The following is a 144,179-nucleotide window of genomic DNA, read 5'->3' on the forward strand; positions in this document are numbered from 1 at the left end:
TATCTCTAGTTTTTATGTAGTTTTAATAGCTATAGCAACTGTGTTTGCTTACCTGATCAAAATTTGCCTTGTTAAACTCTCTGTCCAGCAGTTTAAAAAAATAATTTACTTAAGCTGACTGAATTTGATATTGCTGAAAAAATTCTCAAAATGTTACATTTCAGTTAACTCGATGTATTTTGAACAACATGTTCTGACTGGTAAGATTCAAATTCTCTGGATTTAGAAGACGGAAAAAAATATCAATTTTTCAAACGATGAAACCTTAGGCAAATTTACACTGTGGGAAGAAAATATCTCAAAGACAAGGCATTGAGGAAAAGTATACCATGAAAAATTTATACTTTTTGATTCTTTTTTAATACTTAGGCATTACATTCCGTATCAAATTTTACCAACATGCTGTTGTTCTATAAATCCATTATTTATTTTATACCATAATTTGATTTTTCTGTTCCATGCTAAAAAGCCCACTATTCCATAATTCATTTTAGCATACAGTACCTGGAATATAAAAAAAAATTAACTCAATGTTGGCAAATCTCCCCCCGACACGTAGGAGAACAATTACAGAAATGTCTAGTGGTTAATTTTCTTAGGCTAATGAGCAAAAGAAAAGCCCCAATACATTGGCATTTTTCCTTAACAGGCTCATCACTACATTCATCAGAAATAAACCTATTTGCTGCTGTATTATAGAGCAGTTTGCCAAATGCCTACCTTTAATAAGAGTTAGGTCAACTTCTAAGAAAACTGTACGGAAACATTCAGTTGTTGACAAAAATTTAATATTAAAATTACTCAAAGTTATTAATTTAGGAAAAAAACATGTATTAATCACCCATAAGAACAATTTTTATTTTAATAAATAACAGTGGGCTTACCAAAGGGCAGAGATTTTAATGTGCCAAGTTTTATGCATATTGGTAATAAACCTTAAGGAGGTGAAACCAACTATTCCATATACCCCATTCAGCCCTAAAAATAAAACTATAATACTTTAATAATAAAACTTAAAAAAATATTTCCCAAAAGAAAATAATTCACTCCTTGACCATGCTTATTTATTCAGAGTACCAGCAATTTCAGTTAATATTAAGTGCTTCATTTTTCCTGCAAGTCTGATGTTGCACAGGGAATATACACATTTTTATATCACAATATCAATATCTCAGGCAAATAATATTGTGAATGTAACTGGTTTATAACAAACAAAGTCAAAAATCAATGCTACTATTCATGGCAAACAGAAACAAAAGTAAATTTGAGAGAATGTTTTCTTTTGTTTCCAGTACTGATTTTAGTTGGACTTCAAAGGAAGGTTCATAAACTCTCCTGAAATAACCTCTATCTCTGGCCGTAAATCCACAGTATAAATATGGTGAATAAAGCTAAACTATAAGAGCTAACTATATACTGAATAATCAAAATAATCAATTATAACAACTAATACTGCTCTGGAAGACCAATCTAATGAAAAAAGTATCATTAGATATGGCAAGAAAATACAGACAAATCTGTACAATCTAACATCTATAAACAGTAAAATCAAAACATCCAACTTCCTTATAGAAAGTGTTTTATCTATGTAATTATAAATGTTTAAGGAACTCTTGCATTTTATAAACACAAGATGGGCTCACTTTGATGATACCAATTTTAAGATTTATAAAAATGTTTAAAAAAATCTTTCCACAAAAGTTTATACAGTTTAAAGCTATACACCAATCTATAAATCTCAGAAAATGGGGGTGGGGGGGAAACAAAACCTTTATAAGATCACATGTATAAAACAAGAAATGAAATGTGATTTTATTTAAGGCAATACTGGGCTACTTCACAAATCACCACCTCAAATATTTACACTGCTCCACACTACTAGTTTCTATCACATTCACAAAGGATTTTTTTTTAAATACCAAATGTTTAAAATCTTTGATGTAGGAAATCCTTTATTCACATTTCCATTATATTTCATGGAATCATAGTAACTATATCCAATTGAAAGCTTTGAAAAAAAATTATAGCTATAGGAAATTGCTAAAGAATCTGCTTTAATTTCACATGTATACCACCCAAAAAAAATCCTGGAAGGTAAATTTACAAAGCAGAGCAAGTTGTTGATATAAATAATGTGTCTACTTTGTCAAAAGTAAATCTTTTTTTGGAGATCATCTTGTAAATAAATGTTTTATGTAAAAAAAATCAATGAACTATGGCAGAGTTTCTAGTTTTTAGTTCAAAAAATTCTGAATTTAAAACAATAAAAGAACAGCTTTAAAAACTTGATCACCTGGTTAAAAATTAAAACTCCAAATATAAACGTGTCATTTAATAGTTTAGACTTACACACTGCTGGTGGCAGCAAATGATTTACAATAATAAATATATACAAAAAAAGGTATCTACAAACAAAGAGTACTGTTACACATGAGCAGTGACCTGGTGAGACAAATCAACCACACAGATAACTCAGTTTAGTCCATGAAAAGGGCAACTGGCTGATAGAAATTTGAGGTTTAGCTCAACTATTTACAGTAACTGAAGTATGGATTCTGTTCCTCAAGTCCCATAGGGATAAAAAGAAGTTTTACATGACAAAATGTCATGTTTTTTTTTTTTTTCTTTTTTGGCCAGGTTAATAATTCACGTCAGCAACAACAAAAAATAACGAAAAGGTTTCACAATTTTAGCATGCTTGATGGCTTCCTATTTAAAATAAAACTGTAAATAATGTATTTATAGGACATCAGTTATCAGTACTGCCCTCTCCCTGTGGCTTTGCCCATACTGATGTCTTTCATAACAGACACATCTGGATCATTTGAACGTACTTCAAGTTTTTTCAGACTGACGGTAGGTTTCATTTCCTGAAGCTGCTTTAAGACAAGCTCAGTGCAATCTTTCAGAGTCTTGTCTAAGACGATTTTTACATTATCACTGCACTGAAGCTGTGTTGGGTTGGCAAACTGTACAAAAGTTTCACTTTCTTTACAAGAACATATATGATTTCCACTAGTCACAGCAGTCTTGTCAACATTTTTTCTTGAATTTGAATGGGATCCTTTTTTACTCCCACTATTGGGATGATCTTTGTCGGTATTTTTCTTCTGTTTCACTGCAGACTCCTCCAGGAATTTGAGAAATGATACCTCAAATCCCATTGGTTTAAATGAGCTCCAGTCAAAAGATGCAGGGTGATCCTCAGTGGTTTGAATTGCAACAGCAGTTTCTTCTTCCTTATGTATACTACTTAATTCAACTGCTGGTGCTGGTTCAACTTTTTCAACTTTTCTCTTTTTATTTTGGGAGACATTTTTTTCTTTATTAACTCTCTTCAAATTACTTGCTTTTTGTTTTTCTGACTGGCAGGGGTTATTTTCCTTAAAATCATTACTTACATCTGAAGAGGTCGGAGGCTGGGTCTCCACACTTGTGTTGTCTTCATTTATTAATTTGGTAATAAATAATTCTGTTAGTTCATCCACTTCATCTTTTTCATTTTTTACAACTTCCTTTTGTGGAACTACAGCTGTTCTTGCATTATCATTGCTCTCTGATACACTCGTGTCAGAATCCTTCACACCACTCTTTTCAACCTCTTGCTCAGAAGCTTCCTTTAATTGTGAGCTGCAACACCGTTTGAAGACAATGAGGAGATTGCGGTGTTGTGATGTAAATGCCTTAGATAATTTATGGCATTTATAATGTCTGATTATATTGCTTTCACTTGTAACAACCGATGTACACCCCTTTATCATACATGGATACTGGGTGACAAATCTGCTCGTACACTCAGACAAGGCGTCATTTCTAGCCTTTATAGAATATACATGCTTTCCACGTTTCAGAGAGTAAGGCTTATTTTCTTCAATCTGCACAATCTTTGCAGTCTTGCTTTCCAAATTATTTTTTTTCTTTCGTTTGGTCTTAGGCATTTTGACTCCTTCCCTTCCAGATCTGTATTTCGTCCCCCGGTGTTTAGACTTAGTCTTTTCTTGGTTTGCTTTGCTTGATATATTTTCCTGACCAGGTGTTAATCTTCGTGGCCGAATGAGATGAGCTTTATGTTTGTCATTATGCTTATTAAAAATGTGTCGGAGGAGATTAGACCGGGTTGCATATATTCGGTCACAGCCTTCACAGTCACACTTGTATATGCCATCTTCTTCAGTTTTACTTGCCCTGGCCCCGATTCCATGGTCTGCCTCAAGATGAACAACATAGTTCAAATATGTGGTAAATGAAGATTTACACTCTGACTGATCACATGGAAATTTCCCAACATCCACAGAAGCGGTCATACTTTCAATTTCTTCAGGCGACATCTCGTGAAGCTTCATGTAGTGTTGTATTAGGCCAGTAATTGCTTGGAAAATTCGAGAACAGTCACTCACCTGACATCGAAATTCTTTCACAGTCTGTTTTGTTTCAATTTCTTCACTCTCTTTACCAGCTTCACTCTCCTCTTCAACCTCTGCAGAAAATGCAGGTAGATCTGATTTGTGCACAGCCTGGTAATGCAGAATTAAGTTCTGCTGTATCGTGAAAGCGGCAAAGCAACCCTGATGAACACAGCGATAAGGTCTGTAGGGACTGTATCTTGTGGGAAACTCTGGAGACTGAGAAACTGGCTTCTTGCGTTTCCTCTCCTCCTTTTCTTTTTTATGTCTCCTAACTTTCCGTCCTTTGGTTTGGACATCTGTGAGAGGATTTGCATTACATTGTTCTGAAGTAATTGCAATCACTTGAGAACTACTTTCTGTTTTTTCAGGACTTTTTTTTTCTAGAAGTTGTTTTTCTGGGATCACTGCTATATTACTGAGAGTATTTTCTTTCATTGCTCCCAATTCTAAAGCAGGCTGGAATTCCCTTTTATTTTCCTCTGTCAGAGCTAGCTGTCTTTTTACTTGTGTAATTCGTGGGGCTGATGAATTTTCACTCTGAGACTTTCTTCCATAAGGTCTTTTTATTTTTAATTTGACCATTTCTTCTGTTGTAAAATGATGCACCAACTGACAGTGTGCCCGAAGATTAGAATTTCTTGTAAATGTCTTCGTACATGTAGGTACTACACATTTAAATGGAGCAAATTTCAACTGATTCTTCTTAATTTCAAGAATCATCTCTGGAGTGTACTGATGAATTTTACCGTAGTGCTTAAACAGTGCATCTTTTGTCATAGCGCTGTAATTACAGCCTTGGTTTTGACACACAAAGGGCTTATTAACTCTGTCATTAAACTGAATGTTGCTTATAATTTCAGAAACTGGCTGAACAACTGTGACATTTGGAATTGATTTCACAGGAGTGGGAGTCAGTGTCACTGATGTATTTATCAGTACACACTGGGGTGCTGGAGTGGACAGGTCATTTTCTAATTTTAATTTCTGTAAGCCTTCTAAAATCTCCTGTATTTGATCCTCCTTATGTAATACTTCAGACTGAGGAATGTTACTTTTTGTTGGCATGACACCTATGAAGGAGGAAAACTGAGACGACTCAGATAACTTGTTATTTTGTACAGTGTTTACTGAAGGAAGCTGAATGTTATAACTTATTTGAGCATTCTGTGATGTTTCACCAATACCTTGAGATCCATTTTTTACCTCAAGTATTTGAGAATTCATAGCACTTTTAATAATTTCAAGAGTCTTTTCAAAGTTTTGTATGACATTGTCTTCAGAGATCTGCAAATCAGAATTTATTGAAGGTGTGCATGAATTCAAAGCCATCATTTGGGAATCACCATTTTCAGTTTTTAATGTTAAAGGAGCTAACACTGTATGGGACTCAAGACTGGTTTTGAAGTTTTCTTTCACATCAGTCATAAACAACTGATTGTCAACATTATTTAATTTCTGTGTTAGATTTTCCACCAAACCCTGAGGTTCACAATTGGGAATTACAGTGGAATGAAGGTTAGTAGTTGGTATCTCAATACTCTTTGCTATAAGTCCCATTGCTGTTAAGTCACTCGTTACCAAGTTTTGGGGAGTGTTAGGGGCAATTAGTGGAGGAGTAACTTTCTTTCTTCTCTTAGAAGCACTGTTTCCCTTCTTATTTAAATGACTAGACCTTGTGTTCTGAGGACCACTGATGACTGAAACACGTGAACTGCTACTGGTAAAATTTTGTGATGGCCCGCTAGAATTAGGGAATGAGCTAGAACACAAACCATTTTCAACAGTCTTTAGTAGTAAGTCGTTTGTTGGAAAAGCAGGCAAACTGCTGCATTCCTCAATGGAGGAAGTTTTGGGGTTCGGTGTCCCATTCTGGTCTGTCAGCAGGGGGCTTGGGTGGCACACTGTCTGCAGCAGGGTTGGCACAGGTGGATTTGGCATCACTGTTGTGTTTACTTGTGCTGCGTCGGAGACACAACCTGTGGGGACGTGAGAGAGCACATCGGCACCCTCAAATGTACTGGGAATGCCAGCAGTTTCCAAAGCCTGTTTGATGATTTCGCTTCCCTCTTGACTAACACTTGTATTAAAGCTAGTCACACCAGTCCGAGGAAACGTATTTGGTAAAAATGTTGAGGAGCGGTTTTCAGCAGCAAGAAATTGCAGGAATGATGGATCTTTAAAACATGCTTCTGCACTGAATGTAGACTGTTGTGGCTGCTGCAAGTTTACGGTATTTGTGGAGAGAATCATGCTGGCAAGAAGAGAAGGCTGCCCATTATTCTGTAGAAGTTCTTGAGCAATTTCTGCTCCATCCAGTGGTTTACAGTAAGATCGCTTAGACAAGTGTCCACCCAGAGATCTGGGGTTAGTGAAAGCCCTGTAACACCTGCTACAGATAAATTTCCCATCTCTGATGATTGCTGGCCATTTAGCCCTTTTGTTGTGCTTAGGTTTTCTTTCCTTCCCATTTGGGCCCCGCCCGCGGTCTTTTTTCACTTTTTCCGGTCCAGGCTGTTGGGTACCAGTGCCACTAAAGTCATTTGCAACACTGACTTGTGAAGGAAAAACTGCATTCTCACCATTTCCCCCCTTTAGAAAGGAGGAATTGGTATTTCCTTCGATCTGTGAAGAAAAATGATTTGTATTATTTTCCAGTTGGGAGAAAACAGAGTTAGTCCCACTGTCTGCTGGTGAAGGGAAGAGAGACACTGAGGTGCTTTCTGCAGGTAACGGAAGGAAAGGATCTGAGCCGCTGTCGATATTCAAAGGCAAAACCGTTTTGGTTAGGTCTTCCATTTGTGCTGGCAAGGTGGTGCTAGATAAATTCTCCATCTGGGAACATAAGAGACCACCACCTTGTTCATTTTTATCCTGAGAAGGTATACTTGGATTTATGACACTTTCCACCGAGGGCAACAGTGGAGCTGACACACTTGCTAAATGAGCTGGGAAAATGGATGATGAGACATGCTGCAACTGATTAGAACAGGTAGGAGTCCCGTTGGCTTTGGTCTGTGGTGTAAAAAATGCATTATTAGAGCTGCTCACCTGTGATGGCAAAAAATAAACAAACTTCCCACTATTTGGTGTATTTAAATTGTTAGCCTTCTGACCCCTTTTGCTTTTGCGTTGCATTTTGAATGCTGCATATTGGTCGGGGTGTGCCGTCTTCATGTGTTTCCCAATACTCTGGGAAGAGTTGTAGGTTCGAGTACATCCCTCAACCTGGCAACTGAATTTCTGAACTGGCGCTTTTGGAGGCACTGATGGAGTTCCTAAAGAATTACTGAGGTTGGGCTGTGGTGGAACAAATGTGATACTTTCCAGCGTCTTCAGAGGTAAATTATAAAGACTGGATGACGTTTTAACATTACCTCCACATTCAAACTTGGGAGTTGGTAAATTGTTTTGAAACCCTGCCTGGTTTTGCACAGAAAAGGTCATCAGGTTGCTCACTTGTCTTTCTAAGTTCTGTGTGGTCATGCCGTCTACCTTGAGGGCTTCTGAGGCCACTAAAGAATTCTGAGTAATCTGGATTTCATTAAAACAATCCTGTTCCTTTCTCTCTTGGAAATCTGTGTGACACAAATCATTACAAGCATTTTCAACTGGTATATGTAAGTCTGTGACCAGTGATTCACCACTGCTTTCCACAGTTGAGTTTTCTCGCTTTCCAAAGTTCTCCTCGATCCCCTGATTGAGGGACACCTTAATGGACACAGCTACTTCACTGGCCTGAAGCAGAGGAGTGGGAGCAGTGTTTCCCAAACCATTTGGCAGTGGTCCATCAGTCTGCCCGAGCTCCGAAGCAGAAATCTGGTCTTGTTTGGTCACAGGTGATTCTGCCTTGCTTTTATCCCAAGCACCACTTTTATCAGCTGGGATGGTGTTTTCAACACTGTTTTCTGAAGGAAGCATGGATCTTTCTTTCTCGGCGTTCCCTTCTGCATTCTGATTCACTCTGGAAGGCTGAACAGAATCTCTGGCTGAATTAAGTTGGTCTTCAGGAGGCAGCACTTTTTCAGGAGTATTGTGATCTTCCAGATGCTTTTCAAGCTCACTCTGAGAACGGTAAACTTTACCACAACCTGTGAACTTACACGTGTAGGTATTATAATGCTGTGCTTCATGGTCATACAGTAAATAAGCTTCTGAAAAAATTCTGCCACATTTAGGAAACATGCACTTTGCTCTAAAGACTTGATGTTCCTTTCGGTGGGTTAAGAGCTCTGCGTAGCTGTTAAAACCAGCCTTACACTTCATTTGTATACAGATATATGGTTTACTGCCACAGTGCATTTGTAAGTGATCATTGAGATGAGTTACACTTACAAAATGCCGCCTACAGTACTGGCAAATAACTTTTTTGCTTTGCATTTCAAGAAAGCGCTTGGCATCTTCATTATCCTTATGTCCTTTTACATGAGCAATTAAATTTTTAAAGTACTTAAAGCCCTTTTTACAAAAAGTGACAGGGCAATTGAACTCATTAACAGGTACTGGTTTCTGGACTGGGATCACCTCCGGCTCGTAAGATTTGTCTTTGTCATCAGTTTCATCGTCTGAGCCGTCATTGTCGTTAAACACTATGAAGTCCGTGGAATAGAGACTGTTCTTCTTGATCGGCCGCTGCTCCTGCTTAGCCACAGCATTTGTCTTCTGATTCTCGTTGGTAGCTGTGATCTTAGGAGGCCTTCCCAACCTTCTTAATGGTTTCATAGCTGCCAGTCTCTCTTTACTTGATTGTTTAACATGCAACGTGACGTGAGGGACAAAAGTTTCTTTAGAATTAAAGTTCTTTGCACATATGGGGCAACTGTAAATCCCATCTTTGTAATGTTTTTGAGCATGTCGTACTATTCGATGACCAAGGAACTCTTTATCACATAGCACACAATACTGCATGTAGGCTTGCCAATTCCTGAACCGAGCCGATATAAATCCCCTCTCTCTTAACTGTTTTATCTCTCTCTTTTTCTGCTTTTCATCACAAATGTCTCTAAGAAGGCCAGAATTAGCACCAATTCCACCATTCACAGAAGTGTCTTTACTATCTTCCTGGTAGTCTGCTACTTTCTCATAAACCTCACTGTCATTTAATTCATCTATTGAAGACACGATGGATGCTTCTTCTCCCATTAATGCAAGACACTGTCGTTTTAAAGTTTTCCAATCCCAGAATTCTGGATCAAAGGGCCACTGAGTTTTCAATACAAGTAAGAGCTCACAGCGTAGGGAATTTGGTATTGGAAGATTCTCTTCATCATATTTCTGGTCTGGCTGGTTGTACAACATTTCCACAGCATAATATGCATCCACTGTAGGCTCAATAAGAAATTCACTCAGTTGACAAGCACGTTTAACTTCCAGATCATCAGGCAACAAGCATGAAATGGTCTTGCAGATAGATATTTTCACTTCAGTATTTTCTGTAGATTCCAGGCGAAGAGCTTTTACACACAGCTCTATACAAGTGGCAAGTCCAGCTCCTTCGGTCTGTGAAGAAGCAAGCAAGAAATGTTACCTTAATTTACACTCATCAATGCAGATTTGTGAAATTAGTAATTTTAAAACTGAGGTTTGTTTTCTCAAATTTTCCAATAGCCCATCTATGGAGATAATCCCTCCCAAGGATTGTGGCTGCGTATGTGTGTGAAATGAGCTATAGAGAATAGCAAAAAACAAACATTGGTAGCTAAGACATGAGTATAAAATCATGTAATGCCCAGGCAAACTTGGAGGTAATTTAACTTCTCTGATCTTTCATATCACAATATAAAATAAGAGATCAAAACAGCACTTAATGAAACTGCTGTGAACATTAATAGATATCATGGATCTAAAGTATCATGTCTGGCACACAGTAAATGATTAAGAAATGTCATTAACTTTATCACAAATTTCATTTCCTAAGTGTGTATTTACAATCCTTCTGAAACAACAACCCTCTTAGTTCAGTTATAAAATTGAGAATATCCCCATAATTCCTAACTCATTAGCAATGAAAGAGATCCTCACATTTGAGAATAAAGTTAATTTTTTAATACTGGGAATCCTAATTCGATCATAAAGTGAAGTGAAGTGAAAGTTGCTCAGTCATGTCCAACTCTTTGCGACCCCATGGACTATACAGTCCATGGAATTCTACAGGCCAGGATACTGGAGTGGGTAGCCTTTCCCTTCTCCAGGGGAGCTTCCCAACCCAGGGACTGAACTCAGGTCTCCTGCATTGCAGGAGGATTCTTTACCAGCTGAGCCACGAGGGAAGCCCAAAATTGAATGCCAAATCACCTACCTCTTGACTGGAACATCCTAAGAATAAGGAATAGCAGAAGACACAACAAACCTTTTATCCTTTTGAATTAGCATCTTGAACTATTATGATAATATAGCAGTAACAAAGGTAAGTGTCATTTGAAAAATATATGAAGAGATAAAAATGGGTTTTAAAAGGCTAAAAGAGAACAAACAAACGAGATATAAGCCAGTCACAAGATGTGGCCACATTCAGGGTAATTAAATATGTGTGCTTTAGACCAAAGGGCAAGGAAGTCAAAAGAAGTTCAAAAGAGCTGAAAGGATTTGTATTTTCACAGGTTAAGGAGGAAAGAAAATATTTTACTGAAACTGAGGCTTAGATTTGTGGGCCAAAAGGAGATTGAGTGAAACAGGCTGAGAAACTGAACTGGCCATCTTAATGTTGTAAATCAATTTGAAACCTCAAAAAATAAGGCCAACAAAACAATGTCAAAATTTTTGTTCTTGTGAGTTTTTTATTGTTCTGTGTATGTGTGACTGACGATTAAGTTTACAGTAATATTCAATTCATAAACTGGTTATATGACAACTATCTTTAGAGTTGAGTAGAGATAGAATTAGGTGAACAGTGTTAGAACTGAGTTAAATTACAGAACACTGAACTGGTGTCTGGAAAATCAGAGGAGTGCTTAGTGTAGAAAAAAATCACACACGTGGTGCTCAGAAGCACTTAAGTGTGTAGCGAACAGAGGAGAAAACAGATTTTTTCTTTATACTACTTTTCACGCTTTTTTGGTTACTAGGAACTTTGGCCAACACTACTTGAGAGTCTAAGAGGTAAATGGGTTAGAGGGCCCTCTTCTTCACTCAGCATCTACTCTATACCAGGGACTGTGCTAAGCCAAGTGCTCGTTCCCTCTCAGGAGTCTCGATATTCCACTATTAAAGAAAGACATATTACAAAGCAACTGGTAATGTGTCTCAGCAAATATGAGATCCTTAAGGGTAGGGCTTTACTTTATCAACTTTTTGACTGCAGGGGTCTAGGAAAAAATAAATAAAATGATGAAACAAGTTATTTGCTCCATTTCCTTTACAGATCTCAATTACAGTTTAAGAAGGAAATAATTATTTTAAGTCATTATGTGAGTAGCTGGGCAACAATTCTCAACAACTCCTGGAGTTCTGAGGTACAAAGGGGAGAGGGGTACACCAGATAAACATTCCTGTTCTTTACTGTTCTTCCCTTTACTGTTCATTCCTGTTCTTTACTCCTGAAAATGAAGAGAAATTATTTCAGGAGGAAAAAAAAAAAAAGGACAAGATACATGTAAGATTTACTGACCAATATAGATCTTAAAAGATCAAAGACAGTCTGTTGGTCCCTACTTTCAGACAAAATTATACATACAAACACTTCATGTCATGCTACATCCTAGCTTTCCAGGATCCCTAAGACCTGCTTGGCATCCCATCCCATGCAGTGGTAGCACCTTTGGAAACTGTGTTTTGTGTACTTTTAAAGTGGAAACCAAATGCATTCCTATAAGGATTACTATAACAAAAGAAATTAGTTTTGTAAAATCTGGATTTTGATTTTTGCTAGTAAATGAATGGAAAGACATATGCAATCTCTGTTATCACTTCCCTTTAGAATTTTGTCTAATGTACTGTTTAATCCATCTATTGTTTTCATGTCTATGATTATGTTTTTGTATTTCTAAAAGTTCTTTTGACTTTTTAAAAAATCTGCCTGGTCATTTCATAGGACCTCTCTTTTTCATACTTTCATTCCTTATATCTTTAAATATATGTATTTTATAGATTTATCAGACTGCGTTTAAAGAATTAAGCAAATGATTCCATCATTCCGTTTATTGAAATTCATTCACATTGTTTTGTATGCTTAATAGATATTGATGGTTAAATTATTTGTCTTTAAATATATGTAATTTATATACTTTTTTCTTTTAAAAAGTTTAATCCTACTGTTAGTTCTCTCTGCAAAAACTGCCCATGGCTGATATTTTCATTGTAAATCTTGATGGTTAACCTATCTTGAGAAGAGCTTTATCAAAGAATCATGTATTGAAGGTATGTCCCTCCAAAGTAGTTCTTCATTTGCTTCTGCCAGGGATCCCAGGCATTTACCAGCCCAGGACTTCACCCTTACCTTTTCAAATATTACTTATGTAGGAGAGCAAACTCCACCACCCCAAAATGTGTCTCTTTGAAAGGGAGGATTATTTTAGGCTGATTATGTTTAAAAAACAGAAGACTAAGGAGGTTTTTCTTGTTATCCCCCAAAACTCCTCTTTATTGACTAAAATAATTTAGAAAAAGGGCCTGTTCCTGTAGCTATTCCCAGATATATCTGCAAAGAACATGGGTTGGGCATGGTGAAGGAGACTCTGCAGGGCCTGGAGATCAGAGTCCACTGTGTCCCCTTGTCTCTGTAGGACCCAACAAGCACTTGCTTTTCTATTTCCATGTGAACTGCCTCCTTTTGCTCTGAAGGCCCAAACTGCTACTCCCAACATCCTCTTTGTGTTTAACTGCAAGTGGTATTTAAGGTGAGGATTTTGGCCATTTTGGTGAGCTACTTAATTTTCCTGGCCCTCTCCCATGCATATCTGTTATTAAACTTTTGCTTGGTGTTCTCTTGTTAATCTGCCCCATGTCTGTTTAATTCTTAGAACAACCAACATAACTAAGAAGGAAACGGAGAGGAAAAGGTCTTCTTCCCTGACACTCACTTGATGTGGGGATTCCTGGTTATAGTGTAGGGTAAATGTGGACCCTAAATCTGTGTGAGGGCAGACCTATGGTTACAATTTATTAAGGAAAATATTTTCCTTCTCTGACTCATAGTCCAGTTGGACATGTACAAGGTTCCTGACCATCATCTGTGTTCAAGTAATATCTTTCTAGTTCACTTTGCAATAAAATTATAGTACTTTACAAGTTAGTGGAGAGGAGGTAGGGGACATGGAACTCAGTTCTAAATCTCCAACTTAAAAGGGCCCAAGATCCTCTCTCTTATCCCTGTGGATATAAAACTTCAAACCCCTTAGCTGCTCCAAGTTCTAACACACCCCACTCCCCAGCAGGTTAAGAGAACCCTAGCCTCAGCTCAAAGTTTCTACTCCAGTTTTTAGGTGGTTCTTCTTTCTGAGCCTAGGGAATTCTCCACTATTCTTGTAACGAAGCTGCTAAGCACTGAGAACAATGTTTTATTTCATCAAGTATTTCTCAGTCTTTTGTAGAAGAAGGAATTTTAGATACTGTCATCTGCCAGACGGCAAGCAAAGGAACCTATATTTCTTTCTACACTTTCTAAATTTATATAGAACCAAATTATCAAAACAGTGTAACACCTAGAAGAAAAACTGTGGAATGATAAAATATGAGTATTATGTATACACTGCTTGTCTTCAAGCTAAGAGTAAGCCCCTGGATCTTATTTGCATTTTTAAGTTTCTCTGTATCAAGTAATTAAAGACTAATAAGAAAATCAATGTTCAAAGCACAAAATGAAATAAAAGTCACTGGAAATCCACATATTATATGTGTAATTTACACATCTGAAATTAAGATACCTTGATCATTCTTACCTCTGAATTAATAACTTTAATCAGAAAGAAAATGTGATATACTGTCTTGGTTAACAAAGAAAGTTGACGACACCTTTCTAGGTACACTTGAACAGATGGTTCTACTCTCTGCTGTAATTTACTCCAAAAGAGAGTGAGTTCCCTAAGAAGAAAAAAAAAAAAGTGAAAAAGTAAGTTGGAGGTGCAATGTAAAATCATGAACTTTGTCTAGTAATTACATGTGAAACTAAAACTAGTTTCAGATTCTAATGCTATATGTGGAATGCGGTTTAAAAGAAAAGACTCTCAATTTTCTAGAGACTTATTAAATAAAATCAAGATATGATTTATCATTTTATTAAGATTTTTCAATCTCAAAGAAGCACTCATTACCTTTTACTAGGAAAGCACCTGACATTTAAACGAGATACACACACCACATCTGAACTTTAAAAGTAATAAGAAATGCAAAATACGTGTGTATATATAAAATGCATCAATGGCAATATGATTTTTAAACAGCATTTAATTTTTATCTTCTAATAATTTATTAGATAATGTTAAGAATCAATGATGACATAGAACCCAGAAGAAAATAACTGCTCTGTGCTACCACAGTGAAAATAAGACTTTGAAAAATAAACTTTGAAATTTGTTCCAAATGCAATCACACTGTACTTTTCATAGAAAATAACCCTACTGAACTGAGAAATTTTCCTTTTTACCTATCATCCTATTTCTCGCTGTCCTCCATAGTTAACTTCCACACAAATCTTTGCTACTTCAAATATTCTCCTCCATACAGGCCTTTCCAATTAGCTCCTCAGTTTCCAGTCCTAGAAACTTTGCCCTTTTCACCATCCACTTGAATAACCCGCTCATCTACTGGATTTTAACCTGCATATTGAGGACTTCAAAATCTGTCTCTCGAGTTTTGACCACTTTCACCTCTTTAGTTTTTTCTAAGACTTTCCCACTTTGATCTCTCCTGAAACCTGAAAGTCAATACATGAAAAGGATAATTAACATTCTTTTTGGTTCACTGCCCTTCTAATTTAATGCATCATTATTATTGACCCTATCTATCAGCCTCTTCAAACATTTCTCTCACCTCATTCCATATCCACAGGATGTAACTTCCCAGCTGAACTACTTACAGGCTTTCTAGTTGATTTTTCTGTCTCAACTCAATTCCCTGTACTGCCACTTCCTACCATGAGCTCACCCTCACAGTTCAGGTAAATATTCTTAAATTTCAGAATGCTGTACACTAAATTTTCTTTTGTGTTTCCACAACACAAGCACAACACTGAAGACTAATAATACAGTCGACTGACCAGATAAATTGTCAGTTTGAGCTAACACCAACTTAAGACAGCTGATCTTAAGTTATTTGATCTAACTGAAGTAATTATCCCTGCTATCTGTATCCTCCCAAAGGATGATATATATAACAGGTTTCCACACTAGGGAGTGTACCATATGAAGAAATGTGTATTGAAGAATTTAATGAAGTATTAATAGAATGACACCTTGTAAGTGGGCAAATGAACTGTATTTCCACACATAAATGACTAGCACATAGTTATGCATTAATAGCAAAAAGTATGCAATATGCTAAGGAACAATACATACATTAAATAAGAGGTGGCTTACATATCTGAAAACATTTTTATTGTAGCACTAAATAAAATAAGTCCTTCTTTCATCTTCCAACATTTAAAATTTTCCTAATTATAACTGATCATTATATGATCATTACTGGTATACTAAGGAACTGTGTAGTCTCTTAATATAAAAAAATTTTTAAGTTATAATATGAACTACTTGATAATCAGTTTACACAGCATATAGTATCTGAAAATAAGCTTTTTTGTCTTGGTAACACTAAAAAGACTTTAAAAAATATGTTCTTAAGCTATCTGCACAACCTATCTGTAATCTTATTTAACAACCTTCTCTTTTCAAAAAAAATCAACTCACCAAGCACAGTACATATCTCCCTGTTGAAGCTGACGTGATAAAAATGCAGTACATAAGACAAGAGCACTTTTTTCATCACCCTCAGATTCTAAGTTACAGATCATTTCTAGGGCATCTTTGCAATCAACTTCTGAAATCTACAGAGAAAGGATACAGAAATATGCCATAAAATGGTTTTATGTTAGAATATATAATAATATACTTTAAAATTTTTATTAGATATGTACAGATCATTTTCTTTGGCAAAACCTCATTAACTCATACATTATCAATTCATAATTTGTCATGACTGGGCTACTGTTTAAAGAAATAATCTTTCTTCAAGTCAGAGAACCAATGATTTTCAAGACCTTTACAACTATTCATTTATATGTAAATAACTAATGCTAATTATAAGCAACCTCTACCCATTAAATCAGGTCTATAATACTGAAGAAGAAAAGCTGCTACTTGTTATTTTTTTCCCTTTATCCAGTAATTTAAGAAGCATTAGAACGAACAAAAAGACAAACATTTACTGGATACAGACTAAAAAACAAAGTGTCTATTAATCAGAGGGAATAAAATAAAACATGAAACATTTTATGTAGCTATACCACTTTTAAATGAAGCTCACCTCAGTTTTCTATAAATCTCCATTATTTTTCTTTTCATATATATTCATTCCATCTCAAAGCTTGTCAAGTCATGCATGCATAAGTATAACCTAGATGAAGGCAACTTGCTTCATTTAATTATGCACTTACATCTATTGCTTATTTTTTAAAAATTAAAAATTATCTCTACAATGATTTACTACATAAAACAATCAGAATTTACCTATGATCTCTATAAGTATTGGCTTTAAGATAAAGATGTGACAAAGAGCATACAATCACAAAGCACTGGTGTTCCACAGAATTAACATGGTACAACTGTCAAATGACAAAAAGAATTGAAGATCAACACAAACCATTAGCACCCATGTACCACAGAGTTAGCTATACATCTCCCTGTTAATCTCTGTGTCTCCTCATTAATTTTTGAGTACAGGAAATGTTTGTGTGTTTGTGTGTGTGTGTGTGTAAAATGTAAGGTGTTTAGAATTAAACAAGTGTCTGAATGGAAATGGGGTAATCCTGAGGTTTGATCTTTGACAACAAGGATAAAGACTGCAAGGGGACAGATTCACAAGTTCCATTTTACACATTAAATCAAGCTAGAAAACACTAAGACCCAACTCAGAATCTATGTGTTTAACAACAATCACTTCTTAAAGTAAATATGAAGTTAGTGTAAGAGTTATGACTAAAACCCAAATCCTGGAACTCCCTGGCACAGCACTTTTTCCATTATTCCTGTGTCTGCCTCTTTTGTATAGATCTTTATCTATAAGGAACCTTATGTAAACAAACACAAAAAGGGCTGAACAATATGTATTTATACAATTATTATTTCCAAATACCTATAGTAAGTTAAATGTGTATTGTTAGACATTTTATACATGTATATAATTATTAATCATAATTTTTATACGATAGGTATTAGTAACATTTTATACATTAAGATGTCAGTAATGATAACAAATAGCAGCTACTCTACTATTTATTTGTGTCAGTTTCTTTAGGAACAGCATTGCTAAACCAACACAATGGCTTGCCTGATATATACTACTACTATTTTTTATACTAATACTATTTATATTTATATTACTATTTAATTTATATTAATACTAATACTATTTCTTTTTAGAGACAAGGCTCAGAGAATTAAGTTACTTGCTCAAAGCTGCATGCTTAATTAGCAGAGTCAAGATTTCAACCCAGATCTAGCTTCGAAGTCTGTGCTTTTTCTAGACTTCTACATAAGCATACTGCATAAGTACACTGAGGGTCTTCATTGACCAATGCTGATTTTACAAGTTCAATTTAAAAAAATTCTTACATCATGAAAGTCTAATTTATTTTGAATCAAATTTTCATGTTTTTTTAAAACCTAAGGTGTTCTTACTGAATGGTTAAATAATGAAAAATGTGTACATTATATATAACAGTTTTTCCAAGGATATTATCTATATTAGCTTACACTTAATAATAAAACATATATCTATGTAAAATATAAAAACAACAAAGGTACTATAAACAAACAACAACAAACAATTATAAATCCACAAATACACAACATACTAACTGAAACATCTGCTATATTTAATTATACAGAAAACTTCACTTTTTAATTGGTATGCTATAGAAGCAATTTTTACTATACACTATTTAACAGCCTTTATTTCCCTAATATAGATACCCCGCTTGAAAAAAAAGATAGGACACTACAGAGAAAATGAAACCTAATCAATGGCTGAATTAAAACTGGGCAAGTGAAACATAGGTCAACTTTAGCCATCAATGAGCAAGAATTATTTTTCAAAATCCAAGGCAGCATAAAGTAAGGACTATCAATATAATATCAATATAGGGACTATTTATATGTTACAAATATCTACTCTGTATTGCTTTGAAAAAATGACCAAAAATTTAACACTAGAAAATTTTAAAATATGAATAAAACACTTAAAGTCAATTAGCATTAACTTTAAAGACATACTTTGCTAAAGTTATACTGTTAAAGATATACTTTGCTAAATCCCTTTGTAAAGTGTAAAAATTATTTCAAAAGCGCAAATAATGACTTTTATGTTTTAATATGGCTTTCTGCCAGATATTAAAAAAATACAGAACAGTTCATATTTCACATACATTCACCAAGTGCACTTTTAAAATATATGGGCTTGAACGCATTTCAGGAGAAGCTTTTTGCTTGTCAAAATATAACTGCTTTCCTCCATCCAGAAAAGGACTTAAACGGTAAACCTGTTACACTAAAATAATTAGCTACTATTTTAAAAAAACTCTCAGAGTAGCAAAAGCTTACACAAGATTTAAAAGACAAATAATCTAAAAGTGTTAAGGAAAAAAAAATTTCATATACTGTTTATGGGAGCATAACTCATATAATCTTTTTTTGGGGGGTGGGGGGATGACATGGCCCTATTTAAGATGTGTAGGTTCTCTGATTCAGCAATTCTACTTATAGAAATTTACCCCACCAGTGTACCCTCAAGAAGAATGAAAGGATGTATCAATAAGTACCAGGCAACAATTTAAATGTCCTCTAGTCTGACTAAAATATTAATTACAAATCTATACTATGGAAAAATGACATGGAAAGATGTCCATACTAAGAGCAGGAAAAGTGCCTAGCAGCCAGGATGTGTGCATGTTTAAAGTATGTTTCTATGTAAAAATATTAGAAATAAAAAAATTTCAGTTAATGATTACTTGGGTCAAATGGGAAATAACAGAGACAAAGTAGAAGATTTTACTTTTATGTTTATTTTGACAACAAAACCAATAGAAATACTGAATATAACATAAACACTGCTAACTTCATTTTTATACTGACACCAAGAACCCAGGCCAAAGCCCAGTCCTTAAAGAGAAGCCAGATAAACACTGGTCTCTCTCAGCCTCATTCCTTGGCCATTCACCAGGGCTAGCTGTTATTTCTATCACAGTGGAAGGGTCCTGAGAAACAGTCAATTCCTTGCTTACTGGCTCATTTGGACAAAGACTATAGGTCCAGGTCATGGTCGACTCTTTCCAATATCTATTCCCATCTACTCTAAGGAATGGGTAAAAACCTCCAATGTTTACAAGAACCAGATAGGTAAAGGAAATGTTTGAAGTGGGCCATATGAGGGAGAGAGCCTACCTCTTCTGAAGGGGGCAATGTTTGGGCAATTGCTCCAAAGTGATTACTTTCCTTGGGGCAGAAGTGATGACAGAATTTACTTCATTTAGAACAATGAAGACTCAGTTTCAACATGTTTGTAATAGAAAAATAAATGAATAATCAAACAATCTCTAAGTGAAAAGGGATTTCTAACAAGGAATGTTGTTAGACTTACACATATCCTGTTCTGTTCTACAGTATGTGACCTAGTTTTGCTTCTGGGTGGGGAAACTGATTCTGTGTATTCTGCTTAAAGAACATGATGTATCTTAATTCCACCTGCTTAAAACGAGAAGGAAAAAACAACTTCATATGACATATACCCAGGGTCCTCAGAGAGAATTTTCCTGAGGATCTCCCACAGCAGGGTGGGCTGTTGTTACTTAACTCCGGATAATTAAACCAAGAGGGAATTTAGGTTCAGTTCTGCAAGATTTTTTTGACTATTCAGGATAGCCAGAAATAGAGACTTTCCTGGAGATAACAAATTCATAGTCTTCAACTTCCAACAGGACTTTAAAAGTTGATGCAACAACCCTATCTTTAGATAGTTTCCTGCTAGAAGGTATGCTTCTAAGGACCCAGGCTTTACTCACTCACAACCCCCTCAGTGTTTAGATGACATCTTTCATTTACTTAATAAAAATCTGCTGAAGGAAGGATGAGCAGACGGACAGACTTAATTAAGGGCTGGGACAGAACTGATAATGAAAACTTAAATGAAGCTGAAAAATACACAGGATGCAATATCATAATAACTATTTAAGGACTAAAAAATGTCACACACATTTCAAAGGCTAATCTCAAGAAACTTTATACATCTGCCAATGAATTGTCTACAAAGTTATTCTTGACTAATAAGAAAACTTCAATCCTCTATTTAGCTCCTATTAAACAGCAATGAAAAAAGCATTACCTGAGATAAAAGAGAAACACTAAAGAGAAAAATAGCTAATATCCAAACTAATGATCTCCTAAGCCAGAGCCCTTGGCTCTACTTCATCCGGTCTACAAACTGCATGCCATCACTCTTCCTAGGATCCTCATTACCCAAAACATACACAACAGGCTTCTCATCTTGGTCCAAGGCTATCATCTTCCTCTTTATTTTCTATTCTCAAGAAAAATCACACAATCACCATTATAATTCCAACGCTTAACCTCATGTGGGCATTTAGCTTTCTGTTAGAGGTTATCTTTCCTCTGGATTCTGATTACAGTCTCCATCTACTCAGGGGATCATGCACCCTCTGTTAATTGTCCTCTCTTTTATTTCAGCGTCTCCCTTTGCATATCCTAAAATCTGTCCCAGAATCCCTTTGTTCTCCATTCAATACTGCTTGGGAATCAAAGGATACTTATATTAGAGATAAAAGACATATATACACATCACTGTCCAATGTATTATAGTTTTATCTATTCTCTTTATATACATATTCTGCTTTTTTGATCAACAACTTTCAATTCTCCTACCCTGTCTTCAACTTCATTTTGGAATTATGAGTCCTCTAAGATGCAAAATCCCATTTGGATTACGATTCTACTTTTAGAAATCTGTAGTATAAAATACACAAATACATGAATACTATGCTTTATGCCAACTAGAAGTGAAAAAAACACAATCACTTGTCTTACAAAGAAAAACTAAACATGCAAATTTAAATTAAACTACCAATAAAAATGAATATAGATAGATATAGAGATAGATATGTATACAGAGGGAGAGAGAAAGAGTATACTTAGGGGGAAGACATATACATTTTTAAAGTTACTTAGTTAAAATCTGCAAGTATTGTGAAGTCAGGTAAAACTGAAATTACAGCCCAAACACTAATAAAAAAATGCTAGCTAAATTAAGCTACCACCACCTTTCTGATAAAAAAGAGCCAATTTATTTAAAGTAGAAGCCCGGTGAAATGTTTACATATAATCCTGAAAGCTGCTTACAATCACTATCTAAGAGCACATCAAAAACTTAACACTGATAACAATGGCTCTTCACTATTTAAGAGAAAAGGAAGTCAAAGACATTCTAATATAATTAAAAATTATTATTTTACTTTAAAAAATAGTTACTGACAAAAGAAAACATACTCACCTCTTCGATTAACTTTTCATTTGGTGATGATGTACAAAGACAGACAAGGTAAGTTTGCTTAAAACTACCTTTTGTACCAATCTCTGGATGGTCAGAACACAGCTTTGCTAGAGCAGTTGCTTGACTTAACTGATTTGTTTTGATTAGATGTTTAATTCTCATATCCAACAAGATGGGACCCTCAAAAGCTAAAAATTCATTCACTTTAAAAAACAAGACATAATAGATTATTAACATTTGGTAAATAGTTCATTTGCAATACAAATACTTACAAGGAATATTTGTTTAAAGCAGAGAAAATAAACTTTTTTGTTGTTGTTGCAATTTTCTGTTATTCTCAGACTGTCACAAAATATTTGATCTTATCAGCAGAAGATAATCATGTAGTTAATTTTTTAGAGTTGCATTAATACTTTAGCCCCTTAAAGTACCATTTATAGTGATTTACAAGAGGTGAGTTGAATTCCTGATTATAAAAATAATTTTGCATTGAATTCTGAGTCAGTGTTATTAAAATTATACTAAATTCTTTCTCCCACAGCTTTTATTCTTGAATATCAGGGATTAGCATTTCTAGAAATTTGCAGGGCGAGGGCATTACACACTCACATGTGTATATGTGCAGTCCCTCAGTTGTGCCTGATTTTTTGCAATCCCATGGACTATACAGCCCGCCAGTTTCCTCTGCCCATGAACTATTCCAGGCAATACTGAAGTGGGTTGCCATTTCCTACTCCTGGGCATCTTACCAACCCAGGGATTGAACCTGTCTCTCCTGGCATTTCCTGCGATGGCAGGAGGATTACTTATATGGTAACCACAAAAGGATGTTTGGATATTCTAGAAGATGAAATTCAACTAATATTGTGTTCAATTCTGTTGATGTATTTTTCATTTTAAAAGGTGAAGTCTGAGCGTGCATGCTCAGTTATGTCTGACTCTGTGTGACCCCATGGATTGTAACCTGCCAGGCTACTCTATCCATGAGATTTTCCAGGCAAAAATACTGGAGCAGGTTGCCATTTCCTCCTCCAGGGGATCTTCCTGACCCAGGGGTGGAATTTGCATCTTCTGTGGCTCCTGCACTGCAAGTGGATTCTATACCACTGAGCCATCAGGGAAGCCCTATCTTGCCTTACTAGGTGTCTTAGGACAAATTTAAATTATCTATGGAAAAATAAATAAGGGGTTGGAGGGTAGTCTGCTGAAAGTTCTCTAGGTTTTAAAAGTATCAACCAATAAACCTCAACACTTGCTTAAGACCCGCTAATGTATAAAAAATATTCATTCTGTTCAAACTTTGAATTTCTGAGTGCTTGTCTGATCAACTACAAGGAAGAATTTAACTTTTTTCCTAATTTGTGAAGGAGATTTTAAAATTTAACAAACACAAATTTAAACTTTTCCCTAAGTTTTCTTTACCAGGATGAAAATGGTGCTTAAAAATTTACTTAGTGATGGCTAGCTGACAACCTTTGGAAGGCTTTCAAGTGATAAAATTTTATATGGCCTATAAATAAAACACAAGATTTCTCAACTTGTGAAAGGACTGGAAAACATGTCTAGGAAGTAATTTGTGGGTTAGAACATGGAAAATAAAAGATGTTCTTCCTCTCTGTAAATAAACTTTGCTACCATTTAGTAACTTTAGCTCTAACCATACTCACTAGGAAATATTCTTCTATAAAATAGTATGATCAAAGCTCCTCAGTATTAAAACCATGAGCACATAGGCAATTTAATATAGTATCCCAAATTTCATCCTTTTCTTGAAGTCTAGACCTTATTCCTGCTACTCTCTATTCTTTACACATTAAACTACACCAAAAAAAATAAAGTATAAAGACTAAACACAGATAAATGACACTATCTGTATAACCCTCTGGTACCTTTGACGGTATGTCTGACATACATAGGGCATTACTTTTCTTTTCAATATCACATGATTCTGTTAGGACAATTACACTGCAAATACGTTTTCATAGTTTAGCTCAATAGCCAAAGCAAAATCTGTAAAGATTTTCAATGAAAACATTAAGGAAATAAGAATTTTTAAAAAAAGTTATTCTGGCTGTAAGTTACGGACTTTAAGAAACAGCCTGAGGTTCCAGGAAACACTAGTGGTAAAAAGCCTGGGAATTATTTCACATACTCCCACAAAAACTCATACTCAGCAGAACTCTGAAGATCATAGCGAGGAAATTATTTAAAGGTGGCAACTTTTAAATGAAACTAATGATAATCTTAATAGAATTTCAAACAGTCCCTAAAATCTCAAAGAGCAGCATGTAGTTAGAATGAAATTATACAAAATAATTTCTGTACTAACTCAAGTAGAGTAGAATATGTTACTATACATTTCAAAAACATACTTGTGTGTGTGTTTTTAAACAATGGGAAACCATTGCCACACTTAGCGCAAAACAGATTTCAAAGAAATACAGAATATTAGAGCAGAAGGAGCTTTATAGATCATTTTATCCAGCTCCATCATTTGGCAGATGAGTAAACTGAGGCTCACAGAAGGCAAATGACCTCCCAGGGTCATAAAACCAGTTAACAATACAACCGGGACCAGAAGCAGACCAGTCTTGCAAACTTCACCTTAACACAGTGATGCAAAGAGAAAAAGAAAATTCTTCTTTAGCTAGTGTGCCTACTACTTGTTAGAATAGCACTTTAAGTAAAAGAGCTGTGAAGTAGCATTTGTTTTCAGAGGAACGTAATTATGTATTCTGAAGCTCAAGGTTCAAATGGATCAAAAGTAGATTACATTTAACCCTCTATTCAGAACCTCCCCCTTAGGGGAGGGAAACTCACTCCCCATAATCCCCCTTCTCCTCCATTTTCCTTTTACCTGCTTTCCTTCCCTCATTCCTCTATATGTTTCTCTATTTCTCTCCACTCCAGGACATGTTTTCCTTACAAAGTTATAACAGCACATCAAAGATTATCAGACTCTTGAAAAAAAGCTTTATCTTTATCCTTAAGTAAGCTAGTCACATCAAATTTCACTCACTACCCTGCTTTAACCCACCTCCATCCCAGAAAACTATAAAATACATGGAATTTTACTTGGGTAGCCTTTTTATTTATTTTCTGTGTATTTATGTACTTGGGAGGAAAAAGCAGGTTTTACTACATTCCACCCTATCAAGAGATCTGGATGACCTACAATGGCAATGTAAATGAGTGATTGTCAGTTCAATTAAAGTAATAATGGCCTTCTTTCCATAAAATGCCATTTACATAATAGTAAAAAGAAAAACATGAAAGATAATTTTTAAACTATTACAATATATAAGTTGAATATCTGTGATAAATCTTTATATAAATATTAGCTGATCATGTACCATACATGAAAATTTAGGACTAGGTCCTGGATTCCCCCCAAAGTGGAGTCAAATCTATTTACTGAGTGTCTATCTCCACATTCAGATTTGCACATAATTTCCCTTGCAGCATCTCCAGCTGGCTGTTTCACAATCATTTCAAACTCTGCATACAAAAATATCTATGCCACAATATGTGTTATAAAACTAAAGAGAACTAAAAGGTAGTATAAAAATTTTCCTTTTCTGCCTTGTTCCTCCTTATCCTAACCTACAACCCTGTCATATGATCCACCATACGATCCTGTCACTTCCAAACTCCTAACTACTTAATCCCGTTCATTTTTCTCCACCTCTACACCTACCATTCACCCCCTTCTCTCAGATCAAACTGTTAATCTCCCAGACCACTCTACTGCATTCTGCTAGTTTTTCTAACACATCTCCACTAGGACTCAGGATGCTTCCCCCCACCCACCCCTGAAGAACATACTCAACTCTCCTTTCCCAGTTAAAATCTCCAAGTGGTTTCCCCTTGTGTTCAAACAGTAAATTCCAAAATTCCCATCATAACTTTCATGAATCTGCATCACCTATTCCATTAAAATAATTTATTTTCTCTTAGAATCAATGCAGCATTTGGGCAAGAAGTAAAAGGCATCCAAAATAAAAAGGAAGAAATATCATCATCTGAATGCAGATGGCATCACCTTATAGGTAGAAAATCCTAAAGATTACACACACACATGCACTAAATAAATTTAGCGAAATTGCAGGATATCAAAATCAGAACACAAAAATGATGCATTTCTACATGCTAACGATGAACAAACTGAAAAGGTAATTCAGAAAACAATTCCATTTATAACAGCAACAAAAAGAATAAAGTACTTAGTAGACCTGATCAAGAGAGTGAAATACTTGTACAGTGAAACCTATAAACACTGGGTGTGTGCTAAAAGTCGCTTCAGGCACTTCCAACTCTTTGCAACTCCATGGAGTGTAGCCTGTCAGGCTTCTCTGTCCATGGCCTTCTCCAGGCAAGAATACTGCAACAGGTTGCCATGCCCTCCTACAGGGAATCTTCCCAACCTAGGGACTGAACCCGAGTCTCTTTCGTCTCCTGCACTGGCAGGTGGGTCCTTTACCACTAGTGCCACCGGGGAAGCAAACAGCTAATTTGAATGAATTTGAATTTATGTCGCTCAGTCATGTTCGACTCTGCGACCCCATGGACTACAGCTCACCACACTCCTATGTCCATGGAATTCTCCAGGTAAGAATACTGGAGTGGGTAGCCATTACCTTCTCCAGGGATCTTACTGACCCAGGAACTGAACCCAGGTCTTCCACACTGCAGGCAGATTCTTTACTGTCTGAGCCACCAGGGGAGCTCTGAAAGAAATTAAACATTACTGAAAGAAATTAAAGAAGACACAGGGAAATGCAAAGGAACCCCATGTTCATGGGTTTGAAGACTTAACGTGGTTAAGATGTACAATAACCCAAAGCAAGCTATGGATTCAATGTAATCCCAACAAAACTGGAATGGCTATTTTGAAGAGATAGAAAAATTGACCCTAAAACTCATATGCAATCTCAAGGAATCCCAAACAGCTAAAACAATTTTGAAAAAGAACAAAGCTGGAGGTCTCACACTTCCTCACTTCAAATGGACTACAAAACAATCTAAAGTGGCATAACAGGAATACAGGCAATGCAAGAGAATAGCAAAAGCTCAGAAATAAACCATCACTAAATGATCAAATAATCTTCAACCAGGTGGCAAGACCACTCACAACAGGAAATGACAGTCTCTTCAACAAATGGTGCTGGTTAAACTGGATATCCACATGCAAAAGAATAAAATTAAACCCTTATACCATATAAAAAATAAATCTGAAATGAATTAAAGACCTAAATATAATACCCAAAACTATAAAATTTCTAGAAGAAAACAATGGGGAGAAGCTTCAAGAACTGGACTTGGCAATGATTTATTAGATATGATACCAAGGGTTAGCCAAGAAAAACAACAAAAAAACAAGACTACGTCAAAGTTAACTTCCTACATCAAAGGACAGAATCAACAGAGTAAAGGCAACTTAAACAATGGGAGAGAATATTTGCAAATTACATATGTGATAAGAGGTTAATGTTTAGAATATATAAAGAACTCCTATAACTCAACAACAAAAATCAAATAATCCAACTGAAAATAGGCAAAGGACTTGAAGAGACACTTCTCCAAAAATGATATACAAATCAAAACTACAATGAGATATCACTTCACACCTGTCTCAGAATGGCTTTCAAAAACACAATAACAAAACAAAAAGAGAAAATAAATGTTGGTTGAAGACGTAGAGGAACTGTAACCTTTGTGCCCTATTGATAGCACTATAAAATGATACAACCTCTAAGGAAAACAATCTAGAAGTTCCTCAAAAAATCAGAAACAGAACTACCATGTGGTACAGCTATCCTACTTCTGGATGCCACAAAAGAAGTCAAAGGAGGGTCTCAAGGAGACATTTGCACTCCCAAGTTCACAGCAGCACTACTCACAAGGGCCAAGAGGTAGAAGTAATCCAGATGTCCATCAACAGGTGAACTGACAGATAAATGTGGCATATACATATAATGTAGTATTATCCACCTTTAAAACAGAAGGAAATTCTGTCACATGCTAACAACAGTTGTATTTGGAGGACATTATGTTAAATGAAATAAGCCAGTCAAAAAAAGGTAAATATGTAGTATGATTCCACTTGTATGAGGTATCTAAAGCAGTCAAAGTCATAGAAACAAAACGCAGAACGTTGACTAAGCAGGGACTGGGAGTGGAGTATGGGAAAAGGAGGGAGCTATTGTTTAAAATCATTTTTGCAAGTGATAAAATCTTTCTACAAGATTAAAAAAGTTCTGCAGATACGTTTCAAAACAGTATGAACATATGAAACACTACTGAACTCTTACTGAACCGTACACTTAAAAATGACTAAATGATACATTTTATTTTGTTCTTACAAAATAATTGCAATAGAAAAAATTGCAATAAAAAATCAATTCAGCATTATTAGTTCAAAAAATTCAAATTTAGAAATTTAATAAAAGCTTAGCACTTCCTTCACCCAACCTCTCACCCTTTCCTGAGAGAATAAGCTAAATTTCAAGAAACAGCATTTTCACTGAAGATTTCAGAAGTGCTTAAACTGCCTGCTTTGTCATTAAGCCTGAAACTTTACAATCGTAACTGATTTTTGGCACGATTGATGCAAAACAGAATTTATATAAATTTTTAAAATTCCATGTTATAGATGAATCTAGTAAGTCTCTGGGCAATAGTGGAAGACAGAGGAGTCTTGTGTGCTACAGTCCATGGGGCTGCAAAGAGTCAGACACAACTTAGCAACTGAACAACAACAACAAAAGTAAGTATGTAACCATAAAATTTTCTTGTGGAATAAGATTTAATTATTACTATTACATTTAATTAAATTCTCACGTCTTTATCCATGTAACATGATAATGAAACCAGACTCATTAGAACAGAAACAATGAATTTTTCTAGGATGTTTAGAAAATCCGTAAGTTTATGTTTTAAATCATTACTACTAAAAATAAAATATTGGTGGTCACCATATATTTAGTTATGTAACAGTAGAATATAATTACAGTTAACAAAATGCAAAATAAAACATCAGTCTGAAATGGGAAAGTGAACACTTCTACAATTTTACTGCCGTTAAATTCCATCAGCTTAATTCTATCCAGAGTCACTGACCCTCAATGATCTAAGTAAAACCTAAACAGAGGGCAATCTAATTTAGCAGTGATTTTTTAAAAATAAAATCCAAAATATTCCACTTATTTATTTTTTATAACAAGACAAGGTCAGTAAGAGCAAAAGAGAGAGAAAGCAAAAAAAAATTTTTTAACTTAAAAAAAAAAAGATGTTCTTTTTAGTGATTTTGTATAAGCAATGTTGTAACACTCAAAAGAACCGTCAACATATTTAAGTGTAGGTTTCAGAATCACCCATTTTGGTATTCTATACATAGAATATACAGGTGAAGATACACACAGGCCCATAAAAAATACAGGAAAAGTTTCAACAAGTCAAAGAACTAGAGATTTCTATCTGAAAACAAATTCAGCTGCATGTAATCAGATCTGGCCTCATTTAATCTGTTCTCTCCTCCCATCTCTTCCTTTAAAATATTATTACATCGTAGATATGCTAATATCTGGCAAACCAAGCAGCATGTTTTTCCTGTTTATTTTAAAAGGCAAAGTTTATTACTGAAATAAAGACTTATGTTCTCACAAAGCTCTGAAGGATTTATAAGAACTGTGGAAAATCTTAAGCTTTAGAAATTTCCTTTGAAAACCAAGGAGTTCAAAAAACAAAAAATGAACCCCAGGGCTTAGGATTAAAGAAAGAACTGGCAAGCTGAATAAAAACACAATTTATGCAACTGCAAATTATTCCAAAATAGAAGGGAAAGGGCTGAAGGAATTCAGTATAACTGTTAGTAGGGAGCTCTTTCAAAGTTTAGATTTTATAATAATGGCATATACAAAAAAAGAAAAAACAGCAGGCTCAGGACCAAGGATGCATACACCAGGACTGTCAGCACCTGGTACTAACCTACGCAAACTGTTATTAAAAAGATGACCCCTAGCTTACCAACCGGACTGCCCTGGTGGCTCAGTGGTAAAGAATCTGCTTGCGACGCAATCTCCTAGAAAAGTAAATGGCAACTCACTTTAGTATTCTTGCCAGGGAAATCCCATGGACAGAGGCACCTGGAAGGGTATAGTCCATGGGGTCGGAAAAGTGTTGGACACAACACAGCAACTAAACAAGCGTGCCAAATAAGCTGAATATAATAAAATTGGTGGAGGTGGTTAACTTCTTGAGAAGAGTCTCTGCTCCTTGGGTTTGATTATTCATTATTTATGATGACAGAGAGAATGGTGGGTCTGATAATAACCTTTAGATTGAAAAAGATAGAACAATGGAGCAAATAGAAACAGGTGAGAAAATATAATTTTCAAAATGGGACTTGAGGTACATTTTGCAAACTGTAGACTGGAGGAATAAATATATTCTTAAGAGTCTTAAAATTAATACATTAGAAATATGACTCTTAAGAACCAAGATTCACCAAACATAAATTAGGTTACACTTCTACAAAACTTATCTCAAAATGTATCACAGACCAAAATATATAACACAAAACTATTAATATGATACATCCAGGAGATAAAGTAAAGCGAAGTTGCTCAGTCATGTCCAACTCTTTGCAACCCTATGGACTGTAGCCTGCCAGGCTCCTCTGCCCATAGGGGTTTCCAGGCAGGAACACTGGAGTGGGTTGCCATTTCCTTCTCCAGGGTCCAGGCGATAAGAGGAGAAAAATCTATATGATCTTGGATTTGGTGATTATTTTTAGATAAAACAACAAAAGCACAATCTATGAAAGAAAAAAAAATAAGTTGGACTTTATTAAAATTTAAAACTTCTGCCCTCTGCAAGGCACTGTAAAGAAAAACAACAAGTCACAAAGTAAATGAAAATATTTGCCAAACTCCTATCTGCTAAAGGACCTGTATCAAACTATAACAACGAAAAGGAACAGTGGATGACCTAGAGATTATCATACTGAGTAAGTCAGAGAAAAACAAATATCATGATATCGCTTATATGTGGAATCTAAAAAAATAGAGTACAAATAAACCTATTTACGAAACAAAACAGTCACAGATATAGAAAACAAACTTATAGTTACCCAAGGGGAAAGAAGGGGAGATAAACTGGGAGATTGGGACAGACATATACACTCTACTATACAGAAAATAGATAAGTTAAAAAGAACCTACCGTATAGCACAGGGAACTCTACTCAATACTCTGTAATGACCTACATGGGAACAGAAGCTAAAAACGGTGGCTATATGTATATGTATGGATGATTCCCTTTCCTGTACAGCAGAAACTAACACAACATTGTAAATCAACTATAGGCCAGTAAAAAATTTTAAAAAAAGAAGAAAAAAAAAACAAAAAAAACTCAACTAAAACGCAAAAGATATAAACAGATCCTTCTCCCAAGAAGATATACAGATGGCAAATATTCACATGAAAAGATGTTCAGTATCATCTGTCTGTACAGAAACACATATTAAAGCAATGGAATATCATGACACACATATTAGAATGGCTAAAAGTCCCAAAATAGATAAAAGCAACTACCAGTGAGAATCAAGAACAGCATGCAGAGTGGTATAGCTTGGCAGCTTCTCACAAAGCAAAATATACTCTTACCACATAACCTAGCAATCTTTCTCCTAGGTATTTACCCAACTGATCTAGAAAATTTATCCACAAAAACTTGTATGCAAATATTTATAGCAGTTATACTCATTAATGCCAAAAACTGGTAGAAAACAAGATGTCTTTTAATAGGTGAATGGATAAACAAACTGTGGTGGATATTCAGCAACTTTTTTTTGAATGAGCTAATAAGTCACTCTAATACATAAATAAATGTTACATGCATTTTTTAAATGAACGAAGGTAGACTGAAAAGTCTATAAATTACTGGAAAAGTAATTTTCATCTGTTCAGGAGCGGGTTGAACAGGTGAAGCACAGTTAATCTTTTTTAGAGCAATGAAACTATCCTGTATGATACTATAATGGAGGACACATGATAATACGCATTGGTCAAAACCCAAACAACTTTACAGCATGAAGAAGGACTCCAAAGGTAGGCAAATTTGAAAATATGATTTAGGAGGTTGCAAAGCCAGGATAGACTGTAAATATGGCAAAAGATTCTGTCTTATAAATGTAATGAAAGAACTTCACTGAAAGAGATGGAGAACGGGCTGCTCACCTAACTTGGGATAAGAGGAGTCAGTACAAATACGGAAAGAGGAACTGTGTACACTGATAAAAGTTGTTTTCCACAGGGGCACAGGTTATCAATTCTGAAATCACTATACATACACTAGGAGTAACTAAGTAGTAATATATGGATGTTTAAGTAATATATGGATGGTCTATGGTAAAAGAAGCAAGTCTGAAAACACTATATACTGTATAATTCCGATTATATGACATTCTTTTAAGAGAAGGTCAGAATGATCCAGGTGCTATAGATTAGAGTTGGAGACATCTGTATAAACTCTCACATTTAGTTTAATATAGACACAACTGGTTACACATACATTTATAAATACGTGTACACACACAGATTAATTATACCTACATATATTTTTTTACTCTGTCTGCTGAGAGTTCCTGGAGGCAATGACACCTCAGTAGCAATGAGCACAACCAGTTACCAGGGCTTGGTTCCTAACACTATTCTCCACTGAAAGGAACTAAGGTTCCTTGGAGAAACAGCTGATTCTAGGATTGGGGCAACAGATACACAGAATAAACCTGGAGCATCTTGTAGAAACAGAAAACAAGGAAGTACTTAAACAAAAACATAACCCACAACCATGGGGCTATGTCAAAGGGACAGAGAAGTTAACTTGAAGAGTTTCCAGTGGCCAAAGCTGAACAATTTGATAAACAAATAGTGTTGGATTATCATGAAAGCATTAAGTAAATATCAGTGAGTCCATACTAATTAAACAGATAGATAAGGAAGAAAAGACAAATCTCGGGCTTCCTTGGTGGTACAGTGGTTAAGACTCTGACTTGCAATGCAAGCAATTCCAGTTCGATCCTGGTCTGGGAAGATCCCACAATTAAGTGCAGGTGCCACAACCAGTGAGCCCAGGCACTGCAACTACTGAAGCTGGCAAGCCTAGAGCCAGTGGTCTGCAACAAGAGAAGCCACAGGAATGAGAAGCCCACACACCACAACGAACAGTGGCCCCCACTCACCGTAACTAAGAGAAAGCCCGAGGGCAGTAATGCAGACCCAGAGCAGTGATTGCTTCGGCACCACATATAACGAAGACCAAAGACAAATTGCCTGTGGAGAACTCCAAACAATCTGTGTAGATACTGTCTCCTCAAGGAGGTAGAACTTAACCCGCCAACTCGTTAAGTGTGGGCTGCATATGGTAACTTCTTTCCAAAGAGTACAGCATGGAAAGGTGGAAAAAGAGCAATCTCACGGTGGAAAGACCTGAAAGACGCACTATCTCAGCCAGGTGACCAGGGTTAATGACAACAGTGAAGAGGTCACGTTGGTTATAGGCAGCTTTCGTATGATGACCATGGCACTGAACCTCAGTGATCTCCCTCCCCTAAACCCATAAGCCAAGGACTAATCACGTGAGCAACATCAGACAGATCCCAACTGAGCAGAGTTCTACAATACTCTTCAAAGCTGCCAAGGTCATCAAAAACAAAGAAAGTCTGAAAATACTATCATAGTAAGGAGACATGATGGCTAAACGTAATGTGATATCCTGGATGGGATCCTGGAACAAAAGAAGGACAACAGGTAAAAACCAGGGAAACGTGAATAAGGTATAGACTTTAGTTATTAGCAAAGTATTGATATTGGGTTATTAATTGTGACAAACAGATCACACTAATGTACAATACTAATAGTTGGGAAAACTGGTGTGGAGTATTTAGAAAACTATTCTAAAATAGTTCATTTAAAATATGATTAGGTCAGGGACTTCCTCGGTGGCCCAGTGTTTGAGAATCCACCTTGCAATGCAGAGGACATGGGTTCAGTCTTCCTCTGGGGGAACTAAGATACACATGCCATGGAGCAAGTAAGGCCCTGCACCACAACTGCTGAGCCCACGCGCTCTGGAGCTCTTGCACCACAACTGCTGAGCCCACGCACTCTGGAGCCCGTGCACTACAACTGCTGAGCCCACGTGCTCTGGAGCCCTTGCACCACAACTGGAGCCCGTGAGCAGCAGTGAAAGACCTCGTATGATGCAATGAAGATTCCGTGCACTGCAACCAAGACCAGACACAGTCAAATTAATAAACAAAAATATTTTTTAAAAACATTAATGCCAACTAACCTCAATAGTAAACAATCTTACTTAATAAAACTCTAGCCAAATACCTCTTGTGGTCTCTCATCATAGTGTCACTACAGACAAAAAGGAAAGCCATGGACCAGACACAAGGAAACAGGCATATGTGATGAAACAACCATAATCAAAAGGGCACTGGCTAAAAGACTAGAAGGAAACAAGAAAATTTCTATAAGTATCCCAGGGGCTAGGTGTTTGGGTATGACCTTTTTAATGGTCATTATCAAGAACCTGGATGCCAACATACTGTATGCTAATAATATCTGCTTAAACTTGGAAAGACAAAACCCTTGAACTAACAAAACCAAGATTTAACATAATATGGACAAGCTGCAGAGGCAGAATGGATTTAACACAGTGAAATTTAAAAAAAGAAAAAAAGGAATACTTTGTATGCCAAAATACTATGTATAAAATTGCAAATAATTTGAGAGCTTTTTTTAAAATTTTTTGGTGATTTTAGTAACCTCACTGAGTTTCGAGAATGATAAGGTCATCCAAAAAGGTGATGTCATCATAAGTCACACTAAGATGAAGAGGATGGAAGTGCCTATGACTTCAGAGCTGGCCAGATCGTATTTGGGGTTCACGTTAAGTTTCGAGAATTACACATGAACAACAAACAAAATACACTGAAGTCAGAAATCATGCCTGTAGACTAAAAATCACATCACACCAGGACAGCTTTTAGCCCCTTCAGAGGGATTTGTACTCTTAGGTATGCATGGCCTTATGGGTAGCACTAGATGCAAAAGAGAGCAACTCTAAGCACATAGTTTTTCACAATTTACACAATAAAGATTATCTAATAGCAGCTATAAATGGAGTGAATTACAGTTACCATTCTCTGTAAGTATTCAAAAAATGGCCCATTCATTTTACCAGTGAGTGATGTTTTAGAAGGGAGTTAAAATTGAGTAAAAAATAAGTGATTATTCAGTGCCTTTCCAATTCTGAGATGCTAACTAAAGACAGGCACAAGTAACATGTAAGCCTAAAGTTCCTGTGATATTCAAAGGGCATCAACTTGAATTATACTGGTTTAAATATGAGAGTTACATTATTCTAGGATGCTAAAACCTTAAAGGGAAACCAGCATTTTTAATTGAGTCCCATACACCCTCAATCCCTAAATCAAAGAACATTTGTTGGTTTTAGCTGGGCTTTGCATGTGTGCTGTCACAACCAACGCTTTGCAATCCCATGAACTACAGACTGCCAGGCTCCTCTGTCCATGGGGATTCCCCAGGCAAGAATACTGGAGTGGGCTGCCGTTCCCTTCTAGGGGCTCTTCCTGAACCAGAAATCAAACCCAGATCTCCTGCACTGCAGGTGGATTCTTCACCACTGAGCCACCTGGCTTTAGCAGTTCTAAAATTAGTCAATAAAAATTAGTTATTTAAAATAAATCAGAATTAAGTCGATTATCCATTGTTCAAATACTACATCAAAACTTCAAATGCTTTGCTATAAACAAACTAATGAATATAGCCTATTACAGTGTACCTACTGCTGGCAGAGCTCTAGCTCTTCTTATCAAACCTGCCATAGGCCAGTGTAGGTTAAACCAAGGGTTTGGATGTATCATATAAAAAGCTGAAAGTTCCACATGCTGTACAACTGCCCAATTTGAAAATGTAAATAAATTAGTGTATATGTGTAAAATGTTAATTACTTCAACATATAGTTCAAGTCTATGTGATTACCCACAGAGTAACTCCCGTCAAAGAAGTAGTCTAAATAACAGGGCCAAATAAAGATTACAGCTGCACAGTCTCTCAGTCATATAACATCTCTCTGGTTACCTCACGAGTCATATTAAAATCTGGCTACCTACAGTCTATCTGCTACTGTAGAAACTGCTTTTGCTTTATAGCCCAAATTATTCCAGTAGCTATGCCAGGTGAGGATCATGAAATAAAGTAGCACAGAGATGGGCAAAGACATTTGTTACAGAGACAATGTTAGGCACACTGAAACAAGTAAAGACACTGAGCACATTTCTTTTAAGGTAAATTTTAAATCTCTGCTAAGGTAAAAGTTCTATTTTTCTGCATTAGCACAATGTGTGAGTTTGGCAAAGATGCTCTTCAGAAACTGACAACAGAAAAAAGGAGTTACATCTTTATTTAAGCTAGATGTGATTTTATTTTATTAGGCTGGGTGCAACATGGCATAATATAAAAAGGACAGAGCTGGGGACCTCACTTGGATTCCCAGCTCTACTTCACATCACTGGCAATGTGATACAGAAAAGACAACTAATCTTTCTGAGCCTGTGTTTTCTCACCTGTAGAACAGGGACAAAAAAGATGCCACTTTTCCACAGGATCATCGTGAAGATTAAAAGAAACCATGCATACAGAAGCACATTTCAAACTGCAATAACCATACAATGGAACCTGGTATTATTATTAATATATTCTATCCAATACTTCTAAAGCTGAGAAGAGCGAAATGCAGAATTTAATTATAGAAATAAAAACACAGTGGTGGTAATATACTGGGGATAAAAAATAATACACCAAAGGCAAAAAGCCCCTAAGACTCTCAACCTTAAATGTTGTTCTTATTTTAAATAATGAGGATCTATTTCTCTAAGGTCTAAGAATAATGTAACTAATCTGTGGAAATACACCAAGGGCAGTAATACAAATAAACCTGCAGCGAAAGCCAAGAAACAGATAACACTGCTAAAACTATCCAGAAAGTTGGGGAAATGTTAAGAGAGGAGTCAGGTAGAAACAATCAGCTTGATGAGAAGTTTGAAGATTAGCTGAGAAGTCTTTTGGTAAATACTGAAGTACCAGAAGAGTGAACAAATGATGAATTTACTCCTTTCTTCAGAAATTGCTATCACATAGCAAAGTGCCTAAGCTTTGCCATCAACCAACATGAAAAGCGACAATAAACAATGGAAGAAGCTTATTTATTTCTCTAGTTAAATACCTTGGGAAAACGTACGGTGAAATCTGAACACTTTCCTAAATAATCTCAAGAAAATACCAAAGATAATGATATGTGCTCTTCTTCACAGCACATACAGTTTTTGAACTCTGAACATTAAGTGTTATACATATTAGTGATTTAGCCATCTATCTAGTAGGATACCTGTCAGTTTGAGTTTAACTGGGATCTTTATTGCCTAAGCTCATATAATAACAACAAAGCAGGATAAAATAGGTCTGAGAAAAAACTTTAAGAAAGAGTACTAATCTTAGAGGCAGAAGACTTTAGAGTTACTAGCATTAATTTCTTATCTATTTTGAGAAAAATCGTTTCACTACCCTACTTTTGCTTCTCCATCTGTCAAGTAAATTATCAAATATAAGCTAGATTGCCACCTGTCAGATGTTACAGAGGGAATTCCTCTGATAAAATAATGCTGAGAAAAAAACTTGAGTTCCTCTGTTACCCTAAGGTTACATAATCCTATAAATACATCTTCCCCCAATTTAAAAAAAAAGGTGAAGGGCCTCAAGCACCTCACATAAAACTTAAACAAAATGGTCCTTCTTGGAATATTCTGGGATTATATCAAAACAATTTTAAGTACTTATTTTCTCTAATCTAATGATTCTTTTTTCTTTCTCTCTTCTCTAGAAAATTTACCTTTATCCTTATCCAATGGTTCCTGGGAAAGAATAGTGCACAGTACCGGGTTTTTCCACACCCCAGTCTCTTGAGCTAGAGTAGCTAAAAAATGCAATTCACAGCTGCCATTCTCCATCAGCTTTTCATGAGCTACCTATAAATATTAAATAAACATCCAAAGAATTACAACAGATTTTCAAAAGCAAGCTTATCAGCCTTTAAATATAATACTAAACTTTTGAAAAATAAGACTTTAATCTTAAAATTTTCATGTCACATTACAGAGTGCTGCATCCTCGTTTTTAAGATGAATCTCAAGAATAAGAATTATACTAATTATAAATTTTAAATAAATAAAATATATTTCTAGAAATAAGTTCATATTATTTTTCCCCCAAGATCTAAACCAACAGCAAAGTTATTTCTCGAGGAAGCTATCAGAATATCCATACCATGAAAGACCTTATACATTTTATATCTTCTGTTAGTAAAAAAATTTTCCAAAAAACTTCTACCATTAACAGATGACAAATTTACATCAAAGCCTAAATGACAAGTTATATACACGTATTTCAATAAAAGGGACTTATGAAAACAACTAAATGTATGACTTTTCATACATCTGTAAGACTGCAAGTCTTAGCAATATCCTATTAAAGCTGACACTGAGCCTTGCTTACTGGTTTCCAAGTGTTCGTGCAACTGGCATGTTTTTCAGGCCACAAAAGACCAGCAATTTCAATTCAATTCAGAAAATGTTTACTGAGAATTTCTGTGGGCAAAGTACCAGGGAAGAGAGCAACTAGTCCCTGCGTTTCTGGGGCTTATCCTCTAGGAGGGTAGAGAAATGTTGAGTTAAAACACAGGCGAAATAAAATAAATGTAGTTAAGCCAGCATAAAATAAGAAGCTCTGAAATGAAAGCAAAGTGTCATGGAAACTCTTAAAGCTCATGCTGTATTTGTATTAAAAATTTATTCCTCAAAACCATAAAAATCTCACTGAAACAAGTTCAAGTGCCTTAAGATTTTTTTTTTTTTGAGCAACTGCTGAGAGCTACCATACTGGAATTTAGTTATTTCCCTCTCATTAATCCACATGAAAAAAGTTATCAAGTAGTGCTATTGTTTCAAAAAGGAAAGTTTCAAAGTTTACCTTATGTTGACAAACAAAATTAGTATGAGGAATTCAGTAGAATATTTGCATATAAACTATCTACTTAATTAATTCTGTGGTAGAGTATATGTGAGTACCAAACTACAAAAATAGTTCTGAAATAATCATTTACCTAAAAATAACCACTTGCTGGGGAAAAAAACCCTGAGACACAAGTTATTGATATGCTAAAGTAGAAACTGCATGATCAAAAAGTTAGTTGCAATGTGACAAACAGGACAAGACACTTTCAACAGTTATTAAGTATCTACTATACGTAGAATAAGACACTTTCAACAGTTATTAAGTATCTATATGTGTAAAATACTATGTGAAATCCTATGGTATAAAGACATGAATCCTATCTTCAAGAATTCTGTACTAGACATAGATTAATGTTTAATATTAAAATAGAAAAGCTGACTTTTCTGCCTAACTATAGTTTATTTCACATGCTTCTAAAATCTGAGACTAATCTACTTTTATATTTCTTCTATGGAAAAACATAAGGCCAAAAGGTATTTTAAGAACTCTGGCTAGAGGAATAGAGAGACAACTATACTTTCTGAGATTAGCTGGCAGGAACATTCTTTTAAACTAACCAATTAATCAAAATTTACTTGAAGCTATAATATATCCAGCACAATCTCGTGCTTAAGCAAAATTTAATATTCTTGAAATACTCCAAAACAACTAAGTGCTAAACTATGCAGTACTTTTAAAAGTAGAATAACAGCACTAAGTAAAAGAGATAAAGCATGTGTTTTCAGATACAGGAGAAAAAGTATGGGCTATGGAATAAAGAATCTTGGTTCAAATTACTTCTCTGACATTAGCTGTATAAGTATGGGCCAATAAATACTGTAGAATTGAGCCTCAGTTTCCTCACCTTTAAAATGGGAGAAATATACCTACCCCCACAAAGTTTTCATAAGGATTAAATGAGGTACGTTAAATTCTTATAAAGCACACCACAATTTTCAGCAATTAAACTGTTTCTAAACACAAATGAGGGCATTTTCTTTTTTGTGTGTGTTCTTTTACTGCTGTGGCAAAGTTCTAATTATTTGATCTTAAAGAACTGTGCAATATTCAATCAATCTACTTAAATGTATATATTCATTTAATAAACATCTTGAGTACTGACTATATGCAAGTCATCACTGTTAATAAGAATAGCAATTAATGTTTGTCATCACTTAAATCTTTTAAATTTTAACTAAATAATTTATTCAGAATAAAGAAAATCACCATAAAATATACCTATGTTAAATCTAGTAGGTAAATATTCTCACCTGCACCAGTGTTTGAAATTGCTCCCACTGCTTATCAGATAATTCAACAGGCAGACACAGCAAAAGTTCAACACAGCTTCTAAAAAACAAGAAGTTGTATGGATACAAATAATTATTAAAATTTAAAGTAAAATAAGATGAATAATTCTAATCTTATCAGTAGACTCTCTAAAATGAATCTATTTAAAATTAAACTATCATAAGACGTGAGATGCAGAGTTAAAACAAAAAGCTTAATCTTTTTATTTACTCAAAAGTTTACTCACAATGCCAAGCGTTCCAGAACCAAAGCTACATTTTCACATTCAGAGGTAAGATAAGGTCGGGCTTTAACGTAACTTTGGATAGCCACTGTGTATACCTCCAATAAAGGTAAAGGATCTTCTGAAGTTTTCCATTTCTCTGCATATTCAAGGAGTGTCTGTTTGGAAGGAATAATAAAAAGTATTCAATGTAAATCAAAATACAGATTGACAAATCAACTGTTTTTCTTTCCTCCCTAGGAAATTTTGAAAAACAACTTTATTTTATAAAAACAGAAAGCAGTTTATACTGATTAAAATATTAAAAGTAATAAAGCCATAATCCAGCAGCTCTTTGTAGGAGAAAATAATAGTGTTAATTCATCCAAAAATAGCATCATTTCATGAAGTCTGGTTTGAGTCAAAATGTCATCTTTCTCCCCCAAATTTCAGAGATTTAAGTTATTTTAAAAAGATGTGTGGGCAAGTTATATTTGAGTAGAGATGCAGTGAAGAATTTCAAATATTTATGTTTTCTATTTTTCATGCAAGGAACATCTAACAATAAGTGAATCACATTATGGCCAGAAAAGACACGAAGTATTTTCAGTTATAAAAAGTAATATTATTTGCATATTATGTTTTATGACAAGTTTTATCATTAAAAAAATCAATCTGAAGATGTTCAACATACATAAAATCATTATTAAAGACTTAAAGAATGATTATAAGTTCAAGAAATTTTTATAATAAAGTGCCTATTTTTTAAAATAAAGAACATTTTTCATTCCTTTATGAAGTAGAGTTCAAATATTTCACCTCATCAAAATTATTAAAAGGAAAATCAAAATGCTGTTTATCCTACAGAAGTAAGAAATGGAAGAAACTGGCAGCAGGAATTAGACACACACTTGTTCTACAACTATTAAAATAGTTAACTTACTAAAAACTATCTAAAAGGTTCTACAATTATGCTAAATGAAGTAGAACTCTAATTAAATGTTTTTCTAATATAGAAGATGCCACAATTAGTCTTTCTCACACTTCAAGGTTTAAGACTCATCAACACATGGCAAATTTAGGTGCTATTTCCTAGAAAAGAGGGCATGTTGAAGGAATACTCCATGAGGTCTTGCTTGTATCCTCTGGCATACAGAGGAAGCTTTTTAAAAATGTGCAAGGAGGAAAGTAGGAAGGACAGAATTATATTTTACTATCAAACACTCAAAAGAAAACACTTATTACCTTGTCCTCTCTACAACCCTATAACTACTAGAAGTAGTAAGCCATCAGAGAGAATGAGGAAGAATAGAAAAGGTAATCTGGTGAACTGAAGAGCAACATATATTCCTAAACCCAGACCCTCTCCAAGTTGGACAGAAGTACAAATTACCTGAAGGCCTAGTACTTGGAACTGGCAACGTGAAACAAGAGCAGTCTTGTGGGATTCAGCCTTTTACCTGTGCAGTGTGACCTAACTGAATTGAATTGTAGGACACCTATTTGATGTTAAGAGTCTGAGAAGTGGTACTGGAAAGAATACCACGTGTTTATAGAGTTGTCAGAACAAATCTCTCTCAATAGGACTTGGAAAAATCAAAACAAAACCTACCAATTGAATGGAAAAATCTGCATTCTGGAATTGTCTTCTGATTATCCCTCTACTTCTGGGAAGAAAACTCAGCAGACGTTCTGTGTCTAAAAAACGTTAAATGTGCAAATGTTTTCATGGTTGGTTTTAGTGTTTTCCTTGGTTATGCAGGAGACATAAGAGACTCAAGTTCGACCCCTGGGTCAGAAAGATCCCCTGGAGAAGGGAATGGCTACCCACTCCAGGATTCTTGCCTGGGAAATTCCATGGACAGAGGAGCCTGCTAGGCTATAGTCTCCAGGGTCACAAAGAGTCAGACACAAATGAGTGTCTAACACTTCATTTTGGTTATTTTATGATAGGATGATATGCTGCAGGATGACTTCACTCACACCTTCAAGGTTTTTGAAATTAACACCAACCATGAACAGTATGAAAGGCAAAAAGATAGAGGACACTGGAAAGATGAACTTCCCAAGTCGGTAGGTGCCCAATACGCTACTGGAGATCAGTGGAGAAATAACTCCAGAAAGAATGAAGAGATGGAGCCAAAGCAAAAACAACATCCAGTTGTGGATGTGACTGGTGATGGAAGCAAAGTCCGATGCTATAAAAAGCAATATTGCATAGGAACCTGGAATAGTAGGTCCATGAATCAAGGCAAACTGGAAGTGGTCAAACAGGAGATGCCAAGAGTGAACATCAACATTTTAGGAATCAGCGAACTAAAATGGACTGGAATGCGTGAATTTAACTCAGATGACCATTATATCTACTACTGTGGGCAAGAATACCTTAGAAGAAATGGAGTAGTGATCACAGTCAACGGAAGAGTCTGAAATGCAGAATGTTCAATATCGCAGTAATTCAAGTCTATGCCCTGACCAGTAATGCTGAAGTTGGAACAGTTCTATGAAGACCTACAAGACCTTCTAGAACTAACACCCCCAAAATATGTCCTTTTCATTACAGGGGACTGGAATGCAAAAGTAGGAAGTCAAGAGATACCTGGAGTAACAGGCAAATTTGGCCTTGGGAGTACAAAACTAAGCAGGGTAAAGGCTAACAGAGTTTTGCCAAGAGAACGCAGGGGTTCATAGCAAACACTCTTCCAACAACACAAGAGATGACGCTACACGTGGACATCACCAGGTGGTCAATAATGAAATCACACTGATTATATTCTTTGCAGCCAAAGATGGAGAAGCTCTCTCTAGTCAGTAAAAACAAGACGGGGCGCTGACAGTGGCTCATATCATGAACTTCTCATTGCAAAATTCATACTTAAATTGAAAAAAATAGGGAAAACCACTAAGACCATTCAGATATGACCTAAATCAAATCCCTTACGATTATACAGTGGAAGTAAACAGAGTCTGTGGAAAACTCTTAAAGAGATGGGAATACCAGACTACCTAACCTGCCTCTTGAGAAACCTGTATGCAGGTCAAGAAGCAACAGTTAGAACTGGACGTGGAACAACAGACTGGTTCCAAATAGGAAAAGGAGTACTTCAAGGCTGTATATTGTCACCCTGCTTATTCAGAGTACATCATGAGAAATGCTGGGCTGGGTGAAGCACAAGCTGGAATCAAGACTGCCGGGAGAAATATCAATAACCTCAGATATGCAGATGACACCACCCTTATGGCAGAAAGTAAAGAGGAACTAAAGAGCCCCTTGATAAAAGTGAAAGAGGAGAGTGAAAAAGTTGGTTTAAAATTCAACATTCAGAAAACGAAGATCATGGCATCTGGTCCCATCACCTCATGGCGAATAGATGGGGAAACAATGGAAACAGTGACAGATTTTATTTTTTGAGGCTCCAAAATCATTGCAGATGGTGACTGCAGCCATGAAATTAAAGGATGCTTGCTCCTTGGAAGAAAAGTTATGACCAACCTAGACAGTATATTAAAAAGCAGAGACATCACTTTGCCAACAAAGGTCCATCTAGTCAAAGCTATGGTTTTTCCGGTAGTCACGTATGGATGTGAGAGTTGGACTATAGAGAAAGCTGAGTGCTGAAGAATTGATGCTTTTGAACTGTGGTGTTGGAGAAGACTCTTGAGAGTCCTTTGGACTGCATGGAGATCCAACCAGTCCATCCTAAAGGAAATCAACCCTGAATATAATTGGAAGGACAGATTCATTGGAAGACTGAGGCTGAAACTCCAATACTTTGGCCACCTGATGCGAAGAACTGACTTATTGGAAAAGTCCCTGATGCTGGGAAAGACTGAAGGCGGGAGGAGAAAGGGGATGACAAAGGATGAGATGGCTGGATGGTATCACTGACTCAATGGACATGAGTTTCAGTAAACTCCAGGAGCTGGTGATGCACAGGGAGGCTGGGGATGCTGCAGTCCATGGGGTTGCAAAGAGTCGGACACGACTGAGTGGCTGAACTGAACTGATGCATATAATTCTTACTTCACCTAGCACCTGTCTCTCTACTGAAGATCATTAAATATTATTTCCTTTTTTCTGGAAAAAGAAGTTTATATGTCTAGGGAATTTCATGCCTGGCAAATGTTACTATGGTTTGATCAAACACTTAGATTTCCCCTATTAGTTCTCTTGCAGTAATGAATCAATCTTGTAACAGTTTTAAGTTTTCCTGGAAAAGAAAATAATGTACTGAGTTCCCGAAAGTTTTGAAATTATAAGATAATTATAAATTATCTTCCTTTTCTTGTCTCCCAATCAATCCCCTTCCAAAAAAACCCTTAAAAAACTACATATATCTGCATGTGTGTATATATATCTACATTTTGCCCAGGCTCTACATTTCTTGATATATCTAGCTCTGCACAGGATATTTAATGTATTACCTTTTTTCCTTTACGTAAGTGAATTCTACTGTCCTGAGGTGAAAAATTTCTTAACTTTACTTATAACTAAAGATGAGTTATTTTAGGTATAACAGGGTCCGAAATGATGAGAAAAATAACTGACAAGTCACAGAATGTTAGAACCGTAAAGCACCTTAAAACTTATATATTTTCACTTCATTTATAGATGAAGAAAGAGGAAGAGAAAGCAGAGTCTGGTGAAAGGCAAAGCTCTTAGGTGGCTGCTTAATGGTCTGGGACTAAATGTATTAATAACTGGGGAAAGGGTAGAAGAAAAGGATCACAGCAGATGATGAGATGGTATGAAAAAGAAAACTGACACGCTCATACTGATGACTTACAGGGGAATAAGTGTCAAAGTTGGGTTAAAAAACAGATATCTATTTTTACAAAGCTATGAGTTTGATATTCAAACTGGTCAGTGTACAGATAGTAGAGCTTCCCTTGTTTCCCAATACACTAAAATTAGTAGAACCACTGTGGAACTGGAAGCATTCCCAACATGACTGGCTAATAAATTACGCTTTCTTCAACTAAAAAAGTTATTTATATCTACTGCCTTAATGTATACAAAACCTTCCATTTCAGGCAGGAATTCCAGAATAATCATATTCTTTACGCATAATCAGAACAGATCTTAAACATCACTTAATTTTGTTTTATGAAGTTGAATGACCTGCAATTCGAATATTAACTGAATCAGTAATTAGCAAAGCCAGGTAACCTCATTCTCTATGAAACATTCTGTCCACTCACATACTGTTGGTGGCAATGTCACAGAACTATAAATCTGTAGATTACTTTATTATTTCAATTATTCCTCCTAACTTTATGAGGTTATGGACTATTTATCCAATTTGCCAGCCATATTTCAGGTGAAAGTAAGAAAATCCAACTCAAAGCAGCAGAATCAGTAAGAAAAGTTTCCCACATAATAAGAAATTAAGAGGGAGGACAGGCTGTGGGACTGGTTAGTGCAGCAGCTCAACAATGTCTCCAAGGACCCATCTCTGCCTTCACTCTGCCGTCCTCAGGTGGCACTCCCGCCCAATCCCCAGGTCTCAGCAACAACCAGAAGATGAGACCACCACCTCATGTCCATCTTTTTAAGGAACAAAGAAACCTTTTCCAGAAACCACGAGCCCAATTCTATCAGTAAAATTTTCCTCAGGTCTCAATGACCAGGATTTCATCACATGGCTATGCCAAAAATCACACAGCCACTGAGAGAAAATGGACACATGTATATGTACGACTGAGTCCCTTTGCTGTCCACCTGAAACTATCACAACATTGCTAATCTGCTACACTCCAAAACAAAATAAAAAGTTAAAAAAAAAAATCACACAGTATAAAGAACTCCATGGTTGACTTTTAAACCAATCAAACGGCACTCTCCAAGGTTCCTATTTTAAAATAAAAATGTGTGAGCAAAATCAGGGTTCTATTAGAAGCGGGGAGAGCCTAAGCCTCACACTTTCGTTGTCCCTCCAATGATCTTGTGTTCAAGAATGAGTAAGTCTGTGTGTCTGTGTGGTGCTTTTATATTTATATATATATACAGAAATGAACAAAGATAAAAGTCATCATGAACTGGTTTGGAAAGGCATATGGGAGGAAATCGTATAGAAGAGATAGGAAAAGAAATCTGTAAGTCTTCCTACCAGGCATAGACTGCTTCCATCAATGAGTAAACTATAAGTTTAGTAAGCACATTTAAACCTGTGGTCTATGACGAATGGCTTCCTTGGCACCTCAGACAGTAAAGAGTCCACCTGAAATGTGGGAGACCTGGGTTTGATCCCTGGGTTGGGAAGATCCCCTGGAGGAGGGCATGGCGATCTACTCCAGTATTCTTGCCTGAAGAATCCCCATGGACAGAGGAGCCTGGGTGGCTACAGTCCATAGGGTTGCAAAGAGTCAGACACAACTGAGCAACTAAGCACAGCCCAGCTTGAAGAATGACTGATGGAACTAAGGATCAGACGCTTAATGTGGAGAATAGACAGCATTTACTGAATATTTACTATATACCAGACACTGTTCTTCAAGTTTTACATGTAATACCTATTACCAATTAGATAAATTACAGTCATATGCTGGTATTAAAATGGACAAAGGTATAAAATAAATAAGTCCTAGGATCACAGAACTAGACATAGAGAGGAGATTCAAACCTTACTAGTTCGACTTCAGAGCCCGAATTCTCAAATACTATGCTCTACATTTCTAGAAAAATAAAGCGCTGATTCAGAGCCAAAGTAACAAATCTGAAGACTTGTCACACAAAACAAGAGTCTTACTCTTATTCTTTCTGGTCTCACAGGATAAACTAAGACCACTAGCTTAAAGTTTTAAGATAAATCTCTGCTTCCTATTAGACTGACCATGCAACAGAGTTAACCAAAAATCGAGCAGGTTGGCCTCCTGACAGGTGGATCTATCACTGAAGTTAACCAAGCAGGAGCAAAATGGCTCTGAGTTTAGAATGCAATAAATAAAGGAGTCATACTTAGGAGACATATTCCATCATGCCAAGAGAGACTATACTAGTGGGGATGAGGGGGGAGTCCCTAAACTGGTGATTCACAGACGTTTTGACTGATGGGCATATTATTTAAAAATTATTTTAGTTTCTAACATTTAGAAATCATAAGTTTACAGAGAATTTGGATTTCTAACTTTTTTAATTTGGAAAATTTGGAATCCTTGGGTTCATATTCCAGCACTGCAACAACTGGTTGAAGCTGAGGCACTAGTTCTCTGGTTGCTGGAATCCTCACCTAGCTGTCTCCCTCTTGAAGGACCTACTGGATTCCCACAAGTTAACTGTTGTCATCACCCCAATTCTATAGCGTGTATTAGGTAGCAAGCCTGGGATCTCAGAAAGAAATACAAGCCAAAGAAAGGTTAAAGGGTCATATTCCAGCAGGATCTCTAAAACAGTGTTTCTCAACCTCTTTTTCATTCTCATCTGCTCCAATGGAGACTTTTTCCCCTAACTCGCCCCCACCCGCAATGAAATTGTAATACCACAAATGTACTATATATCTGTTTATGGACCACAAACTATTATAATATCTAAAATTCTTTTTACTCCCTGAGAACCAATTTTGTTCCCTAGGGAACAAAAATGCACATTTAATATTCTGTCCAAGCTGATTTATTATTATCTAAATCAGCAGAGACTGGAATACCTATAGGGATAAAGACAGTATAGACTGTAACTTCCAGAAGCTTCATTTAGTTCCTCTCATGATTAGGAGAAAAAACAAAAGAAGAAAAAATCCACAGGAGTGCCCAATCTAATAAGCATGAGGATTAAATTACACTATTGTGCTATGTAAAGATAAAACTGGAGTGTTGGATATGTTTATATTGTTACATGCATGTCCAATTTCAGTTTACATCTATGATTCTCTAGAGTACATGTTTTCAAAATTTTGACCTCAAAACCCTTTACTTTCTTAAAAATTACTGAGAAATCCAAAGTGTGTGTTTATGAAGGCTGTAACTACTGATTTTCACCACGTGAGAATTAGAAATGAAAACTGAGACATTTAATTATATACTTATAAACGGATTTAAAATAACAAGAAACTCATCCTATATTACTATCAACACAGTATTTTTAATGAAAAAAATTTTTCAAAAAATTAGAAGAGTGGCCTTTTTTACATTTTTCAAATCTCTTCAATGTTTGACTTAATAGAAAAGAGGACGATTCTCGTATCTATCTCTGCATTTAATCTGCTACAATATCACACATCATGTAACCTCCAGAAAACTCCACTGGACAGGAGTGAAAGAAATAACAGGGTTTTAAATTTTTTGTGCCCACTAAGCATGAGTGTGGGTGATACTCTTTCAGAATTTCAAACTTGCTAAACGTTACTTTAAGGTTTTGTGTGAAAATGGTGGATCTAGACACATACAATTTGTACTTTGCTCCCTTCAAACCTCACTAAACCAAGAGTAATTCTTTTTAAGTGACATAAACTTACAAGGACTAAGAAAACAGGAGTAGGGGAAAGATAGCCAAAATTTTAAACACTGGAAAGCATATGGAAGATTGGCACTCTGAGAAAAATGACTCCTAAGTAGGGTTTAGGTAAGGACCTAATTCTTCAGAATCACCAAAGGGCTCAAGAACCAGAGCATTTGGTGCCTCTGGCAAGGAGGCAAAGGTAAGACTGAGAATGACAGAACTGTGCAGGCAGGTGGCCTCTCTGATTTCTGCATCCCTCTCTACAGTTAGGTGGCCCAAGCTGGGCACCACCACAATCCCCAGTAGTTTATTCTGGAGAGAAGTAGAGGGGAAAAAAGATACCTGCATGAGATGAGGGGAGCATTCAGTTCAGTTCAATCTCTCAGTCCTTCAGTCGTGTCCGACTCTTTGCAACCCCATGGACTGCCGCATGCCAGGCTTCCCTGTCCATCACCAACTCCCTGAGCTTGCTCAAACTCATGTCCATTGAGTCAGTGATGCCATCCAACCATCTCATCCTCTGTCATCCCCTTCTATCCTGCCTTCAATCTTTCCAAGCATCAGGGTCTTTTCAAATGAGTTAGTTCTTCACCTCAGGTGGCCAAAGTATTTGGACTTTCAGCTTCAGCATCAGTCCTGCCAATGAATATTCAGGACTGATTTCCTTTAGGATGGACTGGTTGGATCTCCTTGCAGTCCAAGGGACTCTCAAGAGTCTTCTCCAATACCACAGTTCAAAAGCATCGATTCTTCAGCACTCAGCTTTCTCTATAGTCCAACTCTCACATCCATACGTGACTACCGGAAAAAACATAGCTTTGACTAGATGGACCTTTGTTGGTAAAGTGATGTCTCTGCTTTTTAATATACTGTCTAGGTTGGTCATAACTTTTCTGCCAAGGAGCAAGCATCCTTTAATTTCATGGCTGCAGTCACCATCTGCAGTGATTTTAGAGCCCCCCAAAATAAAGTCTGTCACTGTTTCCATCGTTTCCCCATCTATTTGCCATGAAGTGATGGGGCCAGATGCCACAATTTTAGTTTTCTGCATGTTGAGTTTTAAGCCAACTTCTTCACTCTCCTCTTTCATCAGGAGGCTCTTTAGTTCTTCTTCACTTTCTGCCATAAGGGTGGTGTCATTTGCATATCTGAGGTTATTGATATTTCTCTTGGCAATCTTGATTCCAGCTTGTGCTTCACCCAGCCCAGCGTTTCTCATGATGTACTCTGCATATAAGTTAAATAAGCAGGGTGACAACATACAGCCTTGATGTACTCCTTTCCCAATTTGGAACCAGTCTGTTGTTCCACATCCAGTTCTAACTGTTGCTTCCTGACCTGCATACAGGTTTCTCAAGAGGCAGGTCAGGTGGTCTGGTATTCCCATTTCTTTCAGAATTTTCCAGAGTTTACTGTGATCCACACAGTCAAAGGCCTTGGCATAGTCAATAGAGCAGAAATAGATGTTTTTCTGTGACTGTTTTGCTTTTTCAATAATCTAATGGATGTTGGCAATTTGATCTCTGGTTCCTCTGCCTTTTCGAAATCCAGCTTGAAGATGTGGAAGTTCACGGTTCACATACTGTTGAAGCCTGGCTTGGAGAATTTTGAGCATTACTTTATTAGTGTGTGAGATGAGTCCAATTGTGTGGTAGTTTAAGCATTCTTTTGCAAAGCTATTCTTTGGGATTGGAATGAAAACTGACATTTTCCAGTCCTGTGGCCACTGCTGAGTTTTTCAAATACTGACTATAGAGACAACTTCCCTTAAGTTCCTTTCTCCTCAAAATTGCCAAAATCTCCTTAGCTGAGTCATTCTCAGGAAATTCAAGAGAAAAGACCCAAAGCTTCTGAAACAAAGTCTTCCACCATGAAAAGAAAACAGCTGAATCCCCTTATGGTGAAGGTCACAACAAATCCCACTCATGGGCTTGGAGTTCTCTGTCGGTTTATTGGTAGTATACCTTTAAATGGGGCTTCCCAGGTGACTCAGTGCAAAGAATACACATGCCAATGCAGTTTCCCCTGGTCAGGAAGATTCCTGGCGAAGGATGTGGCAACCCACTCCAGTATTCCAGCCTAGAAAATCCCATGGACAGAGGAGCCTAGTGGGCTACAGACCATGGTGTTGCAGAGCTGAACAAGACTGAGCATTCACGCGCACACACCCCTTTAAAGAATGGAAACCAAGCACCACTCAAGGGGTTAAAACAGATTAGTTTAAAAGGAAACTTGGAGTATACACGAAGACAAAATTTCAAGAAACTATCATTAATATTTAGGGGTCAGAGAATGTATGAGACCTATGAATAAAAATACCATATCATAAAGGAATATTTATAGAAAAAAGATTCAAATTAAAAATATAATAGCAGAAATGAAAACCTCAACCAAAGAGTTGGAAGGTAAATTCAGGAAATTTACCCCAAAATTAAAAGGCATAGGAAAGAAGAGATAAGAAGATCTGGAGAAGAGCATTAGAGATCTCAAAACCAACAACAGGAATTCCAGAAATTAGAACAGAAAAACGGAGGGGAAGAAATCAAAGGACTAATTCAAGTTAATCTCCTAGAATCTAAGGACACAAATTCTAAGAATTGAAAGACCCACTGAGTGCACAGCACAATCACTTAAATTAGACCTGTATCAAAGCACTACTTCATAAAATTCTGGCACTCAAGGACAGACAAGATCAAACCAAGCTTCAGACAAGACTGGGGGCAGAGCAGACTTCTCAACAGCAACACTGGAGCCAAAGGAAAATGAGGTACTCCATTAAAAAGTGAAGGGGAATCATTTCCACCCAACTACCACAGGTATTAAGACAGAAAAGTCATTTTCAGACATACAAGTTCTCAAAAAGTTCAACTTGTAGGCATATTTTTTTTTCACAATGCTACTGAAGAATTTCATCAAAATGAGGGGAGATAAACCAAGGAAGGAATGAAAATGGTATCTAGGAAAAAGGGAAACAGGAGAGAGGTAAAGAAGAAACATCCCAAGAAGACCATGGGCCTGAAAAATAACTATCATATATCAGATGACTCTAGGACAAATTTCCTCAAGATGAACTTAACAGACTACCTAACGTGCCCGAATAAGCTGAGAGGAGACTTATACAACTGAGGGAGAGTCTGGATTGAATTAGTGAGATAAACACAGAATATTCAGCTAAAAAAATTAGGTAATTTAAGTATATTAACCTTTACTCAGCAATTAGAGAATGCACATTCTTTAAAAATGCAAAACATTTACAAAAACTGACTCCACACTAGGCCACAGTCACAAAACTAACAAAGAATATTATACATTTCACATTGTTTGAACACAAAGCAATAAAGTTAGAAAATATTAACAAGATACACCTACAATGAAAACTACAAATTTGAAAATTTTTAAGCGCATTTCTTTTTTTAAAAGAATTTTTATTTTATATTAGAGTACAGTTGAGTAACAAAGCTGTGTTAGGTTTCAGGTGTACAGTAAAGTGATTCAGTTATACATCTACTCTTTTTTCAAATTCTTTTCCCATTTAGGTCATTATAGAATATTGAGAAGAGTTCCTCGTGCTAGGTCCTTGTTGGTTATCTATTTTAAATATAGGAGTGTGTACATGTTCATCCAAATTCCAAATCTATAACTCCCTCCTTTTTGTGTATTTCTAAATCATGGGTGGAAGAAATCGTAATAGAAATCAGATAATACTCAGATTTGAATTATAGCCAAAATATATAAAAATCTGCAGGACACAGCTAAAGCAATCTTAAGAGGGAAATTTATAGATGCATATGTTTGTATTTTAAGTTACGCTATAGCTTTAAAAAAATGCAAATTTGTTCCAACACAGTATGAGCAAAACATTAATCTTCTATTTGCCTATGTGTGATTATTTTAGTGAGAAACATTAGGTGAAACTAGAAAACTACACCCGGCTGAACTAAGCTGTGTAGGAAACAGAAAATGCACACCACTCAGATATGTACCAGCTATGTCAGCTCACCAGGTGTGTGATGAGCTGTATCTATCCACACATGGTTTCAACTTTCTGTCCAATTTCAGAGAATTCTCTTCCCACCACCTCACTCACAAACTGCAACCCTTCTGACACCACTCCTACAAAGTATAGGTCTTTTTCAAGGTAAAGCACCACATTTATCTTAGTTATGTACATCTTAACCACTAAATAGATATAAAATTGTACTGCAGTTCTTACAAGACTGTGGGTGACGATGAAGTTTTGAGTGTTGTACCTTTAACCCCATTTCCCCCATAAGCCTTGTGATTTTTGTTGTGCAATTTTGCACAGCAAAGTGATTGGCAGTAATACTTACGTTGTGATAAAGCTAAACTGGCTACATCTGATAGATTCTTAAAAATCTTTTTCTTTTATTAGAAAAAGACCAAATGAAAAGTCAGAGAATATTGAGACAGAGAAATCTGAAGATATATTTTAATCAGACAATATTATTGTGTCAGTATTAAATTTCCTGAGTGTGATGACTGCATTTTTTGGACTTAAGAGATAAACACAAGAGGGCAATGTCATGATACCTAACTCTAAAGAATTCAAGGGAAAAAAAGAGAATTAAAGCATGAGACAAAATACATATACCAAAATGCTAACACTGGGTATTCAGTGTACTATCCTTGTATTTCTTCTATAATAAAAAGCTTGGAAAAGCAAAAGACTGGGGATGGCAAGTGGCAGACTGAATTCCTCACTCTTTGTATCCAAGCTTTTTCACATGACTTGGGAATACTTCTCTCAGAATGGCAGAGAATATTTTCCTACCCCATGTGACTTGTTTTGACAGAATGTGGCAGAAGTGATAGTAGGTTATCTATGAGTTTAAGAATCTTGCTCCTTTGTATGCTTCTACCATCAAAAGGAGGTGTGTCCAAATTAGCCTGCTGTTCCAGGAAGATGAGAAGATGTCATCCCTGTAGCTCTAGGGAGCAACCACCCTCTATCTGTTGAGACCACCCTCTATCAGTTGACATCCAGTCAACCTTAAACCTGTGTATGACTCCAGCCAAGGCCAGCAGATGGCCTTGCCAACGCTGTCCTGACTTCAGATAAATGAGCAATATATACTATCAGATGTCACTAGGGTTTTGTGGTTATTACACAGAATTTTGTCAAAACAACCAAGTAGTTAAGTTAGACAAAGAGAATAAATTCAAAGAAAGCATAAAAATTTAAAAGTAATAAAAAATAAGAGCAGATATATAAGAAATAGAAAATAAAAATACAACAGAGGAACAACAAAACCAAATACTAGTCATCTGCAAAGACTTAAAAAAAAATCCTCAGGCAAAAATAATCAAGAAAAAAGGGAAGGTACAAATAGACTTAGGAATGAGAAAGGGACCAAAACTACAGAATACAGGTTTTTTTTTTTTTTTTAAATCTTAATACATTCTCATTCCTTATTTGAAACAGCTTTAAAAATCTTTTTTTTTTACTGTTTTTTAATGAAACAGCTTAAAGATATGAATGAAATGGGAAATGTTTTAGAAAAAGTTACTAAAACTATCTCAAGAATAAAGTCCTTTACTCTCTAAAGAAACTGAATCCATTAAAAAAAAAAAATCAAGTTAGTTTTCTATAGGAAAATCCAGGAACTGATCCTTTAGGAAACAGACTGTCTATTAAAGAAACCTTTGGAAGAAAGGAAGGGATAAAGGGAGGGAATAAAAGTTCCCAAAAGGCTACAAATGTAAGAACTGAATAAACATAATATGAGAAAGGAAAATCACAAACCAATCTCACTTAGTAAACAGATTTTAAAATCCCAAATATTACCCAACCAAATCCTGCAATAAACTCTCAAAATTAAAAAAAAAAAAACAAAAAAACACCTGAAACAATCACAAACTTATAGAAAGTTGAAAACACAGTACAAAGTTTTTTCCAGAACTATTTGGGAGTAAGTTGCCAACCTGGTGCTCCATGGCTTTCAAGTATTTAATGTGTATTTCCAACATGATCACAGTAAGACCATGAGAATCAGGAATAAACAGTAGTACACTGCTAGCATGTAACTCTCAGACACCACTCAAGTCTCCCAATTGTTCCAATGTCATCTTGGATGGAAAAGGATATAGTTCAGAACCATGTTCTGCATTTAGCTGGCTGGTCCCTTCAATCTCTTAAGTCCTAAGTGGAACCTTAAAGACTCATTTAGGACTCTTACACTATCAAAGATTAGATGCCAGTTATTCTTGTAGAAAGCTGTCAAATTGGATTCAGTGTTTTCTCATAATTTTACCCACGTTATGCATTTTGGCAGAAATATCACAGAAACATGATCATTTCTGCCCCCTGGATCCTATCAAGCAACACATGATTACAATTTGTCCCATTATGGATGATGTTTATGTTGGTCACTTGATTAAGTTAGGGCCTGACCTCATCAATCGGAGAAGGCAATGGCACCCCACTCCAGTACTCTTGCCTAGAAAATCCCATGAATGGAGGAGCCTGGTGGGCTGCAGTCCCTGGGGTCGCTAAGAGTCGGACACGACTGAGAGACTTCACTTTCACTTTTCACTTTCATGCATTGGAGAAGGAAATGGCAACCCACTCCAGCGTTCTTGCCTGGAGAATCCCAGGGACGGGGGAGCCTGGTGGGCTGCCGTCTATGGGGTTGCACAGAGTCAGACACGACTGAAGCGACTTAGCAGCAGCAGCAGCCCTCATCAATGCTTGGGCTCAGCATGCTGCAACGGGCTGTGTATCCAGGTAGTTCTTCCTTCTCCCTCTGCTTAGACACTGATATCCCCTGCCAGGTTGCCCCAATGTGGAAATGTGCCCCTTGTGAAGCCCCAAACCAGGCTGCTCTGCCCTTCTCCACCTACACTCATCTTCAATTCAGTTCAGTTCAGTCGCTCAGTCGTGTCCGACTCTTTGCGACCCCATGAATCGCAGCATGCCAGGCCTCCCTGTCCATCACCAACTCCCGGAGTTCACTCAGATTCACATCCATCCAGTCATTGATGCCATCCAGCCATCTCATCTTCTGTCGTCCCCTTCTCCTGCCCCCAATCCCTCCCAGCATCAGAGTCTTTTCCAGTGAGTCAACTCTTCGCATGAGGTGGCCAAAGCACTGGAGCTTCAGCTTTAGCATCATTCCTTCCAAGGAAATCCCAGGGTTCATCTCCTTCAGAATGGACTGGCTGGATCTCTTTGCAGTCCAAGGGACTCTCAAGAGTCTTCTCCGACACCACAGTTCAAAAGCATCAATTCTTCGGCGCTCAGCCTTCTTCACAGTCCAACTCTCACATCCATACATGACTACTGGAAAAAACATAGCCTTGACTAGTCAGATCTTAGTTGGCAAAGTAACGTCTCTGCTTTTGAACATGCTATATAGGTTGGTCATAACTTTTCTTCCAAGGAGTAAGCGTCTTTTAATTTCATGGCTGCAGTCACCATCTGCAGTGATTTTGGAGCCCCCAAAAATAAAGTTTGACACTGTTTCTACTGTTTCCCCATCTATTTCCCATGAAGTGATGGGACCGGATGCCATGATCTTAGTTTTCTGAATGTTGAGCTTTAAGCCAACTTTTTCACTCTCCTCTTTCACTTTCATCAAGAGGCTTTTTAGTTCCTCTTTACTTTCTGCCATAAGGGTGGTGTCATCTGCATATCTGAGGTTATTGATATTTTTCCCGGCAATTTTGATTCCAGCTTGTGTTTCTTCCCGTCCAGTGTTTTTCATGATGTACTCTGCATATAAGTTAAATAAGCAAGGTGACAATATACAGCCTTGATGTACTCCTTTTCCTATTTGTAACCTCACTTGAGCTCTAAACCCCCAAATGCAGCCACCCCTGCAAACTCCCTGTGGAGTCCTCCTCGCACTAATCGGGCTGTGACTCCTGCCCCACAGAGCTGTTACTCACCCAACCTGGGCTGTGACGCTCACCCTGGGGCAATGGAACACCCTGCTCCCACCACAGACACCCACTTTGCTCTCCTCTCCATAAGGAATGAAGGACTGAATTGTTCAAGAAAGGAAACGAGAAGGACTGCAATGTATTCTTTAAATGTATTTTGGACTCAGGAGGATTTATCTTACCAATAAACTAATTTATCATAGTAACAGATTTAAAGGGAAGCTATATGATTATCTCAATAACTACCAAAAAAGGACAGGATAAAAATACAACCCATTCAAGATAAAGAATTAATACAAAACCTTTCTGAAACGAAGAATAGAAGGATACCTCTTTAACTCGATAAAATGTATTTAGTAAAAGCCAGGGCAAACCTCAACTTAACAGTGAAATGTTAACAGCATTTCTCTTTAAAGTCAGAAACAAAACAAGTGCCTGCTATCACTGCTTCTACTCAATGCTGTAGGCCTCATCAGAGCAATGAGAAAAAGAAACGAACACAATAAAGACTGAAAAGGAAAAATAACAATGTCATTACTGCAGAAAATGCATACATGAGAAGTCCAGGAGCATTCAGATTAGTTGGAGGATATAAAACTGATAAAAAAAATCAACTCTATTCACAAGCAAGCAACTAGAAATATCAGTTTAAAAGACACCATTCACAGTAACTAAACCCATGAGGTACTTAAGAATAAATCTAACAAAATATATATATAAGATCTTTCCAGGAAAAATTATGAAACTTCATTTAAAGACATAAAAGAAGGCCTGCATAAATGGAGACACTGCACTCATGAATATTAGAAGACAAAATTTTTAAATGGCAATATGTCCCAAATTTAATATAAAAAGTGAAAGGAATGCTGAAGAAATTCCCCATAAGGAATTTTCATATAACCTGACAAGTTCAGTCTGAAATTCACACAAAATGCCAAACCAATTTTGAAAAAGCCAGGTGGGATTATATACCCTTATCAGATAGAAAGACATCTTAAAGAGATGGAAATTGAGAGTGCATGATATCTGTAGAGGTACAGATGACAAAGGAGAACTAGAGGGCTTTAACAGAGTTAAGTATATATGGAAGTTTGGGTATATAACAGATGTGCCATTAGTAATCAGTGAGAAATATACAGACCATTCCATAGATAATGCTGAAGCAACCAGCTCCTCAGGAGAAAAAAATTACAGTTCCCAGTATATAACAGAATTATATTCCAAATGGATTAAATATCAAAAAAATCTAAATGTGAAAAGCAATACTTTAAGAATACAGGAGAAGATCTCAAGATCTTGAGAGTATTTCAAAGGACAATGAAGGATTTCTTACACAAGACGGCAAAACACACAACCATAAAGGAAGATGCTGACAGCTATGCTGACAGTTCCACTAGAACTTAGTATTTGGTCACCAAAACCCCACATAAAATGAAAAGCTAGAACTGGCAAGAAGTATTTGAAACCCATATTCCCAGGAATACATATTAACATATCCATAATAAAAAGTTCCTCTGAATAGAACTGGTAAAGGAAGTTATTCCCAACTACCAAGCTAGCCAGAAGTCTGACTTCAGAGAATCAACGGACACTTATCTGTATCACTTGGCAACTCCCAAGTCTTCCTCAGCATCTCAGGTTGGAGCTTGTCCCTTAGTGCTGGTGCTATTTTTGTATCATCTTTCTCCTAAACAGTGAGAACTGAATGAGTCACTCTTACTTGTGATGAAATCCAAGATTATTTCATAATCTTACTTCCATATTATTCTGGTGCAGATACTTGTTTCCCAATACCACAGTCTACTGTCCTTGACAAATGGCTCACTCTTGTAGCTATTTCAATAGCACTTCACCATTTTCAAAGAAAATCAATTATGAACTTGACATAATTCACATGCCTATACACTCATTCTAGGATGTGAAGTGACCATTCAGAACCTGAGCTTCTGACAGCTTTAAATCCTAAATAGTTTCTAATATGGATGCTATAAACACTCACTTTCCAGAATTTCCAAGAATCCAAGGCCTAATTCCTTGCAGCATTTTGGTGGCATGAACATCACAACCCTCAAATTTTCTATTCCCTACCTTGCCATGGTGTGGCCCATTAATTCCCCTAGTTCTAATAATACTGGCTTGACCAAAAAGTTTGGTTTTACCATACCATCTTATGGAAAACTCAAATGAACTTTTTAGCCAACCCAATATATCCTTCCAATCCTAAAGAAAGGCAATGCCAGAGAATGTTCAAACTACCAAACAAATGCACTCATGCTGGCAAGATAATGCTCAAAATCCTTCAAGCAAGGCTTTAGAAATATGTGAACAGAGAACTTCCAAATGTACAAGCTGGGTTTTGAAGAGGTAGGGATCAAATTGCCAACAATTGCTAGAACACAGAAAAAGCAAGAGAATTCTAGAAAAACATCTACTCCTGTTTCACTGACTACACTAAATTGACTGTGTGGATCACACAACCTGTGGAAAATCAAAGAGATGAGAATACCAGACCACCTTACCTGTCTCCTGAGAAACCAGCACGCAGGTCAAGAATCAACAGTTAGAACCAGACATGGAACAAATCACTGATCAAAAGTGGGAAAGGAGTATGACAAGGCTGTATATTGTCACCCTGCTTATTTATATGCAGAGTATATCATACAAAATGCCAGGCTGGATCAATCACACGCTGGAATCAAGATTGCCGGGAGAAATATCAACCTCAGATATGCAGGTTTAGTTATTTGGGCTCCAAAATCACTGCAGATGGTGACTGCAGCCACAAAATTAAAAGATGCTCCTTGGAAGAAAAGCTATGACCAACTGAGATAGCATTATCAAAATGCAGAGACATCACTTTACCAACAAAGACCCATCCAGTTAAAGCTATGGTTTCTCCAGTAGTCATGTACGGATATGAAGAGTTGGATCATAAAGAGCACTGAGCACCGAAGAATTGATGCTTTTGAACTGTGGTGTTGGGGAAGACTCTTGAGGGTCCCTTGGACTGCAAGGAGATCAAACCAGTCCATCCTAAAGGAAATCAACCCTGAATATTCACTGCAAGGATTGATGCTGAAGCTAAAACTCCACAAATACTTTGGCCACCTGATGGGAAGAGCTGACTCACTGGAAAAGATCCTGATGCTGGGAAAGACTGAAGGCAGAAGGAGAAGGGGATGACATAGGATGAGATGGTTGGATGGCATCACTGACTCAACTGATATGAGTTTGAGTAAGCTCTGGGAAATGGTGAAGGACAGGGAAGCCTGGTGTGCTTCAGTCCATGGGGTCACAGAGTTGCACACAACTGAGGGACTGAACAACAACAGACACACAGATGATACCACTCTAATGACAAAAAGCAAAGAGGAATAAAAGAGCCTCTTGATGGTCAAAGAGGAGCGTGTAAAAGCTGAATTGAAACTCAACATTCAAAAGCCAAAGATCACAGCATCTGGTCCCATCACTTCATGGCAAATGGAAGTGGAGAAAGTGGAAGCAGTGACAGACTTTATTTTCTTGGGCTCCAAAACCACTGTGGACAGTGAAAGCAGCCATGACATTAAAAGACACTTGGCTCCTTGGGAGGAAAGCTATGACAAACCTAGACAGCAGATCAAAAAGCAGAGACATCACTTTGCCAATAAAGATCCATACAGCCAAAGCTATGGTTTTTCCAGTAGTCATGCAGGGATGTAAGAGAGGGACCATTATGAAGCTTGATAAGAACTGATGCTTTTGAATCATGGGGCTGGAGAAGACTCTTGAGAGTCCCTTGGACTGCAAGAGATCAAACCAGTCAATTCTGAAGGAAATCAATCCTGAATATTCACTGGAAGGACTGATGCCAAAGCTGAAGCTCCAATACTTCGGCCACCTGATGTGAAGAGCTGACTCACTGGAAAAGACCCTGATGCTGGGAATGACTGAAGGCAAAAGGAGAAGGGGGTGGCAGAGGATGAAATGATTAGATAGCATCACCAACTCAATGGACATGAATTGGAGCAAACTCGGAGATGGCAGAGGACAGAGAAGCCTGCCTTGCTAAAGTTCACAGGGTTGCCAAGTTGGCCACAAGACTTAGCAAATGAACAAATAACATAAGCAAGGTTTACAAAAGCAGTCAAATGAGTTCCTTGGTGTAGAGGGTCTCAATTTTAGACTAGTATAAATGTGTTTGACACTAACCTGTTCACAATGCCCATGAAAGTGAAAAGTGGCCCAGACATGTCTGACTCTTTGCAACCCCATGGACTATACAGTCCTTGGAATTCTCCAAGCCAGAATACTGGAGTGGGTACTGGAGTAGCCTTTCCCTTCTCCAGGGGATCTTCCCAACCCAGGGACTGAACCCAGGTCTCCCGCATTGCAGGTGGATTCCTTACCAGCTGAACCACAATGCCCATAATTGACTCTTTAATTTCTTAAGAAACTTGATGTAACAGAGATTAAAAAGTAACAATGTCTAGCACATAACCTAGAAAGGAAGTGTTTTTAGATTCCATCCAATTAACTCTTACAACACTGTATAACTCTTTCTGCATACAGGAAATATACCCTAAAAATGACAACTGGGACTGCAGTTTCGTCTCCACAGTATTTCTAACTTTTAGAATTATATTATAAAAACACAAAATACATCTGGTTAGTGCTGTTATAGAAGAGGTCCTAGAAAGCTCCCTTGCCTCTTCTATTACGTGGGACAAAGTGAAAAGGTGTTGTCTATGAACTAGAAAGTTGGCTGTCACCAGACCAGATTCTGTTCATGTCTTATCTTGGATTCCCCAATCCCCAGACCTGTGAGAAATGAACTTCTATTGCTTTTAAGCCATTCAAGTTTATGTTATTTAGGTTATAGCGTCTCAAATGAACTAATAAACCTACTTTAGAACATGAAATATTACAGCAGAAAGCCCAGCTTAAAAAGTGATCAATTCTTCAAACCTAAACCTCTATCTTAAACCACTCATAAAAATTAACTCAAAATACACTGCAGAGGTAAAAGTAAGGAAGATTGGAGACTGTAGATCTTCTAGAATAAAACGTAGGAAAAAACCTCCTTTGCTGTACAGAAGCCTTTTAGTTTGATGTGGTCCTTCTTATCTATTTTTGCTAATCATCACGGAAACGCAGATCAAAACCATGACAAGGTATCAACTCAGATCTCTTAGGATATCTGTCACCAAAAAGACCAAATTAGTGCTGGAGAAGATGTGGAGGAAAGGGAACCCTTGTGAACTGCTGGTGGGAGTGTCAAGTGTACAACCATTATGGAAAACAGCATGGAGGATCCTCAAAAAATGAAAAATGGAACTACTGTATGATCCAGCAATTCTACTTCTTGAATATATACCCAAAGAAACCAAATTAGTATCTTGAAAAGATATTTGGAACCCCATGTTCATGCAGCATTTTTCACAATTGCCAAAATATGGAAACAGCTGAACTGTCTACTGACAAACAAGGAAAACGTTATATATATAAATTCAGTCACAAAAAAAGAAAAAAAAATCCTATTATTTGCTACATCTTGGATGAACCTAGAGGACGTTATGCAAAGTGAAAAAAGCCAGACAGAAAACCAGACACTATATGCTCTCACTCATACACAGAATTAAAAAAAAAAAAAAAAGAAATTAAGTCAAAATCATAGAAGCAGAGAGTAGAATGGTGACTGCCAGAGACTGGGGTATGGGAGGAATGTAGAAATGCTGGCCCAAGGGAACAAACATTCAGTTATAAGGTAAACAGGCTTTAGGAAGCTAATGTACAGTGCAGTGACTAGAATTAATTTCAAATTTGCTATGACAGTAAATCCTAGTGTTCTCACCACACACACACATAAATATGATAACTATGAGAGGTGACGGATAGGCTGAATTACTTCCATTGTAATAATTTCATAATGCGTATGTATATCAAATCATCATCATGCACACCCCAAATAAATACACTTTTATTTATTAACTGCACCTCAAGAGACCTGGAGAAAAGCTTAGGCTGGGAAAAAATTTTTGCAAATAACATACCTGATACAGGACTTGTATCCAGAATACATGAAGAACTATTACAATGCTATAATAAAAAAATGACCACCCTCTCCTAAAATAAATGGGCAAAAGTTTTACATGGACAGTCCACCAAAGATTAACAAATGACTTAAAAAGCACATGAAAAGATATTTAATATCATTAGTCGCTGCTGCTGCTGCTGCCAAGTCGCTTCAGTCATGTCCAACTCTGTGCGACCCCATAGACGGCAGCCCACCAGTCTCCCCCGTCCCTAGGATTCTCCAGGCAAGAACACTGGAGTGGGTTGCCATGTTCTTCTCTAATGCATGAAAGTGAAGAGTGAAAGTGAAGTCGCTCAGTCGTGTCCAACTCCTAGCAACCCCATGGACTGCGGCCTATCAGGTTCCTCCATCCATGGGATTTGCCAGGCCAGAGTACTGGAGTGGGTTGCCATCGCCTTCTCCGCATTAGTTACTAGGGAAATGCAAATTAAACCACAAGATAGCACTACAAATCCACTAGAATAGCTGTAATTAAAGACAGACAATACCTAGTTTTGATGAGAATCTAGAGATACAAGAACCCTCATGCAGTGCTGGGAAGAATGTAAAATGGTACCAACAAGCACTTGTGACAAATAATCTGGCAGTTTCATAAAACGGTAAACATAAATTCACTATCTAAACCAGCAATTCTACTAGCAAAGCATCCCAACAAATATAAACATGTTGATAAAAAGAAACGTATATGAATGTTCACAGCAACACTAACTGGCAACAAGTCAAATGTCCATTAGATGGAGTAGATGGGCAAACAGAATGTATTATATCCATATAGTTGAATATTATCCAATTAAAAAAAAAAAGAAATACTTCACAGCTTTTACCCACTTACTGAGAATATTCATATATCCTGCTATGTGTCTATGGGCAACCCAAAGCCCCTCTCTGAAGGTATGGTGTACAACATAGGACATGTACCATATAACTTTTTGAAAAGTCATAAAATTTTGAATTCTGAATCACATCTGGCTTCAATGATTTCAAATAAGGATTGCTGAATTCAGAGAGAATTAATAACTTTCTCAAGCCTTTCTAACACGTTCAAGTATTCTGTATTGTATAATAACCTATATTAAGCATCATCCATTTCCCAACTACAAAGTAGTCCTTATTTTAGTATTTTTAAATGACTGAACATGAAGCACAAAGACAATGTGTATTATGTAATATGACTCAATTATTTTAGAATTTAAATTTTAAACAGATCAGCGTCATATAACACACAGATCTGTAGCTGTCTGAATTTCCTGATTTTAATGCATCATATTCATAGAATCAATTTGAAACTAATGGAAAATACTGATCAATATATTTAACACTGCTTAAAACATTAATGGTTTGAAATCATATTTTTTCCAGAAAATATTAACTATCAATTCAGAGGCACCTGATATAAAGATTTAACAAAATACTCCTAAAACAGAAACTATCTGAAAACCATTTCAGCTGAAGCTCCTTTACAACCTTGAATCAGAGATGGAAAATAAAACCTTCTGAAAGGCTTCTCCATCGCAAAGCATAGTCTATGAAAAAGAAATTTTCATACCGCCCCAGCTGTCAGGAATGTAAGACTAAGAGCAGCAAGGAGCTACAATTTCACTCTGCAAAATGACAAAAATTATAAAACTTAAATGTCAGTAATAGATTGTTTAATAAATTATGGTATAGGTATAGTAAAGTCACTCAGTCATGTCCAGCTCTTTGTGACCCCATGGACTGTAGCCCACCAGGCTCCTCTGTCCATGGGATTCTCCAGGCAAGAAAACTGGAGTGGGTTGCCGTTTCCTTTTCCAGGGGATCTTCCCGACCCAGGGATCGAACCCAGGTTTTCCTGCATTGCAGCCAGACACTTTACCACCTGAAAGTGTACAGCACAGAACTATATTTATATTATCTCACTATTTAAATACAAACATATAAAGAATTACATTTAAGTGAATGCATGGAAAATGTCTACAAAGATACAATTTTGCAACTAGTTATCTCTGGAGTGAAGAGTAGAACAGGATAGGGAGGATGACACTTTTGTATTGCTCGGATTTTTAAATAACAAAAATGTAATTTTTAACTTACAGGGAATAGTTACAAAATGGAAAGAGACTATTAATATTATGTACTAGAGAGTTAAGAAAAACTAGTAACACAGAAGCATCTTATCTGACTTAAAGAATGTTTCAACTACACAGATAACCGTGTTAGAACTGACTTTCAGAGGATGCTAACGACTATTACATTTCTATGAATAATTACCATCAGTGAGTAACCTCACTCCAAACAATGACTTCATTGGCTCCTAATAAATCAAACTCTACAGACAGATTATATATTAGGGTCCAATCCCTGGAAATGAGTTTTATATAACCAAAAAGTATTAAACTTGATCAAAAGTAAAATAAATGTATGTTTCAAAGATTTTTTAAAAATACTTAAATATTCCTTTGAAGGAATTTTTCTGCAGTATTCTTAAAAAATATATCCATGAGCCTAAGAACTCCTTTTTCTGCTAACTTTTCCCGTAGCAAGCATAGGCATTTTTCATTGCTTCAAGAACTTCAAAATCTTCTGGGATTTTCTGTCTTGACAATATTCACTTCCAAGGTAATATTCACCAATGCCTGTGAAAGTACCAGAATAAAGAAAGCCGAGAATAGGGCATAACCATAATAGTGGAATTTTGCTAGTTATTATGGAGTTTTAGGGTTAGCAAGAGAATAAAAATAGAAAGATTACTTGTGTTTAAAACTTAACCTCTATTAAAAACAATTTTTTATTCCTAGATAGAAAGACTTATTGTGCTAACACACACACACACAGAGAAATGGTAGGCAGAGGAAGTAATCCAAAAGGACACATGAGTCAAATCAAAGAGCTGCCAATGCCCCAAACTGGAACAATTTGAGCAACAAAGTACAATAGTATTAAATTATAACCCAAGGCATAAAACATAGCCATGAATCCATATTGATGTAAATAAATGTGGCAAAAGAGACAAACTTCCCATTATAAAAAAATTACAAGGACTTCCCTGGTGGTACAGTGGGTAAGAATCTGCCTGCCAATGCAGGGAACACAGATTCAATCCCTGGTCAGGGAAGATCCCAGATGCTGTGGAGCAACTAACCCCACGTGCCACAACTACTAAGCCCTCCCTCTAGAGTCCTCAAGCCACAACTACGGCAGCCCATGGACTTAAGAGCCCATGGTCTGCAATAAGAGAAGCTACTGCAGTGAGAAGCCCAAGCATCGCAACCAAGAGCAGGCCCTGCTTGCTGCAACTAGAGAAAGCCTGCACACAGCAACAAAGATCCAGAGTAACCAAAAATAAAGAGAATTACAATCAATTTATCCAGACACCATAATCAAGCAGGCAGAACCTACCTTCCCACAACTTAAGTGTAGTGATTTCCTTCCAAAGAGTACATCATGGGAAGGGTGAAAAAAAGAGTGACATTACATTGGAGCAACCTACAAACACTACTGAGCCAGGTAATCAAGGTCAACATCAACAGTGTTAGATCACATCGTTAATATGTACCTGTAACATGACTGTTACAACAACAGCACTTTACATGCTTGGTCTTCCTATCAAAAAACTATAACTTCAGTCTAATCAAGAAAAAAATCATCAGACAAATTTCAATTAAGAGATTTTTACAATACCTCACCAGTACTTCTCAAAACAGAAGCAGGAGATATTAAGAAGAGGTGGCAAGAATACACAGAAGAACTGTACAAAAAAGATCTTCACAACTCAGATAATCACGATGGTAGGATCACGCACACTCACCTAGAGCCAGACATCCTGGAATGTGAAGTCAAGTGGGCCTTAGAAAGCATCACTACAAAGCTAGTGGAGGTGATGGAATTCCAGTTGAGCAATTTCAAATCCTAGAAGATGATGCTGCGAAAGTGTTGCACTCAATATGCCAACAAATTTGGAAAACTCAGCAGTGGCCACAGGACTGGAAAAGGTCAGTTTTCATTCCAGCCCCAAAGAAAGGCAATGCCAAAGAATGCTCAAACCACTGCACAATTGCACTCATCTCACACACTAGTAAAGTAATGCTCAAAATTCTCCAAGCCAGGCTTCAACAGTACGTGAGCCGTGAATTTCCAGATGTTCAAGCTGGTTTTAGAAAAGGCAGAGGAACCAGAGGTCAAATTGCCAACATGTGCTGGATCATCAAAAGAGCAAGAGAGTTCCAGAAAAACATTTATTTCTGCTTTATTGACAATGCCAAGGCCTTTGACTGTGTGGATCACAACACACTGTGGAAAATTTATGAAAGAGTTGGGAATACCACACCACCTAACCTTGCCTCTTGAGAAATCTGTATGCAGGTCAGGAATCAACAGTTAGAACTGGACATGCAACATCAGACAGGTTCCAAATTGGGAAAGGAGTACATCAAGGCTGTATGTTGTCACCCTGCTTATTTAACTTATATGCAGAGTACATCATGAGAAATACCAGGCTAGATGAAGAACAAGCTGGAATCAAGATTGCCAGGAGAAATATCAATAACCTCAGATATGCAAATGACACCACCCTTATGGCAGAAAGTGAAGAAGAACTAAAGAGCCTCTTGATGAAAGTGAAAGAGGAGAGTGAAGAAGTTGGCTTAAAACTCAACATGCAGAAAACGAAGATTATGGCATCCGGTCCCATCACTTCATGGCACATAGATGGGGGAACAATGGAACAGTGACAGACTTTATTTTGGGGGGCTCTAAAATCACTGCGGATGGTGACTGCAGCCATGAAATTAAAGGATGCTTGCTCCTTGGAAGGAAAATTATGACCAACCTTGACAGCATATTAAAAAGGAGAGACATTACTTTGCCAACAAAGGTCCGTCTAGTCAAAGCTATGGTTTTTCCAGTAATCATGTATGGATATGAGTTGGACTATAAAGAAAGCTCAGCGCTGAAGAACTGATGCTTCTGAACTGTGGTTCTGGAGAAGACTCTTGAGAGTCCCTTGGACTGCAAGCAGATCCAACCACTCCATCCCAAAGGAGATCAGTCCTGAGTGTTCACTGGAAACTCCAATACTGTGGCCACCTGATGCAATGAACTGACTCACTGGAAAAGACCCTGATGCTGGGAAAGATTGAAGGCGGAAGAAGGGGACGACGGAGGATGTGATGGATGGTTGGATGGCATCATGAGTCTGGGTAAACCCTGGGAGTTGATGATGGACAGGGAGTCCTGGTGTGCTGCAGTCCATGGGGTCACAGAGAGTCTTGACACAACTGAGCAACTGAACTGAACTGAACTGCTCAAAACTTAAGGTCATCAAATACAAAAAGTCTGAGAAGTTCATTACAGCACAAAGAAACCTAAGGAGATATGACAACTAAGTGTAAAGTGTTCTAGATGGGATTCTGAAAGAAGAAAAAACATTAAGATAAAAAACTAAAAAAACGCAAATAAAGTATGACCTCAGTTAGTGATACTGTATCAATATAGGTTCATTAACTATGACAAACTGATCATGGGGTAAATGGGAATTCACTGTCCTGTCTTCACAATACTTTTGTAAATCTAAAACTATCCTAACAAGAAATTTATTTTTAGGGCCTTCCCTGGTGGTCCCGTGGTTAGGAATCTGCATTGCAGTGCAGGGAATGCAAGTTCAATCCCTGGTTGAGGAACTAAGATCCCACATGCCTTGGGGCAACTAAACCCACACTGCAACTACTGAGCATGAGCACAATGCAGCCAAACAAATAAATAAATATTTTAAAAAAAACTTATTTTTAAAAGGTTATTTACTTGTTAAAATCTTTCATTAATTTTTAAACTTAGTATTTGGCTATTTGTTACAAAAGCTAATATAGCTAATTAATTCTAAACTTAAGAATTCTTCTTAGATAATGCAAGAAAATTAAATAAGAATACTGACAATCTTAAACCTAATTTTAACAGAAGTATATTTTTAACTCTTTCAAATAATCACCCAAACCAAATTAACAGGGTTGCAAGCTAATATTATCTGATGTGCTCTCCTCTGTCTTTCCACTGATATACAATCACCCTTGGATATATATAACGTTGAAACAGTTCCTGAAACTTAGAATACTGGTTAAAAATCTGTCAGGCCTCAGGATAAACTAAACAATGCATAGAGTCCTATAGCAGAAATACAAGACCTGGAGGATGGTAAGAGATTTCTTAGGTATCTGCCAACAGGACTTGTGACCTCAGGGAGCTCTCTATTCTAAAGAAGGTGCCAAAGCTGACTGACTTGTTTCCCTCCTCCCACCATATTAGCCATTTGTACACACCTCTTTCCAGATGCCTTCAGGAGGGTACTATTTTCAGAGATGCAAATGAAGAAGGGAAACACATTAACAGTGATGGAATCATAACCAAATCTCACTCTGGGGGAGGAGTTTTTCCATGTACTGTTTCTGGCAAACTGTAGACTGCTCAAAATATCCAGGAATAAATTTAAATTTCCCAGACATGTTTTGTTTGGCTGACACAATGTGTTTTGGGGATCCTCCCAGACATTCTGAGTTAAGTGCCAATATTTAAAAATTGGGACAATGCACATATGATTTCTAGTTCTTGGAAAAACCGGAAGATCTAGCAATAATGGATCCAGAACTCCCCATGGCAGTAACAAGCAAGAAGGGAGCACCTAAGGAATCACGGAGGAGCTTTCTGGCTTTTTGCTGCTCTTTCCCTACCCAAGCGATTTATTTCACATTCCTGGTATTTACAAGCATTCAGTGTTCTCACTGCCAGCACAGTTAAGTAGTAAAAGCAGTTTTAACACAGAAGCACTAAACTACATTAGGTCATCAGTAAATATCAAACATTTGTCCACAAAATAGGTTCATTCAACAGGCCATCAACTAAAGATTTGGCTGAGGACATGTATATTTTCCAGTATTAAGTGACAAGGCCTTGGAATCCAGAGGTGTAGTCAAGTGAGTTATTGGACAAGATGAGTTTTTCTTTAAAGTTCACTGACACATATCATAATTTATCTGAACCCATGATTATCTGTATGTTTTATGTCAGAGAGGACCAACAACTTGTTACATTTCTATACTTAATTTCCCCTTAAAATCAGGATTCTTATTAGGATTAGAAATTCAACACAAAGTCACTTAAGTAAAAAAGGGGAAAAAAAAGGTAATTTGCCCACATAACTGGAAAAGATTAGAGTGATGATGACATTACTGGAATCCTGAACATACAGATCCATACTATACCTAAGGCTCCCATCTTCCTATTCATCTACCCCGTGAACACTTGCTATAATGTAACAAGAGTAGTTAGGGAAATGTTTTGAGTTCAAGTTTTCAGAGAAACTATGACTTGAGTACAGAAACAATTTAAAAAAATAATAAAAGGTTGCACTCAGGTAACAGCAATAGAGTGGTTTTTCTCTTTGAAGACTCTTCTCTCCTAACTTACCCTTCCCCAAATTATTCATTTTTTTATTATCTATTCAATATTTCATCTAATTAAGACATCACAAATTAGTCTAGATCTTCCTTAACACATAGCTGAATTCTCCAGCACCTGAAATAGGGGATGTGAGTGAGGATGCAAAGTGGGACTCAGAAATAAGAAAACAGTGACTATTTGGGAAAAAGTGCAGGGGAAAAGAGAAGGAATGAAATGAAGTTTTAAGGAACCTCCGCACCTCCTCAAAAAAAAAACAAAAACAACAAACAAACAACCACCACCCACAACTATTATTTCTAAACTGCAGAGTAAGCTTGCCTAATATTAAAAAAAAAATAGTAGGAAACCCTTCTTTCCTCCATGGCATCATGTTACTAGAATACAATATTTAAGGCTTACTGTGTGAATAAAAAGACTTGTGATTAGCCTGGGAATTCACCTCTGTTAATAACACAGAAAAGTATGCTTAAAAAGAATACAAACCGTACACCAAGAAAATTAAAATTACTGTGTTAACTGCCATACTGTCAACCAAAGGAGGCTTTTAAAAAATGTAACTCTTAAGTTACAACACTGTATAATATACTTGAGTTTTATTTTAGTAAGATACAACATATGCCACATCAATTTCATGTTATATTTTCTTGCAGAAGACAACCAACAGGAAAAAAAAGGTATTTGATAGTAATACACACTATAAATTGGGTTTCCCTGGTGGCTCAGACAGTAAACAATCCGCCTGCAATGCAGGAGACCTGGGTTCGATCCCTGGGTTGGAAGATCCCCTGGAGAAGGAAATGGCAACCCACTCCAGTAGTCTTGCCTAGAAAAATCCATGGATAGAGAAGCCTGGTGGGCTCCTTCTCAGGGGGTCTCAAAGAGTTGGACACGACTGAGTGACTAATATACACACACACACACACACACACTACAAATTATTTTCTTCCCAACTACTTTTACTATTGCAAAGAATTCTATTTTTCTTTAAGATGATTAGGTTCATCTCTTTGTAATTACAGTCTTTCTCAAGTACATCACACCCTTACTGAATCAATCTCATATGTCAAAGACTTAAAGAAATGTAAGGTACCATTCTCTCCACTGCAGGGAGAAAAATTTCTACTTGTAACTTTATTAAAAAATACATTTTTCCTTTTCAAAAGCACTCATGGTGTACACAGTAATTATAAGCTAGGTTTATTTTTTTTTAATGGGCTCCTTCACAAGAAATGCCATTTGCTTTTAAAATTTTACTTAAAATACTAACTGGATAAACGTTCCACTGGGAAAATAATCATCTACAAAGTCAGGATTATCAGTTTTATCTTCAATAATCTTTCTACCAAAGTTGTCACAAATAGTAAAGTTAAACACAAATCAGACTTTGGTGTCCTTTTATTAATTTAAAATACATTATTTATTTAATACACTATGTAGATTCATTACTTTCATGCCAGTGTAAAGGCTATTGGATACCGCAAAATTATTGGCTACAGAATCAATAATCTGATTATTTTTATTATTTTCTTTAACTTCTGGAAACATTATCTTCATCCATTTTAAGCTTCAAAGAAAAAGCTGGAACTAGGGTTCACACAAACTATAGTGGAAGTCAGAAATCCAGTAACCAGTGAATTGAGAAAAATTCCTGGGAATGAATGTAGTATTAATAGGGTATTTTAATCTACTGTATAGCAATAACTGCAGGTATGTGTTAAGTGTTACTAAAGATATGAGATGAATCTTAACATTAGCAAAGGTGATTTTAAACATCCACAAGAAACCTCAAATATGAAAATGTTAAACAGAATCAAATTTAGAGGTCTACAAATAAACCATTTAAGAAGTTACTACTACTACTACTAAGTTACTCAAGATAACATTTCTGTTTCCTTGCCTCACCAGCCCCACATCCTCTGGGAGTGTGGGTGTTTTTTTTTTCTTAACCCAAACTCCTACTTGGGGAATTTTTTAAAAGATAACTCCTGCCTGTCATTTGCTAATTTATTCCAAAAACTGACCAGGTGGAAATTTTTTGAGCAATAAGTATGCTAATAACTTTATAAGACTGGAAAGTTCTCATTTGACACTTCCTGACTGTTTCAAGTGTGAGAGATATTAAACTATGAAAACACACACAATTGCTCCATTCCCTCATCTAAACAACTTTGGGGAGCAATAAACTGAATTTACAACCATGGTGTATATATATATTCCTTTAATAACAAAGCCAGTTTCCATGAACTAGCTGATGAGCCAAATATGCAAAGTGTATGAGGCTGAAAGTATGATAACTAGTCTGCATACAGTTTTTATGTTTAGTATGTAATTTATCTCATTTTAGCCCACTGCATCAGGGTCAAACCAAAAAACTGTGGATTTGAACAGGGAAAGTTTCACATAAAGAATGATCATAACAGGGAGAAACACAAACAAGTAAAGGGCACTCTAAAAAAATACTCAAGAGCTGAGACAGTACCAGAAGCAAAAAAACAAACCAGGTAGAGAGCCCTTCCCCAAAGCTAGGGCTTGAACTTTGTTGAAGATACTAGGTTGCAGCCTACTGGATAGTAAAGAAGTCTGTCAGGTTGGGTTCCCTGGGCCTATAAGTGGCTGGGAGGTGAGCCCACAAAGGGAGCTGAGAAGCTGCTTGCCAGCAGCATCTGCACGGAGAGGGCCACGGGAAACAACCTATGGAGCAAGCAGCCGCACAGGGAAAGGTGGGGTGCTGGAGCTGGGGACTGCAACGTCCATGTCAGGACATGGAGAGGTGGCCACAAATTTGGGGCTGAGGCTGTGAGCTCAACAAGACTCTGTCCACTCTGGGCCCTCACCTGGGGCAAAGAACCACTGGATGTCCCTGTATCTGTGCCACTCATGGTCATGCAGTAGCAGCAAGAAACAAGAAACCCCTCTTTGTGTAAAGTCCCTTCAGATCCTCTACTGACAAACTTAATATCAATCAATGGAGAAATACTTAAAGGACCAAGCTCCAATATCACAGCAAGTTGATTCAGAGCTGAGAGGGAATCTGATGTAACAGGTACTCAATGCTCAGGGATCTTCATAAAGGGTAAAACATGACAGAAACAGTAAACTGGAAATACACATTATATTAAATGTGACTAAAAGGCAAGATGAAAAACAAAATCTGATTGGGTCACTACTGTCACTTCTCCAGTACACTATGAAAATGGGGAAAATGAACCCAGCAGTTATTTAACAACGTATCTCAGAAACATCAGCTATTTGTAGCCCTATAAACCAGCGGTTTCCAAACAGGGTATAAAATACAGTACAGGAAGAGGGAAAAAACTTTTCCTATGAAATCTATCTAAAACACAGACTTTATTACTTAATAAACATTCAAATAGCAATATAAGCTCAAGCAATATGCATGCACACGTGTGAAGTTTATAATGAGACATCCCAATACTGAGGTCATACTCAAATGTTTACAGGATACCCAACTAAAAGCAGCCTTAAAGACTACTGATGGCCTACTTTTCCCCATGGACTTCAGGTACTTTTTGCACCATATAAAAAGGCCAAACACAAATGCAGTTGTTTTTTTTTAATCTGATAAAGAATTGATCTTAGTTATATTAGGACATTAGAAACATTTCTTCAACAAGTTGCTCTCATTGTAATTTATAAATATCTATTGATTATAACCTTAAAAGACCTATAAATTGTTGTTGAGAGACCCCAAGGACTGCAGCATACCAGGCTTCCCTGTCCTTCAGTTTTCCAGAGGTTGCTCAAACTTGTGTCCACTGAGTCGGTGATGCCATTCAACCATCTCGTGCTCTGTCATCCCCTTCTCTTCCTGCCTTCAATCTTTCCCAGCATGAGGGTCTTTTCCAATGAGTCAGCTCTTCACGCAGGTACCCGAAGTATTGGAACCTCAGCTTCAGCGACAGTCCTTCCAATGAATACTCAGGATTGATTTCCTTTAGGACTGACTGGTTTGAACTCCTTGCAGTCCAAAGGATTCTCAAGTCTCCTCCAACACCACAGTTCAAAAGGACCAATTCTTTGGCACTCAGCCTTCTGTATGGTCCAACTCTCACATCCATACAGGACTACTGGAAAAACCACAGCTTTGAGTAGACAGACCTTTGTTGGCAACATAATGTCTCTGCTTTTTAATATGCTGTCTAGGTTGGTCACAGCTTTTCTTTCAAGGAGCAAGCGTCTTTTAATTTCATGGCTGCAGTCACCATCTGCAGTGATTTTGGAGCCCAAGAAAATAAAGTCTCTCACTGTTTCCATTGTTTCCCCATCTATTTGCCACGAAGTAGTGGGACTGGATGCCATGATCTTCATTTTTTGAATGTTGAGTTTTAAGCCAGCTTTTTCACTCTCCTCTTTCACCTTCAACAAGAGGCTCTTTAGTTCCTCTTCAATTTCTGCCATTAAGGTGGTGTCATCTGTATATCTGAGATTACTGATACTTCTCCCGTCAATCTTGATTCCAGCTTGTGCTTCATCCAGCCCGGCATTTCGTATGATGTACTCTGCATATAAGTTAAATAAGCAGGGTGACGATATACAGCCTTGACGTACTTCTTTCCCAATTTGCAACATTACTCAAAGCAATTCAAAATTAATGAAATTCCCCCAACTGCTAAACAAAGAAACCAAGATATTCTTAAATAAGACTATTACTCAAATGTGATCACAATAACTGCCTATATTCATTGCTCTGCTTCAAGGTTATTATTGTAAGTTCTCTTTGTATATATAATAAATTTTAATACCCAAAAAGAAAAAAAAATGTTTAACTTAGTTTGGGTTTTGCTTTTCAATTAAACGAGTTTATTGACTTGGGCAAGTTACTTATCTGCGCCTCAGCAGTCTCATATATAAATAGGGATAGTAGCCACCCACCTAAGAGGATGACTGAAGATTACAATGAGCTCATCTCTCAGTCCTTCATGCCATCTCTGTCTCTCTCTCTCACACACACACAGACACACACACACACACACAGACACACACACACATACACCAGTGGTTTGCATACAATCAGTTCAGCTCAGTTGTTCAGTCGTGTCCGATTCTTTGCGACTCCATGGACTGCAGTATGCCAGGCTTCCCTGTCCATCACCAACTCCCAGAGATTACTCAAACTCATGTCCATCCAGTCGGCGATGCCACCCAACCATCTCATCCTCTGTTGTCCCCTTCTCTTCCTGTCTTCATTGTCTCCCAGCATCAGGGTCTTTTCAAATGAGTCAGCTCTTCGCATCAGGTGGCCAAAGTATTGGAGTTTCAGCTTCAACATCAGTCTTCCAATGAACACTCAGGACTGATTTCCTTTAGGATGGATGGGTTGGGTCTCCTTGCAGTCCAACGGACTCTCACGAGTTTCTCCAACACCACATTTCAAAAGCATCAATTCTTCAGTGCTCAGCTTTCTTTATAGTCCAATTCTCACATCCATACATCACCACTGGAAAAACCACAGCCTTGACTAGACGGACCTCTGTCAGCAAAGTAACGTCTCTGCTTTTTAATATGCTGTCTAGGTTGGTTATAACTTTCCTTCCAGCACTTAACAAATGCAAGATATTAAGACAGCTACTACTCAACATACACTCAAGTTTGCTTTATAAAAATGTTTGATCAATTTGAACCCTTGCCTTGAACACAGAAAACTAATGTCGAAATTGAGATGAAATAAGAGTGGTCGGAAGAAACCTAATTTCAGTAGGTAATGGAGCACAAAATTCAACCCACAATTTAAACCAACCTATTCAAGAAAACAAAAGAGGAGACAATCATTCAACAGATTTAACCACTTCTGCTTCAGTAAAATAAAGCATAGCCCCTGCTTTTAAGGAGCTCCAATTTGGGGAGAGGATGAAGCAACAACCACAATGTTAATATGGAAAACCTATGATAAAAAGTCAGAAAAGCACACACAGTTCATTAAGAAAGGATAGGGAATATATCATTAAATCCATTTATAAGTACAGGAAAGCCCCGTGAAAACTATAATAATAACTAACAATCTGATAAGATTGAAGAGAAAAAATACGGAGAAATGGAGCTGATAAAAGAAGGAAACACTAAAGGGGAAAGCTAAAGCCAGAGCACAGAGGTGAGGGAAGTTATGTAAACTGTAGTAAAAGAACAGGCTATAAACTCTTAAGGCTTTACCTAAAAAAGAAATAAGATATGGCTGCCAGTCAGGCTGGCATGCTAGGTGCCAGGTCATGACAGTCCTTGAATGCAAGGCTAATGAGCTTGAATTTTATTTTTCATGGAAGAGCAGTTTATGTGGTGCTTGTTAATGAGATGGGTCCTGCGCTGATGCCTCACAATCCAACTATCCTCATTTAATAGGTTAAGCAACTGAGCCCATAGCCAGTAAACAGCGGAGCTGGGATTTCAATTCATGGTGTCTGAACTCTTCCACACTGTGTTACCCTTCTAAAAGTCTTTAAAAATATGATATCCATGCTTTGAAAGGATAACATAATGACAATGTAGAAAACAGATTAGCGAAGTGAATGGACAGAAAAGTACCTTCATGGAAAAAACCTCTGTTGGGTTTTTTCTGTTATAAGAAACTAAGTGGTTACTAATAGTATATCAGACATAACCAGAAAAGGATACAAGAAACAGTGTGTGTATAAAATTAACAGAACTCAGTGACTGGGCTGCCGAAGTGAAAGGAAGAGCTCAAAATGACTCAAGGTTTCAAAACCTAAGTTTGAGGGGGAGGAGAGTAGTGACACCAACACCATCAGTCTTTCTTTTGGTAGGGGGTGGGAGAGTGGAGAGGAGCATGAATGGGTTCAATTTCAGACTTGTTTAATTAGAAATACCAACTTGGGGCCACCCTGATGGCTTGGTGGTAAAGAATCCACCTGCCAATACGGGAGACATGGGTCAATCCCTGATCAGGAAGGATCCCACATGCCAAGGAGCAACTAAGCCCGTGCGCCACAATTACTGAGCCTGTGCTCCAAAGGGTGGGAGCCACAACTGCTGAAGCTCAGGCACCCTAGAGACTGTGCTCTGCAACGAGAAGCCACCACAATGAGAAGCCCAAGCACCGCACCCAGAGAGTAGCCGCCGATCTGTGCAACTAGAGAAAAGCCAGTGCGGCAGCAAAGACTGAGCACTGCCAGAAATAAATAAGTAAACAAATAAAAAGGAAAAAAAAACACAAAAAGAGTACCTACTGAACTCCCGTGAGGAAGGGGTCCACAGGGGGCTGGGAACAGAAAGCAAGAGCTAAGAAGAGTGGCAAGGCCTAAGAGAAAATCGCATCCAGAAGAGATGCTGTCAGAGTGGATACCTGCTGAAGATGAGTATGTAAAGCACAGATTATCAACTAGGGCACATAAGCCACCTTCTGACTAGTGTCCTGTCTCAGGCATGATGATGAGGTGGGAAAAATGGTTGAGGGTCACCAATGAAGAGTGAAAGGAAGAAAAGAACACTGAAGAAATGCCACAAAAATGTTCAGAAATGCTGGGTCTAGTCCTCTTAAATACTAATATATTAATATTAGCTAACAATGACCATGCATTTCCAGCAGATGAAAGGAAGAACAGAGTAAATAAATTGAAGGGAGAGCAACTTAAGATGGGGTCAAACATTTTAAAATGTTAACAGAGGCTGAGCAAGCATCACTTCAGCTTGTAGCCACGAATGGGTCCAATATTACCCAATTTTCTGATTTTCCAGGAGAAATCAAACACTCTCATGTCAACATGAAAGCTTATGATTTTTAAAATGTTGACAATTAAATTTTATTAAACACAACGTGCAGGCATATGAAATAGTCTAAGTTGCTGGATTGCTACTTGGGTCTAAAATTAATAAAGTATTACAAACATGCCAAGCAAATGACCTTCAAAAGAGAATTTTCAAAAGACACCATATGGGGTACTTTTCCCAAGAAGCCTGGCAAGAAAGACTAGAAAACAAGAGTTAAAGAAATACATTTAAAAATGGTACTGATGAACCTATTTGCAGGGCAGGAATAGAAACACAAACAAGGAGAATGGACTTGTGGACACAGCAGGGGAATGAGAGGGTGAGACGAATCAAGTGGCATTGACATAAACACATTACAATGTGCAAAACAGATAGCTAGTGGGGATCTTAACACAGGGAGCCCCGCCCGGCACTCTGTGATGACCTAGAGGGATGGGTTGGTGGTGGGTGCAGGGGGAGGCTAAAGAGGAAGAGGTTTTATATATTTATCAGTTCAGTTCAGTCGCTCAGTCATGTCCGACTCTTTGCAACCCCATGAATCTCAGCACGCCAGTCTCCCTGTCCATCAACAACTCCCAGAGTTCACTCAAACTCATGGCCATCGAGTCGGTGATGCCATCCAGTCTTCTCATCCTCTGTCGTCCCCTTCTCCTCCTGCCCCCAATCCCTCCCAGCATCAGGGTCTTTTCCAATGAGTCAACTCTTCGCATGAGGTGGCCAAAGTATTGGAGTTTCAGCTTCAGCATCAGTCCTTCCAATGAACACCCAGGGCTGATCTCCTTTAGAATGGACTGGTTGGATCTCCTTGCAGTTCAAGAGACTCTCAAGAGTCTTCTCCAACACCACAGTTCAAACCCATCAATTCTTTGGCGCTCAGCTTTCTTCACAGTCCAACTCTCACATTCATACATGACCACTGGAAAAACCATAGCCTTGACTAGACGGACCTTTGTTGGCAAAGTAATGTCTCAGCTTTTTCATGTTATCTAGGTTAGTTATAACTTTCCTTCCAAGGATTAAGTGTCTTTTAATTTCATGGATACTTTCGGCTAATAGGTACTGTTGTATGGCAGAAACCAACGCAACATTATAAAGCAGTTAAAAATTAAAAAGAAAATAAATTTTAGAATAGGAGACATCTCATATGTGGAGAGAAGGGGTTAGAAAAAAGGAAGACAATCCGAAGACATGATCAACAAAGCAACAAGACAAGAAAGACACACACACATCTCTATAAGCTAAAGGAGAGAAATGATGGAAAGAAAAATGTAAAGGAATAGGAAAGTGGAAAGGTTCTCTGAGAAGATGCACAGGTGAAAAGACCATCCAGTCTGGAGCAAGGATTAGGGTTAGCAGAAAGGTTATCTGAGAAGGCCACAGATAAAAAAGATCCACTTGCCAGGTAACAGTCACTTCTTCACAAATCCAAGGAAGAAAATAAATGATTTAGAGAAAAATATGAAATTTGAGGGAATATAAATATAAATTTTCAGAAAGAATTAAACATAAACACTGAGTATACCTGTGGGACTGTTCCATGTGTAAGTTTCACAATTATTTAACATTTACTGTTTCTCTGATAAAATACAGTTTCTCTACTTAGACATATTTACATCAGTGCCCTGCTTCCAGAGAAGTAAATATATTTTAAATCTGAAGTGCCAAAAAATGAGTTTATTTAGTGTGGAAAAATTAAATACAATATATTACTTCATTGATGGCTTTGTTAATACCTCTAAGACATCATCATTCATTCTCTTTTGGGAGAGTGTAGAGCAGCAGTAGAATAAAGGAAAAGAAAAAAGAACCATCGGAGAAGAAACTAACATCTGAAGAGAACAATGCTTGAACTCCCTTTACAATCTCTGGCAACAGTGTTACTAATTGTCTACCTTATTCTTACACTTACCAAACTGTTCTGCAGCTGTAGCTTTTCAGTTTTACTCATCTAGATTTCAAGTCAGACTATAGAAGGAAAAGGGAGTTCCCTCATTTCTTAAGTTTGAAAACCACTAGAGAAGAAGCTAACGACAATATTCTCTTATGGGGTCACAAAGAGTCAGACCTGACTTGGCGACAGAAAAATATTGTTTTATGAGGGGAAGTTTCAGATCTCATCCTTGTAAATGTATTGTTAGTAACAGCTAACGTTTGTTGTGTGCTTCTAGCATCACGATATGCAGAGCCCAACATATATTGTATCTTAATCACAGCATCTTTAAGGTAGATGTTATTCTTACTTCTAGTCTAGAGATGAGGACACAGGCACAAAACTAAGCTTTAAGTCCCACAGAAGTAAGAGAGCTGGAATTCAAATCACAGTTTAAAATCTATACTTTTGGTTATTAGGTAATACTAGATTCTCTCATCCCAGCCTCTCAAATCCCAGTTTTACAATTTTGGACAAAGGAAAGATATTAATTGCAAAGTCAATAATCTTCTCCTGGCATATTCACACACATTGAGTAATATGTATTCCTTCTCCAAAGACAAAAAGATCTTTCATGAGTTATTATAAAATCTAATCCTGCGTTCTCTAAAACGTAGACTTCAACAAAGTTGGTAAATCAGTAATCTAATGCTATTTTCAGAGTGGTAAAGATGACTTGAAAAATGATAGTATTAATGCAAAAAAATTATGCTAGATCATTATCATATATAAAACATCAAAGGTGTTTCCAAAGTGTAAATTAAAATGTTACTTTATATGACAACAATCACCTTACATAATCATGCCTTTGATCAATTCTTGTAACAACCAACAAAAGTCTGTAGCATTTCAATTTCAAGGATAAAGAAACAGGAAAGTCATAGGTAGCATCTCAAGGATCACAATAAACGATTTTTATGAAAATGAAAATCAACATCCTTAGAATTCCAATACTTTAATTCACAGTATCTAATGGGCTGTCAAGCAAAGTATATGTGAAAGAATCTAGAGGGTAGGTAAGTAAAACAAAAGATGATTCTAAGGAGAGGGGGGTACCAAACACTATAAATGTTTTCATTCAAGACAGGTAAATCTTCAAAGGTCTTTTTGGGTTTTAGTAATTTCTCTTTAGGTAGCATGTACATCAGGTTGCCTTTCAGAAATACTAAATAGGTCACAATACTAAATATACTAAGTCTGACTCATTTCTTGCCAACATATTCAACTTTACATACTACTACAGTTAATCCTGAATTACTAAGAAGCAGTAGTTTATGACAAGCATTCAGATACTCTTCCTACAGGCACTCAGACATTCTCCCTATAAAATATCTTCATGCTGATGATGAACTTCATGATCAATCTGTTTGAGGATATAAATTTTACTCACACTGTCTGTTATGCTATCTGCAATATCCCATTTTAGTCCGGCAGTTTTTAAAAAAATTTTCCCTAAAAAGATTCAAAATACAGTTATATAACTATGCAGTGGATAAGTCATGGCAAGTTACAGATATAAACTACTTAAGCATCAATTTTAAGTCATGCTTGTGCTCACTTGTGTCCAACGCTTTGCAACCCCATGGATTGTAGCCTGCCAGGCTCCTCTGTCCATAGGGATTCTCCAGGCAACTGTAGTGAATTGTCACCTCCTACTCAGGGAACTGACAAAGGTCTGTCTAGTCAAAGCTATGGTTTTTCCAGTAGTCATGTATGGATGGGTAGAGTTGGACCATAAGGAAGGCTGAGTGCTAAAGAATTGGTACTTTTGAACTGTGGTGTTGGAGAAGACACTTGAGAGTCCCTTAGACTGTAAGGGATCAAACCAGTCAATCCTAAAGAAAATCAACCCTGAATATCCACTGGAGGGAGGGATGCTGAGGCTGAACCTCCAATACTTTGGGCACCTGATGCGAAGACTCAATTCACTGGAAAAGACCCTGATGCTGGGAAAGATTGAAGGCAGGAGGAGAAGGGAACAACAGAGGATGAGATGGCTGAATGGCATCAGTGACTCAATGGACATTAGTTTGAGCAACCTCTGGGAGCCGGTGAAGAACAGGGAAGCCTGCCATGCTGCAGTTCATGGGGTTGCAAAGAGTCAGACATGAATGAGCAACTGAAACAACAACTCAGGGGATCTTCCCAACCCAGGGATTGAACCTGCGTCTCCAGCACTGACCAGTGGATTCTTTAGCACTGAGCCACCTGGAAAGCCCATTAATTTTTAATAGGTATTCTATTAAGCTTCATGTTTTATTCTTTTGAAATATAATCTAGTGCAAGTTTTGTTCAGAAAATAAAAATCTACACTTTTCAGACTATAAACTGACAAAAATACTCATGCTTTTGAATTAAGTGTATAATGATGTTTTCAAGTTTATGTTAAATGGGACTTCTTATATTTACAGAAATTAGGAAATGATCAAGAATATGTACCAATGTTTATCTAGAAAACACAAAATGTAAGCTATTTATTTTATACAAGTAAAAATGTTAAATGCCTGCTTGTGACAATAATGGCTAATCTAAAAGAAGAAGCAAACACAACCATCCTGATTTACTGGAAATAAATTTCTCTCAAAATCACAAATATCTGCTTCACTAACTTTGGTAAGTCAAAATTACTACAGGACTTAATTTAAATACTTGTTATGCTAGCTTTCCAGTATCTCTACAGAACTGATTAGGGGAGTTCCCTGGCAGTCCAGTGGTTAGGGTTCAGCACTTTCATAGCAGGGGTTGGGGGGATACTGACTGGGGCATGTGGGTTCAATCCCCGGTCAGCAGCTAAGAGGCCAAACAAACAAACACCCCCAAACTAATCGGAATGACAACCAAATTAATTGATCATTATTTTTTAATTTCGATTACCTCTCTCTAAATGTAAAACCTGGGACTTCCCTAGCAGCCCCGTGGTTAAGACTCTTTGCTTCCAATGCAGGGGACTCAGATTTTATCTAGGAGCCTACATGCCGCAGAGCAACGAAGGCCACATGACAGCTACTGAGCCCCAATGCCCTAAGATCCCACATGCTAAAACTAAGACGCGATCCGGCCAAATATATAAATAATAGTTAAAAAAAAAAAAAGTAAATAAAGCTTGTATCTAGGAGTGATAAACTTAGAACATAAATAACATTGCCTACCAAACCTCTGGAGATGGTGAGGGGACAGGGAGGCCTGGTATGCTGCAGTCCATGGGGTTGCAAACAGTTGGACATGACTAGGTAACTGAACACACACTGTAACACTGCCCATATGTCAGGCATCAATAAGGATGCCAAATCTTCCACACGAATACATTATCCATATATTTGAAAATCGTGTTGTAAAGAACTGCTTCATTTTGACCATTTATCCACATAGTTCAGTCTTCCTAAACAAATGCCTGACAACACTGAACATTTTCTGATAAATCAATGTCATAATGAACAAGCATTATATGGCAAAGATGAGATCTTAAGAGGCAATTTGGGTAAACAAACATTTAAACAGAGTAAACAGTTCTTAATCCTATGACCTCATAGGTCTTCAGATTAAACAATTCACTGTTAGTAAAGCATCTAATAGTGCCTGCTTTGAACATTAATTTTTTTCCTCTTCAATCTGTTCAGTCTAGTCTCTAATGCCAAGCTTCATCCTCACCCCAAAGTATGAGCGAAAACCTTGTGTGGATTGTTGTAGACATCCTTTTTGAACTCAAAGACATCTGACTTTTCACTGCATAACACTGCTCCTTTGAACAAAGTCACAAAAGCAGTAAAAGGAAGAATGAACAATTTAGATGGAGCAGAAAATTCCTGGTGAATAGTGAAAGTGTGAAAAAAAAGTAGTAACAAAGCATGGAGATCACAGGCTCAAGCTTCAATGTGGATTTGAGCCTATGTACCAACATTTCTCAAATTGATTCCCTGGACATATGCTGGGTTTTTAGCATTCATTACAAGAAATTTTAAATTATACTTTAATCTTGATGCTCCTCAAAAATGAAAATATATGCATGTTCTGAATCAACTAGACTAGAAGGCCACCTTACAACAAAGGGCTACCTGGGTTTGTGCTTATTAGTGAATTGTGCCCAGTAATTTCCTGAAAGTAGTGTTTTCCAATTTGTTGGTTATGATGAATTAGCGGATAACAAAATCAACAGCAGCTTTAAAAAAATAATAAATGAATACAGAATGCATCACACATAGTAAAGGTAAGTATTTCTGTCTGCCAAATCTTGTTTCAGTGGACAACTAAGTGGTGAAGTAAAAAAAAGTTACATCTTACTCTGAGCTGAGTAACTCTAAAATCTACACTCTTGAGTTTCTGCAAACACCAACTTGAAAAAAACTGTCATGAGTACTGGACTGTCACTGAGGTAGAAGGTTAAAAGCAGGATGTTGGGAGAATTTCACAAACTGAATGACAGGTTAAAAGAAGTTTATCAGTTAAGAAAAAATAAGTTCAAACATTAGGACAAGAACTATACGGCTATTATTAAATTGTGTAAGGCAGAGAGACAACACAAGACACCAAATACAGACTAGGTTTAACGTTAGGGTAAAGAACCATGGGAAATGAGAGGTTGTTCCATAAATTTTCCAAAGGTACAATGATGGGGTGGGACGCCTTTGTATTTGGAGACTGAGATTAGAAAGCAGGAATGAAATGCTTTTTGCCAACCAGAGAGCAAAGGGGCAATTAGATATGATTTGAAAATCTAATAATCTTTGAATATCACAGAATATATGCGAGAAGAAAGCAGAGGTGAAGCTATACAGAATAAAATTCTGACCCATAAAAGTGCCCGGAATTGCAAAGAAGAATAAACGCAAGTGGGATATGTCGTTCAGTTCAATTCAGTTGCTCAGTCATGTCCAACTCTTTGCGACCCCATGGACTGCAGAGTGCCAGGCCTCCCTGTCCATCACCAACTCTCAGAGCTTACTAAAAACTCATGTCCATTGAGTCAGCGATGCCATCCAACCATCTCATCCTCTGTCATCCCCTTCTCCTCCTGCCTTCAATCTTTCCCAGCATCAGGGTCTTTTCTAATTAGTCAGTCCTTCGCATCAAATGGCCAAAGTATTGGAGTTTCAGCTTCATCATCAGTCCTTCCAATGAATATTCAAGACTGATTTCCTGTTGGATGGACTGCCTGATCTCCTTGCTGTCCAAGGGACTCTCAAGAGTCATCTCCAACACCACAGTTCAAAAGCATCAATTCTTTGGCACTCAGCTTTCTTTAGGGTCCAACTCTCACATACATAGATGATTACTGGAAAAACCATAGCTTTGACTAGATGGTCCTTTGTTGGCAAAGTAATGTTTCTGTTTTTTAATAAGCTGTCTAGGTTGGTCAGAACTTTTCTTCCAAAGAGCAAGCGTCTTTTAATTTTATGGCTGCAGTCACTATCTGCAGTGATTTGGGAGCCCCACAAAATAAAATATGTCACTGTTTCCACTGTTTCCCCATCTACTTGCCATGAAGTGATAGGACCAGATGCCATGATCTTAGTTTTCTGAATGTTGAATTTTAAGCCAACTTTTTCACTCTCTCTTTCACTTTCATCAGGAGGCTCTTTAGTTTTTTTTTTGCTTTCTGCTATAAGCGTGATGTCATCTGCATATCTGAGGTTATTGACCCTGACAGTCTTGATTCCAGCTTGTGCTTTATCCAGTCCAGTGTTTCTCATGATGTGCTCTGCATATATGTTAAATAAGCAGGGTGACAATATACAGCCTTGATGTACTCCTTTCCCGATTTGGAACCAGTCTGTTGTTCCAAGTCTAGTTCTGTTGCTTCTTGACCTGCATAAGGATTTCTCAGGAGGCAGGTCAGGTGATCTGGTATTCCCATCTCTTGAAGAGTTTTCCACAGTTTGTTGTGATCCACACAGTCAAAGGCTTTGGTATAGTCAATAAAGCAGAAATAGATTTTTTTTTTCCTGGAACTTTCTTGCTTTTTCGATGATCCAACAGATGTTGGCAATTTGATCTCTGGTTCCTCTGCCTCTTCTAATACCAGCTTGAACATCTGGAAGTTCACAGTTCATGTACTGTTGAAGTCTGGCTTGGAGAATTTTGAGCATCATTTTGCTAGCATGTGAGATGAGTGCAATTGTGTGGTAGTTTGAACATTCTTTGGCACTGTCTTTCTTTGGGATTAGAAAGAAAACACCTTTTCCAGTCCTATGGCCACAGCTGAGTTTGCCAAATCTGCTGGCATATTGAGTGCAGCACTTTCACAGCGTCATCTTTTAGGATGTGAAATAGCTCAACTGGAATTCCATCACCTCACTAGCTTTGTTTGTAGTGATGCTTCCTAAGGCCCACTTGACTTCACATTCCAGGATGTCTGGCTCTAGGTGAGTGATTACACCATCAGGATATGTCACAGATTGTTATAAAATTGGTCCCTGAAAAACCACATCTCCCTATACCCACAAAGAGGCTTATTTTGACTATTTGTTGAACCAGTGGGTCATGATACAATCAGAAGCTTGGAAAACAGCTGTTCGAGGGAACTGGCATTCCTGCTGCAAAGTGAAGAAATTCAGGCTACCTCACTAGAGGGTAGAGGGTAAGAGTGAAGGAGAGACGAGCCAACTTAACTGGGACTCCTCAACCAAACCACCAACCACAAGACATGAGTGGGATCATCTGGGATCATTCAGTTCAGACAACCAACCAGCTGACTGCAGAACTATCCATCAGACCCGTAACCTTGATAACAGTAATAAAAAAAAGGCTACTCTTTTAGAGCCACTGTATTTGAGTAGTTACCTGGCATTAACTGATACGGGGTATTTCAAGAAAAAACAAAGGCTGTAAGATTCTGAACTTCTAAATATGCCAGGACCACAAACTTGGAAGCACAAGTCTTCAGGAAATGGTAACCACATATCATCTACACTTACAAGATCAGTTAAAATTCCTTGGTTTGGATCTTACACCCTTAAGCTGGTTCTAATCTACCTTTTCTATCCTATTTTTCATCTCAGCCCCTGACGTTTTCTCCAAGATGCAAAAGTTGTTCCAGTTTTCTGAGGTTTATTCTCATCCTTCTAACATTAGTTACCCACATTTAAGACCCAATGTAAACAGTGCTTTCCTTTCCTGTTCAATTTTTAGCTAATTTAAGTAATTTCAAAATGCTCTAGTTTTTCTTAATTCACACTCTATTTACTGTATCACCAGGTACTTTACTAATAGTATTACTTGCTTAACTATGAATATATGTGCCAAATTTTATAAACTCTATGTTACAAGTCTCCATAGCTCTCTTAGTGCTCCTATATAAGAGGAATTTAAATATTTGTTTAAAATAAATTTTAAAATATATACGTATTTGATTGAATTTTAAAAAATCTTGGCTAAATATAGGTAAGGTGGGAATGGTAACATTTTTTCTAATGAGGTACACTGTGCAACTCTAAATGCTAAAAGAGAAACAATGAATCAAGAGATTCTCCTGGAAAATACATAGTTAAAAGTTACACAGGGTATCTGACAAACATATTAATAATAAGTAACTTTCCATTTTAGAAGCAAGGCTACTCACATATTGGTTGGTTAATTTTATGAACTGAATTTGTGTGGGAGTTGAGAAAAATAAGGTAATTTCTCAACTTTGACAGAATCTCAAGGAAAATAAGTACAGCAGCAGTTTCATAGTTAAGACCATATATTTTCAAAAATCCTCGGTTTTGCAGGTTAGTAATATAAAATATTATGAATGGCAATTGCAGAATACATCTTCCCTTCCCCCATTTTAAGTTAGGACCAAGAAGTGTTAAGAAGGAGACAAGCAAAATTTGGTAAAGCTTTCCTTTGCTAAACCTGGTAAAAGTATATTCTGGAAAGCGGAATTTAATGTCTCTAGCATGCAATCATTCTAATTATGAACACTTAAATTATTTCCCCTGAGCATTACCTAAACTTTTGAAGTTTAAATGACTTATTACTCCCTCAATACCTAAAGTAATTATCACTAATTAACAAGCAAGCCATCTTTTCCTCTGATTTGAAGTGACCTACAAATTAACTTAAGATAGTCTGTAACAGTCAAGTCTGGTTTCTCAAGTTTAAGAATTTTCAAAATTCTTGCCACTACAATTAAAAAGAAGCATAACATGCAGACAAAAGAATCAACTTGTATCAAATAGATGAAAGAAACATATACAAAGATATACTGTAACTGCACAATTTTAACTTAGTAGCTCTCAATGGTTTTAATTTCATTTTTGTTTCTTACACCAATAAGGCACTAAACATAGTTAATAAAGGCATTAAGGTCTAAGTCATATCCCATCTCTTCAATAAAGCCTTCTGATACCCCAGGCTGATGTGCTTACTACCTATTTTGAATTCTACTGAAACTACTGCACATGAAATTAAATTATTCTTTTAAATAATCACCAACAATTAACTGAATAAGACACAGACTAGAATCAATATACAATTTAAAACAGAAAGCCACAGGTTTACACGTGCAGCTACAAAATGCTCTCAGATATCTTTTTTTGGGGGGGGGTGAAACAAAGAGGCACTGTACACTATGCCCTCATTTTTAAATTTTTTCTTAAAAGAGTAAACGGCATTTCTGGAAAGATCCTTAAAATACTATTAAGGGACTGTCTTTGTGGAAGGTGACTGGACACCTAGGGTGGGAAGGAGATCAAGTTTTCAGTGTTTGTCTTTTAAAAAATCATTTTAACATACCACATTTTCAATTTAAAAAGAGAATAAAAAATAAAGCAAGTATGTTAGTGATACACAACTTTTGACTCTTTTCAGCTGTCATCTTGAAGTGACATTTAAATCTTTTCTTTTCCAGGGGGTTGGGGTGAGGAGGGAACAATGCTTTGCCACTTGGCATGTGAGATCCTAGCTCACCAGTGAGATCAGGGATTGACTCTCATGCCCCCTGCAGTAGAAGCAGAAATCTAAGCACTGGACCGCCAAGGATGTACCTAAAGTGATATTTAAATCTTCTTATTCGTTTACATCTTATTAGTCTTGTATCTTCTTATAAGCACAGAATTTCAGTGATATCAAAAGGTCAAATCTCTGCTTTAATCAGGTCAACTAAGTATGCTGAATTTGCCACCTTTTTTAACCTAGTAAAAGCGAATTGTTTGAGTAATTAAGTAATTGCTTGTAATTTCTGCGAAGAAAGTAGAAATGCTCAGGTTCAACGTGCACTGAAGCTCAGTGTGCATTTACACAATGGTCAAAAAGCACTGGCCTGGATCTGTTCCAGATTAACTACATCTCTTAACATACCTATGTGCCTAGTTGCTCCGTCATATCTGACTCTGCAACCCTGTGGACTATAGCCTGCCAGGCTCCTCTGTCCATGGGGGGCTGTCCAGGCAAGAATACTGGAGTGGGTTGCCATGCCCTCCTTCAGGAGATCGTCCCAATCCGGGGATCAAACCCAGGTCTCCAGCATTGCAAGCGGTTTCTTTATTGTCTGAGCCAGCAGGGAAGCCCAATATACCTATATATTAATGTAAAAAGAACATGACAACCAAAAACATTAATATATTCCTTTTCTTTCTTGCCACTGTTTCTCAGAAGGGCACTGTGGTACAAAGCGGTACATTTAGGCAAAGCGGTACATTTCAATGGTGTGCAACTGTCCTGGTGACTTCAGAAAACATAGCATCCATGGCCCATGAGCACTAAATGCCAGTTATCACAACCCCAGTCACTGGAGCAACCAAACAACTGACCCCACATATTTCCAAATGTCCTTGAAGAGAGAAATGTAGTGGGAAAAAGCACTATGCCTAGTTGAGAAGCACTGCTTATATGAATTATGGTACGAACAAAGGTATGAGATGTGTGTGTGTGTGTGTGATATGCAACTGAATTTCCACAAGAGCAATTCCACCTTTTAAAATAATTATTAGGGACTTCCCTGGTGGTCCACTGGCTAAGATTCCACTCTCCCAATTCAAGAACTAGATCCTGCATGCCACAACTAAGTATCCCACATGTAGCAATGAAGATTAAAGATCTTGTATCACAACTGAATCCGGCACAGCCGAATAAATAAAAAATATTTTTTAAAAATTTAAAAAATGGTAATCAGTTTTGATAATAACCAAAAAAGTCATTATTCATCAAGCAGTCATCCAGTCCAGCATATAATGCTGTCAACAAACACCATGCTCCAACAACTCATTCTTCAACTATTACAAGGGCATAACTTTTTAAATGAACAGTCATTTTAAAATCCTTTCAGAACAATTCTTCTACTGGAATGCTTCTGCTGAAACTTCCAAATAAACAGTGTTCCGTATAAAAGATATAAATCACACTTTGCTGCAATCATTTGTCTGTCTTTCTCCAGAGACCGGAGAATCCTTGTGACCAAGGACCACACTCATGGTTGCCTGGTCCACGGTGCAGGTATTCAATAATAATGCTGAATGTGTGAGTGAATGCTGGTCTAGTCTAATACAATAGAGAGTCCCAAGTCCCAACTACAATCAGTTTTTATATATAATGATGATACAGATATTTTTATTCTAATTTGATTTTTTAAAAAGTAAGCATTATCCAGATTACAACTAGCTTATATAGATATAAAGAAATCTAAGATTTTTCTTTACAGACACTCCCATGTGCCCATCCTCTACCACCTTCCCCTCCTTTTCCTTTCAAGCTTAAAGCAAATGCTCATGAAAAAGTGAGGCATGCTTCCAGGAAGCAAACCAATATAAAGAGCAAAACAATACTGTTAACAATAAGAAAAATGTAAACATTTTTTCATTTCTATTTTAGAAATCAAAGAGTTCTTCTCAGAACTCAAGAAATCTGTTACTCTCCTATACCTCATTCAAAAAGAAAGAAAAATCTATAACAGAAAAGAGTAAGCAACTTTATTTCTGTTGGTTTCATTTCATTCTCCAGAATTCACCTTTTGTTGAGGTAAAAAATATCCGGGATATAAACTAAGTCATATTTTAAAATAAATGCAACAATGAGGATTACACAAGCACTAAGCATCAACACTTACAGAATGTTAACTCTGAAGCACCCTAACTCTGAGAAATATTTATTCATCTCTGCCTTCCTGAAGCATGTGAATATCCCAGTTTTACAAGGAAACCTCAGATAGAAAAAGCTAAATAATAAAGGTAGATGCAATTTCTAGCTCCTAGTATTTCTAGCACTGTTTTTAGACCACTCTAATAAATTCTGTAATTGTTTGTTAACCATTGCTGGCAATTCCTATCTGAAATGTTAAGTAACAATGGCTATGATACAATTTTAAAGAAACAATTGTTTCCAGTTACCTCCCATCTGGCAAGACCAAATAGGTAACCAAATGTATACACACACATACATATAGAAAATGTTCTATAGCGGATCTGAAACATCAGATACACCCTCATATTCAAATAATGGAGATCACTTTTAAATGTAGTTACATTACTGTGGGATTTTAGTGCTTGCAATACTTCATTCTTTTTGAAAGTTACCAACCCAACATTTGTTTTATTACTATTTCAAGTAGCACTGGTCAGTAAAAACAATGTACATGTTGTAAGACTGAACACTTAAAACTGCTACAAGAAATTACTTTCATGTTGACAAAAAAGGAAGACTGCTTCATACATTAAAATCATTTTAAAGTGACAGCTATCTATGTTGCACACCCTCCAGATGAAGACAACTTGCATGAGACTTCACTTTCCCAGAAATATTAATTCTGCTTATAATTACAGCTGGTCTAGAGTATTTACAGTAATCAGCCTTAAATCCATCAGTGGAAACTGTTACCTGAAAAATGTCTTTCAGCAAAGATACACTTTTCACGGACTAAAAAGCTAACTTCACTTACAAATGAAAGAGCTCCTTTTATGCATATCTTACTGAAGTTTTGTGGCTTTTTAAAACAAAAAAATCTAAGATAAACTTTAATATCTACAAGGCCAATTAGGAATGAGTGGTTACAGTCAGGATAGTGAGATTAGTAAATTTCAACAGTTCTTTAAACCTAGGATTTAAAGGAATGACATAATCTCTGATTATGCCATAGGTATTCACCAGACCTATATTACCTAAAGTGGGTGGCTTTCACATTGCATTTATTCACCTTGCGGTCTCACAAATTCGTTTTTAGTTTGCTTGTTTCAAGAAAATGAACCACTATCAAATAATCTGTGACAATAAGGTGCAAACAACAATGGAGAATTTTGAGTATGGGATCAAGTATCCCTGATCTTGCAAAGATTTCAGAACGTGGAGGCTAAAAATTAAGTGAAAATGTGATCGGCTCTGATATGCTAAAACGCCCACCATTGTTCCACCTTAAGTTCAGTATCTTTCCGAAACAACTTCTCTATAATGTGTTCACAAACTAACTCGAAATGCGACCCGTATAAATTCCTTTGCTTCCTCAAGAAAATAATCTAACCAAAATCTTCACCATAGCCAGCAGCAGCACCTTGAAATTTCAAACTTAACTGGAGGGCATGTAATCAAGTCCAAATGTAGACACAAACTCCTCGATTTCTATCAAGCAAACAGTGCTATTAACATTCCAAATCCTGGTTAGAACGCAGTTACTGGAAAGCAGTGTCCTTGTTGCAAAAAAAAGGAGGGTAAGGCCTGAAACTGACCTGAGCACGGGTCCACATAACCGTCTCCGTTCCACCGGGAGACCAAACAGGGACGGCTCCAAGTGATAGGGAGGTGGGTAGACGGGGGAAGGAAGGGCAGAGAGGAAAGCACACTCCTCCAAGGATGAAAGCAAAAGAGAAGCGGACTCTGCAGAAGCCACCCCATAGGGACATTCGACCCTAGGATACACACAGCTTCTCTCCGCCGAGGAGAGCAACCTTTACCATGGAAGCGGGGCTCCTAGCAAGTAAAGGCAGGAGGGGACAACCTCCGCCCCCCTACCCCCGAACGTCTCACCGGCTAGAAGGGGTCGGCGGGGACTGCTCCTCGGAACATCAACAAAGGCCCCTTCAGTCCTAAAGCGAAACTCGAACAACAAAGGCCGGGAGACGGCAAGAACGGGACCGGGGGGCGGGACGGATGAAAGCAAGCTAGCGGAGGCAAAGGAATCAAACCAGTGGGGGCGCAGGCCCGTCGGAGTGGGAAGCAGGGGCGCAGAGGCGCGGGGCGCGGTAATCCCCAGTGCACAATAAGAGGAGGAAGCGAACCTGGCCTCCATTCCCCGCTTACCCTCTCCCACAGCGGGGAGGGCTCCAGACCTCCCCGTCTGCATCTCTTGGTCTCGGGGACCGCGCAGTCCCGAGTTCGGGGAAGGAAAGAGGAGGGGGGATTTTCCATCCTGACCACAACTCCCTTCCCCCAGCCGACAACAACCGCCACAACGGCAGCCACACAAAGGCGCCTTCCTGGTACTCGCCGCTCCCGCCCGGGCGGCGGCGCCGACGATGCCAAGGCAGCGCCGACCACCGCTCGGCCGCCAGGCGCTCGCTCGCCCTCTTCCCCCTCTAGCAGGGGGAAAGGGGGAGGGGACCCCAGGCGCCCTCACCTGGCACAGCTGCTGACAGTACTCCGTAGCCGCCTCCACGGCCGGCACCCGGCTCTCTCGCAGCTGCCGCTCCAGCTCCTGGAGCCGCTCGCCTAAGCGCTGCAGCTCCGCGGCGCAGCCGCCTCCGCCGCGACTCAACCTCTCCTGCTCGGCCTCTTCGTCCGCCATCTTCACACCCCGCTCCGTCGCGTACGCACCTGGGTCACGTGATAACACAATGCCACGTTCGGCGGGGTCACGTGCCGGGCGCGCTCGCACGCCGCCGAGCACGTACAAAGGGCCCGGTGGGGAGGATGGGGGGCTGGTAGAGTGGTGCGAGGGAGCCGGAGGGAGGTGAAGGGAAGGGGAAAGGAGGAGGGCGGGGTTGGGCGGTGCGGAAAACCGCGGTTTACTTACCGCGAGCGGGAAGTGGGCAGCAGCGGACGAAAGGGGCGGGCCGGTGGAGGCCTGTTCTCGGTCACGTGGGCCCCGCGACGCGGGGAAAAGCCTAGGGAGGGGCTGCCCTTTCGAGCGTCCGGATCCCGGCGTGGCTTTCCCCAGTCCCCGAAGTCTTCTATGGACACATGCCCCAGTTCCCCAAGAGAACGGGTGAGGGAGCGCTCTGGGTGGGGTGGGGTGAGGGCTGCATTTGCGATTGGCCCGAAGGCAGGCCAGAGGCAGGGGAAGTGGGAGCAGGTAAAACCGACCCATGGACCACAAGCCCGAGAGCCTAAGCGAGACTGAACTGTCAAAATTGTCCCCAACTTCTCACCGGGATGCGGAGGAGGGATCTCCTCCTATTGCCTGAGGTACCCGATCTCGTCCCACTCTCTTCTGCAGCCCCAAGAACGCCTCTCCCTTGGAAACACAATCTCTAGGGGGTGGAGGCAACAAAGAAAAATAACAATTGGATCACAGCAGAATGAGGTCCTGTCAGTCCTCAGTCTAGAGAACGGAGCAAACCCATGAAAAGCAGAGCTTGAAAGATTTCAGACTGTGAAACTGTGGACGTTGGAACCAGGTGATTTGAAACCACGAAGACATTTCTGGAATAAATGATAGCCAACCAATCTGTTCCACCGCGATTTAAGACTCTCCTACACACTACAGAAATCACCACCACTGAAAACACGTTGTATATGAAAGCTCTTGAAAGTAGGTCAAAAAAAAAAAAAAAAGCAATAAAGACTTCATTAAAAATCACACCGGAGGTAAAATTGCTAAAATAAAAGAATAAGGTTATCTAGAGTTATAAGTTTAACAGCATTTTTTTTTCCTGGAGCTGTAAATAGAGATGGTATTCTGAACCATATTTTATGTACAACCTGAAAAGAATGGATACTTGGCACTTGAACAAAACAGTAAAAGTAGTACAAAAATTCAAGTGCGTAAGCCTAAAGTTCAGACTAAAACAAATATTTTTTAGTAGTCTAAAATTAGACAAAAGACTTCAGAAACAATGATAGTGATGAGGTGTTTAGAGATTTCTAGTATTAGTAGAAAACATTCTAGACAGTATGTTGTCCAGAATGAATGTTTTGTAATGCATCAGTGATGGCAATGTTTAACTGCCATTATATGAGTGGGCACAAACTGAACCCTTTATGAAAACGATTATCAGCTAAATACAGCATGTGTGTGCTGATATTACCTATTAACAACACAGGTTCTTCAAATATTTAGGAACAGAAGAGTCTGTGAAGTACACTCAAAGGCTAAGGAACAAAGATACAAAAGTATCATTGAGAGCTAAAAAGCAACAATTAAGGCAGCTAATAGATTTTAGTATTTGTAGGTCATGTGCCCAAGTGAAGTATTTTAGGTATCTAAACCAGATTTCTCCAATGTATGTTATTGTAGGATGCCAGTGAAAATATAAAAAGAGAAATATGAGATTAGCTATCAGTAAATCCACAACATCTAAGGTTTCAAAGGCCAGCAAAGGTATATTTTCAAGTATAATGGCTTACACCACACCTAATATATAGAAAGAAAAAAAAGAAAGAGAAGAGTGCAAAATATATCCCAAAGAAATAAATGTATCCACTTATTGGCTAAAAAGCCAGAGAATGTGGATCAGTTCCACTTCCTGCCCATGATAGTCCTAAAACCAAAAAGATTTGATTAACAAATTGATTCTAAGCACTATCACTGTCTTGCAAATATGCCCCAGCTTGGACTACTAAGTCGTTCACTTTTATTTGGTATCTTTCATCCCCACCGCCCCCTTCCTACATTCCTCCTTTAGAATTTATAGAAAATGTAAGGATTGGAGGGGGTGGTGTAATCATTTAACAATCATTTATTGAGTACTTACTCTCCCTGCCTGGAGGCAGCTTACAGTTTTGAGGAAGAGTGACCTGCAATGGCAGTTCCTCTGACAAGCGTTCCATTGTGAAAATGAATGGAGATTCAATTCGGAACTCCAAAGGTGCTAGCTAGAAATGTCCATCGAATCTCTACAGAAGTGCAAGTTTTTTAATTAAACGAGGACTGGAAATACTATGCTTTGACAAGTTGATCTTCAAGATTGCAGAAATTTCATTATCTATTTTAAAAGGTATCTACAAGTACACGATCTATTATTGCACGTAAGTCTATTTGGTCTTATAACACATGTCAGGTCATGGGAATCATTGCACACACATGCACACACACCCCTACTTACTGAGACGTTCCTGGAGGAATTCGGAGGCCTGTTCCATACAGAAAACAAGCATAAGCCCTGGGGCCAAGAGACTCTGCGTCTCTGGGGACCTCAGTGTCTGCGTCGCGGGTACCCAGTACCCATATAGGACACAGCGCGACTGCTATGGACGTGATATAATCATGTGGACTTTCACTCACCAGAGGCTCGATTTCAGAGTAAATTTGGGAGACAGAAAAAGCCCCCCACTCCACCTCTGCGATCAGCAAAGCTGGGGAGACCCTTAGGGGACAGAGGTCACTGCATCCAGGCCGCGCCTGCCAGCCTGCTTCACGAGTTTCCCAGGCTGCGTGGGCCCCCACCTCGCCAGTGCACATTTTCCCCCCTAAAATTCTTGAAATAGCAGAGCCTGGGAGCCGGAAGGGCGCGGGGCTGTGCCTGCTAACAGAGCCAGAGGGCCGCACCCGGGCTGCGGCGGGCGCGGCGGATGGCTCAGGGCTGAGGCCCCCAGGGCGCAGAACAACCCCTGCACGCAGGGAGAGTCCGCGGGCAGCAGAGGGCGGAGGGCACGCCGCCCTCCCGCCGCCCTTTCTCCCATCCCCGACTTTCTCCTGGGGCGGCCGGGAAGGTGCATGGGGCTGGAGCCGGGCAGAGGTTGCCTCAGATCCGCTCGGCTAGCCTTGTCCTCCGGTCCCCACTCGGGCGGGGCTGGGCTCCCGGGGCGCGGCCGGGAGCTCGCTGCCCGGAGGCCGGCGCTTAGCAGCCGCAGCCCTGACTTCTGGCGGCGCGGCTCTTCGACCCAGCCCTGCGCGGAACCAGTGTGGATCCTGGCTCAGGAGTCGAGGCCGCCCGGAACTTCCAGGCCGAGGGATGCTGGAGCCTCTCAAGGGAGCGGCGGGGATGCTAGTGTCTGTCGTGCGGAGGCCCGGACGCGGGCACGGCTGCTGGGTCTCCGGCGGGCTCTACCTGCTCTTCTCCGAGGGGCTGGGCCGCCAGGCCCCAGACAGGCCGCCCTCTGAATCTGAGGTGAGGGCCGGAGTCTGTCTGGGGATCGGTCCGGTAGAAAGTATCCCCCCCCCGCTCCCCACCCCACGCCGCCCGGAGTCTGGGAATCACTCATTGTGTGCAGACACAAAGAAAGAGCATGGGTTGAAGGTCTATTGGCATCGGTTAAAAACACACCACACTTTGAAGAGGAAAATATTTTTCATGAGACGAACAGAGAATGGAGTCCAAAGTTGAAAACAAGAGGCAGGTGCTGCGCCACACACTGAAATGATGCCAAAGGCACTGGGAACGCTGGGCCCGCATTTAAAAGGAGGACTTCGAGTCCCTGAATTCTTCCCAGAAAGAAGAACGCATATATATTTAAATGAAAGTGAAAGTGTTAGTGCTCAGTCCTGTCAGATTCTTTGCCACCCCATGAACTATATCCCATCAGGCTCCTCTGTCCATGGGATTCTCCAGGCGAGAATACTGGAGCGGATAGCCATTCCCTCTCCAGGGGATATATATTTAAATGAAAAAGTAGTTAATGAAGAGGGATATTTGTATTGCCTATTTGGATTTGTCTTTCTTTCCACGAGGAAAAGCACAGTGCGGGTGAGAAAGAGTAATAGCGTTCTAAGGAAAAATACTTTTAATAAGAGCCCCAATTATTCAAACATATTAACCTAGGTGAAAAAAATTGCAAGATAAAGCAAAATAAAATCTTGAAATCATAAGTGTGGTCTATGCTGTCTCAGGGAATGCTTGCGTTGATTCACAGCATCTGTCCGGAGAAGAAATATAGAAATTGCCTTTAGAAAGGCAACATAAAAAGTGCCTTTTTCTTATTTCTAAGTATTAATCATTGCATTTCCTTTACCTCATTGGAAATCCATCAAAGAATATCACTTTTGTGGTATCTGGTTTTTTAAAAACAGATCTGTCAAAGTGTGATGAACTTGGAAATGCACAGGTTTCTTTTACTATTTTAGGACATCAACTTCTTAGGAGTTTTGCTGATTTCTGTGATTCGTACAGGTATATTCTTCAATATAACAACAAAAACAATAATAATAATGTCAATTTGAGTGTTTAATATTCTGTTCATACACTGGACCAGATCAGTCCCACTAGGTGCTTACCCTCTATCACACCTTTACAAAAATGTTCATTTACTCATGATTCCTCTCTCCACATCCCCACTCTCTTGACCACACCCTCTGTAATCAGGGTTCCTTGATAAGTCTTCCTTTATCTTGGTAGTGGAGTAAAGTCTGGGTATATCTGTCACCAAAGTAGGTGGCTCAGACGGTAAAGCGTCTGCCTACAATGTGGGAGACCTGGGTTCAATCCCTGGATCAGGAAGATCTCCTGGAGAAGGAAATGGCAACCCACTCCAGTATTCTTGCCTGGAGGATCCCATAGACAGAGAAGCCTGGTAGGCTACAGTCCATGGGATCACAAAGAGTTGGACACGACTGAGCAACTTCACTTCACTTCAAAGCAGAGTTGACTGATTTGTTCTGCTTTCTCTTAGCTCACATGCGCCCCACCTCCCCACTTTCCATACAGAAATAACCACCCTTCAAAACTCCTATAGCTTCAATCTATTATTTACTGCATTTTGATTTGAAATCCCTTATCTTGCTTTTTATTAGTCTATGCTCATGAGCCTGCAAGCCCTTTGAGGGTAGAGATTGCATCTTATATCCAGGCTCCCTTCTCTAATATTCCTTGACACATTTCAAGGTAAAAATAAGTAGTCAATAAATGCCCATTGAACTAAATTCAATTTATTTTGGGCGGTCATACATAATGGATTTATACTTATCCTCATATTATCAAAAATATCCTAGACTTTACAGAGTGAGTAATGATCCTCTCTGAACACTGTGTACATGGCTAAGTTGCTTCAGTTGTGTCCGGCTCTTTGCAACCTTGTGGACTGTAGCCCTCCAGGCTCCTATGTCCATTCTCTAGACAAGAATAGGATTATCTAGGCATTTAGATATGACCTAAACAAAATCCCTTATGATTATACAGTGGAAGTGACAAATATATTCAAGGGATTAGATCTGATAGACTGAGTCCCTGAAGAACTTTGGTTGGGGGTTCATGGTATTGTACCAGAGGCAGTGATCGTGACCATTCCCAAGAAAAAGAAAGGCAAAAAGGCAAAATGGTTGTCTGAGGAGGCCTTACAAACAGCTGAGAGAAGAGAAGTGAAAGGCAAAGGAGAAAAGGAAAGATATACCCATCTTAACGCAGAGTTCCAAAGAATAGCAAGGAGAGAGAGAAAAGCCTTCCTCAGTGATCAATGCAAAAAAATAGAGGAAAATAATAGAATGGGAAAGACTAGAGATCTCGTCAAGAAAATTAGATATACCAAGGGAACATTTCATGCAAAGATGGGCTCGATAAAGGACAGAAATGGTATGGACCCAACTGAAGCAGAAGATGTTAAGAAGAGGTGGCAAGAATACACAGAAGAACTATACAAAAAAAAATCTTCATGACCCAGATAACCACATTGTGATGGTGTGATCACTTACCTAGAGCCAGACATCCTGGAATGCAAAGTCAAGTGGACCTTAGGAAGCATCACTATGAACAAAGCTAGTGGAGGTGATGAAATTCCGGTTGAGCTGTTTCAAATCCTAAAAGGTGATGCTGTGAAAGTGCTGCACTCAATATGCCAGCAAACTGGCATACTGGAAAACTCAGCAGTGGCCACAGGACTAAAAAAGGTCAGTTTTCATTCCAATCCCAAAGAAAGGCAATGCCAAAGAATATTCAAACTACCGCACAATTGCACTTATCTCACATGCTAATAAAGTAATGCTCAAAATTCCCCAAGCCAGGCTTCAACAGTACATGAATCGTGAATATCCAGATGTTCGAGCTGGCTTTAGAAAAGGCAGAGGAGCCAGAAATCAAATTGCCAACATCTGTTGGACCATTGAAAAAGCACAAGAGTTCCAGAAAAACATGTATTTCTGCTTTATTGACTATGCCAAAGCCTTTGACTGTGTGGATTACAACAAACTGTGGAAATTCTTAAAGAGATGGAAATACCAGACCACCTAACCTGCCTCCTGAAAAATGTTTATGCAGGTTAAGAAGAAATAGAAGTGGACATGTAACAACACACTGGTTCTAAATAGGGAAAGGAGTACGTCAAGCCTGTATATTGTCCCCATGCTTATTTCAATTATATGCAGGATACATTATGAGAAATGCTGGGCTGGATGAGGCATTACCTGGAATTAAGATTGCCAGGAGAAATATCAATAATCTCAGACACGGAGATGACACCACCCTTATGGCAGAAAGTGAAGAAGAGCGCTTTCACTTCGGCATGCCACTGAAGATCCTGGTGTCACCATGGGCTACCGACCCGCCCGGTGTTATGGGTATTGTAAGAACAAGCTCTACCCAAAGTCCTGCTTCTGCCGAGGTGTCCCTGATGCTAGGATCTGCATCTTTGACTTGGGGCGTAAGAAGGCCAAAGTGGATGAGTTCCCACTCTCTGGCCACATGGTGTCATATGAGTATGAGCAGCTCTCCTCTGAAGCTCTGGAGGCTGCCCATATTTGTGCCAACAAGTACATGGTGAAAAGCTGTGGCAAAGATGGTTTTCACATCCAAGTGCGGCTTGACCCCTTTCATGTCATCCACATCAACAAGATGTTGTCTTGCGCTGCAGCTAATAGACTCCAAACAGGCATGCGTGGTGCCTTTGGAAAGCCCCAGGGTACAGTGGCCAGGGTCCACATTGGCCAGGTCATAATGCCCATCCACACCAAGCTGCAGAACAAGGACCATGTGATTGAAGCCCTCTGCTGGGCAAAGTTCAAGTTCCCTGGCTGCCAGAACATCCACATCTCCAAGAAGTGGGGATTTACCAAGTTCAACACGAATGAATTTGAAAACCTTGTGGCAGAAAAGCGACTCATCCCGGATGGCTGTGGGGTCAATTACATCTCTAATCGTGGTCCCCTGGACAAATGGCGGGCCCTGCACTCATGAGCATCAACGCTGTCCCTTCCTTAATCATGCTCACCAATAAATGCTATTTCCTGTAAAAAAAAACACAAAAAACTAAAACAAACAAAAAAAAAGAAAGTGAAGAAGAGCTAAAGAGCCTCCTGATGAAAGTGAAAGAGAAGAGTGAAAAAGTTAGCTTGAAACTCAATATTCAGTAAACTAAGATCATGGCATCCAGTTCCATCACTTCATGCCAAATAGACGGGGAAACAGTGAGACACTTTATTGTGGAGGGCTCCAAAATCACTGCAGATGGTGACTGAAGCCATGAAATTAAAAGACACTTACTCCTTGGAAGAAAAGTTATGACCAACCTAGACAGCATATTAAAAAGCAGAGACATTACTTTACCAACAAAGGTCCGTCTAGTCAAAGCTATGGTTTTTCCAGTGGTCATGTATGGATAAGAGAGTTGGACTATAACGAAAGCTGAGCACTGAAGAATTGATGCTTTTGAACTGTGGTGTTGGAGAAGACTCTTGAGAGTCCCTTGGACTACAAGGAGATCCAACCAGTCCATCCTAAAGGAAATCAGTCCTGAATATTCATTGGAAGGACTGATGCTGAAGCTGAAACTCCAATACTTTGGCCACTTGATGTGAAGGACTGACTCATTGGAAAAGACCCTGATGCTGGGAATGATTGAAGCAGGGAGGAGAAGGGGATGACAAAGGATGAGATGGTTGGATGGCATCACTGACTCGATGGATATGAGTTTGAGCAAGCTCTGGGTGTTAGTGAAGGACAGGGAGTCCTGGCATGCTGCAGCCCATGGAGTCGCAAAGAGTCAGACACGACTGAGTGACCGAACTGAACTGAAGTAAGAATATTGGAATGGGTTGCCATGCTCTTCTCCAGATGGTAAAGAATCTGCCTGCAATGTGGAAGACCTGGGTTTGAAAACTGGGTTGGGAAGATCCCCTCAAAGAGGGTATGGCAATCCATTCCAGTATACTTGCCTGGAGAATCTCCATGGACAGAGGAGCCTGGGAGGGTACAGTCAATGGGGTCGCAAAGAGTCAGGCACAACTGAGCAACTTAGCACAGCATACCTCCAAGAACCTATTTGCAGCTGCCTTTCAAATATTTTGGGGAATCCGTGTTTTATCAACCAAATTATCTATAATCAAAAGTTATGGCAAGTAGAATCAAAAGATGGCAAGATAGATGTTCAGTTGTTACACTATATCAGATGAACTGCAAAAACGCAGGCTCTAGCTTTCTCGTTCACAAACAAACTGTGCTTTAGATCTAATTTAATTTTGTCTTTGCTCTTACATTTTGTCACAATATTGTTTTTTTTTTAATCATCTGCTCAAGAGATTCTAAATTTCCAGTCCAATTGTTTTTTAACATAATCGAGTCTTTTCTCAATTTCTTCACCATGAGTTTACTGTCATCTAGTGCAATGCTTGATATGGGGCCTCACCACCTTCCTAGAATTCTAAAGAGAAAAATCAATGTAAGAAGATTACCTCTGACTCCAGATAGGCTTTATTCTTCAGTATCTGAATTATCTTACAGGAGAAACTCTAAAACTTTAGTGCGCATAAATTCACTTGAAAATTTTGACTTAAATGCAAATTCTCAGGCCACACCTCTAGAAAGTCTGATTAAGTAGATTGAAGTTGGGCTCTAGAAATCTGCATTTCTAACCATCACTTCGGGATCCTTCAAATAATATGGTTCCAGACGTAGAGTTACCGAATTTCTGCTTTCCCCTCCTTCCCTCTTACTCATGGCCACTGTACCTGTATTCCAAAAAAAGGAAGAAAAAAAGCCTAAATAACCTCTTTCTTGCCCCACCCACCAGTGGGCACAAATCGTGTTTTCAAAAAAGTTATAGCCAACTGCTCTAAATTTGCTCTAATCATCCTATTATTCAAAGCCTTTGTTTTGTGAATCATTTAATTCTTAAGCTCCTAGTTCAATGTGAAGCTTGTGGGAGGTGTGTTTTTAATAAATAAGAATTTGTGAACCTCTTCCTCATGCATCCCCAGAAAAGCTTCTTGTTAAGGAGAAGAACATGATTACTTCTTAACAGCCCTATGAGAAGTGGTGTAAAGGGATAGAAGAGAGTTCAAAAATTTCCCTATATTTACCAGTCTTATTAAAATGCATCTTTTTATACATATAAGGGTAAGTGGACAGGGAAGAAATATTTAAATTTGATTTGTAAATTCCAAATATCCATAGTTCTGAGACTTCCTATAATTGCTAATGAGGTGCCATTAATTTTAAAATTATAATTTGCATTTGCGTAAAATTTTCAAAAAGAAAATAAAGATGTAAAATAAAAAATAAACATCTTCCTCCATTTCTGACCTCCAAGATGAAGTCCCACCGTGTTACTTGGCTCAGCAATGGTTTACTTAGTCTTAACATTTTATTTTCCCTGGTGATCCAGTGGTTAGAACTCCACACTCTCACTGCCAGGAACTGAGGTTCAATCCCTGGTTGGGGAACTAAGATCCTGCAAGCCATGCAGTGGCCAAAAAAAAAAAAAAACCACATTTCTTCTGTATATATAAGCAATGTATGCTTATTACTACTCTTATTTTCTTAATAAATCTATTCATGCCACTTAGTTGGACAGTTTTCCATTTTGCTTTTTTCTCTCAGTAATTTATTTACAAGTTTTCCATATCAGGATTCTTTTTAATGGGCATATGATAGTCCATGGTATAAATGAAGGTAATTTAATTAACCATTTATCTGATGGGCAATTAGGTTATTTTTTCTTTCTTTTTTTTAAATATAAAAATGCTGCAGTGACCTTCCTTGTGCATATATTTGATTATTTGAATAGGTAAATATGAGTGGGATAATTTCCCCAATGAAGAATTGTTAAATCAAACTAATTTGTGATTTTAATTTGCTCAGATGTTGCTAAATTGTGTTTCCTAAATGTTGGACCAGCTACAGTCCCATCAACACTTTAGAAAGGTGTTGAAAAGAACCCATTTTCAAGGACTGCTCAGTAGAACTATGTTTTGCCAAGCCTTTAAAACAATCTCATTTAAAAATAGTACCATATTTTGCTGAGCATTTCTCAAATTTTGAGTCTAATTGAGCATCTTTTTTTAAGCTGAAGTATAGTCGATTGACATTATTGTGCTAGTTTCACTTGTACAGCACAGGCATTCAGTATTTTTCAAATTATATTCCATTATAGGTTGTAACAAGATTTTGGGTATACTTCCCTGTGTTATACAATGAACCCTTGTTACTTATTTGTTCTACTTATGGTAGTTTGTATATGTTAATTTTGTGCCTCTCAGCTGTTCTCCCCACCTTTGGTGACCATAAGTCTGTGAATCTGTTTCTGGTTTGTATATACATTCATTTGTATTATTTTTTAGATTCCACGTATAAGAGATATCATATAGTATTTGTCTTTCTTTGTCTGACTTACTTCACTAAATATAATATTCTCTAGGTCCATCTACGTTGCTGCAAATGGCAATATTTCATTCTTTTTTTATGGTTGAGTAACATTCCATTGTGTGTGTGTGCCTGTGTATGTGTATTCATACCACATCTTAAGTCAGTCATCTATTAATGAGCATTTGGGTTGCTCTGTGTCTTGGCTATGGTAAATAGTGCTGCTATGAACATAGGGATACATGTATCTTTTCAAATTAGAATTTTCTCCCTTGTCAAGATATATACTCAGGAATGGAATTGTTGGGTCATATGATACTTCTACTTTATATTTTTTCAAGGAAGTTCCATTGTTTTCCATAGTGGCTGTACCAATTTACATCGCCACCAAAGTGTAGGAGAGTTCCCTTTTCCCAACATCTTCTCCAGTATCTTATTTGTTGACTTTTTGATCATGACTATTCTGACAAGTGTGATGTGATACTTCATCGTGGTTTTGATTTGCCTTCTCTAACAATTGGTGACACTGAGCCTCTTTCCATGTAGCTTTCACTTTTTGGCAAAAATTTCCATTGCATTATGAGGTCTTGGAGCGCCCATTCAAGTCTATATCTTTCTCTGCAGACTAAGTAAATTATACATTTAACTTCACTTTTAATATTGGTATTGCTTTTAGCAACTTACAATAGAAAATTTCAGATCTTTCTACAAACATTTATTGAAAGGGTCTATGGATGTCACAATTTGTAAGAATGATGAGAAAATGTAAAGATAAGAAGACACTACTCATACCGTCAGTTCAGTTCAGTTCAGTTGCTCAGTTGTGCCCGACTCTTTGCAACCCCATGAATGGCAGCACGCCAGGCCTCCCTGTCCATCACCAACTCCCAGGGTTCACTCAAACTCATTTCCGTTGAGTCGGTGATGCCATTCAGCCATCTCATCCTCTGTCGTCCCTTTCTCTTCGTGCCCCCAATCCCTCCCAGCATTAGAGTCTTTTCCAATGAGCCAACTCTTTGCATGAGGTGGCCAAAGTACTGGAGTTTCAACTTTAGCTTCATTCCTTCCAAAGAACACCCAGGACTGATCTCCTTTAGAATAGACTGGTTGGATCTCCTTGCAGTCCAAGGGACTCATACCATAATGATCTTATTTTCTGAGATATTAACTGTCTTTGGAACATCTTACCCTGAATGGATTTTCTCTGAGAACTGCCTGGAATACACAGGGTGGGCCCTGGACACTCGGATTGTTTGAGGCAATCTGCCCTCGTGCTGTACCTGATTGGATTGTAATGACTCTTTGACCCAGAAATTTGCAGTTGGATTGTGGAGTCACTTGATCTGTGTGTGAAATTGAGTGGATGGAAATAGTGAAGCATACATCTGTGAGGTGAGTTGTTGCAGGTAGAAGAAGAGGCAGAGAAAGCCAACTTGCTGGGCAGGAAATGAAGCTGATGTGTAGAAAGAAGTGGAGCCCGTAGGGTCCCAAAAAGCCAGTGACCAAGGGGATGCTTGACATCCTTGTAGTTCCTGATTGACTCCCATGGTTGAGTTAATAATATCCCATTTTACTTAACTTCATTGTGAAAAGTATATGTCAGTTGTAATTAACAGAACGTTGACTCAGATAGGGAAAATTAAATAAACAACCATGAGACAAACGAGAAACTAAGAAACATATTAGGTAAATGAAATGTGTAGAGAACAGTTCGGCACATACAACTGAAAATAGTTTGTGAAGGTCCAGTAAGTGGGATTCAGCACTAGAAAGGTAGATTAGAGCTGTAACTATTACAGCACCACCGACAATGTTTTGTTTGACTACACCTCAAGGCTCGAGGAATCTTACTTCTCTGACCAGGGATCCGACCTCCACTGGCAGTGACAGCATGGAGTCCTAACCACTGGACTGCCAGCCTACTGACAATTCTGAGCAGCAAAGTGACATGATAATAATAACTTACCATCTACTGAGTGCTATTAATAATAAAATGCCAGGCAAGAATTCCTGGAGTGAGTTGCCATTTTCTCCTCCAGGGGATCTTCCCAATCCAGGGATCAAAGCTCTGTCTCCTACATCTTTCGCATTGTTAGGTGGATTCTTTATCACTGCACCACCTGGGAAGACCAAAAATGCCAGGGAAAATCATCTTATGTGCATATTTTCATGTAATTGCAACTATAATGATAGCTTATAGAAGTTACTATTATCCACAACACAAATAAGAACTAGTGAATTGAAGATGAAGTGGCTTAACTAATCCTCCACCCTTTAGCTTACTCCAAATTTGGGGGCTCAAATCTGATGTTGTTTAGTTGCTAAGTGTTGTCTGATCCTTTTGCAACCCCTTGGACTCTAGCCTGCCAAGCTTCTCTGTCCATGGAAATTTCCCAGTCAAGAATACTGGAGTAGGTTGCCACTGACATCTAGAAGATCTTCCTGACCCAGGGATCGAACCCACATCTTCCACATGATTCCTGCATTGTATCAGATTCTTTACCACTGAGCCACCTTGCGTTGCCTTAAAATCAGAGTTGTCTTTTACAAGAGCAGCTCTAGCTGGAAATCCTTAGGACAAAATAGAAGAAACAGAAGGCAAAAAGGCTGATTAAGAAACTTCTTCCTGGGAGAGATTTATGAGAGCTGCTGGGATACAACATTGGGAAGGGAGAAGAGAAGTGATGGAAAGATTTCGTAGGCAAGTTTGAACAGCTGTGGGACAGACAGGAGAGGGGAAGCAAAAGGTCAAAGCTGAACTCAAGGTTTGGAAGCCAAAACTTGGAAGGGCAGTAATACCCTGAACAGAAATAAGAAAGCAAGAAAGCTTAACCTGGATGAGAGCAAGGGTGGGAGGGGATCTCAATGGGTTCATTTTGGGGTGGACATGCCAGCACAACATCTAGGTCATGCTGTCTATCAGGCAGGTGGAGGCGTGAAGGGAAAAGTTCAGTCTGGAGATATTTACTTGGGAGTCAGGTTTATAATAACTAAAATAAAAATTAAAGCCATGAGAATGGATGAGATGGCCAAAGTAGAGGATACAATGAGAAGGCTGATGGCCAAAACTTAGAAAAATATCTAGTGGCCCGAAGAGGGTTTCTAAAGGGATCAAAGATCCAATATAATATAAGCATGTTATGTCACTGCAAGCAAAACAAAACAAAACAAAATATAGTAATCACTCAACATCAAGAGCAACTAAGAAACAAGTTCAAATTTTAAGGATCTGAGAAGATATGCCCCCCACCCCCCAAAAATATTAACAGTGGCAAGTGTGTCAAAGGAAGTTATTTTCCAAAATAACTGTAGCAAAAAATGGCTTTATGAATTCAGAGGTGGAAATGGAGGGCTTAGGCTTCAATTCACAAAGATCATCACTACAGATATTCTGGACACCCTGCATGACACACTGCAAGTCACACGTATGCAGTCATCTTTAACACAAGTAGAGACTTTTAGGTGTTACTGTGTTTTAAAGGGAAAGTATTTTGAGTAATGGAAAATTCTTAGTGCAAAAACTTTATACAGGATAGTAATGGTGATCGGTTACCCTTTTAAAAGTAATCTTTTGAGTCATATATATATATAAAAGCCATATATATATATATGGCTTGAGTAAATGAAAAATACAAAATACTCCAACATCTTGTTTGTCATAAAACTAGTTTTGATAGTTATAGACCTACAACCTCAAATAAATATGTACACAGTAATTTCTAATTCCTCTGTGAGGAGCGATAGATATCAATCACTTGGAAGTTAAAACCTGATGTTTTGACTTTAATCTTTAATCTTTCAAAAGTTTATTTGAAGCACATTCGATTCATTTTTTAATTCCTGCTCTTACTCGTTTGACAGGAAACTCAAGCACAGAGAACACATAAGTTTCTCCTGGTTTCTCTTTTCGGCTTTACTCCCCTGCTGTGTTGTGCCAGTCAGCACTCAGTAAAAAACGATTCTTACTTTCTAAATGATGCACCAAAGCTGTAGACAGTTGAGTGTAAGTGTTCTGTTTCTTTCTATACTTGAAATAGGGCAGAGCACTAAAGAAGGAAATCCTATAGTGGAACGAAAGTAACAGCAAGACTTGGGCTTCCTGAAGCAAAGTCAAAAGAAGTTGCCTCCTTGGTTCACTGAATATTTTATATAAAATAAGTAATTCTTTCTAGAAATCAAGCCATTTGCGACCTGTCACTAATACAAAACAGAAATAATATACCAGAAAGCCATGCTATCAGAAATATCAAATGAGAAAGAAACATTAGCTCACTCTTAATATTCCTTTACTGATGTTAGAGAATAAGTTTTCCCCTTAAGGGGATATTTTAACATCTAAGTTAATAAACAATTTCAAGCATGGTATATTCATGGAATTTCTTACTAATATTACACAGCATAATAGTTGCTTAAAATTGAGTCTCATTTAATTGGATAAACAAAATAAGAAATGAAAGAGAAGAAGTAAAAACCAATACTACAAAATATAAAAAATCATAAGAGGAACAGTTATATGCCAATAAATTGGACAGCCTATAAGAAATGGGAAAATTTCTAGAAAGATGCAGCTTGCTAAGACTGAGTCAAGAAGAAACAGACAATAATATCACTTACATGTGGAATCTAATATTTTTTTAAAAATGATACAAATGAACTCATTAAAAAACAGAAACAGACTCATGGATTTTGAAAACAAGCTTATAGTTACCAAAGGGGAAGTGGGGGAGGAGGATAAATTAGGAGCTTGGAATTAACATATGCACACTACACTTTACCTGGTGGCTCAGAGGTTAAAGCGTCTGCCTCCAATGAGGGAGACCCGGGTTCGATCCCTGGGTCAGGAAGATCCCCTGGAGAAGGAAATGGTAACCCACTCCAGTATTCTTGTCTGGAGAATCCCATGGACGGAGAAGGCTGGTAGGCTACAGTCCATGGGGTCACAATGAGTCGGACACGACTGAGCGACTTCACCTTCACCTTCACACTACTATATATAATACAGATAATCAACAAGGACCTGCTGTATAGCACAGGAAACTCTACTCAATATTCTGTAATAACCTAAATGGGAAAAGAATCTGAAACAGAATTAATACATTTATACATATAACTGAATCATGCTGCTTATAGCTGAAACTAACATGACATTATAAATCAACTCTACTCAAATTTTTTTAAAAAGAAGAAGAAACATTGAACAGACCAATCGCTAGAAGTGAAACAGAATCGATAATTTTAAAAACTCATCACACACAAAACTCCAAGAGTAGATGGCTTCACTGTGGAATTCTACCAAATATATAAAGAAGAACTTACACTATACTTCTCAAACTATTCCAAAAACTTGAAGATAATAATAGTAAACAATAAATGCTGGAGAGGGTGTGGAGAAAAGGGACCCTCCTACACTGTTGGTAGGACTGTAAATTGGTGTAGCCACTATGGAGAACATAGTTTTCACATATGTATGGAAAGTCCATACATATATATTGAGCTTCCCTTGTGGCTCAGCTGGTAAAGAATCTGCCTGCAATGTGGGAGACCTGGGTTCGATCCCTGGGTTGGGAAGATCCCGTGAAGAAGGGAATGGCTACACACTCCAGTATTCTGGCCTAGATATTCCATGGACTTTATAGTCCATGGGGTTGCAAAGGGTCGGACATCACTGAGCAACTTTCGCTTCTCATACATACATCATATGTGTATAGCTATATCTATCCATATACACATATACATGTATAGGGAACACTACTCAGCCATAAAGAAGAATTTGCAGCAACATGGATGGACCTAGAGATTAACATGCTAAGTGAAGTGTCAGAAACAAATATCATGTGATATCACATAAATGTGGAATCTGAAAAAATTATACAAATGAATATGGATAATTCAGTTCAGTTCAGTCGCTCAGTCATGTCTGACTCTTCGCGACTCCATGGATTGCAGCACGCCAGCCTTCCCTGTCCGTCACCAACTCCCAGAGCCTACTCAAACTCATGTCCGTCGAGTCGGTGATACCATCCAACCATCTCATTCTCTGTTGTCCCCTTCTCCTCCTTGCTTCAATCATTCCCAGCATCAGGGTCTTTTCAAATGAGTCAGTTCTTCGAATCAGGTGGCCAAAATATTGGAGTTTCAGCTTCAGCATCAGTTCTTCAAATGAATATTCAGGACTGATTTCCTTTAGGATGGACTTGTTGGATCTCCTTGTAGTCCAAGGGACTCTCGAGTCTTCTTCAATACCACAGTTCAAAAGCATCAATTCTTCGGTGCTCAGCTTTCCAATTCTCTTATCCATACCTGACTACTGGAAAAACTATAGCTTTGACTAGATGGACCTTTGTTGGTAAAGTAATGTCTCTGCTTTTTAATATGCTGTCTAGGTTGGTCATAACATATGGAGGTCAGAACGATTCACTGTGAGAAAGACTTGATTAGCCACTGCTGGCTTTGAAGATGAAAGGGAGCAACAGCCTCTAGAAACTGGAAAAGGCAAGAAAATGGATTCTCTTCTAGAGCCTCTAGAAGGAATGCAGCCCTGCCAAAACCTTGACTTTAGTAGTGAGACTTCTTTAGGACTTCTGACTTCCCAAATTGTGAGACAACAAATTTGAATTGTTCTAAGCTACTTAATCTGTGGTCATTTATTACAGTAGTCACAAGTGCAAATGTAACAAGTGCTAATGTCCTAAAATGATGGAAGATAGTCTTTAAACTGATTAATTTTAGTAGAGGATCAAAACCTTGAAATTTGTAAAACAGAGATACCTAAGACAAAATGGACTTCCCATGCGGCTCAATGGTGAAAGAATTCACCTACCAAGGCAGGCGTTGCAGGAGATCCCTGTACGACACTTGGGTCTGGAAGATCCCCTGGAGAAGGAAATGGCAACCCACTCCAGTATTCTTGCCTGGAGAACCCCATAGAGAGAGGAGCCTGGAGACAGAAAATATAACAGTGATTTGGCTTAGAAAACAATTTATCAAAACCAATTGCTAAGTGTTACTGCTGGTTGTAAAAGATGTTAATACCAGATTCTTGATGCAGAGGATGTTTTCACATTGTTCAGCAGCATTACACTCAGAAGTCAAATAAGCCTTTCAATCAGAGTATTTGTACTTTGTTTCCGTTTACTAAAATAAAGCTTAATAAAAGGAGGCATATGCCCAGTAGAGTGTGTTGAATTCAATCAACATAGCTGGATTTGGAATTTTAATTTCACTAGCAGTATGAGAAGGTTCACCTGTAACCAGCTCTCTGGGGAAGATTATCTTCCGGTGTAATCTGATTTCCATAGTTACATAGAATGAGAATCCGGCTCCTTGAAAACAAGGTATTGATCTGCTAAGAATTTACCTTATTCTTATTCATAAAGCTGTTTTCAGTTGCAAGCATTTAAGGCTCTGAAAAATCACCTTATTCTAAAGGAATATTAACTAAAGCTTGGAGTGACGGTTGTTGCCCTGATTTTTCTTCTCCTATTTTATAGATTACCATGCAGTCAAGTTGTAACATATTCTGCAAAAGTAATATTAGCCTTTGAGAAGCTGAGAAGTCTCTGAACTGACCAGTTGTTCAGTCACTCAGTCACGTCCAACTCTTTGCAACCCTGGGGACTGCAGCATGCCAGGCTTCCCTGTCCTTCACCATCTACTGGAGCCTGCTCAAACTCAAGTCCATTGAGTTGGTGATGCCATCTGTCCTCTGTCATCCCTTTCTCCTCTGCCTTCAATCTTTTCCAGCATCAGAGTCTTTTCTAATGAGTTCCTGCATTTTCATAAACTGAAAATATTATTTTTTTAATCGGAATATAGTTGCTTACAATGTTGTGTTAGTTTCTGCAGTACAGTGAAGTGAATCAGCTATGTATACATATTTCCCTTCCCTCCCACATCCCCTTCATCCCACTCATCTAGGTCATCACCAAGCACAAAGCTGAGATTCTTGTGTTTTGTAGCAGGTTCCTGCTATCTATTTTACACCTGGTAGTATACAGATTTTAAATGGGCCTTATCCTCTTTTGACTTGTTGGACATTTTCAACGAAATACCCCTGACTTTAATTTATAAACCAAATGGTGGGAGAAAAGGGACTTACAGCCCTCTGATAACTTTTTTTTGGAGGATAGATTGATTACAGAAGGGTTTGTAAGCCCAGAGATTTTATGGTTAGCCTTACAAAATTCCCAGTTTCTTGCAGAGACTTATTTCTAATTACTAAACTTTATTCTCCACAAAGTATTTACACCTTCGCACCTTTCTTTTCTTTTCCTTTTCTTAACTATCAAAACATTCCCCAAGAAGTTTCCTTTATAACCATATACATGCATGTACAGACAACACAGCCATTTCAAACAATATTGAGTTCCATTTGGTGAGGATAATGTGTAAAAATAATGGCTGTGAGTTTCTTGAAGTGGAAGAGTGTGCTCCTAGCACGGTTGATGCTGTGCTGTGTTAATATAAGTGAGAATTATTCTTTGGTAAACATTCAGCCATAAATTCTTCCTGGTAGGTGGGAAAAACCAGCAAGTGGGTTCCAGAACCCAAAGAAATACTGCAGGTTGGACTGTGATGGGCTGCAATAAAGGAAGAAGTAACCCAATGACGGAGGATTATACAAGGAGAAAAATGCATGAAAAGTCTGAGGTCCTGGCCTGACAGCTCATTTCTGTCATCTCTGTGTTGTTACATCTGGAGTTGTCTGGTTTTCAATACCAGGACCTCTCATTGGTAGCTAGACTCTTTTTTCTGTAGGTCCATCTGTACCCATATTTTCAGATTTCCTTAGTGTTAACTATGTATTTTCCCTTCTACTCCTAATAATACTCAGTGCCACACTCTAATTCTAAAGTTCTGCCATCATTTTAATAATTTGATGTTTAAGTGTTTGGCTTGTCCCATTTTAGTTTCTTGGCTTAGGGGTAGACAGTATAATCAAATAACCAAAGACAACTTCATGTTATTTTAAGCAGCTTTTCCTCAAAAATATGAGTTTGGTTTTGCCTTCCTGGAAAGCACTCTTATGTCCGATCTCCTTTAAGTAAAGGTTTTCTATGTAAAAACTACATAAAGCCAAAGTAGTCTCAAAATATCCTTCTCTACTATATTACCAAAGCAGAATGAGAGTGGAAGAAAAGGGTTCCAAATTTTCATGTTCCAGCTATGTGCAGTAAATTATTTTTTTCTGAATTACATTTCCTTAAATCTTTTGTCAATTATTATTGAAAATTGCATCATTTTCTCAGTAAAATACACCAGAAGCTGTAAAAGAGGTTTCACAAAATACAATAGCAAGGATGAAATCCAACTCAGTTTTAATAAGTGCTGTGTTAGGTCCTTGGGGTTTTTGATTGATGATAAACCTATGTATAGTACTTGTTAAATGTTTATTGATTTCAGCCTCCTGGTAAAAATCATTGCCTGGTGGGAAAACAATAGTGGAGAAATAAAATGAAAAGCAATACAGTATTTATTTTTTAAAAGATTAATGGGAATACAATGAATGTAATAAGTTCCTCTTGTAACATAGTTGAGTAGCAGAACTAAGAATGTAGAAAATATTGGGAGAAGAATGTAATATTAACCACTTCTTAATAAAAAGCTTTATAACACATATATCTTCAGCAGCTAAATTTATTTTCCTGTAGCTCTTTGTATATAATTTTCACTCATACAAACCTTTGCATTAATTTGTAATTAATTCAAAGTGTTATGGTGATATAGAATTTAGCAAGAAAGTATTAACTTTCTCCTCTAAATCTCTCCTGAAATCAACAACTTGCAAATACATTCTTTGTTCGGGATGCACAGACTCCATTGTTTACCACCAAGATAACAGCTCCACACACAGTTATTCTCTTACTTGATCAGGGGCAAAATGTCACCTTTGCTGAAAGCAAACCACTGCTTTTCACAGCAATCAAATGATCAAAATTGCACTTTACAGATGTAAATTGTTAATAGATTTCTGTAGGAAAAAAATGTCATTGATAGGGTAAGTTGTTGTGTGAGCCAAGAATTGGAGAAAACTGTAGGAATCTAGGATGAACATAATTTTATGATTCATTTAAAAATAATTATTTAAATTGATCACTAAATCATGTTTCTCAAATGTATTCTTTTTAACATGTCCTTCAATAATTATTAAACTGCCTTTGGTACTGAATCAAATCACCCTGATCTGCACCCAAATGGGGTTTTAAAATACTAAACAGTTATGGATGTGGTCCCCTCTCTGTTCTTCTGTTTCCTTAACCCTTTCCCAGTTGTACTATGGGATGGATGTCAGGCTGCCAATGCCCCCAAATGTCCCAAGGACAATGGAACCAGAGAAAAAAGGTAGCAATTTCCTTTTTCCTTTTTCTCTTTTGTGCCACGTAAGACCATATTTCTCTGATCAGGGATTGAACTCAGGCCCTCAAGTGCGAAAGTAAAGAGTCCTAACCAGAATTGAGGAATTCTTAAGGCAGCAACCTCTAGTTTTTGATCAGTTGTTTCCTTGCTTTTAAATTTGAATCTCCGGGATCAAGTAGAGGGCAGAGAAATTGGAAAGAATACTTCCTGAACTCCCTTCATTCCTGCCTGAGAGCTGTGAATGAAAACCATTGCCTGGTGGCATAAACCATGAAGAGGTTTCCAGAAGAAGCTCAATGGCACACAGCTTGCTGTCTCTCCTGTTAGCCCTCTCTCTTTAAGGAAACAGCTAATGAATAGACTCTTGTGTGCTTGTGCTCAGTCACTAAGTCATGTGCTACTGTTTGTGACTCTATGGACTATAGCCTTTGCCAGGCTCCTCTAAGAGATTTTCCAGGCAAGAGTGCTAGAGTGGGTTGCCATTTCCTTTTCTAGGGGATCTTCCTGCACCAGGGTTTAGACCCACATCTCCTGCATTAGCAGGTGGATTCTTTACCACTGAGCCACCATGTGTGCGTGATAAGATGCCTCAATTGTGTCCAACTCTTTGTGACCCTGTGGACTGTAGCCCACCAGGCTCCTCTGTCCTTTGTCTAGGCAAGAATAGTGGTATGGGTTGCTGTGCCCTCCTCCAGAGGATCTTCCTGACCCAGGGATCGAACCCTGCATTTCTTATGTCTCCCGCATTGGCAGGCAGGTTCTTTATCACTAGCACCACCTGGGAAGCCCCACCACCTGAGCCAGCAGGGAAGCCCAATTAACAGACTAGAAATATTTATATAGAATATCAAATATTTACTGAATGTTATATGTGATCACCTTAAAGAACTATTGAGGAAGTGATTGTGCAGCCCATACAATGCATGTTTTAAGAACCAGAAAAAGGAAAAATTCAGAATGGAATGAAATATGATTCATGGGGGAGAGAGCACTTGGGTGGAAGGCAAAGACATATTGCTGTTGCTTTTATCGCTAAGTCGTCTCCAACTCTTTTGTGACCCCATGGACTGTAGCCCGCCAGGCTCTTCTGTCCATGGGATTTCCCAGCAAAAATACTGGAGTGGGTTGCCATTTCCTTCTCCAGAGACATATTGGTTATTAGGAAAAATTAAACAAACACAAAACACAAAAACCAAGCAAGGAAGGAACAAGTCTTCAAAAGGATAATCTTTTATTTCTGGAATTCCCTCTAAAGTAGAGAATCACTATAGCCTGGATACATGCAAAAACTGAAAAAGAATTAAGAACTAATAATAAATGACAACAATTCCTTTTCCCCTTAACTGGTTCAACCCCATAATGGGCAAAGAAGTGTTCTTTATGAAGGCTCAGTTGTGGGTGTAGATATATGAAGAAACTTGCCTTCAGCAGGCAAAATGGCCAGGGGAGAATGATTGCTCTTTACTTTTCTTCCTCTGGCTAGTCTTCAGGTGGAATTGTCCAAAACAAACAAACAAACAAACAAACAAACAAAAAAACCCAACACCAAACATTAGTCTGAAATATAAATTTCCCTGTGCTGTGCTTTGTCACTCAGTTGTGTCTGACTTTTTGTGATGCCATGATCTGTAGCCCACCAGGCTCCTCTGTCCATGGGGATTCTCCAGGCAAGGATACTGGAATGGGTTGCCATGACCTCCTTCAGGGGATCTTCCAAACACAAGAATTGAACCCAGGTCTCCTGCATTGCAGATGGATTCTTTATCATCTGAGCCACCAGAGAAGCCCAAGAATACTGGAGTGGGTGGTCTTTCCTTTCTCCAGGGGAACATCCCAACCCAGGAATTGAACCAGGGTTTCCTGCATTGCAGGTGGATTCTTTACCATCTGAGCTACCAGGGAAGCCCATAAATTTCCCCTCTAGAAAACAAATAGGAGAGTAAATTGCTGCTTATGTTAAGACCATGCACTACTGTTTGGGGAAATTTCCCAGATGCCGTCTTGTGAAATCATGTGTGTCTGTGTGTTTGTGTGTGTGTGTATGAAATTCATGATAAAGATCTTGCACTTAAACCTCTATTCCCACATCACCCCTTTCACATACTTTTCCCATGGAGCTTAACCTCTGCATAACTATCCTATTATTTGCTCAGAAAAAAAATTATGAAACTGTCATGGACTGAATTGTGTCCCCTCCCCCAACACCAGAAATTAATACATTTAAGCCCTAACTTCTATTGTCATGGTATTCGGAGATAGAATCCTTGGGAGGTAATTAGGTTTTGTTGTTTTTGTTCAGTCTCTCAGTCAAGTCTGATTCTTTTTTTTAAAATTAATTAATTTATTTAAAATATAAATTTATTTATTTTAATTGGAGGTTAATTAGTTTACAATATTGTATTGGTTTTGCCATACATCAACATGTATCTGCCACAGGTATACACGTGTTCCCCATCCTGAACCCCCCTCACTCCTCCCTCCCCACACCATCCCTCTGGGTCGTCTCAGTGCACCAGCCCCAAGCATCCAGTATCATGCATTGAACCTGGACTGGCAACTTGTTTCATATATGATATTATACATGTTACAATGCCATTCTCCCAAATCATCCCACCCTCTCCCTCTCCCACAGAGTCCAAAAGACTGTTCTATACATCTGTGTCTCTTTTGCTGTCTCGCAAACAGGGTTATCGTTACCATCTTTCTAAATCTGTGAGCTCATGGACTGCAGCATGCCAGGCTTCCCAGTCCTTTGCTATCTCCCAAAGTTTGCTCAATCTCATGTTGAGTCAGTGATGCCATCCAACCATCTCATCCTCTGTCATCCCCTTCTCCTCTTACCCTCAATCTTTCCCATCATCAGGGTCTCTTCTCATCAGGTGGTCAAAGTACTGGAGCTTCAGTTTCGATATCAGTCCTTCCAATGAATATTCAGGGTTGACTTCCTTTAGGATTAGTTAGTTCAGTTGTTTCGGCTTGTCCTACTCTTTGTGATCCCATGGACTGCAGCATGCCAGGCTTCCCTGTCCATCACCAACTCCCAGAGTTTACTTAAACTCATGTCCATCTCGTCGGTGACACCATCCAACCATCTCATCCTCTGTCATCCCTTTTTCCTCCTGCCTTCAATCTTTCCCAGCATCAGGGTCTTTTCCCTTGAGTCAGTTCTTCGCATTAGGTAGCCAAAGTATTGGAGTTTCAGCTTCAGCATCAGTCCTTTCAATGAATATTCAGGACTGATCTCCTTTAGGATGGACTGGTTGAATGTCTTTGTAGTCCAAGGGACTCTCAAGAGTCTTCTCCAACACCACAGCTCAAAAGCATCAATTCTTTAGCCCTCAGCTTTCTTTATAGTCCAACTCTCACATCCATACATGACTACTGGAAAAACCATAGCTTTGACTAGACAGACCTTTGTTGTAAACTAATGTCTTTGCTTTTTAATATGCTGTCTAGGTTGGTTATAACTTTCCTTCCAAGGAGCAAGCATCTTTTAATTTCATGGCTGCATTGGAAAAGGAAATGGCAACCCACTCCAGTGTTCTTGCCTGGAGAATCCCAGGGATGGGGGAGCCTGGTGGGCTGCCGTCTATAGGGTCGCACAGAGTCGGACATGACTGAAGCGACTTAGCAGCAGCAGCAGCAGCAGCAGTCACCATCTGCAGTGATTTTTGGAGCCCCACCAAAATAAAGTATCTCACTATTTCCATTGTTTCCCCATCATGAAGTGATGGAACTGGATGCCATGATCTTAGTTTTCCGAATATTGAGTGTTAAGCCAACTTTTTCACTCTTTCACTTTTATCAAGAGGCTCTTTTTTTTAGTTCTTCTTCGCTTTCTGCCGAAAGGGTGGTGTCATCTGCGTATCTGAGGCTATTGATATTTCTCCCGGCAATCTTTATTCCAGCTTGTGCTTCATCCAGCATGGCATTTTACATGATGTACTTTGCATATAGCTAAATAAGCAGGGTGAGAATATACAGCCTTGACGTACTCCTTTCCTGATTTGGAACCAGTCCATTGTTCCATGTCCAGTTCTAATTGTTTCTCCTCGAACTGCATACAGATTTCTCAGAAGGCAGGTAAGGTGGTCTGGTGTTCCCATCTCTTGAAAAATTTTGCTCAGTTTGTTGTGATCCACATAGTCAAAAACTTCGGCATAGTCAATAAGGCAAAAATAGATATTTTTCTGGGACTCTCCCCTTGCTTTTTTTGATGATACAACAGGTGTTGGCAATTTGATCTCTGGTTCCTCTGCCTTTTCTAAATCCAGCTGGAACATCTGGAAGTTCACAGTTCACGTACTATTGAAGCCTGGCTTGGAGAATTTCGAGCACTACTTTATTATCATGTGAGATGAGTATAATTGTGTGGTAGTCTGAACATTCTTTGGCATTGCCTTTCTTTGGGATTGGAATGAAAACTGATTTTTTCCAGTCCTGTGGCCACTGCTGAGTTTTCCAAATTTGCTGGCATATTGAGGGCAGAATTTTCACAGCATCATCTTTCAGGATTTGAAATAGCTCAACTGGAATTCCTCCACTAGCTCCATGAGCTTTGTCTGTAGTGATGCTTCCTAAGCCCCACTTGACTTCGCACTCCAGGATGTCTGGCTCTAGGTGAGTGATCACACCATTGTGGTTATCTGAGTTATGAAGATCTTTTTTGTATAGTTCTTCTGTGTATTCTTGCCACCTTTTCTTAATATCTTCTGTTTCTGTTAGGATTGACTGGGTTGATCTCCTTGCAGTCCAAGGAACTTTCAAAAGTCTTCTCCAGCACCACTGTTCAATAGCATTAATTCTTCAGTACTCAGTCTTCTTTATAGTTTAGATGAGGTCATCAGGATGGGACCCTCAAGAAGGGGTTAGTGACCTTTAGGAAGAGATGCCAGAGTTTGCTCTCTCTTTCTTGTCACCATGTTGGGATATAGCAAGAAGGTGACCATCTGCAAGCCAGGAATGGAATCCTCACCAGGATCCGACCATGATAGCACCCTGATCTGAGACTTCCAGCCTCCGAACTGAGGAAATAAATTTCTGCTGTGTAAGCCCCACAGTCTATGGTATTTGTCCATGGAAGGCTCATGAGGACATTTTCTGAATGTCAAGAGGGATATTGACTTTTAGTCTACAGGGATGTATTATGATGAACATAAACTACAGCTTCTTACCTCTTATGCATCATGATGTCAGGGCTGGAGCTGGGTCTGATCATAAAATGCCAGTGACAAAGAGACCCCAATTGTTACTTACTTGAGAGAGTATTGCTGAGAGAACAGAACTATTCACAAATGACAGAGAAGCCCTTGATGTTACCTCAGGGGTTAAGGGTCTCACATCTTCCTCTGCTGGGCCATGCTTTTATAATTTGTACAGATCACCAACTTGCTCTGCAAGTCTTGTGCAAAAATCATCTTGTATCCCTAATTACTGTCACATGCACAGAACTAGAGATTTTTTACTTGGTGTGTGTCTAGGTGAACAAGTATAAACTTCAACAAGCAGACTCTGATGCTTATGATTGGAACCATCTACCACACCAGGGGCTTCCCTGGTGGCTCAGAGGTTAAAGCATCTGCCTGGAATGCTGGAGACCTGGGTTCAATCCCTGGGTCAGGAAGATCCCCTGGAGAAGGAAATGGCAACCCACTCCAGTACTCTTGCCTGGAGAATCCCATGGAGGGAGGAGCCTGGTAGGCTACAGTCCATGGGGTCACAAAGAGTCGGACATGACTGAGCGACTTCACTCACCACAGCAAAGACTAGAATCTGCAGCAATGGTTTCTTCAAAAGTGCAATGGAAAGAAACTTCTGGATGATCAGACTGAATGATTAAATTAATTCCAGGTTTTTTTGTCCTCCCCACCCCTCACCCTGACCATGCAGTGTGACTTGCGAGATCTTAGTTCCCTAACCAGGGATCAAACCTGGGCCCTACCAGTGAAAGCACCCTGCCCTAACCATTGGAAGGCCAGGGAATTCCCAGTCAACAGTTTAAACTGGGTATGAGGGCAGGTGCAGGAGAGAAACTGCTTAAGTTATTAAACAATTTATTAGCTGGAAACACAAATGATCTCTCTCATCTTTTGGGAAAAGTCACATTATCCCTTAAATTACTGTGACTATAATGCATGTCTCGGGGGTTTCCCAGGTGGCTCTAGTGATGAAGTATCTGCCTGCAATGCAGAAGATGCAAGAGGCATGGGTTCGATCCCTGGGTGGGGAAGATCCCCTGGAGAAGAAAATGGCAATCCACTCTATTACTCTTGCCTGGTACACCCCATGGACAGAGGAGCCTAGCGGGCTACATTATAGTCCATAGGGCTGCAAAGAGTTGGACATGACTGAGGACGCGTGCACAAACATGCACATGGTGCGTATGTAGAGAATCCTGGGTTGTCCGCATAGAAAGTAATGGCTAGAAATTGTATTCAAAGATTGTAAAGCCAGCAGTCTTTCCCTAAACACAAGTTCTCTTTATATGAAATAGTAATCTACTTTTATTTTTGTATGCATTTTAGTAATCATGAAAAGTTTATTTCCAAAATAGGTGAATGATTATTTTTGGAGTAATTTAGGAAAGGAGAGAACTGGAAATAAGAAAGAAGAAAATGACAGTAGCATTGATGGAAAATTATGAGAACAGGGTTCTAGAAATTTTGAACTAGAGGAACAAGGGTGAAAAAAAATTAGAATCAGTCTGTTATGTCTGCTAGAAGAAAGGACACTGAGATGCTCCTGAATGGGTGACTCAGAAACCCGCTTAAGTCCAATTATGGGGCACCAGGAAAAGTCTTGGATAATAAAAGGAGTACAGCCTTAACATCTGGGTGAAGAAGCAGACACATGAAAAGTTATGCTTTTCATGTGATAATACACAACTTAGAATGTGTATTGTTTCCAGAAAAATTGAACAAGCTTACCAGAATTTCCTTGAGACTGTAAGTGAAGGAGATTCTAAGAAGTTGCTAGTAAACAGGAAATGGTACGTGGAAATTAATGGTAGAGGGCCCATTATTACTCATTTTACAATGTTTCTGCACCCAGCTTCAACCCTGGCCAGATGCACGGTGGGAGGAAGACTGTATATGACAGGTGTTTTTACATCTGTTCAACTTTACAAACCCACATCTGCAACCCGTGGACACAAATCTCTTTCAGAATTCAGAGATTTTTTTTGACGTATTAATTTTAGAAAAATTATGTCTATGTATATATACACATATACATGTTTTGCTGAGAAACACTGAAGTGCTTGATTACTCTATTATAAGTTATTTTTCCAAACTCCACTAGAGGCCAGATAGATAGATATAAAAAGAATATAATAATTACATACAATATATATTCTATATATATATTATAATTATATATATATATACACATATATATAAAGTTTAGGAAAGCAACTCATAATCAAGTAATCTAGCACTCTAATATTTCTCAGGAATACATACATATTCTCACAAAGTAGAATAAAGATTGAAAATGATCTCCTCAGTTTGGGCCAGGATTTATTGTCAAATGAGTCTGAGTTGGGGCAGGTTTTACTGCCAACAGGGTAATGAATAAAATTTCCGTTTTAAGAGATTTTTAGATTTGGGAGGTAGGGCTGTGGGATTATAAAATTATACTACTTTTAAAAAAACCTAAGACTTAGTTTTGGCCAAGAACTATGGAGTTGTGCCAAATTACACTTTTTCCATGATAGCCGAGGTCATAGAATTTGGGGTAGACAAAACATAAGGTGTACATGGGTTCCTAGGACATCTCCCAGGGAAGTTGCCTAGGAAGGGTTTTCTCATAGTGACCAGGCATGCACAGAGCTATTGGCATAATCTTGTCTTGTGACTCTAGTCAGTAGGACCTGTTCAAATTTTCCACCATTTTTATCAAATTTCCTTGTCTTAATGAGGTTGCAGGAAACCAGGCTGCAATTATTTTAACATGCACCTATAACAAAGCAACAGAAACAAACGCCAGCACCATGGTAAGCCCAGACATACAAAGCAGGAGCGTTTTAGGAAAATAATAAACCGAACAAAACGGAGAAACAGAAAATAGGAAATGCAGGGAATGTGAGGAAACGTAGGTAAGAGTCTCCCAGAATAACTTCATGCTGGATCTTAACAGAAAAAAAGCTGAAAAAGCAGTATGGGACCAGGCAGGAACTGATAGGCTTGTGCTAAGATGCCTGCATTATTGATTTTCCCCAGTGGCTCAGTGGTTAAGAATCAACCTGCAATGCAGAAGCTGTAGGAGACACGGGTTCAATCCCTGGCTTGGGAAGATCCCCTGGAGGAGGGCATGACAACCCACTTCAGTATTCTTGCCTGGAGAATCCCACGGACAGAGGAGCCTGGTGGTTTATAGTCCATGCAGTCACAAAGAGTAGGACACAACTCAAGTGACTTAGCATGCATGCCAAGTGTAGGGAGAATAATATTAATAGCTAATATGGATAGAATAGTCTTTAGGTGCCTGGCATTGTTTGTTTTATGTGAACTGGGTTAATTACTTGTCACAGCAACTTCATGAAGAGGGTACTCTTATTACCCACATTTTACGGATGAAGAGACTAAGGCATTTCTAAACATTTTAGAAATGCATGGGGAAACAGCTGTAATTCATATGATTGTTACTTCTATGCCAAGTACAAGGGTCATAATGATAAGAATAATAATAGTTAATGTGTATTAGTGTTGATTTTTTGTGACTCATGGTCTATGGCATTTTTGTGTTAGTTTATTTACTGTTCACAGCAGTACTATGATGTGACTCTTACTACATGCATCTATGGATAATTCCCTGGTAGCTCAGAGGGTAAAGAATCTGCCTGCAGTGCAGGAGACCTAGACTTGATCCTTGAGTCAGGAAGACTCCTGGAGAGGGGAATGGCAACCCACATCAGTATTCTTGCTTGGAGAATTCCATGGACAGAGGAGCCCAGCAGGCTACAGTCCATGGGTCTCAAAGAGTTGGATATGACTGAGCAACCATCAGTTTCACTTTCATAGATAGCTATTACTTATCATTAGAAGAAGATGGAATTTGCAGCATCAATTCTATCCAATTAAAAAAAATTAATGATGTAACCTGTGAGAAATCTTTATTCCTGTAAGTAATGGGAATGGAAAAAGCTTTATTGTGGCAATATTACCCAATTTTAAAAACTTCTTTCAAGTTTTGTGCTAAAAATAGGGCAACTGACAGCTTGATTAGGTGCTCCTTCAATTTTGTTGAAAGCACAGAATTAGAAACCTCCTAACCGGCAAAGTATTTGTTACTGTCATTAGAGTTCTCTCATTTCTGCGAATCTCCCAGAGGGGCTTCACTCAAAGCTCTCAAATGAGTATTCAGCGTGCAGAGCCACAAATGTTGGCTTTTCACACCAAACTGGCTGGGATCACAATGCAGGGGTCTCATAAATTAGGCATCTCACTTTGGCACAGAGATGGCTATGGCAGCATCTTTAGGCACGGCAAGATTCTTCTCAAGAAGCAATATTTGCTGAGGGTGAAAACACAGACAAATGAGCTCTCAGAGGTCAAAGTTCTTTAACCTGACCACATACACAATCATTTCATTCCGGAAAGACTTTAGAGGAGCTATAATTAATCATTGACCTTGGCCATAAAACTATTTCAGTAAGGGACTCGGAAAATTGTATACCTTTAAGAAATATGATATTCTGATGGAAATATTAAGTTAAACTGGTTGTAAGATATTGATAAATGGATTTATAGTGTTTTAAATTATGAACTCATTTAAGGTTGGATGATATTGAACAAAAATAAAGACTTTGATTCAAGAATACTTGGTCTCTAGTTTTTTTGAGGGAAGTCATGTAATAGAAAGTTTGATTCTATCTTAAAGCCAATATTGGACTATTTGAATAGGCATGTAATCTGTGTATAAGAGAATGTTTACCTCTGTTTGTAGTGGGACCATGTATCCAAATCATGGAAAAAGTGAAAGTGTTAGTCACTCAGTTATATCTAACTCTTTGTAGTCCACCAGCCTCCTCTGTCCATGGAGTGCTCCAGGCAAGAAGACTGGAGTGGGTACTATACCCTTCTCCAGCAGGTCTTCCCCACCTAGGGATTGAACCCAAGTCTCCTGCATTGCAGGTGGGTTCTTCACCATTTGAGCTACCAAAAAGTGCTATCAAATCACAAGGGAAAAAATAGAAAGCAGGGAAGGGCATTACAGAGGCCTATTTTGTGTCAATGGAAATTGTTAGTGGGCATATCAAGAAACCACTCTTTTTTTTTTTTCCATACTCTTCTTAAGCTAGTTCAAACAGATACAGATTATAAATGAACACAAAAAGCAAAACAATATGATTTAAAAAGGATTTTTACTTGAATGCATGAAGCTTGACCAATAATTTATGCTGTTCTCAAAAGACAAGAAATAAAGCAATTATCTTTCAATAGAAAAAGACAAGAAAGATGAATAAAAGACAAAAAATCATTACGTTATTGTGGAAGAAATAGTAATGCTCACCAAATGTTTCATTTGTCAAATGTTTCATTTTGTTCCTCCTCCATTTCTCAGCCTCTTTATGGTTTGTGAACCTGTGTGACTGCTGCTGCTGCTGCTGCTAAGTCGCTTCAGTCGTGTCCGACTCTGTGTGACCCCATAGACGGCAGCCCACCAGGCTCCCCTGTCCCTGGGATTCTCCAGGCAAGAACACTGGAGTGGGTTGCCATTTCCTTCTCCAATGCATGAAAGTGAAAAGGGAAAGGGAAGTTGCTTAGTCGTGTCCGACTCTTCGCGACCCCACAGACTGCAGCCTACAAGGCTCCTCCGTCCATGGGATTTTCCAGGCAAGAGTACTGGAGTGGGATGCCATTGCCTTCTCTGCCTATGTGACTAGTTTTGGCCAATGAAATGGGAGCCAAAGAGGTCTTCAGAGTGAAGGAATAAGCAGCCTATGTATAATTTTCAGCCTCTCTTCTTTTCTGATTGAGGAAGTTATGTGTTCCAGATGGAGTGCCTACAATTTGGTAGGGTCTTGATCAGCCTGGGTCCTTGAATAGAGCAAAGATACTTGCTGACCTGTGATGGACATGTAGGATGAGCAAGAAATACATCTTTATTATGTTAAGCAAGCAACCAAGAATTCAAGATTAATTTGTTGCCACAATACAACCCAGCATATCTCAACGATTACATTTTTGTAATAGATTTCTCCACAAGATGAGCATTTAATAATGTTAATAGATAAATGATTTTCTCTGAAGAATGCCTTTTCTTCACAATGAACATCAGTTTGAGAAATCCAGCATTAGTTTAAAAAACACAGAGCTGACATACACATTAGATGAAAGATGTAGTAAATCAGTAGGTTAAAGAACTTTTCTTTGGGAATGATGCATATATATGTATGGTTGAGTCCTTTCACTGTTCACCTGAAACTATCACAACATTGTTAATCGGCTATACCCCAATACAAAATAAAAAGTTCAAAAGAAAAAAACAACTGTTCTTTGAAATATGATATTAAATTACTGTTGGGATCTAAACTGACAGACTCATATATGTAGAGTTAATGAAGGCAAACCGTTTGGATGCATTCAAAACAGTACTTCTTGTTGTTTAGTTGCTAAGTCACGTCGGACTCCTTTGCAGCCCCATGGACTGTAGCCTGCCAAGCTCCTCTGTGCATGGGATTTCCCAGGCGACACTGGAGTGGGTTGCCATTTCCTTCTCCAGAGGATCTTACCAACTCAGGGATTGGAACCTATGTCTCCTGCTCTGGCAGGTGGATTCTTTACCACTGAGCCACCTGGGAAACCCAAAACAGTGCTTCAAGGCTTAACAATTCCAAAATTAGAAAATCATGTACTATTGTTTATTTAGGTTGAGCTTTTAAAGTCAATAAGAATTAAAACAATACTGATATGCATTCAGAGAGCATCATGGGATGTGGAAAGTTTGGTCTGGGTTTGAATGTTGGCTCTACTGTTTCTAGTTTTCTAAGTGTCATTTCACTTATTTGTAAAATGAGGATAAATGTTTTTATCTCTCAGAGTCACTGTGAGAAGTAATTATGGTAATTTGAGGTATATTAACTATTTAGTCTGGATTCCGGCCCTCAGAATTCACTCATAACTGTGATTCTAATGATGACGGTTTCATCAACCAAGATCTGAGATTCTACAATTTAATTCACAAATTCATACCTTGAGTAACTTGGTCCCAGAAACTGCCCTCTTTATAAGATCTGATTTGTTGTTTAGACTCTGCTTCTGCTGTAATCCAAGATTGTGTGTGTGTGTGTGTGTGTGTGTGTGTGTGTGTATGGTTTCTTTTTGTCCTTTTAAAGAAGATTAAGGAGATTAAACAATTTGTAGCGAATAAGGAACCAATAGCATCTTCCAAATTCTTTCAGATGTCTTATTAACTGTGGCTTTTTTGACTCCTGTGCTCTTGATCAAACTCCTTTCTGGGACAGAGCCCAGTTTGCTGAAAGGCAGCCCCGTGACTGTGATCAGCAGTCCATTGACAGCAGGTGAGGAGGACAGTCTTGCCTTTGAAGAAGCAGTGCTGATTTTTAGAAGTCATTGGATAGCAAGAATCTACCCACAAAATCAGGAAGATTCCTGGTCTCTTTACCCTCTCCACAGCCTTAATTTTTACCATCCAATCCCAAGGGTAAATGGCTTTTTGGTAAACTATGAAAAGGAATTTTTAAAAATAAAAATAATAACTTTAGCCCAAATATTCATTTTGAGAGAAAGCAGGGAGGAAATAAACAGGATCTCTTTTGTAACGATCTCCAGGGTAGAAATATAGCCAAAGCTTTTTCCAAATTTATCTTACTAGCTACCTTTCAGCACACGCAGATTCTGTGTTTAAATACATTTAGAGAGAATTTTTCCTTTTAGATGAATATATTTCTGTCTTAAAGACTGGCTCACTGGAAAGCCCAAGATAAGTTTCCTCAGGAAGTTGCCACCAATCCTTAATGGGTTTATTTGGAATAAATAAAAGAAGAATGTAAAGAAGAAGGCATATGTCCAAAATTCAGATTGAGCCTTTATTTAGGAAATATGTTATATTTACCTAAGGTTGAAAGATGTCAGTGTGGCTAAATCACTTTTACTTCTGATGGATTTTTTTTTACCTTGAAATCTGAAGAGATAAAAACTCTAAATTTTTCTGACTTGTTTCCCAGTTAAATTATAATATTCTCTCTAAATTTTACTTCATAATTTGTCTCCTCTTTGCTGCCAGAATATTATTATAATTTATAATTACATTTTAATTACATATTTATTTGACTTTATTTCTCTCTCCTGTCAGTATTTATCTCTCCTATTCAAAATATACACTGTGAAAGCAGAGTTCAATTATATATGTGTATATATGATTTATTTATTATTATCCTTCTTTTACTTTTTGGTCATGTCATGAGGCATGCTGGATCTTAGTTCCCTAACCAGGGATTGAACTCGAGCCCCCTGCAGTGGAAGTGTGGAGCCTTAATCGCTAGATCATCACAGAAGTCCCAGATATCACTTATATTTTGTTCACACATACACATAAATTTTTGTTTATAATCACCAGCACCTGGATGGATAGTGTCTGGTACATGAGAGTCATTTAATGATCATGACTGAATAGAGTATCTTAATATATGTTATACAATTTAGTTGTTTTAGAATATATACATACATATATATATATATATATATATATATATATATATATAGCTTGGAAAGTCAATATATTAGAATCTTTACCTTTAATTTACCAATTGGTCATGTTATCCTAAAGAAATCTTAGATGTTGAGCGTCCTAAAGGGAGTTTAATAGCTTAAACAATTTCACATCTGTCCCCTCTATAATGTAGCCTAGAACACAGATACTATTAATGGGTGATATTGGTCATAGGAAATCAACGTGAGGCAGGGTCTGACTCAAGTTGGACTCAAGCTCAGCCCATTCCCTGGCCATATTTGATTGGTATATTAATTTCCTATGGCTGCTATAAGGTAGTATCACAAACGTATTGGCTTAAAATCAACCACATTTATTATTATACAGTTCTGAACGTCAGAAATCCAAAATTGTTCCACTGGGTTAAAATTGGTGCCAGCAAACCTGCATGCCTTCTGGAAACTTGGGAAAAATGCATTTCCTTGCCTTTTCTGGCCTCTAGAGGCTGTCTACATTTCTTAACTTGTGGCCCCTTCCTCCGTCTTCAAAGCCAGCAGTATAGCGTCTTCTCTCCTCTATGACCTCTGCTTCTGCCTTTGCATCTCTCTCTTTCTTTGTTTTTCTCTGATTCTCTTGCCTCCTTATTATAAGGACCCTTGTGATTATATTGGGCTCACACAGATAATCCAAGACAATCTTTCTTTCTAGATCCTTAACTTAGTCTCAACTGCAAGATCCCTGTAAGGCAGGTTCTGGGGATCAGGATGTGGGCATCTATTGAGAGGGTCATTATGTAACTTGTCACAGTTGATTCAGGATAAGAATATGATCAAAATCTGGCCAACAGCCTTCTGGACTTTTTTGCCCTGGAACTTGAGAAAAATCACTTATGGTAATGGAAGCTCTGACATATGAGGTTTAGGATCCACCAGCAATCATATTCTGTGAGGTACAGAAGAGACTGGCATAAAGGAAAAAGAATGGAGTCCCAGACATAGAGAACAAAATGTATGAATACCAAGGGTGGGGGACGGGGGTGTGGAGAGGGAAGGGGGTTGGACTGGGAGACTGGCATTGACACATATACACATATATACATATGTGTGCGTGCATGCTAAGTTGCTTCAGTTGTGTTTGACTCTCTGCAATGTTATGGACTGTGGCCCGCCAGGCTCCTCTGTCCAAGGGATTCTCCAGGCAAGAATGCTGGAGTGGGTTGCCATGTCCTCCTCCAGGGGATCTTCTCAACCCAGGGATCAAACTGATGTCTCTTTCCAGTATCCTGCATTGGCAGGTGGGTTCTTTACCATAAACACCATCTGGTAAGCCCCATCACTACTGATACTATGTATAAAATAGATAACTAGTGAGAACCAACTGCATAGCACAGGGAACTCTACTCAAAGCTCTGTGTGTGTGTGTTAGGCGCTCAGTCGTGTCTGACTCTGTGACCCCATGGACTGTAGCCCACCAGGCTGCTCTGTCCTTGGGATTCTCCAGGCAAGACTATAGGAGTGAATCGTGATTCCCGTCTGCAGAGGATCTTCCTGACCCAGAGATTGAACCCCGGTCTCCTGCATTGCAGGCAGATTCTTTACCATTCTTTGAGCTACAGGAAAGTCCTACTCAAAGCTCTGTGGTGTCCTAAATAGGAAGGAAATTCAAAAAGAGGGGTTATATGTATACATATAGCTGATTTGATTTGCTGGACAGTAGAAACTAATGTAACATTGTAAAGCAACTATACTCCAATTTAACAAAGAAAAGAATGGGGTCCCTTGAAAGAAAAACTAATGTGGAAACAGAGGGCTGAGGTGCAGGTGTCCTTTTGCTAGGTGCCTATAACTGAACACACTGCTATACACTTGAAACTAGCACATTTTAAATTAACTATACTTCAGTGTAGGAGAAGGCAATGGCATCCCCTCCAGAACTCTTGCCTGGAAAATCCCATGGACGGAGGAGCCTGGTGGGCTGCAGTCCATGGGGTCGCAAAGAATCGGACATGACTGAGCGACTTCCCTTTCCCTTTTCACTTTCATGCATTGGAGAAGGAAATGGCAACCCACTCCAGTGTTCTTGCCTGGAGAATCCCAGGGAAGGGGGAGCCTGGTGGGCTGCCGTCTATGGGGTCACACAGAGTTGGACACGACTGAAGCAACGTAGCAGCAGCAGCATACTTCAATGTACTATAACATTTTAAATAACTATACTTCAATAACAAAATCACAAAAAAGAGCATGCAACAAAAGACAGTCTTCACCTTCAAGGAGCTAACAGTCCCATGGGAGACATGGCAGCAAATCTTCACTGTGATGAGCACTATGGCCGGGGCCTGGGCCACCCTGTGGAAGTAGGCTTGAGGACACTTTATTCAGGAGAGTGCAGGCCAGGGATGGTTCCCAGAAAGGTGATGCTTGGGCTGAACCTTCAAAGGTAACAGGAGATTTTGGATCGTCAGGGAGAGGATATTCCATGAGAAGTCATAGAGCAAGGTAGATTCCATGTACCATGAGCCATGTGATATTATAAGAACAAATATTTTATGTGCCATACTGATGAGAAATGAGATTAGGGAGCTTGATGGGGCAAAACTGAAAAGATCTCAAGGCTCATGCTAGGGAATTAAGGTGCTGTTCCCAAAAGCAATTGCACAGTGCCTGGCATAGGATATTGACTATCACATCGTTGATGGTTCTGATGCAGAGACTGCTCATAATCAATACAGAAATCAAAAGGCCTATTTGCAGAATTGATACTTGGCATTGGGACTGTTACACTGATGTCTTTACTCTGGGAGAGAAAAATCAATGTTGGAGAACTAAATTTTATTTTGCATTTTTAAAATCCAAAGATCAAAGACATGAACATGACTGGGCAGCTGTATAATGAAGGGGATGACAAGTAAAACTGGAAAGATTGAAAATAATATACACTTAAGACTTACTCAGGTTCCTCTACATTCCTAATACACTAATTGCTAATAGCAAGGATCTTAGCCTGGGGTCTGGGATTCTGAAAATATATTGAAGTTTTAAGCAAAATTTTATATCATTTAAGCAATGATATAAAAAGGAACGAAGTGATGTGGATGAACCGAGAGTTTGTCATACAGAGTGAGGTAAGTCAGAAAGAGAAAAACAAATACTGTATATTAATGCATATGTGTGGAATCTATAAAGATGGTACAGATGAGCCTATTTGTAGTGCACAAATAGAGACACAGACAAAGAGGAAGCACATGTGGACAGAAGGGGAAGAAGGTGGAACGGATAGGAAGAGTAGCCTTGACATATATACACTACACTCAGACGGTAAAGAATCTACCTGCAAAGCAGAAGACCTGGGTTTGATCCCTGGGTTGGGAAGATCCCCTGGAAATTGCAAAGGCTCTTCTTTCCTGGAGAATCCCCATGGACAGAGGAACCTGGCAGGCTACAGTCCATGGGGTTTCAAAGAGGCAGATACTACTGAACGACTAACACTTGAAGTTTCATGTGTAAAACAGCTAGCTAGTGGGAGGCTGCTGTATAACACAGGGAGCTCAGCTCAGTGCTCTGTGAGGACTTAGAGGGGATGGGACAGGGTTGGTGGAAGGGATATTCAAGAGTGAGGGGATATATGTATGCTTATAGCTGAGTCACCTCATTGTGTAGTAACACAACATTGTAAAGCAATTATCTTCCAATTAAAGAAAAATTGGGAGCATGAGTGCATTTGTTTATTTTCTGACCGATAGGGGTTTTGAATTTTTATCACATTTTATCAAATTCAAAAAATTCCTTGGCTTCCAAGTTAGGATCCACTGGCGAGGTTAGGATCCATCTAGCAGACAACTAGAGCAAAAAGAAATGTGAAGACAAAAAAATTGTTTAGACATTGCATGGTAGCTCATAGTGGTAGAAATTTCTTCTGAGGGGAGCAAAGAGATAGTAAGTAGGCCAACAACCAGTTGTCTGATAAACAATCTCCGAAACTCTGATGCCTTATCATAATGACAATTTATTTCTTTCTCACCGTGAAGATCAATGCAGTTAGCGGTGCAAGGTGGAAGGTATGGGAGGGTCTTCTATATATGTTGACTGAGGATCAGGCTCCTTCTGTGCTGTGACTCTGCTATCTCCAACATGTCACCACAGAGGCACCCTAGCATCATCCAGGTAGCACAGGGGGAATCCCTCTTAACTGCCTTGATGGACAGAGGCACATCGCTTTTCACATCTCATTCACAAGAACTAATTATATGGTCCCTTCTTCTTAAGTGCTCAGGGGTTGGGAAGTGTTTATCTGGGTGCACAGGAAGAGGAAAAGTATTTGGTGAATATCTAGCTAGTCCCTGCACTGGGGATTTTAGTTTATTTTTGTATTAATTTATTAGAGCATAGTTGCTTTATGAAGTCATGTTAGTTTCTGCAGTCCAGCAGAGCGAATCAGCTATATATTTACATATAACCCCTCTTTTTTGGATTTTCTTTCTGTTTAGATCACCACAGAATATTGAGTAGAGTTCCCTGTGCTATATAGTATGTTTTCATTAATTATCTATTATATATATAGCATCAATAGTGTATATATGTCAATCCCAGTCTCCCAATTCATCACCACCCGCCCCGCCGCTACTTCCCCCTTGATAGCCACACATTTGTTCTCTATGTCTGAGTCTCTATTTCTGCTTTGTAAATCAGATCATCTATACTATTTTTCTAGATTCCACATATATGCATTCATATATGATATTTGTTTTTCTGATTTACTTCACTCTGTACGATAGTCTTTAGGTCTATCCACATCTTTGGTGGCTCAGCTAGTAAAGAATCCACCTGCAAAGCAGGAGACCCCAGTTTGATTCCTGGGTTAGGAAGATCCCCTGGAGAAGGGATAGAGGACCCACTCCAGTATTCTTGGGCTTCCCTGGTGGCTCAGATAGTAAAGAATCCACCTGCAGTGCACGAGACCCTGGTTCGATCCCTGGGTTGGGAAAATGCCCGGGAGGAGGGCATGGCAACCCACTCCAGTATACTTGCCTAGAGAATCCCCATGGACAGAGGAACCTGGCAGGCTACAGTCTATGGGGTCACAAAGAGTCAGACACAACTGAGCGACTAAGCACAGCACAGGTTCCGCAAATAGCACAATTTAATTTCCTCTTACGGCTGAGTCATATTCCATTGTATGTATATACCACCTCTTTATCACTACATTCCTCTGCTGGTGGACATTTAGGTTGCTTCCATGTCCTGGCCATTGTCAATAGTGTTGCAATGAATATTAGGGTGCATGTGTCTTTTCGAATTATGATTTTCTCTGGGTAAACACCCAGGAATAGGATTGTTGGATCATAGGGTAGTTCTATTTTTAGTTTCTTAAGAAACCTCCATACTGTTCTCCACAGTAGCTGTACCAGTTTGCATTCCCAATAATGTAAGAGGGTTTCCATTTCTCCACATCATCTCCAGCATTTTTTGTTTGTAGATTTTTTTGGTGAAGGCCTTCTGATTGGTATGAAGTGATACCTTATTGTAGTTTTGATTTGCATTTCTCTTATAATTAGTGATGTTGAGCATCTTTTCATGTGTACCCCAGGGAGCTTTAAAAATTGGTTTCTTATCTGCTGGCCATGGTTTTGGTGTAACTGTAGATGAAATAAAAAATGGAATAAATTAGACATCCTTTCTCAAACACCATATGGTTGTCCACATGGGGTTTTAAAAAATGTGTCTTTTGTTTAAAAAATGTTTTAGATCAGAAGCACAACCACAAGAATTTTCTGATTCATCAGTACCCTCAAAGATAGTCACTCATCCAATAACTCAAACGGACTGTGAGATAAAGGTCCAAGCCTTTGATACGAAGAAAATGATTCCTCCCTATCCTCCTTTCTACACTGAAGATGCTATCAGTATTTAAAGGACCAGGATATTTTATTGTCAAATAAGATTCTCTTTCTTCTTTCATTCTCATAAGCTCCTTTCTAAAACATTAGTCCAAGAGTTCTTTAACTCAACCTGCAGAACAAGTCAATTCCAGAGGAGAATACAAAGATCAAGTGATGTCGATCATCTAAGAACTGGAGCATATTAAAATGCTTTACTTTGAAAGACATTTTCAAGTGACTACTTTAATCATATAGAATTTTGCTAATTAAACAGCCAATTTAAATGCCAACTCTACTAACTGAATTTTGAGTTACATTTAATTTTAATTGTTTCTGTCCTCTAAAAATATGCATCAGAGCTTTTTAATTTTAATTCCACATTTTACATAGTAGTTAACTCTCCCACACAGCCAGCTCCAACAGTTACAGAAGCAGAAATAAGTGCTTGCTTAGTGTACTGTTTTCCAGTTTCAAATTTATTAAAAGTTCATCTGTTGTACTGTTTAGATTAAGTACTACCCTTTACTGTATCTTACCGATCTGGCAAAAGCCAAACAGATAGTATGGTCTGTATGAATGCAATCATGGTCGAATTCTGACTTGACATAGTCCTTTTCTGACTTTAAATAGTTTCTTCCTTATTAAAAACAGTCCTGCCTCTTCCTCTTGATTGCTAAGTCAATTTCCTAGTTCTGTCTTCATTTGTTCATTTCAAAAATGTACTGAAAATCTTCTTAGCTATGTGGCCTTAGGCAAATCACCATGCATTACAGAGCCTCAGATTTTTTAACTTTGAAATAAGAATAATCTCCTAGGTTTGTTGAGAAGTCCTCAAACTGGATGATGAAAAGGAAAGTAGTTTGCAATCTTTCAATGGCTGTAGAAATACCGTTATCAATACAACCACTAACTCCCGGATACTGAACAATCAGTATTGCAGAGTTAGAGAAGAAAGCAAGTGCGACTTGAGGAGCGAGAGATGAAAGTGGGGAGATAGAGGACTTGTGCTGAGTCATGGTGGAAGAAGAGGATTGAAATATATGGAGAGGAGGGACTTCCCTGGTGGTTCAGTGGCTAAGACTTTGCACTCCCAATGCTGGGGGCCTGGGTTCAATCTGCGGTCAGGAACGAGATCCCACATGCCACAGCTGAAAAATCCTTCATGCCGCAACTAAGACCCGGCTCACCCAGAGAGATGAATACATTAATACATAAATATATATATTTTTAAAATATAAATATATGGAGAGGAAAGGAGAGGGCAACTCAACACAGTAAGATCCCTCTTGAAGAAAATACACACAGGTGGAACTGCACAACTCAGGTTGGCTGGCTCTGAAGCAGGTTGTTGACCTGGGTGGACTGAGGAATAAACTTGAAAAGTAGATTCAGATCAAGCAGAGAGTCTTTTTGCTGACAAAGACCTTTGAATCAGTTTTCAATTAGGACATGGTAGGATAAGGTTGGTGTTTTCAGAAGACTCATCTGGCAAGAAGGGTGAGTGACTAGACGCACAAACACTGGTTAGAGGGCTGCCATGTTCTAATCCTGGTGAGATGAAACAAAAGCCTGCACTATATGAGAGCAGTGGGGTAAGAAAAAGAAATGGTACACGAGAGGAATGGAAAACCCTCGTGGTCACCAGCGTACCAGTGCTGCCACCACCAAAAGCACAAAAGCCATGGCATTGCAAGAGAGCAGCGTGATTTGGCAGGGCAGGTAGAGGGAGACGTGGACAGTGACTCCAGCTTCAGGGTTTCACTGACTAGGCAAATTACATCCTCAACAGGCAAGATGGTACTTATCTAGGACAGAGGGATGGGGGCTCCCATGCTGAATATATTGAGTTTGAGGTGAAAGCTGCACACATGAGTGAAAGGCTCAGGACTCTGTCCTTGCACTCCTTGCATTGACAGTTATGTCCTTGTAATATTGAACTGTTGTAGTCTCTTTGTTGAATACACCATGCTGACATACTTTCATGCCTTTTCGCTTACCCTCCCCACCTTTATTTTTATATTTTCCTCAAGTCAGGCTTGTTCAGTCACTAAATCTGAAGGTCAGACTTTTTGTGACCCCATGGACTACAGCATGACAGGCTTCTGTCTTTGCTATCTTCCAGAGTTTGCTCAAATTCAAGTCCATTGAATTGGTGATGCTATCTAACCATCTCACCCTCTGCTGCTCCCATTTCCTTTTGCCTTCAATCTTTCCCAGCATCAGGGTCTTGAAGCCTGTGCATCCCAGTGAGGAGCCCACTCACTGCCATGAAGACAGCCCAGCCAAAATTTTTAAAAAAAAGTATACGGTCATATAACCACCACTGCACTCAAATAGAAAAATTCCTCTGTGTTTCTCTGAAGTCAAACTCCTCACCCTATTTCCAAAACTCTGATCTCTGTCCCTATAGTTTTGCCTTTTCCAGAATCACACGTTTTGTGCCAGATTTCCTTACTTAGCCTAATGATTTTGAGATTCACTCCTGCTTTACAGGTACCAATAGTTTGTTTCTTTTTATTGTTGAATGGAATTCCTATGTATGGAGTCGCCATACTTTGCATATACATTCACCAGTTGTTGAACAATTGAGTTATTTTTACTTTTGGCTATTACGCTTCGAGCTTTGATAAACTTTCACCTGCAGGTCTTTGCATGGACATAATTTCTCTTGGATAAATACCTAAGAGAGAGATTGTTGGATCACAACATAAATATATATTTAGTGTTACAAGAAACTGACACACTTTTCTAAAATGACAATACCATTGGTATTCCCACTAACAATGAATGAGGGTTCCAGTGGATGTTTAGGGTGCCTTCTTTCCCTCTCCTGCTTCCTCCCACTGCCCACCACATTGTTATGCTGTTAACCACCCTATGGAGAAGGCTGTATTATAAATATCCTGTCTGAACAACAGGTAACGAGGAATTGAGGCTTGCCACATGAGTTAGGAAATCAGTTCTCTGCCCTAGTTGAGCCTTGAGATAACTACAACCACATGTGACAGCTGGGCTTCAGTCTCAAGAGAGACCTTGATTCAGATTCACCCAACTAAGACAGTCCCAGATTTCTGACCCTCGGAAACTATGGGAGGTAACAAATGTTTGTTGTTTTAAGCTCTAGACTTTGGGGCAATTGGTTGTACAGCAATGTCTCGTTAGTGTACTGAAACAAGACCCTGGTGTGAAGCTCAGGGGAGATGTCAGGTCTGGAAGAGAGATTTCATATGAAATTATGAGAGAGGGTAAGACTTGAATGCTTTATGCTTGAGGTCAGAGCTTTCAAACTTTCTAGGACCCGATCCAGCATGTCTCCATCACAAAGGATAGAAATACTTTTCAAAGCAAAAGAAATTGTTGAAAATACAGTATTTGATGGGTAGGGAAAGGGAGTGACATACTCATTAATGATTGCATTCTCTCAATTCTCTGAACTTTTTTTTTTAATTTCAGTAACTCCACACAGCATGAGGGATCTTAGCTCCCTGATCAAGGATTGAACATTCTTTGGCATTGCCTTTCTTATGGATTGAAATGAAAACTGACCTTTTCCAGTCCTGTAACCCCTGCTGCATTTTCCAAATTCGTTGGCATATTGAGTGCAGCACTTTCACAGCATCATCTTTTAGGATTTGAAATAGCTCAGCTGAAATTCCGTCACCTCTACTACCTTTGTTTGAAGTGATGCTTCCTAAGGCCCACTTGACTTTGCATTCCAAGATGTCTGGCTCTAGGTGAGTGATCACACCATGTGATTATCTGGGTCTTGAAGATCTTTTTTGTACAGTTCTTCTGTGTATGCTTGCCACCTCTTCTTAATATCTTCTGCTTCTGTTAGGTCCATACCATTTCTGTCCTTTACTGTGCCCATCTTTGCATGAAATGTTCCCTTGGTATCTCTAATTTTCTTGAAGAGATCTCTAGTCTTCCTCATTCTATTATTTTCCTCTATTTCTTTATATTGATCACTGAGGAAGTCTTTTTTTTTTTTTTATCTCTTCTTGCTATTCTTTGGAACTCTGCATTCAAATGAGTATATCTTTCTTTTTCTCCTTTGCCTTTAGCTTCTCTTCTTTCCTCGTGTATTAGTAAGGCCTCCTCAGACAACCATTTTGCCTTTTTGCATGTCTTTTTCTTGGGGATGGTTTTGATCATTGCCTCCTATACAGTGTCACAAACCTCTGTTCATAGTTCTTCAGGAACTCTATCAGATCTAATCCCTTGAATCTATTTGTCACTTTCACTGTGTAATCATAAGGGATTTGATTTAGGTCATACCTGACTGATCTAGTGGTTTTCCCTACTTTCTTCAATTTAAGTCTGAATTTTGCCATAAGGAGTTCATGATCTGAGCCACAGTCAGCTCCCGATTTTGTTTTTACTGACTGTAGAGAGCTTCTCCATCTTTGGCTGCAAAGAATATAATCAATCTGATTTCGGTATTGACCACCTGGTGATGTCCATGTGTAGAGTCATCTCGTGTTGTTGTAAGAGAGTGTTTGCTATGATCCATATATTCTCTTGGCAAAACTCTGTTAGCCTTTGCCCTGCTTCTTTTTGTATTCCAAGGCCAAACCTGCCTGTTATTCCAGGTATCTCTTGACTTCCTACTTTTGCATTCCAGTCCCCTATGAAGAAAGGGACATCTTTTTTTGGTGTTAGTTCTAGAAGGTCTCGTAAGTCATCATAGTACTGTTTAACTTCAGCTTCTTTGGCATTAGTGGTTGGAGCATAGACTTGGATTACTGTGATATTGAATGGTTTGTCTTGGAAATGAACAGAGATCATTCAATCATTTTTGATTCTTGCCCACAATAGTAGATATAATCATCATCTGAATTAAATTTGCCCATTCCAGTCCATTTTAGTTCACTGATTCCTAAAATGTCAGTGTTCATTCTTGCCATCTCCTGTTTGACCACTTCTGTTTATCTTGATTCATGAACCTAACATTCCATATTCCTATGCAATATTGTTCTTTACAGCATTCGACTTTACTTCCATCACCAGTCACATCAATAACTGGGCGTTGTTTTTGCTTTGGCTCCATCTCTTCACCTTTCTGGAATTATTTCTCCACTCTTCTCCAGTAGCATATTGGGCATCTACTGACCTGGGGAGTTTATCTTTCAGTGTACTATCTTTTTGCTTTTCCATACTGTTCATGGGGTTCTCAAGGAAAGACCACTGAAGTGGTTTGCCATTCCCTTCTGCCATGGACCATATTTTGTCAGAACTCTTCACCATGACCCATCTGTCTTGGGTGGCCCTACATGGCGTAGCGCATACTTTCACTGAGTTAGAGAAGGCTGTGGTCCTTGTGATTAGTTTGGTTAATTTTCTGTGACTGTGGTTTTCATTCTGTCTTCCCTGTGGTGAATAAGGATAAGAACTTATGGAAGCGTGCTGATGGGAGAGACTGACTGTGGGGGAAACTGGGTCTTGTTCTGATGTCATGGTGGAGAGGTCTGACAGAAGGTGGTCCACTGGAGAAGGGAATGGCAAACCACTTCAGTATTCTTGCCTTGAGAACGCCATGAACAGTATGAAAAGGCAAAATAATAGGATGCTGAAAGAGGAACTCCCCAGGTCAGTAGGTGCCCAATATGCTACTGGAGATCAGTGGAGAAATAACTCCAGAAAGAATGAAGTGATGGAGCCAAAGCAAAAACAATTCCCAGCTGTGGATGTGACTGGTGATAGCAACAAGGTCTGATGCTGTAAAGAACAATATTGCATAGGAACCTGGAATGTCCGGTCCATGAATCAAGGCAAATTGGAAGTGGTCAACAGGAAATGGCAAGAGTGAATGTCGACATTCTAGGAATCAGCGAACTAAAATGGACTGGAATGGGTGAATTTAACTCAGATGACCATTATATCTACTACTGTGGGCAGGAATTCCTCAGAAGAAATGGAGTAGCCATCATGGTCAACAAAAGAATCCGAAATGCAGTACGTGGATGCAATCTCAAAAACGACAGAATGATCTCTGTTCATCTCCAAGGCAAACCATTCAATATCACAGTAATCCAAGTCTATGCCCCAACCAGTAACACTGAAGAAGCTGAAGTTGAATGGTTCATATGAAGACCTACAAGACCTTTTAGAACTAACACCCCAAAAAGATGTCCTTTTCATTATAGGGGACTGGGATGCAAAAGTAGGAAGTCAAGAAACACCTGGAGTAACAGGCAAATTAGGCCTTGGAATGCAGAATGAAGCAGGGCAAAGACTAATAGAGTTTTGCCAAGAAAATGCACTGGTCATAGCAAACACCCTCTTCCAACAACACAAGAGAAGACTCTACACATGGACATCACCAGATGATCAACACTGAAATCAGATTGATTATATTCTATGCAGCCAAAGATGGAGAAGCTCTATACAATCAGCAAAAACAAGACCAGGAGCTGACTGTGGCTCAGATCATGAACTCCTTATTGCCAAATTCAGACTTAAATTGAAGAAAGTAGGGAAAACTGCTAGACCATTAGGTATGACCTAAATGAAATCCCTTATGATTATACAGTGGAAGTGAGAAATAGATTTAAGGGCCTAGATCTGATAGATAGAGTCCCTGATGAACTATGGAATGCAGTTCGTGACATTGTACAGGAGACAGGGATGAAGACCATCCCCATGGAAAAGAAAGGCAAAAAAGCAAAATGGCTGTCTGGGGAGGCCTTACAAATAGCTGTGAAAAGAAGAGAAGTGAAAAGCAAAGGAGAAAAGGAAAGATATAAGCAGCTGAATGCAGAGTTCCAAAGAATAGCAAGAAGAGATAAGAAAGCCTTCTTTAGTGATCAGTGCAAAGAAATAGAGGAAAAGAACAGAATGGGAAAGACTAGAGATCTCTTCAAGAAAATTAGAGATACCAAGGGAACATTTCTTGCAAAGATGGGCACAATAAAGGACAGAAATGGTATGGACCTAACAGAAGCAGAAGATATTAAGAAGAGGTGGCAAGCATACACAGAAGAACTGTACAAAAAAGATCTTCACGACCCAGATAATCACATGGTGTGATCACTCATCTAGAGCCAGACATCCTGGAATGTGAACTCAAGTGAGCCTTAGAAAGCATCACTACGAACAAAGCTAGTGGAGGTGATGGCATTCCAGCTGAGCTGTTTCAAATCCTGGAAGATGATGCTGTGAAAGTGCTGCACTCAATATGCCAGCAAATTTGGAAAACTCAGCAGGGGTTACAGGACTGGAAAAGGTCAGTTTTCATTCCAATCCCAAAGAATGCCAATGCCAAAGAATGCTCAAACTACCGCACAATTGCACTCATCTCACATGCTAGTAAAGTAATGCTCAAAATTCTCCAAGCCAGGCTTCAGCAATACGTGAACCGTGAACTTCCAGATGTTGAATTTGGTTTTAGAAAAGGCAGAGGAACCAGAGATCAAATTGCCAACATCCGCTGGATCATGGAAAAAGCAAGAGAGTTCCAGAAAAACATCTATTTCTGCTTTATTGACTATGCCAAAGCCTTTGACTGTGTGGACCACAATAAACTGTGGAAAATTCTGAGAGAGATGGGAATACCAGACCACCTGACCTGCCTCTTGAGAAATCTGTATGCAGGTCAGGAAGCAACAGTTAGAACTGGACATAGAACAACAGACTGATTTCAAATAGGAAAAGGAGTATTTCAAGGCTGTATATTGTCACCCTGCTTATTTAACTTTTATGCAGAGTACATCCTGAGAAACGCTGGATTGGAAGAAACACAAGCTGGAATCAAGATTGCTGGGAAAAATATCAATAACCTCAGATATTCAGATGACACCACCCTTATGGCAGAAAGTGAAGAGGAACTAAAAAGCCTCTTGATGAAAGTGAAAGAGGAGAGTGAAAAAGTTGGCTTAAAGCTCAACATTCAGAAAACGAAGATCATGGCATCTGGTCCCATCACTTCATGGGAAATAGATGGGGAAACAGTGGAAACATTTTCAGACTTTATTTTCTTGGGCTCCAAAATCACTGCAGATGGTAACTGCAGCCATGAAATTAAAAGATGTTTACTCCTTGGAAGGAAAGTTATGACCAACCTAGATAGCATATTCAAAAGGCTATGGTTTTTCCTGTGGTCATGCATGGATGTGAGAGTTGGACTGTGAAGAAAGCTGAGCGCCGAAGAATTGATGCTTTTGAACTGTGGTGTTGGAGAAGACTCTTGAGAGTCCCGTGGACTGCAAGGAGATCCAACCAGTCCATTCTGAAGGAGGTCAGCCCTAGGATTTCTTTGGAAGGAATGATGCTGAAGCTGAAACTCCAGTACTTTGGCCACCTCATGCAAAGAGTTGACTCATTGGAGAAGACTTTGATGCTGGGAGGGATTGGGGGCAGGAGGAGAAGGGGACAACAGAGGATTAGATGGCTGGATGGCATCACGGACTCAGTAGACGTGAGTCTGAGTGAACTCCGAGAGTTGGTGATGGACAGGGAGGCCTGGCGTGCTGCGATTCATGGGGTCACAAATAGTCGGACACGACTGAGCGACTGAACTGAACTGATCAGGTCTTAGTTGTTGCACACGGGATCTTCAGTCTTGCATTGTGGCATGTGGAATCTCTGTTGTGGGACTTGGGATCTTTAGTGGTGGCCTGCAGGACTAAGAATTTCATCTCTTAGTCATTGCATGTGGGATCTAGTTCCCTGACCAGGGATTGAACCCCATTTCCCTACTTTGGGAGCATGGAGTCTTAGCCACTGGATCACCAGGGAATTCCCTTAGGCAGCACTTAGACTATGACCTTAGGCAAAATCCTTCACACCCTCCTGTTCAACTAGAGCTTGGGGGTTGGGGTGGTTGGGTATGTGGTGAAAGAGTGTGAGGATAATGTTTGTGACAAGGTTTCCTTGTGGCTCAGCTGGTAAATAATCCACCTGCAATTTGGGAGACCTGGGTTCGACCCCTGGGTTGGGAAGATCCTCTGGAGAAGAGAAAGGCTACCCACTCCAGTATTCTGGCCTGGAGAATTTCATGGACTGTATAGTCCATGGGGTCACAAAGAGTTGGACATGACTGAGCAAATTTCCTTTTCCCTCTTTCCCTTTAAATATACTTTCTGTTGATTTGTAGCCAAGATTTCACATCAGGACAGCTGCACTGCTGACCCTCCTTATTGAGGGAATCATGGGGCACCTGTGGCCCACCAAAGGCATTATTCCAAGGACATGTCTTTTACTTAATGAAAGTGACTATGATTGCCTCCCACCAAGTTCGTCACTGTCTCTGAATCTGCACATGGCCATTGATACAGACACAGAGGGAAAAGACACAATTTTCTGAATGTAGCACCCTTACCTCTCCCAGCAAAATAGCCAAGCCCTTCAGGATGGGGAGGCTTTAGGCAAACCCACAACGCATCTAATGTCTCCTAAGAGTTTAGCAGAATGAGGGTAGGAAGTTCCTTTGGGCTTCAT

The 144,179-nt window shown here is 38.6% G+C and overlaps 2 protein-coding genes across 4 annotated transcripts; one reads left to right on the forward strand and one right to left on the reverse strand.

Annotated features, from left to right (window-relative positions):
* On the reverse strand, window positions 342–94,942 carry ZNF292 (zinc finger protein 292). Of its 2 annotated transcripts, XM_018053166.1 has the most exons (9): window positions 94,189–94,278; window positions 93,793–93,989; window positions 40,788–40,942; window positions 40,522–40,600; window positions 38,091–38,226; window positions 22,110–22,312; window positions 16,241–16,377; window positions 14,279–14,420; window positions 342–9,902 (listed from the first exon to the last, which is right to left on the reverse strand). In XM_018053166.1, exons 2-9 carry the CDS (start codon window positions 93,958–93,960, stop codon window positions 2,757–2,759), a joined length of 8,166 nt encoding a protein of 2,721 aa, XP_017908655.1. In that variant the 5' UTR covers window positions 93,961–93,989; window positions 94,189–94,278; the 3' UTR covers window positions 342–2,756. The 2 variants fall into 2 exon arrangements, with proteins under 2 accessions (XP_017908655.1, XP_017908654.1); XM_018053165.1 differs by having other exon boundaries at window positions 93,793–94,942.
* On the forward strand, window positions 100,790–101,437 carry LOC102180594 (60S ribosomal protein L10-like). Of its 2 annotated transcripts, XM_005684706.3 has the most exons (2): window positions 100,790–100,869; window positions 100,978–101,437. In XM_005684706.3, the coding sequence occupies exons 1-2, from the start codon at window positions 100,790–100,792 to the stop codon at window positions 101,432–101,434; spliced, it is 537 nt and encodes a 178-aa protein (XP_005684763.2). In that variant the 3' UTR covers window positions 101,435–101,437. The 2 variants fall into 2 exon arrangements, with proteins under 2 accessions (XP_005684763.2, XP_005684762.2); XM_005684705.3 differs by having other exon boundaries at window positions 100,790–101,437.

This window comes from Capra hircus, chromosome 9 (genome assembly GCF_001704415.2).
Source record: "Capra hircus breed San Clemente chromosome 9, ASM170441v1, whole genome shotgun sequence".
Classification (NCBI taxonomy): domain Eukaryota; kingdom Metazoa; phylum Chordata; class Mammalia; order Artiodactyla; family Bovidae; genus Capra; species Capra hircus.

Excerpts from the sequence above, each read along its gene's own strand:
- ZNF292 (XM_018053165.1), bottom strand. The coding sequence starts at position 94,482 with ATGGGTCGGTTTTACCTGCTCCCACTTCCCCTGCCTCTGGCCTGCCTT. Across the intron at positions 40,943-93,792 it reads ACTGTCAGCAGCTGTGCCAG|ACACTCCTTGAATATGCAGA; the intron begins GTGAGGGCGCCT and ends CCTTCCAAACAG. Across the intron at positions 38,227-40,521 it reads AATTTCAAACACTGGTGCAG|GTAGCTCATGAAAAGCTGAT; the intron begins GTGAGAATATTT and ends TAATATTTATAG.
- LOC102180594 (XM_005684705.3), top strand. The coding sequence starts at position 100,790 with ATGGGCTACCGACCCGCCCGGTGTTATGGGTATTGTAAGAACAAGCTC.